At 36.3% G+C, this 118,607-nt stretch overlaps 5 protein-coding genes and 1 non-coding gene across 7 annotated transcripts in view; 4 read left to right on the top strand and 2 right to left on the bottom strand.

Annotated features, from left to right (window-relative positions):
* Window positions 1–21,045, bottom strand: part of LOC127867441 (uncharacterized) — a 30,073-nt gene extending 9,028 nt beyond the window's left edge. The window contains exons 1-17 of the mRNA XM_052408592.1: window positions 20,761–21,045; window positions 13,148–13,722; window positions 12,755–12,887; window positions 11,281–11,684; window positions 8,631–8,997; window positions 8,124–8,255; window positions 7,693–7,904; window positions 7,229–7,469; window positions 5,532–5,766; window positions 5,076–5,228; window positions 4,582–4,628; window positions 2,955–3,138; window positions 2,015–2,347; window positions 1,732–1,895; window positions 1,207–1,453; window positions 679–850; window positions 131–495 (exon numbers count right to left, since the gene is read on the bottom strand). Of these exons, the coding sequence (XP_052264552.1) occupies window positions 131–495; window positions 679–850; window positions 1,207–1,453; window positions 1,732–1,895; window positions 2,015–2,347; window positions 2,955–3,138; window positions 4,582–4,628; window positions 5,076–5,228; window positions 5,532–5,766; window positions 7,229–7,469; window positions 7,693–7,904; window positions 8,124–8,255; window positions 8,631–8,997; window positions 11,281–11,684; window positions 12,755–12,887; window positions 13,148–13,722; window positions 20,761–20,818 (4,022 nt within the window). The 5' untranslated portion in view covers window positions 20,819–21,045. The remainder of the gene's footprint in view (window positions 1–130; window positions 496–678; window positions 851–1,206; window positions 1,454–1,731; window positions 1,896–2,014; window positions 2,348–2,954; window positions 3,139–4,581; window positions 4,629–5,075; window positions 5,229–5,531; window positions 5,767–7,228; window positions 7,470–7,692; window positions 7,905–8,123; window positions 8,256–8,630; window positions 8,998–11,280; window positions 11,685–12,754; window positions 12,888–13,147; window positions 13,723–20,760) is intronic.
* A 14,431-nt stretch (window positions 21,046–35,476) lies between these two features.
* On the top strand, window positions 35,477–37,168 carry LOC127869784 (uncharacterized). Its single transcript, XM_052412445.1, has one exon. It carries the CDS (start codon window positions 35,477–35,479, stop codon window positions 36,941–36,943), a length of 1,467 nt encoding a protein of 488 aa, XP_052268405.1. The 3' UTR covers window positions 36,944–37,168.
* An 8,591-nt stretch (window positions 37,169–45,759) lies between these two features.
* Window positions 45,760–55,106, top strand: LOC127869786 (uncharacterized). Its single transcript, XM_052412446.1, has 9 exons — window positions 45,760–45,871; window positions 46,521–46,640; window positions 48,161–48,319; window positions 48,969–49,101; window positions 49,552–49,606; window positions 50,098–50,206; window positions 50,713–51,107; window positions 53,689–53,749; window positions 54,969–55,106. Exons 1-8 carry the CDS (start codon window positions 45,760–45,762, stop codon window positions 53,746–53,748), a joined length of 1,143 nt encoding a protein of 380 aa, XP_052268406.1. The 3' UTR covers window position 53,749; window positions 54,969–55,106.
* Window positions 55,107–72,578: 17,472 nt separating this feature from the next.
* On the top strand, window positions 72,579–117,525 carry LOC127867444 (uncharacterized). The gene is made up of 6 exons (XM_052408594.1): window positions 72,579–72,778; window positions 101,600–101,686; window positions 101,790–101,924; window positions 102,406–102,519; window positions 102,898–102,960; window positions 117,066–117,525. Exons 2-6 carry the CDS (start codon window positions 101,620–101,622, stop codon window positions 117,158–117,160), a joined length of 474 nt encoding a protein of 157 aa, XP_052264554.1. The 5' UTR covers window positions 72,579–72,778; window positions 101,600–101,619; the 3' UTR covers window positions 117,161–117,525.
* On the top strand, window positions 79,563–87,755 carry LOC127867442 (uncharacterized). Of its 2 annotated transcripts, none has more exons than XR_008043499.1 (7): window positions 79,563–80,522; window positions 80,920–81,014; window positions 81,252–81,308; window positions 81,822–81,920; window positions 83,848–84,034; window positions 84,578–85,177; window positions 87,238–87,755. XR_008043499.1 is itself a non-coding variant. In XM_052408593.1 (7 exons), exons 1-6 carry the CDS (start codon window positions 80,512–80,514, stop codon window positions 84,684–84,686), a joined length of 558 nt encoding a protein of 185 aa, XP_052264553.1. In that variant the 5' UTR covers window positions 79,564–80,511; the 3' UTR covers window positions 84,687–84,716; window positions 87,238–87,755. The 2 variants fall into 2 exon arrangements, 1 of the variants encoding a protein (XP_052264553.1); XM_052408593.1 differs by having other exon boundaries at window positions 79,564–80,522; window positions 84,578–84,716.
* On the bottom strand, window positions 97,252–97,333 carry Trnas-aga (transfer RNA serine (anticodon AGA)). The gene has a single exon. It is a non-coding gene; the product is annotated as a tRNA-Ser (tRNA).
* Window positions 117,526–118,607: the final 1,082 nt, after the last annotated feature.

A 118,607-nucleotide genomic window follows, 5' to 3' on the forward strand; every position in this document is an offset into this window, starting at 1 on the left:
CTACTACTACTACTACTACTACTACTACTACTACAACTACTTCTTCTTCTTCTTTTTCTTCTTCTTCTACTACTTCTACAATTACTTCTACTTATTCTACCACTACTACTGCTAAAACTACTACTATTACCTGTAGGTAGTATTCATGCACGGGTTCATCGCGTTATTTGTCCACTTCTGTATGCTGAGCACGTTCAGGGCGCTCTTGTGATCGAACAGCAGCCACGACTCCGATAAGTTCTGGTGACCGTGGGAACGTTTGTAGTCGATTTCGTCCTCGCGCGTTTCCATGGTAAAAATTGCGGCGGAAGAATGGCCGGGGATATCTATTTCCGGTATAATTTCAATATGGCGCTCGTTTGCGTGCTGCAGTATTTTCTGGTACTCGGTCCTGTTGTAGTAGCCAGTCCCGGAATTGTCTGTGTCCGGACCGGACCCTAGCTGCGGGATCACGCAGTCGTCTTTGTATTCGCTATGACAACGCTTGCTACCGACCTAGAGGGACATTACTCATCATTACTGCAGGCTATACGCGGTAAAATAGCTTCTTTTTTGTTAACGTATCAATTATAAAATCGCATATCGGTATGTTACAACGGAATTATTTATATAAAAAAAGCATATAAACGACACAAACAAACAAACAAGATAACTTAAGTTATAACAAATTACTAGTACCTGAGTGAGTTCCGGTATGCCCTCTATCTCAACTCTCCACGCCTCGTCATCTGACAGATGCAGGTGCAGTTTATTCAGCTTGTACATGGACATCACGTCCAGGAACTTCAGTATCCATGGTAACGGCTTGAAGTTTCGAGCCACGTCCAACATTACGCCGCGGTAAATGAACCTGCAACATGGTAAACAAACTTAAAATATAACTTGAAGATAAAATAATATAAAATGGAGATCGAATTGTATACAATATATAATGGTATACATGACATAGCTAAAACTGCCATGTTTTCCGTTGTTCAAAAAGTTTACAGCAGAAATATTAATTTTTATTTAAAAATGTAAAAGAAAGTGCATTTATATAATACTAAATATGATAATTATACACGTGTTTGAGTACATGTACATACCGTTAGATGAAACGTTAATAATCACCTCCCGAACTAATAGCAAAGATCTCAGGCATTTTCAAAGTTTGAAAGTTCACAAAAACGCCAATGCAGACTGCAAAAATGTCTTGTAATTATGTACCTCGGATGATCTTTAAAGTTAGCTCGAGGTAGTGTCCCGCCATTGTTCTCCACCAGAGAAATCAGAGTTTGGGCGCCGTGGAGCGCTCCGGCGGCTGTCGGCGCCTTGATGACCACCTCCCTGGATTCCGGGTTTATATCCAATTCGTAACTCTCCGCATCCGCGCCACTGTCGGACGAGCTTTGTTTAACGAACTGGATGTGCCCAGAGGGAGCGGTGTTGGAATTTCGAGAAATATTCAACGACTCTAAAAAAGAAATCGGGAAAAATATTTCACATGTTTCTTGTTGTTTAAAAAGTTGAATGTTGTTTTTACTCAGAGGACGTTCGTGGGTATTTAAGTATTTAATATCCCGTTAAAATGCAAAACCATGCTTGGGGTATTCAATATAATTTAATGCATTATCGATGCTATGCACCTAACGTGATATAAGCTGCCCTGTGTTTGTGTTTACGGTTCTAAAATATAGCATTTCTTATAACATTTCTGATAAAATATTTTATTTCAGCTGGGTGTATTCTTGCCTCTAAGGAATTGGCTCTCAAATGCAAACTCTTCAGAGTGTTCAACTGCCCATGTAGAAGGATCGAACTTCATCGTTTTGCCGGCGTCTATCGTAGACTCAACTGGCGTCGGTACGACCTTGAAGGGTCGCTTTTGCGACGGAAGTCGACTCAGTACATCGTACCTGAAGAACATATAATGATATGTAATACCGGCCCATTTTACATTATACGTTATTTAAAGCATGCAACAAATCAGGCCACTTCACATTTTTACATGACTGAAACATAGTTTCTCTCTCACCTGACAGCGGGCGTGTACGGGTCGTATCTATCCTCCTTGGCCCGTTTCCACTGCTGAGGGGCGTTAAACGGGCCCACGTATTTCAGTGCCTCATCCACGGTGGACGACAACTTTTGCGCCTTCATGCCGTCGGCCGCCACGTACCAGTTGGGCATATTGTCTGTGCGGCTGACGATCCAGCGTCGGTTCTTGTAGACGCAACGCAGCACTGCTCCAGTGCTTATTCCTGGAAACGCGTCGACTGACGTTGGTTCGAAGTAGTACAGCTGCCCGTTGACGTGCCCAATCGTCATTCCACACGCCAGTGTCTCTCCCGGTTTCGCCCCATACAAACTGAATCGAGAGAGTATTAACCCATTTATGCCTAGCGTCCAGAAAAAAGGCCTTGGCAAACAGCGTAGACCCAGATGAGACGCCGCATGATGCGGCGTCTCATCTGGGTCTACGCTGTTTGCTTCAAGGAATTTCTGTAAGAAATATTCTAAATATAGAAATAAATATACTAGACATCTCTAATTTTGGAAATAAATTGATCCAATTTACAAGGATGGGAGTGTCCACTAGACATAAATGGGTTAAACCCGTTGTTTTACCTTGCTTCTAGCATTAAAATCCGCTCCACATATTGTGTAGAAAAACAAGAGAGACAGATATGAGAAAAACATGTTGACAGTTCTAAATAATATCTCGAACCAGCATTCATAGAAAAAACTCGGAATGTGTCATATAAAAAGGCGGTTGCGGAGTTTAAATGATTAATGGTGTCTGGTAAAATATTGAGGAGTGCATTCCTCGCAAAATGATTTCTGACGAGCATCAAAAAACAAGACGGTTTCGAATTGTAATTGCAAGTCTTCGTTCTTTCTTGGCATTTACATCTCATGCAAAAGCAGTTGATTGCATTCAATGGAAGCCCGTTGTATACGGCGTATCAACCTACCTATAGAAGAAGATCTTCCACGACCCCGCCGTTATATTCTGTGCACCGATGTTCATGAAGAGGACAGACATTGTCATGAAATCCTCGGCATCTTTCTCGAGGTTGTCCACAACTTCCACAAACACGGACAGTTTGGCCGCTATGTAATCTACGTCCTTTTGATCTGACCACTTGGGGGCTGTACCTGCAGTCAGAATTGCTCTTGTAATGAATGGAAAGGTCAGTCAAATTTGAAAAGTCTGTTTGCTCTACAAACCACGTTCTGAGGCGACTATGCAGTATAATACGCCCGTTTACAGAACGTCTGCCGTAATTTGAATTATTTCTAATAACGGAAATATAATAAATGCCAGGTTTGATTATAGATGTCTGTCATTTGTTATCGTTTATAGTATATATCATCCTATTTTATTCCTTCACTGAACCAGCGTTCCGTACTTGTATTTTCATTCAATTGATTATGCAATAGATGACGTAACTCCAATGACAGAATTTATGTGAAAACACACCCGATTAAGACTTTCTGGATTTAAGGGACACCAATTCTGACTAAATGGTTAATTTATCTGTGAAATATTTTAAGAATAAAAAAAAACATCAAACGAATCTAATATGTATTTTGGATCGTTAGTTGGTCATAATAGGCAACTTCGATAGGATTAAAATATATCGCGCATATAGTCATTCGATTTCGTGAATTGTGTTTTTGTCAGAATGGTTAGCGTTAGGTACAAACGTTTCCAAAAAAATTAGCGGTTTAAATAAAATTAAGATAAGCGGATGAAAGAACCGAAAATTGAAGTGCGTATCGTTGTAAGTTTAGTATTATAAGAATTGGATTAAAAATGCGATTTAGGTAAGCGTGTCCTTTACTAAAAGTTTTTGGAACTTTGTTAGAGCTCAAATAGTTTCATCAATCTAGTTTCAGTTGTAATCGATATTTGAATTTTCCTAATTGTTAGCTATGTATAAATATCATTATTATCAATTCTTTCCTTGATTTGCGGCTTTACTTAATTTATCGCCGTTGGCTAAGACTGAATGTGGACGCCATTTGTTCAGTTCAAGCCGCGCGATCCGATTATTTCCAGATAAAAAAAATAGTGCTTACTAGTAGGGCCGATATTGACAATAATGTGCTGCTCGCGACGTCATTATGTTAATATTTGTAGTAACGATATGTACTATAGATTATAAAGACGATGACAACCAGTGCATGGAAAATTTTCAACTGACTTTTAATCATATCGATATTTTATCAAAGGATTATTATTTATTAGTTTTTATACTTTATTTTATTTAAGGACTTGAGTTTGAAAACGACAAGGAGACCTTGTGTATCCAAAATTAAAATTTCAGAAATTGAAAACTAATTTAAGTCTTTTCTTTAAGCTTTTATATCCACATGTCAATTCGAATGTATTCTTCAAACTATAACCCGTCAATATTGAAACAAAATGTGTTCTAAATCATTCAAGGCATTGAGATTTGTACCTGTTGCTATCCATGTATTATACATGTTAACCAATAAAGTTTATGTCTTGGTTTTCTAAGGAAAATATGTTAGCTTATATGACTTATTTCGTAAACGCCGCTTATAAACACGTTTTTAAAGTGAAAACAATACCTTTCGATAGTTTAACGGAACGGCTGTATCGGGTACCAGCTGCATTTCTGAAATACAATATACATGTATGGAATCAATTCAGTTATGTCAACAATAAGGCGAAAATATGTAAGTTTACGGTACAGTTCCAAATGATAAGGGAAGATATACATGTATCAAGAGAGCTGTATTTGATATAAAAATGTCAACTCAAAGATCCCTTAATGCCATGTAAAATCGATAATCAGCACATTTTGGTATAAGTATCCATAAAGTTCTTTCGGGATGGCGGTGTTATCTGTTATCTAATGACACTGAGTACAACAAACCGAATGTGTTATTGAAAAGAAGTTTTTCATAAAATAAAAAAGTAATATATTTAAAAAAAGTTTTATCGGCATGGCATTCGGATTAAGTTGGGTAACCTGAATCAATATATTTCTACCACCCAGCAATAAACACCGAAATACCTTACACGATAGCTTCATTACAGGGCAAAAGAGTTCATTACGTACGATGCTCTAAGTAGAATCGATCCGGCTCGGTTCCATGTAACTGTGGCTGCTTGGTTAGCGCCGATATTTTGCCAGGTAGATCCGTTATTCGAGCTGTACTGGATACCCAGCCCGGGGTATGTTGTAGTCACCGTTACTTTGTCAGAAGAAACGCTATAGAATAATATGTGCAATGATAATTATGAAACAATAAATACATCCAAATTAAATTTTATGATTGTATTAATTACATAAACGAAACCACTAGTTTGCCTATAAATTGTGTGTGTTGACGCCACTATTTTGTGCGAAATTAATCAATATTAATTGTGACCAACTACATCTCCCTCATTTTCAACGGGACTTTTCTGCTCACACAAAAGATGTTCACCAGCTTCAGTTAACCCTAGGTAAAAAAAACATGTAAATATTTGAAGCCGTCGGGAATACAGCATATCATGACAAGAACTATGATACCTTGCTCCCGGCGGAGGAATGCGATATTGAACACCATTTGCTTCCAGTCGGCGGAACTCTTTTTCTCCAAGCGCTTTTGCGAAAGTAAGCCAATCACTTTGCGACGATACGCCCGTCTCTTCGAATGGCGCCTTGTGCCACGCGCGTTCCGCGAGCGCCAGAATCCGCGGGAAGATCATGTAGTCCATGTTTTCGCTCGTGCGTATCGTCTCGCTCCAGAGCGCGCCTTGTATACCTGGAAGGAAGTTGTATATAGTCCGTCTGAATGATAGGTCGAGTAATATTTAGCGGTAAATTAAATAGACCACCGGCAGCAACGAAGAACATGAATGGGGAATTGCTGAACAACAAAGATAGCTAGCTAGCTCATGAGATGGAAAGAACAACTAAAAGACTCTGAAGCTTTCCAACTTTCCTCAGAAACGCTCAAAGAAGACCTTGAGCATACCCGTTCAGAACTTAAAAGGATTATTTATCTAATTTGGAAGAAATAGATTGTCCAAACAGACTGGAACAACGGAACGCACTTATCAGCAAAGTACCAAAAAAAGTCAATCTACAATACTACAGACACTGGAGAGGAGTTACCTTATTTTCCTAGGCCAGTTAAATTTTCAGATAGTCCCTCAACATCAGGATACAGACAGGAGGGGATTCTTCACTCAGATTGAAAAAAAGGCAGAGAAACAGTCGATCAGATATTCATTCTCAGAAACCACCTAAAGCCAACGGATGGAATTCAACCTTATACATCCTTTTTGCTGACCTTGAAAAGGCATTCGACTCCAAGCACAGAAACAGCCAGTGCGTCATCATGAGTCAGTATGGAGTTTCTAAGACAGTGATTAAGATGGTCTAGACCCTTCATGTGGACTTTCATGGCTATGAAAAAGATGACAACGAAACAACACAATGGTTCTCAGTGATGCCAGGGGTGAAGCAGGGGGATGCATGTCAGGATTTCTCTTCCCCCATGTAATCAATTGGATGATGTGGGAAGAACTGTGGAAGCTGAGAGAACTTGAATCTGATGAAACTTTACAACTATTCTTGAGGATCTCGACATTATAGATGATATCGCACTATTATCATCAACAAACATCAATAACTCTAAATAACATCACTGGAAGAACATGCAGGTTACGTTGGGCTACATTTTAACGCTAAGAAGCGCAAGGTCATGAAAACAAAGGCTAAAGACAACGAAGTAGAAAAGTTGGAAAGCCTCATACATGTATACGCGGGCGCAACTGTAAAAAGGATGGCTATCAAATATCTTACAAGCCGTAGACGAAGGAAGAAAGACAGAATCATTCCTGTTCAAGTGCCTTGTCTTGTCATAATACTGTATGGAAGCGAAATATAGAATAACAAATAAGGAAGGAAAGAAACTAGATACATTCCAGAACAAGTATCTGTGGATGATCTTAAAAATCCGTTTGCATCAGCAAGTTGACGATCTGATAACCCTGCACACATTCATACTTAAATACTGTGGATAATATTTGAATGATATTATTCCAAACAAATAAACAACAACAAAACTAACACTTACTTTAATATACCCACATTTGTCTCACATAAAAGTTTCCGCATTGTTACGTATTCAAATTGTTGCGATGACAGTAATAATGGGATCGATAGAGTACTTAATGGGGCACAGGTAAAAGACCGCGACAAGTTTGTAGGAAACCTACCGAGAACGTTTTCCGGTTTCTCCAAAAGTGTGCACTTGGACATGTCTTCGCCACAGATGTCTTGCTTGCTTTGGGGGTTACCGCTGCGGTCCTCCCGGATGTTGTCGTAGAGGGCGTCTGGCCGGAAGTCAAACACCTTCCGTGTGTCGGTAAAGCGCGTTGCCCAGTAGAGCCCCCGCTCTTCCGGGTCAGGCTCCTGGGGGTGGTCGAAGTAGAGATTCGTCGCCTGTGTCATGATGACCTTTAAGGAGAATTAAGATTAACATGTATCAGTGACAGCAAGATTATTTGAGTCTGAACTTGAGCTACGACCCACGCGTTTGACTGATTTCACGTTTACAGTATTCGTATAATGCATTCTGTCTTTGCGGATGTCCCCATTTTCATACTTGAATAAAATAGGAGCTATAGTATTGAACATATAAATCGCGCTTGTAAGTCTTTATATATATAAACTAAGATACCTTATATCCGGCGTTGGCATACTTGTATGCGTTACTGCCGCTGCCCCACTCCCAAATGTTGTTCCAAGGATTTACATACAGGTCCACTTTCGAGAGGTTGCCGGCCGGAAGTGGCGCCGATCCGTCCGAAAAGCCGTCCTCCCAGCCACCGAGCGACAGGCTCCGCTCGGCCGCAAGCTTTGCTACGCGCTCGACGAAGTAATTTTTTAGACCTTTAATAATCGAGATTGTTCGATACGTTAAATGCAACGCTATTTATAAAATTGATACGCACTTAAATACTTCCCTGAATATTGACAGTAGATATACATGTTTAAATACATAGAGACTATTTGTTGAAATAAGTGTATGGTCATATTGTCATCTTATGATGGGTCATGTAAGAGACATTTTCACGAGAGGAAAAACTTTAAATCACCGTGTAAACCCACCGTGAGTAATGTTATACTGCGTGTTGGCCTTTAGGAATTCCGCGCATCTGGGCGAGTTCTCCCAGGCTCCATGGGCTACCTCGTCCCCGCCAAAATGGTAGATCTCGAGGGGCTGAAGGTCCGCGTGAAGGGCTAAGAAAACCGGGAGACACAGTCCGATACACACATGGCTTGGAGTAAATACATGTAAACTTTGAAATCAGTGGATGATTTACATGAAATTTTCCTATCGGAATAATATTGCTTGTAAATATAATGTATATCAAGCGTTGTTGGATGTTCTTTAATATAGATAAGAGTATAATTAAAACGTTTTGGTTATGTAAGATGTCGCTCATTGCATTAGGAAGGTACATATAGGTAATGCTTCACCTGTACCATTAGCTGCTTCATTCGCTAGCAGTATTCGTTCGACTTTGGTTGCCAATAGAGGTTTACATGTGCTTTAATATGAGCAGTGTTGCTAAGTGTTGACAAGATTAAAAAGATTTAATTTCGTTGCCATACCTTTTACAGCATCCATAATCTTGCCAATGAAGGCGTATGTGGAATTGATGCACGGGTTTACGGCATTGTCCTTCCAATTTTGCACGGACAGATATGTAGAACTGTCGTCTGGATCAAGGAGACGATACTCAGATGAATTCGTTTTACTGAACCGATTTTCCATCGACGCGACCGCGGCGTGACAGTGACCTGGCATGTCGAACTCTGGAACTACCTTTATGTGATTTTTCTTTGCGTAGGAAAGTAGTTCGCGATACTGCGATTTTGTGAAAAATCCACTTCCAGAGGAGTTTGCAAATGGACCGGATCCGAATTGCGGAATAATGCATTCATTTGCTTGCGGGTCATGACATCTTTTGCCACCCACCTAGTAATAATGCAAAATATTCTGATAGGTTGTTTAAATTGTGTATGTAATATAGCAAACGAAACGTTTTTTTTCTTTTACATACTAGAACACCAAATAAATATATAAATTAAAAATGTGTCTTAAACAATGATGCACAAACAAAACACATCTTTAAACGCAGACAAATATACTGCATGTATATACCTCGACTTAGTAACTCGAGACTAAGACATAGCTAACTAACTATTTAATAAGTCGAGGCCACGATGAAAGAAAAAAGAGGAGTGCAATTTAAAAAAAAGAGGAGTGAATGTCACCTCTATGCCACCGTACATGTACAATTTGAAATCACACTTTTAACTTATTGCGGAGATATTCAATTTTAAAAAGTGATGCGCTAGAAAGTAAATCGAACGAAGATCAAAATTCTATTAAAAAGTACGTTTAGCATAAAGCATGTAGAGCGGAAAATGTGTTTTTATAAATCAGACAAGGTTTATCTTATAAAAGAATTAATTATTGTTTGCAGCAATCACGCTCAAACTGCCTTTTTGTAACAATGAATGCGACTGATTCGTTTCAAATTAGCGTTTTGCGTTTGCCTATACTTAATATTTTACGTTATATAATATCTTATGTCTTAGACCAATCATTTTACTTACTCCCTTGTAGACGATTTAACTGCTTAAAAGGTATCAACATCCTCGTTTATTTGTTCTTAATTACAATACATATGCATGCATTGAACGAATACATTCAAATTATTGTACCGTATAAGAATAATAGCCGTTAATTATCAATCCGGTACAGCGTTTCTATTATTCTTTTAACTGAATGCAAAAACTAATCGACAAACTGCACGCGCTTGGTGGATAGTATCATTAATTCAGTTCAAGAACGCGAGCGAGTGTCTGGGCATATTTATGGACGAAGTTGAATACAAATGTGACGAATGTATTTGTGTGGTCATGATGCATTGTTATTAAAAAGTGTTAATAAAAGTACTGGAATATATGGCTCGAATGAAACTGGTGAGATTGCATTGCAGATTTCTATAATAATGAAGTATGTACTCGACTAATGCGATGCTTTAAATTAAGTGTTTTTGTTGAACAATTTACTCATTTAGAACAGTGTCCGTGACATAAAACAATGTTAAATCTTATAATATTAGATAATTTTTCTGTTACTGATTGATTACAATGACGAAGAAATTAAAGGGTAATTTCTTGATGAATAGGTCTTTCATTTGTTAGTTGATCCAAAAATGTCTATCCACAAAAAATGCCTGCTTACATCAACTGTTTTAGAATGAAACGTTAAGATGGCGATGAAAAAATGTGTTGTGTATGCCGCCTGCAGATTGTCAAATTGTCACGGAAGCAAACACAACTAGACAAATATAAACATGGTAATTGTATCCATACACAAACTTTGGAGAGTTAAGCTAGCGCTAGTAGAGGTCTCATTTGTATATTCCATTTAGTAAAAAGTGAGTAAAAAGAAGAGGTTTTTTTTTTTCAATTAAAAATCACTTAATCAGCGGTGATAAATGCCGCATCACGATTGACGGTACACTTTTTGATTGAACAAAACCTTCTGTATTCGTCTTAAGTTTGTTAAACTTAAAGAGCTGATTGAATTCAAATCTATGCGTTAAGCGGTATGTTCTCTTGTTAATAGTTTTGCATTAAGTTTATAAGGAAAATTTCGCGTGGCGAAACCGAGAAATATCACAATTAATGTTGATATCACTACGTCATGTTATAATCAGATTATTTAATCTATTTTGGCTTTCATTTTTGACATCTAAGCGCTTATAGTTAAATCATCAAAGATTAGAAAAAAATAAATGATAAATATTAATATTAAATTAGTGTCACTGTGTCCTTGAATTTTTCCGCATCGTAATCGAATAGCTTATATGGCTCGGGAAGCATGGCCGTGTAAACATTTCTTAAACTCGTCGGATAGATTCAAGTACGCCATGACACTAATAAAGTTTTCTCTACGTACCGTACAACATTAAATGCGATGCTGATAAATTCACATTTATAAATGACTTCTATGTCAAAAAAATGCACACAGTGTATAGTTTCTTTAGGGTTTCGATAGATTCAGCAATCGATTCGATCAATCAACGATAATTTTTGGTTCTCAGACTCACTCTGGTTGACGCGCATAACTTTTAACAAAGTACGTTCATCCATTTTTGTTGTTTTTCCTACCTACTTACGCTAAAAAGTGGCCACGTATTTGCAACTTTGAAATGTCACCCTTTTTCTGTTTATCAAGACTAACCTCGGTGAGTTCCGGCAGTCCGTCGATCTCCAGTCTCCATCCCTCGTCATCCGTGAGGTGGAGATGCAGAACGTTCATCTTGTACATCGCCATGACATCAATGAGACGCTTGACGTCATCAATCGTATGAAAATTTCGAGCGACGTCAAGATGCATTCCCCTCCAGCGGTAGCGCGGTGCGTCGTGAACGGTCATGGCACGGATGTTTGCACCGCTCGCTCCGTCAATAATGCTTCTGAGAGATTGCACGGCGTAGAACATTCCCACCGCGTCACTTGCTTCAAGACGAATGACGTTCTCATCGACGCTTAAAGTATACCCTTCAGGTCCAATGGTATTGTTACGACTCAGTATTATGACGTAAGCGCTGGGCTTCGAAAAGACTTGCTGAATTTTCAGTTTTTCTGTGGAAAAATGCATGTCATAAAGATATTTCTAGTTGTTCAATGCGTTAAATTTTAATGATGATTATAATTATTATTCTAATGTTACAATTATAACCATAAATAATATATCAACATATATAGCATTACATACATAAACAGAAGAAGCGAGCAAATGTGGTCGGGCCAAAAAAAGCCGATAGAAACCATGGTAAAGTCAGTAAGGGCTTGTAGAAGTAAGAGAAATGAAGCTTTTGTAGAAAAACGGAAGTAAATATCGGGCTCTATTAGCTTGTGACACCTAGCTGCTCACTATGGCGGCCTGTGTACACACACAGGCCATGATTTATGTGTTCTGCTGAAGGAGAAAGTGTATGCGCGTAAGCTCTCTACGAGAACATCAAGATAATCTTCAATAAAGCGGAAGTATTTAATGTTCTGTGTGAAGTACAAACACTACCGATTTCTAATCATATCTTTCTTGCTAGGCAACGAGAGAATTTCAACCCATAAATTAGATATGTTTGTTCTGCTTGTTTGCATGCACATTTTGGCTTTTTAAGGTCAAAGCTTATGTGACACTCTCTGTGGAGAATTCGTAACAGTGGTTATGAGTGTGGAACAAATTATAGCACGAAAGCTTTCAATGTAAGCGTGCAATTAGTAAATGGTTAATGAAACCATGCGCTTGACTAAGAACTTTTAAAACCCAACAAGTCGCCTGTACGATAGTAAACATACAAACATATTTTAAATGATTAAATAAATTAAAGTTTAACAAAATCAATCCTTTTGCTAATTGCATGTGATCATTATTTTGTTCATTAATTGCAAGGATTTATGGGGTTTTAAAATATTGTGTATTAGAATGGGGTTGTTAGCCTCACTGTCTCACTGTCGAGTGTCAATTCACATACAACACTCTAAAAAACGCTGAACAGCAACGATACGGTTTTGTTTACATAATGAAAACCTGTTCAGTAAATACCATAACGTAGCGTACATTTGCGCCAAACATAAAACATCAATTTGATGAACCTTCTTAATAGCTTTATCCCATAAATATAGAGAATAAAAGACTAAGGATTAACCTGTTATGTACAGAGCTGTATCGTTAAAGATGTTGTCTTCTGCAAACACCTTCCAGCTGGTGTTGAATGAAGTCATGGGCTTTTGGAGGTCTATCTGGAGTGACTTCGGTGTTGGAATAATAACCTTGGTTTCCTATGAATCACATAATAAAATATTTCTATGATTATTTCATAGATTATGTCAACGTTTCCAAGACAAATACTGCTCCGTATACTATATATTAAGTTAAATATTGGACAGTGTGTTATATTCAATATTATTTTAGCATAGATATGCAAACGTAACGGTAGTTCTTCAGAGCTTATGAATGTTGTTGATGCCCGATATATGAACATCATTTCATATCAACCGTGCAAATTGAATTCTTAATACATAATAACTAAAATACATACAATATTGCTGTCATCGTACGCCAGTCGTTCTGCCCGCTCCTGTGGTGTGAACGGATTGTACCGATCCCCACGCCAGCGCTTCCACTGTCTGACGTCATCGAAATCAGTGACGTACTCGAGGTCAAATGACGAAGTGGATCGCACCACGCGTTGTTGAACAGTGACGTTAGTTGACGTGACGTACCAAAGGGGCATGAAATCCGTCCGCTGCACGGCCCACAGACTGACAACGATGTTGTAATTCCTGGCGGACCCTGCAGGCAAAGGCTTGAACCCGCTCATGGGCTCAAGGAAGTAAAGGTCGCCCTGTACCATGCCCACTCGGACTTGTTCAACGTCAAGCTCTTTCGTCATATTTTTGGGAAAGACATCCGGGTATACGAGGAGCATGCTGTGGAAATACAGCCTCCAGCCGGAAGCGGGAATTGGCTCACTGCCATCATTTCTGAGAGTAGTTCTGACAATGTGATTAGTTGCTTCCCTTCGAAGGTTATCAATGACCCTGACTTCTATCTTTAGGGTTTCAGCAAGTGTATCAAGTTGGTTCTGATCAAGTCCATCTGCACTAGTTTGGTCTAAAATTCAAAACACAACTATATTGCAATGGACATGTAAATTAATTTTTGAGACACAAATATTCGGTGTTAACTTTAAAAAGTTTGAACGGTCAAAAAATCAAAAGGCACACGAAAAAGGAAGCAAACTTTTTCAATACGCTTTTCAGATACGGCTCAAGAAAACCATATAGATATTTAAAGAAACACAACCAAGAGGTTGAATTTAGACGATGCATCAAAATGGCTTAAACGGGATTTTAATGTCCATGTATATTTTGTATCTGCACAATTTTGTATCAGCGGAATTCAGTTTGTTCACACCATATTATCTACCTGATAAATATTCCAGATGAAATAAAATAACAAGCTTATTAAAGTAGTTTGAGATGAAATAATTGCTCTTATACTGAATTGTATGAGTGGTTGAAGTTTTTTGCAGCTTTGTACATGTAGTAGCAGTAGTAAATAGTGTTAAGTGGTAGAAGGCTTACACGGTAGATCAGATGCCGATTAAAAAATTGTCACGTAATTTGGTCGTTCGTTTTATTAACTCTTTATTCTTAAATAACCGTAAAAAAATTTAATAACCCTCAACCAATCTAACAAACTATCCAGAAACGTGTTAACCGTAAAAACTAATTTCCAAAAAGTTGATAGTATATTAAATAAAATAAACGTAATCGCTAGTCAGATTTATCGGATTCTGGAGTTATGTATTTGAGTTACAAAATACCAATGATTCATATCGATGCTTAAATTGTCAAGAAACCACTTGCTGACCATGTTCATATCCGGGCGTTTTCCTCAAATCATCCAGTGTTCGCGTGTAAAGGAATAATATTGTTAAAGCATAATGTTATCAAATTTCATATATTACACAATACAACACCAATCCATTCAAACCGAATATATAGCAAATGAAGCGGAAAATGAAAAGCGTTCACTGTTGTATTTTATTAATCTTTTAAGTTGTCTGGTCAAGATTTCTTCTCACTTGTATTTTTGTAAATAAATATTTTTTATGCGTGCGCGTACACAATTAGCAGTGCATATTAAGCTCACATATAAGATTGTATTGTAGTCTTATCTTGCCTTAATATATTACCAAGAAACAGCTTGTAGACGTGTTTCTTGGAAGTATATTCAGGCGATAAATGTTCATGTTTTATATTGAACATGTAAAAAACAATATGAAGCAATCAACGGATATACTTTATCCACGCACGGCATTTGAAAAACAATTTCAGTAGTTACATGAACTGTATTTACTAATTCTATTTACATATTGATCAAATGTACATATTGAAATAAAAAAAAAGAAATAAAGAACTTTCAATTGCGAGATATGTTTGTAAACAAATCCAAACCACATCGTTGTATGAGCGCCCATCCAATCAGTCAAAACACTGATCAAAAGCAATGTACTATTATATATAGCATATTGAAAACGGGCGGTCAACCAGATTCAATGCTATATATCACGAAAAAAGAATAGTTTTTTACAATAATAAGTTAATATTGATTAAAATATCACGACTGGTATTTTACATTACTTGCAAAATGTTAAGTTTTCATATTTTCAGTATATTCGGTAATACAATTTAACTTAGTATGTCTACCCATAGGCGCTCGATGGCAATGTTTTGTTGTTTTGTTGTTGTTGTTGTTTTTTTGTTTTTGTTTTTTTAGTTACCCGTTGTTAATTATAATGCATACACATACTGAATCAATAAAAATCTTCCAACAAAACGTCTTCTTAAAAAAAAAAAGATAGTTCGACTATGTACATAGATATTGACAAGGTAAGCCACTCGCCATTTTCTCAACCCACGAAAGTGCTTCATTACCCATAAATATATCGCTGTCAACCCGCTCGCTTATTGAAATGCGGGCGCAGGCCGGGAACCTCGCTCTGTCACCATCTACTTTCAGTTTCAACAGAAACCTCCACAGACGATGCGATAAATCCCTGCAACTATTGTTTCACTCACTTAATGGGGTAAGCAACAAAATATAATGTAAATTGCATACACATGAATCATTCCTTAACAATTGTTTAACTTAATTTCGTCTGCCATGGTGATTTCCACAAAAAAAATCAGCGCGTCGTAAATTAAAGCTGGCGCCCATAGTGTGTATTGGCTGTTGTTGTAGAGAAAGAGCGAGGTTCCCGGTAAAAAAAAAATAAGGAATGATTAATATGTATGCAATTTACTTTATATTTTGTTGATTACCCCAGTAAGTGAGTGAAACAATAGTTACAGGGATTTATCGCATCGTCTGTGGAGGTTTCTGTTGAAACTGAAAGTAGATGGAGAAAAAGCGAGGTTCCCGGCCTGCGCGCGCATTTCAATAAGCGAGCGGGGACAGCGATATAATTATGGGTAATGACGCACTTCCGCGGGTTGAGAAAATGGCGAGTGCCTTACCATGTCAATATCTATGTACATAGTCGAACTATCTTTTTTTTAAGAATACCTTTTGTCGGAAGATTTTTATTGATTAAGTATGTGTATGCATTATAATAAACAACGGATAAATAAAAATAAAATTAAAAAAAGATAATTTTTTTTAAAACATTGCCATCGAGCGCCTATGTGTCTGCCAGGTAATTTGGAGAGTTCTGTTGTTGTCGTTATATTTTGTGAAACTACGAGGATTGCTTATATAAAGTATAAAATACAACGCTCATTGTAAGAGCGTGGATGGCCGAGTGGTCTAATTTGCGAGACATTTTATTCCAGGACTCCAGGGGTCAGTGATTCGAGCTCTGTTCAGGGTTACTTTTTTTCTTTTCTGCATTTTATTCTTGAATTTTACTTGAGATTTTTAGATCCAAATTTAGATTTAAATGTATCAATTTATAGCATTTAATAAATGCATTTTAGAACTTTTCTTTTTTTCGTCAATCTGGTTGACTCCCCCTTTAAAGCGTCTGCAACATCCGGTTATTGCGTGTGGTGGTGGTAATACGTATGTCTGGCTCTCCATATGCAACCGCACGAAAAAAAGAAACGATGTTCATAGATGGATCGACTGATATTTTCTGAACGTCATGGAAACGGATTACTACTTGATCCTCAACTGACCGCATACAAATCAAACCATTCACCACACAAATAAACAAAGATAAATGGCATGTCATTGCAAATAATATAATTAAAAACGTTTGCATCATGCCCCGTTCTAAACGTGCTTACTGTATTGATAAAGCCATGTACAGAGTCGATGATATCATAAATAATTATGACATTGCATTTGCACAATAGACAATCAAAATACTTGAAAAATACAATGATCGATCGCAGTGAAATAAACAAACAAGATATTTTGCTCTGCTTTTACAAGTTGAGAACATAGTAACATTTTATTATTAGCACAGAAATATATTTAAGATTGCGTTTGTTAGAGGTAAACTAATTTGCATTTTTAGGTAAAGGCGTGCCACTTTACATAAGTTTAGTTAATTAATCGACGTTTAAACACACTGTATACGCGCCGAGAAACTATGGACATCCGCTTATTCAAAGTATCGCAAAACGATCAAAAAGTGTAATGCTAATTGAAGGCAGTTCAATTATTATCATGCAATAATATATGTATTAAGTGTCTACTTTATCGGGCTCAACGTCCAGTTCGCAAAAAAACTTAACATCAAAGTCAATGGACTACGAACGAGTTCTTAAAGAAAGAATGAGGGGGGGGGGGTATTTCCGGAGTTTGTTTTCCTTGCAGCGTCACATATAACATACAAGCAGACTCAAATGTTGGTAGTTGAACAGTACACTCAATTTACCTTATAATACAGGTTGGTTTTTTTGAATTACGTGTACTTGTTTATGCATACACAAACAATCATGGCGTGCATCAGGAAGGTACAATTACAAATGTAGTATTATCGTAGTGTTATATATCGATATCAGATAAAATATAATGTTTACATTACCCGTCTGGCCAATCTTATTAATAACACTACCGAATGCTATTTGATTTGTAAAAAGTTGTAAGGCGTTTACTGTTTCGTTTAATTGATATATGTGATTATTAAGATATTTTAAGGGGCTCCAACTGTAATACACCGTGCTTTTATATCACTCATTTGAACATTTTGAATCGACTCGAAGTAAACCATTAGTTTATTAATACAACTTATCCAAACTATATATCATTATGGTATATGTCATGTGGACAAATCGTGAGTTTGCTCATGACTCGAACATCAAATGTTATTAAGTATTTCATCTTGATGGCAATAAATCATATTAGAGGAATGGTATTTATTTACTTGCAGAGTAAATTCATCGTTGAGCTCAGTAAATATCTACAATATTTACAAGATTTTAGTGTCGTTCAAATTAGTTAAAAGTGATTGATAGTTTTTATATTATAAAATATTCGTACCGTACCGTTGGTGATACCTGTACTTCATGCTATAAATGAAAAATGCCGTGCTTAAATTTTAGGTCCTGTATTGGATTTGAAATATTCCCACGCGTTGGGGTTATTAAAAAATCAAAAAAATAATAGTTACAACAATAAAACACAAATTATATACAATGTTACAACAATAAAACACAAATTATATACAATGTTTAAGTATGTACCTGATTATTCACAAATATATATATATATATATATATATATATATATATATATATATATATATATATATATATATATATATATATATATATATATATATATATATATAAAGCATGCGACAAGTTGATGTAGTAAAAATATAGTATGTCTATAATTTTCGATTACACAGGACCTTTTTCAACCAAAAACTAGCGTAGGTATCCCAATCTCTTTTCTTTCGTCAATGTATAACTACATGTATTTTCAACTTATTTCATATTTACATCAGGATGAAATAACGAAGACTCTCGTGTAAATCAATGTATTCACATCCAATACACAATGTTTTGTACCGATCAACAACTCAATTCGAATTTTGTTCTTTCGTTTGCAGCAACATTTGCAAACAACGCACATAATAAATGTAAACCCGCTCTGGTTACACATGGTTAATTGCATGTGCGTAAAGTATCGTCAAAGATTTGTCTGTGCAGTCAGCACAGGCTAATCAGTGATGACACTTTCTAAGAAGACATTTTTGTTAAGAATATATTTATTTTTCACGAACGATTATACAAAAGCGGAAATTGTCTTCCGTGATTAGCGTGCGGCTCTCATGTAGCTATGTGAAAGGGTATTGCTATTATAAGAATGGTATTTCATACAAAGAACGATTTACCTAGGTATTGCAGACATATGTGCCTGATAAAACTGATAACAGATTATAAAGATTACAACAAGTGTTGCCCCGATTAAAGACAGCCTGATAAGTGTTTATATCTAAGTTTTCGCGTTAGGTAAACATTGCATCATTAGAAATACCAAATGTTGCAAATGTTTGCAAAAATAGCATTTCTGACTTGAATAACAAACTAAATGACACGACGTACTCATGTTTCCACTCTCTGAAGCCAATTAGAATGTATAATTTGATGCATTGCTACGACAGAAACTATGGTCTCATACATATTGTTAAATCATGTTTATATACTAGTAATACAGAGATATCAAATCATATAACAGAAATGCTACTATTCCCACATTACTTTAAATGGCATACATGTATTCCATCACTGGCCCAAAGGCAATTGCAATTGTGTTGTTTCAATTTCTACAGATTCGCGGGGTTGATTGCCGAATTCACTGATTTCGAATTTTGGTGGCTACTAATAGTCCACGATATTTGGGTCATTACAATTGTATATTGTTGTAATTATTTCGAAAATGTAAACACTGTGATTTATTAAAATCGGGTCTCTTCGAAAGCACGCTTACAGAATTCGCTAACATCGTTGAGAAGTTTTCAGCACAACATTCCCACAATAGATGGTCCCATGCTTTTAACGGTTCTTCATGTATATTTATTTCATAAATAGTACACTACTATTACTTTTTCTCCGCATCCACTGAAAGTGTCTTACGACACAACTTTTTATCACAAAAAATAAATATTGAGCGCTGATCAAAACGAGACAAACGTGTAAAGAATCCATTTTGATAGCCTATATCTTATTAAAGTCGTGTGAATCGTCGATATGCACCTTAAATACCAAACGCGTTCAATAAGAACAACGTTTTACGTATCATCATATTAAAGTTTTTAAGATATAACTTGTGATCTGATTTTTATAATATAGTGATGTTTTAAATGGGACTTTGTGTGAGCCATGTAGACCTGAAACACACCATTTGTTTGCGCCTAACAATTACATCAAAATGTGTTATCTTTATTTCAAATACAAACGGAGAAATTATTGGTTTATTATTTAAATCGCGTTCAATAAGCACGAAACGTATGTCCGTTTCAAAATGTTAAAAGAGACAATTGATTTGCTGAATAATTGAGACAAGTAACAAACCGTTGAAACCATTGATAACACCCAAACAGCATGCCATTAATGAAATTATTACGTTTCATGTATGCCTACGTTATTAGCTGAAAAACTATTTCAAAATGGATTTCTTAAATTACGGTGCTTTATTGAGTGTGACATATTATTTCCGCGCGTTGTAATTATTTAAATAAAGTTCATATGAGTCGAGTTCTGAGAAAACTGGGCATAATGCATGTGCGTAAAGTGTCGTCCCAAATTAGCCTGTGCGGTCCGCACAAGCTAATCAGGGACGACACTTTCCGCTTTTATGACATTTTTTGTTTAAATAAAGTATATTCTTAGCAAAAATCCAATTAAGGCGGAAAGTGTCGTCCCTGATTAGCCTGTGTGGACTGCACAGGCTAATCTGGGACGACACTTTACGCACATGCATTAAGCCCAGTTTCCTTAGAACAAGGCTCATATTATTAAAACACACTTAATACACACGTTTTATAAAGTTAGCGTGTTTTCGTTAACACGCCAAAAAGACATTCGACAAGATGACATAGTTATAGATGATGGTTGTCAAGAGTTGTCATTTGGATTAATTAGAAAACGCAACAAATCTTCACTAAAATGAAACCAAATCGTCACTTACCTATTCGTATATGGAAGATGACAATGAACATCCAAATGTTATTCAGTGGCATTAACATGATTACCGGTATACAATTGTTAACCCTGTTTAGATACAATGCTAAATGGAGCAGTTGTTTAAGCCTTATTTTAAAATGCACATTATAGTGTCCTTTAATATCGCACTCCGATTAAACGCAATCGTTTAAACGCAATTTCGAGTAAAATTATTAATCAATCCACAAGACGTAAGTGTCATGCAACATGCGACCTCAACCAATCCGGTATATTACGTAGGTTTGTTTATTTTCAAACCACTGTCGCGCCTTTTCATGACAGATTAGAAATTAAAGGCCGAGCAATGATTTTAGTTAGTTGTATGGGTACACATGATATGTAGCTAAAATGAATCACACCTAGCGGTTAAACATATTACATTTTATTTAAGTACTCGAATACTAAATAAACGACGTAAAAACATTGTAGAATGTCTTAACTGCGTAAGCTAACGAACTATTGCTTGTTTATCGCTACTTAATTCTCCTAATTGGAAATATTAAAAAGAGAAAAAAAAAGGTTAAAGCTAACTATAACGCCGTTCGTAAAAACTGCATTAATGAATCCTTTAAGAATCATATCGATTTAATTTCAATTTCGATTTATAATCCTAAACCGAACAAAAACAACGCGTAAACTTCTTGTGGCCTTTTTGAAGAAATGTCTGACAATTAAATGGTCCAGTGATACAAAAGTCAGTCACCTTTGTACCTTGTAAATGGTAAAGAATAAGCCCAGCCATCGCGAGCCAGTGTGCTTAGTTATGAAGGTATTCGTCTGTTTGTTTTGTCGAAACTACTTGCAAAGCGCAAACTGCGTGGTAAGGCTATAGAACACTGATGCAATTCGGTTACAACGACATTTCTTACGTCTTTAAATCAGTTAAAAGTCTTCTGTATATTTACTACACATTATTCTTTGCTCCTTTGAAGCGGTTGTGGTCGTTGACTCAACTGTTTGTATCAACGGTTCAGACTATATTTGGGCCGTGCTCTATGAAAAAGGGGTTTAATGCATGTGCGTCCCAGATTAGCTTGTGAAGTCCGCACAGTCTAATCAGGGGAGACACTTTCCGGCTTTATGAAATTTTTCGTTGAAACACAGTCTCTTCTAATCTAATCAAGTTTAAGCGGAAAGTGTCGTCCTTGGTTAGCCTTTGCGGACTGCAGTCGATATATAACAAGACTTTTAACCCGTTTATCACGTTCTTACTGATACGGCTGGAAAATTCGCGTCGTTTAGAAATAAAACAAAAAGTAATAAAATGGGCAAAAAATACCTGTCTCGGAATAGACGTCGCCATCTTGACTGTCACGTGATTACACCCTCTGCATATGTTTTCTTGCTCGTCAGTTATTTGATAGCATCTATGATTCTTTATTTCCCAATATTTTGTCATAATAGGTTTTAAGTTGGTGAAAAATGCACTTAATATTGACTTGATATTTGTGGACAAATACAGAAAAAAATGTTTTGGATATGTCGATGATTTCTGTGGTAGATTTCTGATTGTTAACATTCAACATTGCGTGTCAACCAAGACATTTCTGTGTTCATAAACGTACATTTGGAAAGACGAAACAAGAACAACGTTCGTTCCAAGATGCGTTGTTTGATACCCTTTAATTTATCCAATATGGTAAGATAAGTATGACACAAAATTATATGTTATTTTATTTATTTAATTTTATAATCATACTATGATAATCATCAATGAATTACACACAATATTATAATAGTTAATTAATATGAGATCATTTGTGTCGTGTTCTGAGAAAACTGGACATGATGCTTGTGCGTAAAGTGTCGTCCCAGATTAGCCTGTGCAGTCCGCACAGGCTAATCAGGGACGACACTTTCCGCCTAAACTTGATTTTCGGTAAGGAGGGACTTCCTTGAAACTAAAAATACCATAAAAGCGTAAAGTGTCATCCCTGATTAGCCTGTGCGGACTGCACAGGCTAATCTGGGACGACACTTTACGCACATGCATTATGCCCAGTTTTCTTAGAACAAGACACATTTAATAATTGCATTTTATTTTGTTTATCAGACGAAGTACATCGAAATCTGCAATCTCTACAGCGAAGCCTGTCAGGCGGAAAAAATCAGAAACACGAAAACAGACAATATTTTGATCAACAAGGAATACTAAAACAGAACGATCTGCAGAGTGCTTGAGTCGTCAAACGACATCGTCGACCTTGATGCAGCTTGTAATGCTCGTTGTAATGCGTTCGTTTTGAGATTGGTCCACGTAACGGAACGTCCTTGAAGAATTAAGTTCCCTATTGAATTTTCCATTGTTGAAAATTGCAATACCAAATAATTGGATGAATGAATAAACGCATAAATTAACTAATGATTGCTTGAATGAGCGAACGAACGAATAAATTAAGAAATATATCAATACAGTTTGATTTAAATTTAATATTTGAACACTAAAATTATATTGTGAAAATAAAAAAATGTTTACATTCAGTATACAGAAACATCGGAAATGCTTTTAAAAATCAGCTCCTTAAGATCGCCCAGAAGTAACTTAATGCTTGATCAACACACGGAACGCACATGTTTAATTTTCTGTACAATCTCATTTGACATATCTGAGGATACAAATCTCTACGTGTTCAAAATATATACCGCCACAATAATCTCCGCAACCAACACCACACCCCCTAAACACTACTATCAACTTCTTGTTGTTTTTCTGCATCACCATAATCAGACTCATCATCAACATCATCATCAACACCACTACAATCACCAAACCACCATAGAACACATATTCAGCCTCATTATTAACAAACATGCTCTTAAACCTCATTTACATCATCACCATGAGCGGCAACAGCATCGTAACAATACATCAGCTGGTAATTATACCTCCACCATTCGTCTTTGAAGAGGCATTACTACGTTATCATCCATTCCGTACTGGATTATTCGCCTTTATTGACAAAACTCTCAGTAAACAATTCAATATTAAGACGGAAGAAACTTTAACGCCGGTTTCGGACAGTGTGTTCAGTGTATATTCATTTTATATTCCCGATTTTACAAGTTTGTGCAAACATTGCATCACTGGTGCGTACCAAAGATCCGAGCTGTACTACACTATAAAATAATATATATTGCAGCCCACGCAATGTAACAAAGTCATTTGGGAATTTTTCTATTAGCTGACGACAGAAACTATGCGATCATACATTATGTTAAATATATTAAGATAATATTTTATAATTATAATATTAGAGAAGACAATTGTTTTAAGTTTAACCGAAATGCGACTAAATAATTGTCCACACGGCTTCTTACAAGGTAGACAACTCATCGAGCTCGGACATGATGTCTACGGAGTTGTTTCCAATTAGCTTTGTTTCACCAATATATTGAATCCTCTACATGGCCTCTGGTAAAACTGCGTATCAGTGTTCGATTATAGTCAGTCATCTCGCGAAATTCCTTAAAATATTATACATTTCTTGAAGTTCATTAACGAAACAATCATTATTCGAAAAATTAACTACAGTTTGTAAATCGTTAAGGCATTTCGTGAAATTCCTAGTTTAACAGACGTACTTCAACATACACATATCTTTTAAAGTCATGAATGCATACACATATCTTTTAAAGTCATGAATGCAGGAGACGGGGAAATGAATTTTCATTGTATGACGATGTAAAGTACTCAATGCCGCTGACAACGATTCGGATGATAATTATGGTGATGATGTTGTTGTTTTGTTAATCAGGATTTCGACGAAGTTGAAAATCTTGATTATAAGATTGAGATGTATGGCGGGAAAGCGGCTGGTTGGGAAGGCGGCTAGGTACAGTTTGTATTTACAAATGATGAAACTAAGGATACAGCAAACTTACATGGAGACCTAGCTTGGAATTGTATATGGAGCACATCGGGGAGACGGTAATGTAACTGTGCCTAAAATAGGAAATTTGATTTCGGCAATTTACTTGAGTCTGCATTGAGATGTTGCATTGAAATTGTGTATGTAGGTTGGTGATTAACATACATTGGAGTACATTTAAGGCTAGTTGGGATAAAATGAATGTCACTGTTACTTACAATAGAAAAAGGCGTTTCTTTATAATAATTTAAATACGGATGGAGACATTATGCTGAGCAAATAGTGTAGGCAGCTTATATGTATACCTGGCTTGAGATTTTCATAAGGGACCAGTTGGGTTACGATCACGGTCACTTTTCTAACAATAAGTGCTTTTCGCTCAAAATTTTTAGTTTTAATTAGCCATTATTCTGTAATTGTGTTTTTGGATAGCTAATATACAGACCTAGCATGGAATTGCCAAATAATCTATAAATTGAGAACCAGCTTTAGTCGCGTTCCCACGTTTTTGCTATTAGTACTATTGTCATTATGATTTTATTATTTTGGTAATTATTGTTGTTGTTTTATTGTTCTTATTCTTGTTGTTCTGATAGTGAACACGGTGGTAAATATCAACAAAAAAACGTGTACGAACTATACACTACTACACTATATCGGTAGTTAAATCGTAATTTCAAATATTTCCATGCTCATATTTCGTTAATGTTGTATTTAAAATCAATTAGAGGCCAATTCTTCTGGCCAATTTGTCGATATTGTTGTCAGTTACAAATGCCAGTCAATTTAATAATTATCGATCATAAAAAATAAAATAAACGGCGTATGGGTTTACCGATCGATTTCAATGGTTTGAGTTAGTTCGCAACAAGACGAAATGGTATTAATATATTGATAAATTAGCTGAAATGAAAAACGTGACAAATGCAATCGTTTATTATGGACAGCAACATGAGCAGAAAATGGTATTTCCAAGTACATGAAATGCTAACAGACATCGGCAGAGCGCACATCTGGTTAAAGGCCCACTGACTAAAAATAATTAGCAAACATTAAAAATCAAAGTGCTGGCGGCGTACACAGACAGTTGGAAAGAAAATGGCTGAACGGACGTGATTGATAAGTTTGTTTGATCGTAAGCACTGTAGGAAAGCTTATATGAATTTAATGGCCTCGGGGACATCAATATAAACGGTGGAAAAAACACTAATAGTTAGTGGTAAATAAAAACAAACTGATCATGAGTCTTTTAACAAATGATTGTACGAGGAAAGCTAATATTTAACATTGGTGATAATGTTAATCGAAGCTACAATTAAAACTTATATGAATGCGTCTTTTTCATTAATTTAACAATAAATTCGCACCAATCAAATGTTTATTGCATAATTTCACAACCGCTATACAGTTTAATGAATATATGTTTGATAGGTTTAAATAAATTAAAAGCTACCGCAAAAATGCGAGGCTTTTGTACACCTCCGATGCACAATCCATTCGACTTTCGAGTCGCTGTGATTGCTTCGCTATGCGAACTGACTTAATGAATGGGTCTTAATCTGACACATGCAAATGTAAAGTAATACGCATTTATTCATTAATCGTGCATCACCGATCTTTCTTGTTGATTCCCGACATGTATCCGAAAAGAAGTCTTTCCTAAACGTGCCTTCGATGATTAATTAGCCTGCGCGGACTGCACATGTTATGGGACGACACTTGACACCCATGCATTAAGCCCGGTCATCCCAGAACGCAGCCCGCATAAATTATCTTTAAGGGGCGCAAATTTTCGTTGTAGTTATGATATTTGTGAGGAAGCAGTGATACTGAACATTTACCATGCTCTAAAATATCAATAATATGCATCTTTTGACGATGTAAAAACCTGAAAGTTATAAAGCGTTGCAACGCGAAACGATATAATTATTTGGAGAGTTATGTTGTTCTTAAATTTGGAGAGTTCTGTTGTCCTTAAATTTAGTGATACTACGAGGATTGCTTATGTAAAGTATAAAATACACCATTGATTGTATGAGCACGGACGGCAGAGTGGCCTAAGCGATAGACTTTTACTCCAGGGTTCAGTGGTTCGAACCCAGTTGAGGGTTACTTTTTTCTTCTTTTTAAATTGATTGTATTCTTGTTTTTAATGGAGCTTTTTTAGATCCAATGTTTACATTTATCAATAAAAAGCATTTAACGACAAACTTCAATAAATGAAAAAATCTGTGAAAATGTCCCTTTAATATGCTCACATAAAACTCCATTAATGTCCCTTTAAACCATGCGACACAGTGAACTCCGGTTTCTAATGATCAAATTTACAGCACCAAATCCAATAAGTTCGCACTGGATTACAGATTAATAGCGCGTTCCATATCTAGGGTGATATAAAAGCAATTACTTAGATATGGGCAGATCAATATGTGCAACAAAATATTAAAGCGATCATATACGACCTTTCCTTTTTCAAAAAGATAACATTTTGATGAATACAAAAATGTATAAAAATCAGAAGAAGCAAAACCAGATTTTATTCAGTTGCAAATAATATGCTTTTGTACAGCAAAAAACACTACTTCATATAGGCAGGACATGTACACTGTTGGGAAAGCCCATTAAGTCAGTGCAGATTCGTTTATACAGCACCTAGACACAAATATATTTTCGAACTAAATACAAAAACGGCAATGTTGTCGCTCGTTTAAACAATTCTAATTCGACACCGAAATGTCTCTACATTTAGAGCTATATGTGACAGATTCTTTTGCGTTACAAGTTGCATACGTAATGAATCGATTTTAATCGCACTTCGATTTAAATTAAGATTTTGTTCAATTTTGTTGTCAAGTATTTGTCACAAACAGATGAAAAAAGAGACCGTGACAAGTTCTTTTCAAGTATGTTATTTACTATTCAGTATATTCCCTAAAACCGAAGAAAGCAATTCAAATGTAAATTGGCCGTGCTCTGTGAAAAGAGTGTTTAATGCATGTGCGTAAAGTGTCGTCCCAGATTAGCCTGTATAGTCCGCACAGGCTAATCTTGGACGACACTTTCCGCCGGGCCTAGATTTTTGCTAAAAATCGACTTTCTTTAAACAGAAAATAACATAAAAGCGGAAAGTATCGTCCCTGTTTAGCCTGTGGGGACCGCACAGGCTAATTTGGGACGACACTTTACGCCCATGCATTAAACCCACTTTTCACAGAACACAGCCCAAATGTAAATTCAAGCTCTGCATTACAACGCTACCCCTTTAGCAGTGCAGTTTCGGTAATTTAGACGTCACTCAATGAAACGGATATTGCTGGGCTATTGTCGATAAATGCCTAAGTCATTCCAGTAATCCAATTTAAGAGTATTCAATCATTGAAATGGTTTATCTTGTGTGGTAAATACTGATGAAAAAGGAAGGTCATATTTCAACTGTAAGTACATGTACTGGTAGTTTTAAAATGATTATCACATCACGTGGTTATTAGTTTTTTATACGTAAATGAGATGTGCTGTATAAATTAGTAACTTTAGACGGAATATTAACTTCATTTCTGTCTACAATAATATGCAAATATGTCTACAAAATAAGCTCAATTCAAGTAAGCCTTAATGCCTTAATGCGTTAAGATTTAATAAGTTTTACTACATACATTATAATTGCAGAGTTAGAAATAATTAATTTATATTGTAAATACATGCCTAGCTGGTATGTATCCTGATATATATGTTTCATTTCGATTCTTAGCTCTCATTATTAACAAACTGTTTAATTCTGCTCGTCAATACTTATGTTTACTTCTCAATAATTAGGAACCTTGAATGTGCTGTTTTGTAAAACTGTTTTATTCAATCATGATTGATAGCGGTTGAAAAAGCAATATGCACTCATCTATATATAGATATGCTTCGAAATACAAATGAATGACTTATTGTAGCCAACGTTTTTGAACTATAATTAAAAATAGTTATCGATAGCACATTTTGTCGTCTTATGGAAAGAAGCGTTGATACTACTACTACTACTACTACTACTACTACTACTACTACTACTACTACTACTACTACTACTACTACTACTACTACTACTACTACTACCACTACTACTACTACAACTACTACTACTACTACTACTTCTACTACCACTACTACTACTACTACTACTACTACTACTACTCCTACTACTTCTACTACTACTACTACTACTACTACTACTAATAATAATAATAATAATAATAATAATAATAATAATAATAATATTATTATTATTATTATTATTATTAATAATAATAATAATAATAATAATAATAATAATAATAATTATTATAATAATAATAATTATTATTATAATAATTATGATAATGTAAACTAAGTTCGCAAGCAAAATATGTTATATGACATATTTTCTGTAAAAAAATATTCTTAATTTGAAAAGTCAGCAATCATTACTTGCGTTACTATACTTGGGGTCTCGACTAGTATTTTGGATAATACAAAGAATTCAGTCTTTTCAATCCGCCGAATGTGTGTTTTTTTTAATTAAGTGCATAGTTTTGTCCCCTGTGCTCTTCAGCTAGTGCATATGTTGAAACGTTTATCAATGTATTTGCATCAAATAATGAATTATGTGTTTTTGGTGCTGGACATAGGCGTGTGTCCTTCTAATTTGACAAAAAAAATGATTGTCTGTTTATTCACTAAAATTGGAACTATGGTGCGAAGGCCAACTGGTCAAGTGTTAGTTCAAACATTTAACCATTGCGGACAGGCAAGCGATTTATTGCTGTTTAATGTATTAATATTGAATAAACAGCGTGTTACGTACCGGTATGCTCCAAAACGATGCATTAAACATGACCAAAATAGACGCTCAAAGGTATTGGTTACAAAACAAACTAAAATATGTGTTATTTGTATTTAAACGCAATGTAAATTAACATAAAAAGTTGTTCAAAGGAAATTTCCAGTTTGCGCACACGTCATGTTAACTTCGCATTTTAAAAGAGTGCATGTAAATGGCCGCGTTGTGTTTAATACATACTGTAAATAGGCTCTTTTTACCTTGTATAATATAGTAGTGCTGATTGTGTGTACATTTGGGATAAAACGAAAATCAATCACCCTTATGTAATTGCTTAAATTTATCTTTACTTTATGACCGGTCGACGCCATGATTGCAAACTGCTTTTTATTCCATATATTTTGACGAGTCGTTTCTTGGGAAAATATCATAACTAGAATTCTACAATTTGATAACGGTCGGCGGCAAAGTCTGTTTGTGTTTCTGACGATTCGTGGAATTATAAATAACACATATATCAATTAACATTATCTAGTTATTTTCACTTAAAAAATATTGCATCCATGATCTTAAGATGTATATATTGATGAGATGCTGGAAATGCTCTCTAACGAAATGACGAATGTGTTACCAAGGGGCGTAACTCTGTGGAAATGGATTTTTGCCATCTAAAAACTGAAATGCATATGAAGTGAGTGCCAACCTCCGCGCTTAGATTTGCCTGGAACCAGCATAGCTAGATCAAACCCCTTCCGTTATAACAAACCATGTGATGATAGCCGAGCGACATGGTGCAGTTATTTTCCCGTTATTATCTTTACTTTTTTTCAATTTAAGTGATTTATCATGAATCTTTACTTATACACTATTTTCAAATATAATAGAAAATGATACCACTTTCATAATATTATATTCTTGTTATGTAAGAGATTGTATGTGAGAGCATGGAACGACAACTCTGCGTGGAGAATGCAAAGGGAACTTTGTGGAAATTGATTAATTTTTTTACCGATTTGAAGTGTGCGGCGGTACTCTTTTGTAAATTAATTTGTCATGTCTCTCCTGTCAGATAAGCAGCATTTTGTCCCTCTTTTACAACCGTTATCAGTCTATTATCGGTGTTAATCCGCAAAATTCATCCAGTGCGAATGAATTGAAATCAATGAAAGTTAGTGAATGAACGCCGTGAGGTTTGCAAATGTCTACATGCGCACCGAATATAAAAAGGCGTAGGCTATTCACGTTTGGTTTTGAAGAACATAAATGGTTTTCAACATTATATGAAATTGTATTACCTTTAACAACAACTCACATTTTTGGTTTGTGTAAACTGTTTTAACATGATTGTTTTCAATGCTGTCTAGTATGAAAGACTATGTGGAGCTTATTTGTTTTAATCTCTTGCATGTTGCAAAAAGTAGGACAGATTGGTCGGCTTAACTTATTTTGTCTTTAATTTAACAGATCCCCAATTAAGTAAGAATATGCAATAGAACTTTTCGCTTGTATGGTGTTTTTAGTTTAAATGTAGACCGTTCTTAACGAAAATCTCGTTTAGGCATTTTTGTTTGAGGATTACCATTTTTAGAGAAAATCCAGTTTATTCGTCGTCCCTGATTAGCCTGTGCAGACTGTATTTAGTTCCGTTTTTGCACAGTGAGGCTCAAATCAAAGAAAGCTCACGAAATTACGATAATGCCCGAAGAAATTGAGTAAAGATACCAGAACTCAATATTTACCGTGTTATCGAGTTACATCGAATCAAGCTCTTGCGGACAGACAGTTTCGTTTACAGAAAGTCTCTTCTTAGCAAAAATCCAGTTAAAGCGGAATGTGTCGTCCTTTATTAGCATGTGTGAACAGCACATGTTAACCTGGGACGGCACTTGACGCAAATGCATTAAACCCCCTTTTCACAGAGCACGGCTCATTTGTGTTTGCTTGTCCTGTACTTGTTTCTTCTCTAGTAAATTTGTTTTGGTGCCTTTTTTTCGGGTGGGGGGGGGGGCAATTGTGGTTGCTTTCCATTAATAAAGTACAATATAGCATAATAAGCGTTTTTCTACTTGCTTGAGCAGCTGAGGGTTCACTTTGAGTATATTGGTGTACTTTTCGGATAACTGATCTCCCAATAAAATGGTAATTATTTAAGCGGTTTAACACATACATGACCCGAACACACGAAGATTAACCGGATATTTAATATTATAACTTACCCTACAAGTTGAATAGTAGTAATGACTTGGTAATTGTGTGTAAAATGTGGGGAATATTATAATATTTTGAACATTTCAGGTATGAAATAAAATATATTTCCAACTTGTAAAATATAGTTTCAATTTCACATTATCTGGTTCATATTTTGAATTATTTGATAAATAAGCAATGATTAACAAAAGCTGCAGGCTATAAGAGATGCTTTGGAGTTCGTTTTCATGGAGGAAAAGGTATTTGTTTGTTTCAGACAATTCTTGAAATTGCGCATTTATAGCGTTTATCTGTCACGAACGACTGTTAACCCATTTATGCCTAGCGTCTAGAAAAAGGGCATTGGCAAACAGCGTATACCCAGATGAGACGACGCATGATCCGGCGTCTCATCAGGGTCTGCGCTGTTTGCTTAAAGGAATTTCTGTACGAAATATTCTAAATGTAGAAATAAATATACTAGACAACCCTAATTTTGGACATAAATTGATCCAATTTACAAGGATGGGAGAGTCCACTAGGCATAAATGGGTTAAGCGGTTTAACACATACGTGACCCGCTTACATGAAGATTAACCGGATATTTAATATTATAACTTACCCGACACGTTGAATAGTAGTCAAGACTTGGTAATTGTTTGTTAAATGTAAGGAATATTATAATATGTTTGAAAGTTTGAGGTATGTAACAAAATATACTTCTGACTTGTTAACTATATTTTCAATTTCACAAAATCTGGTTTATATTTTCAATTATTTATAACAACAACAACAACAACATTAATTAGCTCTTAAGCATATAATTGCTTTTAAGCCATGTGCATAATACATAATACAGAAGTGTAACGACATGGATGATAATGATAATGAAATAAGGCAATAATTATAAAAAATATGTAATAGAAGAAGATAACAAATATTTTACTGATTCATAACATACACATGTAAGATATGATTTGATAAATAAGCGATGATTAACAAAAGCTCAAGGCTGTAAGATATACTTTGGAGTTCGTTTTCTTGGAGGAAAAAGTATTTGTTTGTTTCAGACAAATCCGGAGATAGCGCATTTATAGTATTCATCCATCACAAACGACTGTTAAAAACGTATTGTCCGGTTTGGTACTAAATGTTTATTAATAAAAGATAACGAATTAAAAGCGACTGTTGAAAGTTAATGAACATTTGCAATTCAATTCAAGATTGGGAAACATGGTTAATGCTCAAACTTTCTTTATTATCTGGTCATTTCAACTGTTATGTCATAATACTCATTTTCACAAATCAACGGATATTGATATTTAATAGCCCTGGTCAGCAATCAATCATCCGTCGTCGACTAGCTGTGTTTAACGAAGATATGATTGAAAGATGTTTCATTGAGTCCCTGTTTGACCAGATTTATACCTCAAATAGTCACCGACACAATTTTACTTGGCTTTCGATTGTAAGTGCGTTGCAAAAGTTAGCGGTCCTACAGTTATTTTTTACGCGTTTTGTAAAATTTGTGAGCTGGAGATTCATTATGTATTGTATATAACAATCAATAATATTCCACTGAAATGTAGTTTGAAATAATTTGGAAATTAAAATATAATTCATAGGTATGGATCGTATAAGAACAATTTTTGTAAAAACATAAATGACAATTTGTGTAATGTAACAATTAACGTCGCGTGTTGTTTGTTGTTGTTGTGTTGTTGTTTTTTTCGCGACTTATTGTGCATACCACATTCATGTATACGAGTGTGTTTCTCCTTTACAAGATTTATAATAGGGTATTTTTTGTTGCAATTCTATTACACATTTGAATGTTGGATGGCAAGGTAAAAACGTTATTTTCAGAAGCTAAATGGCACATTACAATATTGACAACTTTAATATATTAACACAGATACAAGTCGTAAAATCATTTTTAAATCATTCAACGACATAAACTTATCTTCAATCATTTCGCTTGGAGCATTAAATTTGATAAAATGAAAGTTTCGACTCAGTAAAAGATGTTATTTATCGGATTTAATAAGAAAAGTATGGGGAAATATTTATTGTCATTTCTTTTCTAATCTTTGCGGGATTGTACCAAAACACTCCACAGATAAACTAACAATTAATTTGTTCTTGTAAAAGTGCTTAGCGTTTTATTAAAGGCATACCGTATATATCAGTGATAACGAATAAGGATAAAATGATGTCTTCATTTTTATTTTGACAAAGGAGTTTCGTATTTCGTGTCGGTAGGTAGAACGTGAAAAGTTTACACGAAGATGTAGGCACATTTTAATTAATAAAATTGGAATACAATGTATCGAGATTGTTTAAAATAATTTACGAGTGGAATGTTTCATAATGATGAAATAATAAATGGACTACTAATAATAATCGTAGAAGTAAATACAGCAGCAGTAACAGTAGTAGTAGTAGTAGTAGTAGTAGTAGTAGTAGTAGTAGTAGTAGTAGTAGTAGTAGTAGTAGTAGTAGTAGTAGTAGTAGTTGCTGTTGTTGTTGTTGTTGTTGTAGTAGCAGTAGTAGCAGCAGCAGTGGTAGTAGTAGCAGTAGTAGTAGTAGTGGTAGTGGTAATAGTAGTAGAAGTAGAAGCAGTAGTAGTAGTAGTAGTAGTAGAAGTAGTATTAGTAGTAGTAGTAGTAGTAGTAGTAGTAGTAGTAGTAGTAGTAGTAGTAGTAGTAGTAGTAGTAGTAGTAGTAGAAGTAGTAGTAGTAGTAGTAGTAGTAGTAGTAGTAGTAGTAGTAGTAGTAGTAGTAGTAGTAGTAGTAGTTATAATAGTAATAGTAGTAGTAGTAGTAGCTGTAGTAGTAGTAGTAGTAGTAGTAGTAGTAGTAGTAGTAGTAGTAGTAGTAGTAGTAGTAGTAGTAGTAGTAGTAGTAGTAGTAGTAGTTACACGAGTAGACGGGGCAGCAGTAAACGAAGGAGTATTACCCGTAATCGATGTAGTAGTAGCAACAATCCTTGAAAGTGTAAATGTACATTTATGAATAATTAAATAAAAATAGCAAAATTACATCATTGGCAGTAAACAGTCGCTAAAGGAAGTCGTAGCAGCTTTTTCACGAAAAAACATGTATATGCATATAACATTGCGATTTTTTTAAATAAAATCGCATGAATACATTTAAGTTTTTAAACGTTACATTATTATCTTTGCGAATAACAATTTAATTTTAAAGCCTATTGAAATATCAATAAGTTTATTTGAGGTTTTATAATCAAAATACAAATGGTATTCAAAAGATCATGGGTGCACCCTTAATTCATTCGCGCATTACGGTAGTGACGTTTTTCTAATACAATTTGTAAAGCCAGCAATATTTACTGTGCGAATTACCATTTAAAACGGGCTTCAGAATTGGTTATCGGCTATCTTCAACAAACAAATTAATATTTCATGTTCAACAACTTGACGGCGCTAATAAACGGTAGTATGAAAGTTAATGTCAGTTATCGTTTCAACGCGTTAGTTTAAAGGAATGTATCACAAGATCTGTCTGAGAGCTGAGTTCTTAGGAACATATAGGTTTTAAGTTTAACTTTTAACGCGTCCATTTCCCTGCTGATGTGCGATATAATAGACTTTTATATACCAAACAAAAAAACTTTTGAATATAGTTTAACTATTTCATTTATGTCGATAATAATGTTATGTATTATTTCTTCTACAAATAGTATCTTCATGATGATCCATTTTAGATTCTGCGCCTGGCATACTGGACTTATACGAATACTGACTTTGGAAAGTGTTGAGTGACAACGGGTCTCCAGACGGCATATCCAGAACTCGGTCAATAATGGTGTTCCGGGAGCAGACCGTGCTAGAGGTTCACCACCTCGTAAAGAAACTGGAGGCGTCTGACTCCCCGCGACGACCGTCTGTTCCAGACCTCGACGCATTGCGGGATATGACGTCATCGGTTGAGGAACCACCGACGCAGCGGCGTTGGCCGACCACGCGCCACGCCCGATCTTGCCTCGGGAGTAATCTGTTCCACTCGGTTTTTAAGGGACGCTTGCGAAAGGTCAAGTTTCTTTTGGACAACGGTTTGGATGTGAATAACAGAAACGACTACGGATATAACGTCCTCGTAGCGGCACTACATATAGAACCCGAGGAGAAACGCCGTAAGATGTTTAAATTTCTTCTCAACAACAACGCTGACCCGTTTCAGCGCGATCCGAAATACAAACGCAGCATTCTTGCCTGGTCGGCGGTGTTAGGACGTCACGAGCAGATCAATCTCCTGTTAGACACGTACATGGGTGAGTTTGATTTCCACGAGAAAGACAAAGACGGCATGACGCCGCTGCACCTCGCCACACAGGCGGGCCACACGGAGGTGGTCAAAGCGCTTGTTAGAGAAATGAAGAAGTATGGAACGACCATCGACGTTCCCGACGGTATGGGTCTGACGCCGTATTTACACGCCAAGCGTCTCGGATATGGATTGATTGCGGACATTCTCCGACAAGAGGGCGGTGCTAGCGAAGGTCAAGGCGATTTATACACGTTCAAGAAAGCGGACGAATGGCGAGAAATAGGCGTGAAAGAGAGAAACCAGGAACTGCAACGACGAAGGAGTAGTCAGTATGAACAGGCGGCCATTGCTGGAAGTGCCCGTATGTTGATGGAATTTGAAGGCCCCGGGTATGAAATAATATCAATACCAACGCCGCGTGCGCGCAGAAGGCCAAAAGCGTCAACGTCTAGCGAAGCAGACGTTTCCGAGAAAATTGCACCGAAAACGGTCCGCATAAAATCTCCAAAGTCTCAGCTAAGTCTTCCTGTCGGCAATGATATACGAGCGTATCACCATAACAACAAACACTCATTATTTGAAAACCATAACACGCTGCCTTATAGCGATGGTAACGACAGGGAGTTCATTTCGCCCAGCCTTGACACAATGTCGCTGATACAGATGCGGGAACCCCGACGAGGTATGGCGCCAAAACCCTTCCGCTCGTCTGAGCTAGACACCAGCAAGGCTAAGGAATACGGGCACCTTGTCGGTGACCTGACCACGATGCTTGAATACTTGACCATTCAACATTGCAAATCCTTCCGCCGCTCCGTTCCGCCATTAAAACCGATGAAAGATGAAGCGCCTGTGGGCGGAAAAAAATCGTCTACTCTCGCGATTATCTTTGGAAAGGGGAAGAGGGGGCGAAAATCACCGGGAGGGGTGGCCCCGGGAACTGGAGGAAAGGGAAAGGAAAAAACTGGGTCTGGAAAGGGAAAGAGACAAAAAGCGTCATAGATGGATGTTTACCTTTTGATAAATATTTGTCGAGATATTCTGTCCTTTTTGGCATTCTAGAGTAATTTAAAGTGTACGTGTATGAAAGGGATTTACTATTGCATGTTCTATACATAGGCCCACTGCAGGAACGATTTTGGTATGGGACATTTCGATGCATTCGTCCGCAATGCATATTGTAAGGAAAAAATGCTGTTTATTTAAATATACATGTAGTATGAATTAATGAATTCAAGTATTGGATAATGAATTGTTTAATTTAAATCTTTCACTAAACCTGTGTGGCTTTTTGCCAATAACCTCATGCGGAAGGCCACCAGTTAGTCTTTTTATATATTACGTACATTTGTAGTATTTTTGTGATTGTATGCGGAGTGCATTTTGATTTATTTTGTGTGTACTTCATTTGTTGTTAATTTCTGACTGCTTCCAATTGACAAGTAAAATGAAATATCGCTGTGTTAGTATTTTTACGCTTGCGGGTATTTCTAAACGGCGTGTTGAACATAATTGACTTCATATGGCTTTGTTTTTTTTCCCCCTGCCCCAACGTCTCAATTACGCTCGATTGGTAATTGTCGGCTCGGGTACTACTTACATGTACCCCGGGTACTTTAAAGTATACTTACATGTACCCCGGGAACGGTTAATATACTAAAACGTACCCGGGAATTTTAATGCTAAATCGGTCGTTGTCGGCTATTTTTTAAATTAATTATGTTCACATTTATGTCAAATTTTCTGTTAAATGGCCTCTATATTATCGAAACTCGTACTAAAAAATCATGTTGATGCATTTATTTAAAAGAGAAGTTTGTTTAAAATAAACAATATCGTTTTACGGTAATCGGTAGCGCGTTTTACGACATCGGATTTTGGGCGGGAATACAACTCGGGTACAGCCTAATATCGACCGGGTACGTTTAAGTATATTTATCGTACCCGTGGTACATGTAAGTAAACTTAAGAGTACCCGGGGTACATGTAAGTAGTACCCAAGCCGACAATGACCAGTCGAGCCTTAATTACCGGTATGAGTTTGAACACGGCTTCAAAATTTGTCAAAGACGCAACGCGACAATTCTTAAGAAAGTATTGGAAACCGACGTCAACTCCTTTACGTAGATTTTTTTGGAGCTATGCAAGTTTGAAAATGTAAGAAGTAAACTACTCTGGTGAGTGTCTACACGGACAGGTTCAAGGTCATGCCCATCACCACCTGTTCTCTAGCTGCTTTAACCCATTTATGCCTTGTGGACTCTCCCATCCTTCTAAATTGGATCAATTTATTTCCAAAATTAGAAATGTCTAGTTCTATATTTAGAATATTTCTTACAAAAATTCCTTTAAGCAAACAGCGCAGACCCAGATGAGACGCCGGGTCTACGCTGTTTGTCAAGGCCCTTTTTCTAGACGCTAAGCATAAATGGGTTAACATTAAAATTTGTATTCAGAGAATGGGTCATTGAGTGTGTATACATTATAAAAAAACATTAAGATGACGCCCAATTGAAGGAAGTATTGTACAAACAGAATAATAAAAAAACGCTTAATATAGACTTAAATTATGTAAATGACAACATCTTTCATCGATGTCGGAAATTTAAGAGTTTCTTATATTATAGGAAACAGCTTGTAAAGTGTTATTCACGCGCGCTAAACATCTTTCTTTAGGCTGATTAAAGTTTCGGCGTTCTTCTGTAATGAGATTTCTCGCGATGTACAATCCCAAAACTAAAATTGAATTTATGGATATAAATCATACGAACACATAGTTTGTTATCGGAGTAAATAGGTATTAACCTTTGATCGCATTTTATCCGATTATGGCAATATGCAAAATTGAAAAAACTTAATGCCTTAGGGATTTGCATACGTACTTGTCAAGTGCAATATTTCTCCGTGGGAATCCTTACATAACTAATGGATTTTCATAATGATAAGCACGTTTAATATTAATAATATTCCATGCAAACGTATGAAAGTGCACGCACTAATAATGTTGCCGTAATATTTAATGGTCACTTTCAGTCGTTATTCAATTAAGAAAAATGCTTCAAGATAGCCAATATATCTGCAGCTGATGCAGCTGAATGCATCAACATAACTTATAAAAACGTTCATATACAGAAATGTATTTATATTGTAAATATATTACATATATATTAAAAAATTATATTTTTAATATGTTTAATGGATTATTCACTTAGACCGTAATAATTCACACACACAAAACTAAACTGCTGTTTACGTACGTCCTTGCGTTTACGACCAAATAATAATGTAATGAAAAATATGTTTACAAAAAGGCAGTTTCCCAAAGATTCTCCATTCATTCCCATTTCGTTAAGAATGATTAGTCATATATTTCAAACAGTCCAAAGAAAGTGATATATTTTATTTCAGACAGGATTAAACGTGCGTCGCTTTCGAGAAAAACGATTCCAGATGGTCAGATTTCGCTTGAAACACGTGTTTCTATATACAATATTATATGCTTTTTGAATACATGTGTTTATGACTGTATGTCAATATTTGTAATTCCATCAAATTAGAAAAGCATTAATTATCATGCTGGAAACTACGAGTGGTTCTTATCCAGACTGTTTGCTTTACTGTGGAGTGCAAACAAATTGCTTTAATCGTCGTCAAGTAGAGGTTATCGTATTTTATGCTGTGCTCAGTTTGTCTGAACACTTAAAAGGTTAAATTGAAATCAGTAAATAAGCGTCTGTAATCATGAACAATCGATCATTTGCTTGTAGAGTCTGTTACATTTACTTATAACAACGAGGAGTCGCTATAGACATAAGGCTGTACATTAATCGACCAATGACTATGAAAGCTTCCAACTTGGTCTAAAGCAAATCTTAACGTAAAAGATAGACAAACGAGAATGCTTGCGAAATTTTAGCTTTCATTTTATTGGTACGACTTTTAAGAGTTAAGCTAATATGAAGTTAACGGATAATTGAACTCTTGGTACCAAGGCTACACATTACAAACATTTTATCTCAATCTTAGTCCTCGTCTTAAATATTTAACCCATATATTTCAAAGAAACAATGTCACAAGCATTCGCAATAGCCAATGGTTTAATCAAAGACCTATGTTTTTATATCTGAGTCTTTTGGCTTGGCCCATCACTAAGACCAGTCTTACGCTCAATCGTAGTCTGGGCCCGTATTCACCAAACAATTCTTAGACTTAAGTCTAAGAATAAAGAAAATTCTTTAAATTAGAATATTCAATAATTTCTTTAATTTTGAATCAAACTCTGCAGTAAACACCTCTTTCTATATTATTCTTCATATAGAATATTTTGTTAATGACATAATCACCAGTGGAGGCCTGTATATATTCAAACACTGAACACATTTTTCTTGGTTCTAAGTCTATTTTTTATTCTTAAGTCTAAGAATTGTTTGGTGAATACGGGCCCAGCTGGTCTTTACGCTAAATATGAAGCAAAAACAAAATCGTTTATAAGATGTAAGGTGAATTATCTAAAGAAAATATTTTTAATTGAGACTATGTTTAAGAATATTTTTTACGTCGCGGGTTAAGATCCGAATGTAAGAAAGTTCTCAATCACGCGTTTTGTTGACCCGACAAGAACCAAAGAAAATGTGCTACCAACAGCATTTTTACTGAAGTAACCTCAAACGCATTTAACACTTTAATTTGCTGGTTTTTAAGGAATTCAGTCAGTGCCACTTCGAATGTAACCCGCCTTCATTTACGTCGATACACGACGATCAACGTGATACAAGATACGAAGGACACTCGACATTGAACATCGACAATAGACAATACAGCGCCATTCAATTTTCGATGTAGCATGCCATGCCAAACCTTGTATGTGTTATTCCAATCACAATCTCGCACGTTGACTGATAACCATGAAGTGTTGATTTTCATGTGTTGACCTCGAATGAAACTACCCGGATCTCCTTGGTTTGTGACCCAGTAGCAGGGATACAGATTACCTTCATGTGTATATTAGCCATTTGAGCCCCTTGCACTAGCAGGTAAAGGTCTAACTGAAACTGAAATAGTCCAAAATATATAATACAATTATCTTCTTAGGATCATATAATCAGGACCGGTGGTAAAATATTTTAAATTATTAACTTCATCGTTTTGCCAGTTGCACCCATTTAATCCGCTTCTCTCCATTCTACCAAAGGACAACCACCATGTCAGTTTTGCTAACACTATCCACGTAGACGGTACACATGCCTGATGAATGCACACGTAAGATGCGCATAAAGGCAAGGTAAACAGTTAATGGTACTAGCACCATACGCCCGTAGGAAATTTACAAGAAGACATAAATGACAGTTTGATATGTAAAATTAGCTGTGCGATGTGAATGCTGTTGCGTATATGTGAAATAAATTGGTCATCATTAGAATACATGTACGGGCAAACGATAACGTATTTCTTCTCGAACTTTAATAAACGCACGGACTTTTTTCTTAAACAGAATGTTCTATTTGCTTTCATGGTGGCTTAAAATAGTACGCAGTATATATTATGACCTATAAACTGACAATCGTATTGTCTAAAACAAATGTCGAATTATGTCGATATGCCTTTATTTGCTCAAACATATACAAAATATAGGGATACATTGTACTATCATAATACACGCATATATTGTCTTTATTCAAGGGGACTGATTAGTAAACAGCAATGCAGCGATAATACAAAATAAATAATATAACAATATAAACCATACTTCGGCAGACATCATGTTCACGTCTCTTCTCATCTCTAATCTTCGCATGTGGTCCTGTCTGGGACATAGATCGCCAACAAGCTTCCTCCAGGCGTCTCGATTGAGAGCTGTCTTCTCTGTTCCCTCAAGCTGCAACCATGCGTTGTTTATCTGCTTAGCATCTGCATCCAGGTCGCGGCGCCAGGTATTTCTATGCCGCCTTCTCTTCATTTGCCTCGGGGGCTCCAGGTGAGAGATTGCCTTGTCGTATTGGATGCAGGCTTGCAAAGGGTCGGGCGTATCTATCGCCAACGTCTCTGAATAATTTCTTCTTTAACGGGCTTCTGCTTTGTTCTTTTCCATATCTCTTTGTTGGAGATCTTGTCTGATCACGAGGATCATCCTGAGGCAGGTAGTTTATGAAAACCTTATTTTATGTACGGTGGTGTCAGTGGTTTTACAGGTCACTGCTCCATAGAGAATTGGCTTAACGGTGGTATTAAAGAGCCTACCCTTGGTGTTGATGCCAATTGCGCTGGAAACCCTGATGTTCTTCAGCTGATGGAAGGCAGCTCGTGCTTTACTGATGCGGTGAAGTCTACATCCGTTGCCGAGAATGCTGCCGAAATAGATGAAGCTGTCCACATCCTTCAGCGCCCGCCTTGGACTGTGATTGGTGTGTTGCTGGATGCGTTTGTATTGAAAATCTTGCTTTCCCCTCTGTCGATGGTGAGGCCCAGTCTAGCTGAGTTGTTCGCTACCATGTTTGTCTTTTCCTTCATCTGTTGTTGGGTTTGGGAAGAGCCAGATCATCGGCACAGTTGATGTCGTTCAACTATTTCCAGAGTGTCCACCGGATTATGTTCCGTTTCTAATCCGCCGAGGTCTTCATGGCCCAGCCTATGGCCAGAAGGAACAGGAATGGTGATAGTATGCAACCTTGCCTCACCCCCGTTTTCGCTTCGAAGGCGTCGCTGAGCTGTCTGCCGTGAACGATTCTGCTGGTCATCCCTCCATGACACTTCCTGATGATGTTGATGATCTTTCTTCGCACTCCGTACTGTCTCAGTAGTCTCCAGAGGGACACCCGGTCAACACTGTAGGATGCATTTTCATAGTTGTTATAGTTGACATACAGGGGCAAATTCCAAACTCAAGGATTGTTCCAGAATGATGCGTAGGGTTGTGTTCTCATTCGTGTAAGATCTCTCTGTTCAAAAGCCGGATAGTTGGTTACGGAGATGCGTATCTCTGCGTCTTTCATACGGTTCAGCTGGATACGATTGAACACCTTTCATGGGATAGACGATAGCGTGATTCGGCGGAAGTGGGAGCATGAACTGCGATCACCTATTTCGGGAAGCTTGATGAGGTATCCCTCTTTCCTCTCTGTTTAGCATTTTGTCTACTTCCGAAATCTTCTTGAAGAGCGGTAGAGTAGCTCCACATTGGTCTTGGCGAAAGCCTTAAGTCGTTCTACCTGTATGCTGTCAGGTTCTGTAGATTTACCATTCTTCATTTGCTTGATAGCGTTGCTGATCTCTTCCTTCGTGGGAGTGCAGCTCTTGGTTGCCAGACCGCATGTAGCTGGAGGAATCGCCGACTGATTCGCAGGAGCTGGCCTGTTGAGTAGCTCCTGGAAGTACTCAATCCACCTATTATTTTGCCCTTCGTCATCTGTTATCATTCATCCATTTGTTGTCTCTCACTGGCCTCTCTGGCTTGGCAAACTTTCCTGCTCATCTCTTAATGATAGATGATAAGTGATTAGTTCTTTCTTGATATGCTGATTGTCTGTCTGTGCTGCAAGCGTCTTTTCGTTGTTCCGCTTGTCTGCTCTAATACTTCGCTTGACGCTTCTATTCGCTGTAGTGAACTCCTCTTGTGATTTTAATTTTGCGGCTCTTGTTCTGCTGTTGTTGATACCTGCCTTATTTTCTCATCTTTATTCATATTTCAAATGCATTTCTGTTGATAACCATTGTTTGTGGGTGTAAGACTTCGAGCCCAGTACTTCTTGGCATGTAGGGGTCACTGGTACGTTCACTGTCTGCCACTTCTGCTTAATCGTCTCTTCGTCAAGAAGCTCTTCTATGACATTGAAGGAGAGAGTGACCTTGAATTCTTATTGCTTCGTGGTGTCTTTCAGAGTAGAAGTGATGTAACGCTGGGGATTGCTGGGTTCCCAAGTCACTCTTTTTAAATTTCAGTTTCGATCGAGCGACAAGGATATTATGGTCCGAAGCCACGTCTGTACCTCGTTTGACACGTACGTCCTGAAGAGAGCGACGAAACTTCCTCGCGATGCACAGGTGGTCGATCTGTTTCTCCGTTGACAGGGCTGGTGACACCCCAGTTGATTGTGTATCCGTCTGTGATTGAAAACACTTCCTCCGATGATAAAGTTACTTGTAGCGCAAAGGTCGGAAAAATCTCCCACCGTTGTTGTTCATCTCGCTGAGCCTTTGGTGTCCCATGATCTTCTAATATCCTCGGTTGTCACTGTTGATCCTGGCATGAAAGTTACCGAATATAATGATCCCAATTGACAAAATGTTCGATTTCTTTTTATGTTATGTGTCCTATATAACTGCACACATAACCGGCGGCTAGCTCAGTTTGTAGAACGTTTGTAGATCGCTGGACGGCAAATTCATTTATCGCGGGTTCGATCACCCGTCTGACCACATAACTTGTGTGGGTATTGGTCATACAAATCATTTCTGCGGCCATTCTACCCCTACCTTAGATAAAGGCAGGGAGTGTATCAGTTACTGGGCTACACGTTTACACTTAATACTGACAAACCAGCTTATGATATGAAATCAAAACAAACACTTTGTACATTACCCCAAAGCTAAAACAATTACCATCATGTTATTTTAAGACAATTCAAGAACGTCCAGTGAGTGGAAAGGCCTCTTCTTAAAAACAACAACAAAAAGCAAACAAAACAAAACTAAGAATGTATCGTTAATCGCAGCAAAGTTCAGGCAAGATTTGTGCTGTGAAGCTGGGTTGCGACGATGATGTTGTTTGTATATACAGCTAGCTTGTTTGAAAGTTGGACGAATATGTAAAATATGATTTACATATTGTCTGTCTTAGTTAATTTCTTTCTTACGGCATTCCATGTGCTACTAAACATTTTTTTGCAAAATACTTGACCGAATCGTAATAACATGCCAGTTTAGTCTTATGTGTATGAGAATGTAGAACAGAAAGCTAAATTGATGAAATCGTCGCGATCAAGGGAGGTTATCCAGTTATGGGCCAACTACTTTGTTTTAAGTGTTATCTTTCTTTTATACCTCATACAATTAACGTATTTCTATCTCGGTATTCATCAATAGTTACTCCTATCATGCTGTATTTTGGTATGATGTTAAGTGTCTATTCCTTATATATGTGTGATTAAGCGTAGAAATTTTAAGATATATACCTGTCATAATATAGTCAACGTTTTCATGTTCAAAAGAAACGCATTAAACTACGGTTTTCTCTTTTCATTAATTTCATTAAATTGCGCAAAATATATAAAGGCTATTGAAGATACTCACACATACTCACAAATCCTCTTCTGAACGTAAGCCATTCATAGCCTCTTGATTCAGCTCTAAATTTTCTTTTATTGTTGTGTACTGGGTTGGTGCTAGCCCAATGCTTATATGTGCTGTATACTGATATTTAATATCTTGTGTGTTCCAAAACTTGTCTAAATTTTTCTCGAATGATATAACAGTTTTACAGTTATGATGAATATATAGGGAATTCCACATATCAACTACTGTTTTTGAAGGTTTTTATCAAAGTTCCAGCCGATATCTTTCTTTGTATGTGATATTTATTATTAATTGACGGATTTAGATAGTTTAACTCTCATAACTGTTCGTTTAACTAATACGCATAAATCAAATAAATAATAAAAAGTAAGTTGAATATCAGAGCATTAACCATTTATCTTGAAATTTGTTTGACCTGATCGTGAAAACATTTTGTAATAATAAGTCAATAAATATTGGACAACAATTGCCTTAAAAGCAAAGCGTAGTTATGTTTTTATTGCAACACACTTCATCTTTATATTTATAAGATGTTAGTGTTTTGTAACCGTATATACTGTGTGGTAGTTGAAAACGGGCTTGTCTGGAGTTCCTTCCCCTTTCACTACGTAACAGGGTCTGGTCTGGTGCCCAGCTTCTATTGTAAACAAAGGGGCAGGTAATCCAGACTAAACAGGGTCAGGCAAATACCAATAATGGCGGCAGCCAGTGGACGGTTTAAGGTAATTTTGATTCTTTGAATCACATTATCATTTCTATATATTGAAAAAAATGAAGACAGTCTTATATAACAAATACATAAGTGTCTTCCATTTGTTGTGATCTGCCCGATTTCATGCAGAAAATTCTATAAGAATACCTAGCCATATTTCGGATGAAACAAACAATTCGGATAATCCAATGTTTATAATGTCTGGAAGTTTATTTGCTTAAACTAAAGTTATTATTTAAATATTAAAGGAATAATTAATGCAAGCGTTTCCTGCAAATGACTTTTTACGTGTATTTTAGAGCACTTTAACAGAGTTTATAATATTTTAGTGTGTTTCTGACCACTGACTGACACCAGTCATGGGTGCACACAAATATTGTTGCTTTAACATAAAATATTTAATCCACATGTAACGGAAAAATGGCCAGAAACATGAAAATATGCCGTCTTTGTGATACGCCTGTGTGGGAGTTATATGATATATGGTTTACCGTTATTTTTTTCAGCTCCTATAACATAGTTATTGCCTAAAAGAAACACCTGAAAAACAGCACGAACGAATTGCATCTTTCTTTTCAGGTGACCATTCATACCCACCTGTGACAGCTAACACACCAGAAAAGAAACGAAAGCGTGATTTTTCCTCACCCACAGGAAAAACCCCTACACAGCCTTTAAAGGCTAAATTGGTGAAGGCGAGTTTAATTTAATAAATACAATATTGCATTCATATTATCATTGAGACACCCTTGATGCTTGCTTTGAAATTGATAGATCAGGGCTCGCGCTGTCGTTCGCCATTTGAGCCATTTGCGAAAATATTGAGAATTTGGCTCAAGAAAATTCTGATTTGCGAAAATGCTACAATCTCGCAAATCTTCATTGAAATTATCTGCCATTTAAATCCAGACTGGTTTTCTATAGTTTTCTCTTTGTTTCATTAAAAGTGTTTGAAAATTGAACAATAAACGAAAACCGTTCTGCACCAGAACATGAGACATCGCTTGACCTTAATGTTATTGAAGCGCACGTGGTAGCTGGCCAATCAACATTGAGTTCGCTCACATCATATTGGGTCAATCATGCGTAGATCTACACTTGGAATACACAGTTGATATTGTCGTCTGCCTACAATTTATCGGCTGATGGCAAACGTCGTATTTAAAGATAAACAAATGACAAGAGCAACAATAAATAATTTCTCAGCTGATCACTTTAGGCCTGTCTACCGACTATCGATCTGATTTAAAGGATGATCATTAAATAATTAGTTCTATGTTGATGATGTTACACCTTTCTGACGATTATCGACGTTATCGTTTGAAATAAAAGGTGATAATTAAGTTGTTTTACCCACAAGCTATGCTATTGTAAAGAAAAATGTCAACCAAATGGTATATTTTATAACGTATTTGCTAGGCTACCAATTTTCATTTTCTGCAATCAAACGATATGCAAATTTTATTTCAAGTGCAGAACGCGTACAATTTTTCGGACTGTCATTTTTGGATACATTATTTTTAGCTGATTTAAATTTATTTTCGGAGCTCTTTATAGAAGAAATAGAATGCCGAATACACATGCGGTAATACAGACGATGTGGTTTATATTATTTCGAATTGTATTCACTTGAACTTGCAATTGGAAAGACTATAACAAATAACAATTTGTAAGTCTCTGGGTGGGGTGGGGGGCTTTGCCCTTTATTCCTGTTGGGTTCCTGGTTCTAAGACCCCCGGCCTAATTTTCAGGATTTCAAATTTGGGACAACTTACTCCACTGTTAAGTGTACATGTACAAATTTACTTATGTTTGTACTTTGAAAAGTACCATAATAATTATTTCTATATTGAAAACTGCATGTTATATTATATGTGATATGCCCTTGTTGTCATAAACAGAAATATGAACATGTTGATAGTATATATTATTATTTCAAAACCACTTCGCGCGCCGAGAATATGGTTGGCTCAAAGAAATTTTGGGCCAGCGCTAGCCCTGTAGATGACACAGTGTCTTATCCTTTTCATGGTTTTAAAAGCTGTTCTGAGCTTATATTCAAATGTTATTGTAACCTTGTACCTATGTCCACCCAAATTTATTCCAGTTAAAAGAGCAAGATGAGAATTAATAATATTTACACTATAATTTAAATTCTCAATCTACTATACAATAATTGTCAAACATGTGCCAATTTGTCTGTATGCTTATGTAGGAAGACAAAACACGCAGGAACCTGGGCTGGACATCCGAGGAGAAGGCGTTTCTCATCAAACATGTTGAAGAAACACCAAGAGACCCCGGAACATCTCTAGTGGAGTATTGGAATCAGTTTGCTGAAAAGATCAATGCTGCTTTCCCAGACAGTTCTAGGAAAAGTGTGTAATAGTGTTAATCAAAATTTTTTAATTATTCCAGTCAAACTGTCTCAGTGGTCGAGTGATTACAGTTGTTGACTGCTAATCATTGTTTTTTCATTGATGGATGGGTTACGGGTTCCAGCCCTGCTGCGACCGTACTCTTTACGGGAGACAGTAGGGCAGTTGCCGTCGGAAGTTGGTATCTTGTATTGGTTTCCACCAAGGAACAATGGTTAGGTGTACTTCCCACTTGTATAATTGAAAAAATGTTCAAAACAAGAACAAACATACAAATCGTCCAGTCACATGTTCACAACTGTGTTTGCTCACCATATGAATTCCTACAAACCACAAATTACATTTAAGACATTTTCAGAGAGAAGACTTAATGTATAGCAAAGCCAGTATAATAACATTCATGAATAGATGAAACTACAGGATATATATATTATACTTGTAGGTACTGTCAAGTTAGGATAATAATTATATGGTGACACTCAAGAAAAGTCCACTACCCATGGGTAAATCCGTTATCCTCTTTAATGGCTCGTGGGTTGATAAACTTTTATTTCATGCTTGCTTTAATACATTTTCATGCAGTAACTGTAATACTTTTCACTATTACATTATCCAGTACTTGCAGTATACATTGTATTTATGTTTATAGGGAATTCCTGCAAGAGTGTGGCACAGCGCCTCCTTATAGCTCCATATATATGTACTACAAGTCCTCTGGAAAATGCCACTAACCTGAACAATCTTACAGCAGATGTTGCCACACAAACAGATTTCATAGCTGGGTATGTTATACAGATTTATACGAATTCTATTAAAAAAAATGTATCATGTTATTTGTAACATATTTGGTGGATTAGCATATCCCTGTTGGGTGCTAAACATAAAAATTCAAAGTTTCAAAATTAATGATAAATTCATGCAGTTAATATTACAGCATAACATATACTGTTGAGCAAGTAACCAGTTTGTACTGGCATTTTATCATAATGGAAAGACAAGATGGTTGTGGTTTATTATATTTGACATGTTTCAACATGAATAATTGGTTGTTCAAATGTTGGGGGATCCTGTTGACCTTAGTTATTGTGTTTGCATGCCATGTAACATATTTGGTATTGAAAATCAAATTTTGTTACTAATAAGGTTTATCACAGAATCATGCATTGAAAATAAATGGTTTGTTTTCCTTCTTGTCAAAGTCATAAAAACCTACTATTTATTTTCATTCACAGGCCTGACCAAACAGAGGATGACTGGATTTTTCTTGAACCAAAAAGAAAATTACAGGTTGGGTTAAACATTTTCAGCAAATATACGAGACAATTCAAGCGAAAACATGTCTTATGGCCTTTGTGACCAGTGTAGGCCCAACCCAGTCCCCATACAATAGACCATTCGCCAGACGATAGATACTCACTCCTGTCATTCTTGTCGGAGCCAATTTTAACAAAAGGCTCTATTGAAATTACTTTTACACGCTTATATTTGTCAGAGATAACTGTCCTCTTTGATTGGACAATTGCAAATACTGATTGACACTGGAGATCTATAAATTGGGCATACACTGGTCTCTTGATAAACTTAGTCTATAAGTGAAAGGCAAACAGTGTAGGCCCTGATCGCAGAGATATTTAAAAATGTCAAAGTTTTTGCACGACGGAGATGACGACAACAGGGCTATGACAATATATCAGTGTTCTTCGGACAGCCTTGCTTAATTTATATTGAAAATGAATTAATATGATTGAAAATGAATTACTATGATTTATTTTCTATAGGAGGGTGCTAGTAGGTCAGCAGAGTTGATTCCCCAGACAGCTTTGAAAAGATTGAGACAGAATGCCCCGCTTTCAAGAACAGAGAAAGCGTGTCTTATCGACCTGATATGTAAGTACAAATAACAAGCTTTCAAAGATCTATGCAGTTTCAAAGCCTTGGGCAGACTGCAATACAAGTGAACTTGACAAGCATCAGTATTTTGCTTTTGGATTTAAAAAGGCCATACTACCCACAAACTGATATGAATCTAACAGTTAGTGTCAATAGCTTGGCTTGCAGGAGAATTTACAGGAATTTTTTTAAAGGTAACCTTAACATGTCATTGTTATTCTGAAGCTTAGAAAATAAGCAATGTACTTAGTTTGTTTGAAGTTTAAAGCCGCCTTCAACAATCTTTCAGTTATATCATGGCATCTGGTTACCTAACATTTTTCCTGGATTTCTAAACAGTACACGCCAACTCCTTGCTAGTAGCTGGCAACTACCCCACTTGATACAGAGGTGGGTAACATAAATCACCACAAGGAGTAGAACCTGTCTGGGCTCTGGCAAAATATACAAAAAAAAGAAAGTAGAATTGCAAGTAATAAGTTTTTTTCCTATACTTTTTTCAGATAATGCTACACCACAGCAGATGGCCAGAACAATGATGGGTATAACTTCACTTGGAGAAGAACTGAGAAATATAGTGTTATTTGATCTTGAGATGGAGGCACAAGAGTGTGCAAACAAGGGAAGTGCACTGTACTTGAAACACTTTGACAACTTAATCAAATTTAGATGGGAAAACATCATAAACGAAATGGTCAAAAAACAAAGTTTCCTTTCTCAGGTGCTTCTTGCCATCACTTTACCTAGAAATAAGATAGGTGACAGTAAAAGGACCCGAGACCTCGTCCCAGTGTTGGGGACAGCGTATGCGATCCTGATGAAACAGAGATACTCTGCTCTGTCTGGTGTACAGAAGATGATCTCAGTAGCATTAGCAAATGAACAAACACACCAGAAGGTAAAGTTCATGTTTAGTTACACTAGTTTCATGTTTGTTTCTGCCCTGTTAATTTCCTTTTGTTTATATTTGTATGAGTACTGTTAGCTTCGATGTCTTGTCTGATTATTTATTATTAAAACTTAAAGGTTTAGGAAAGTAAACAGTATATATTACATGCTTGAGGAAAGTTAATTGTCCTAATCAGGATTATTTTTTTAACAACATTGAAGCTTAATTGTAAGGATTTAGGCCAATAATGTAGTAAGCTAGAAAATTCAAAAGTGAAATTAATAGGATTTGTTAAGTTTACAATGCACTAAATCAATTCACACGTATATTTGTGATTACCTCATGATTTTTTACAAGTATACATTAATATGAATATAAATTATAGACCACTGTATAATCTGTTATGGGCATTATTCATTAAAGATATTTTTAAACTTGTGACATTTAAAGAAGGCGCCGTTTTGAATATCAAAGATTTTATTTATGCCCCCCTTCGCAATCTCCACGCAGAGTTGTCGTTCCTTGCTCTCACATACAACTCTGCGAAAGGCTCAGCCCTCCATTTTGTCTATAAAATAGATAAAAACGAACAAACGCATTCAACGTATATTTGATTGGATATTTAAGATCGCATGCATTAAATTAAGAAATATGACTTTTAAATGTACGATTAATCGTGCAAAAACTTGCGAGTTTTAATGCAACTCTTTGGAACTAATTTATTGCCCATTTACGCAGATGGAATCATTCCACGCACTTCACAAATGTAAACAATTGAACATATTTTTTTTGAATGACGTTAGGAATTGCTTCGACGTGTGTATGTATGTTGGTTTCTTAACATAAAAAAAACATATCAATTTTATAATAATGAATTAAGACTGATATACGATATCATGGTATGAGATGGTTTTCTTTAATGCAGTGAATGCAATGTAATTGTCGTGCAAGAGCTTGTTGAGTATTCTGTAACCTCATTGATGAACGCTTGGAATGATCATGACATAAATGAGACGATTCATAACAATAGTCCGTTCTGAGCCCAACACAGAGGTGAATGTAATGTAACCGTCCTGCAAGAGATTGCCCCCTTCGAAGAAGAGGGGGTATATTGTTTTGCACATGTCGGTCGGTCAATCCGTCCACCAGATGGTTTCCAGATGATAACTCAAGAATGCTTAGGCCTAGGATCATGAAACTTCATAGGTACATTGATCATGACTGGCAGATGACCCCTATTGATTTTCAGGTCACTAGGTCAAAGGTCAAGGTCACAGTGACAAAAAACGTATTCACACAATGGCTGCCACTGCAACTGACAGCCCATATGAGGGCATGCATGTTTTACAAACAGCCCTTGTTTCTGTACATTTTACCAGTAAACAATAAAGGAACTTTTACATTGGTATCAGGCAATTTCTAATTTTTGTTAGCTCTACTGGCCATAGGCCAGAAGAGCTTATGGGATGGCATGGTTTCTGTCTGTCTGTCTGTGTTGCGTTAGACTTTTTCTTGTTTATCCAATAAAGTCCACATTTTTCATCCGATTCTTTTCAAACTTGTTCAGTGTGTTGATATTAATGAGGACTTAAACCCTAATGAAAATGGGTTACATCAGAGTAAAAAGTTCAGAAAAAATCTCCCCTTGAATTTGAGAAAATTGTGAAATAAGGCTTGTTTACGCAATAAAGTCCACAGTTTTCATCCAATCATTTCCCGACTTGCACAGTGTCTTTATCTGAATGATGAGTCAAACCCTATTGAAAATGAGCAATATCGGAGTTATAAGTCCAGAATTATCTCCCCTTGAATTTGAGAAAAAAATGAAAATCTTTAACATTTTGCTATAACTTTTGCAATATTGAAGATAGCAACTTCATATTTGGCATGCATGTGTATCTCAAGGAGCTGCACATTTTGAGTGGTGAAAGGTCAAGGTCATCCTTCAAGGTCAAAGGTCAAAAAAAAAATAATCAAAGCATAAGGGTTATAGTGTTTCCGACAAACACATGTCTTGTTTGTTTACATATAAAGTTCTATCCTTTTGAAACTTCAACGGATGTTTTATATCATCAAGGGCCAGAACCCCATTGAGAGTGAAGAAAATTTGTCCAACTTATTGTTGAAAAGGAGCCATTTGAAGTTTAAATTTTACGTTTCTTGTTAATGCAATGAATTTCCCATTTTGGGTCTGTTTGTTTAAAACTTACTCAGATTGTTCATACTATCAAGGGCTTGAGCCCTATTGATTCCAGCTAGAAGAGCGATTTAGGCCCTTATGGGCCTCTTGTTTTGTATTTGGGTTCCGATGAATGTACAAATTGTTTAATTACCCATATGTATCTGCTAGGAATGGCCAGTTTGGGAAATAATGGAATTAAGAAAATATGAAATAATTTTAGTATTTAAAAAAAGTTTTTTTTACAAAATTAAAAGCGCACATAATTTAATAAAACCACAGTAGCTCTGTTTTGGCATGTTAGCATTTTGTTCAGTTTATTTATATAGTTTATTGAAAGCTCGTTTCTGTTAAAGTTTCTAGTTTTGATATTTATTGTTTGTGTTAATGTTTCCAAATGTTGTGTTACAGATTTCACTGTTCACTGTCTGTGAAAGATGGATAGAATCTTCGTCATCTGGAATTCAATAGGGTAATGTCAATATGAAAAAGCTAGAAGCAGTCAGTTGTATCACTTTTATTGTGCAAAAACTGGCCTTGTTGCAATTTTTATGTCCCCCACTATAGTAGTGGGGGACATATTGTTTTTGCCCTGTCTGTCTGTCTGTTGGTCTGTCTGTTGGTCTGTTTGCGCCAACTTTAACATTTTGCAATAACTTTTGCTATATTGAAGATAACAACTTCATATTTGGCATGCATGTGTATCTCATGAAGCTGCATATTTTGAGTGGTGAAAGGTCAAGGTCATCCTTCAAGGTCAGAGGTCAAATATATGTGGCCAAAATCGCTCATTTTATGAATACTTTTGCAATATTTAAGATAGCAACTTGATATTTGGCATGCATGTGTATCTCATGAAGCTGCATATTTTGAGCGGTGAAAGGGTAAGGTCAAGGTCATCCTTCAAGGTCAGAGGTCAAATATAGGTGGCCCAAATCGCTTATTTTATAAATACTTTTGCAATATTGAAGATAGCAACTTGATATTTGGCATGCATGTGCATCTCATGGAGCTGCACATTTTGAGTGGTGAAAGGTCAAGGTCAAGGTCATCCTTCAAGGTCATAGGTCAAATATATGTGGCCCAAATCGCTTATTTTATGAATACTTTTGCAATATTGAAGATAGCAACTTGATATTTGGCATGCATGTGTATCTCATGGAGCTGCACATTTTGAATGGTGAAAGGTCAAGGTCAAGGTCATCCTTCACAAGGTCAAGGTCATCCTACAAGGTCAAACATAATATAGGGGGACATTGTGTTTCACAAACACATCTTGTTTTACACTTATATTGGTGAAATAACTTAAAAAATAATAGCTTCTGTCATCAAGTTATAGCGTAATGACATGAATATTTATACTGAAATCAATTACTGTATAGCGGGTATTTTTAACCGGGGGGGGGGGGTAAATTTTGCCTATTTTATCAACACAGAAAATAATGAAATATTTGCGCCAAAATTAGACACCACCAATATGTCCTAAAAGAAAAATCGCCAAATTTTGGCACCACAGAAATAACCCGCTTTACAGTACTGTCAAACATTGATTTTGCAAATAAAGCATAAACATTTGGTCTGACCAAATATAGTTTTGTAAGTCTGAAAAAAAGTTTGTTGAATGAAATATTTCATGTACTAAGCTGTAAACATTTGTAAAATGTTCACATGTAATCTGCTGGATTCTTCAGGTCTATGATCAACTCCAACCATTGGGGATCACACTATGCCACCAGAGTATGCTGGACACGATGACCTCAATATCTGGGACATTCAATTCTAAATTGATAGACAGTTTGAAATCAGGAAAACGCTTTCGTATAGTGGGGGACAACATAAACTTCAAGATGGGTGTTTTACAAGAGCGTAAAAGTGTGGGGAAAGTAGGTCATATTCAACACTGGTTTGGATCTGCAGCTATTGTCCAAAACGTCAACTTCCAGGCTATGGATAATGATATTCCACAGTGTGATCTCCGCCTTTTGCCTACAGAAACATTAATCATATGTGAGGAAGAATTGCAGGAAATTTCAAATAAGTTCTCCGTTCTTTCTTCAAGAGTTCTCGTGGAATTTTTCCCATGGCTGAAGCCCTCCACTGCTTGTGTGAATGAAGCTATTGCTGTTGTCCCACAGGATCTGAAAAAAAAGAACACCATCATACCATTTCCAATTATGCATAAAAATGAACAAAAATATGCTGATGTTGTTGACATTTTAGATTCTTACCAGCAAACCTGTGAAACTGTTCATTTAGAGTCTGGTCAAGTTCTTGAACCAGTACATGTAGTGGGAGACCAGCTCACGAGAGAACGTTTTTCTGGGGAAAAAAGGTTGCGGGCAGCTGCTCTGACAGAAAAGGAAAGGCTTAAAGCTCTTAATCCTATAACTTTTGAGCTGTTTCATCTGCAGATGGCAGTGTTAACAATGTTTTATCAAATTTTGTATGATGAAACTCACACAGACATTTTCACCCTTCATAGCCAGAAAGTGCGCCTATTACGGAAAGAAGCTAATGGACTTGATGTGAAAAACCACTTTGACAGCTGTAAAGAACTAGCCATTTCTGTCATTAAAGCTTTTTTAGTTCAAGCCACTTTAGAACATTACAACTTGCAAAACACAAATTCTTATCTCGAGAACATTCCTAATTTTGAGCAAATGCAAGATGACGAGAAAAAAGAATGGATGATTTCTTTTATTACACCCATAGTTAATGAGATCATGTCAGTGAGCCAGAAGGTTGTTAATGGTACATTTGTTGAGGAAGCAAATCCAGATATGGTCAACAAATACAGTATGGTCTTGGTAGAGCTTGGACTGGTATTTCTAGAGCTATGTGACATTGTCAAGTCTCCAAATAGAGAAAGATTGATAACATGTTTGAAATACCTTATGCTGATATTGAAGGGCCACAACTCAAAGTCAAAATATGCCCTTGAAATTTTAAGATTTTTGTGTCAACAGTATGCACTTTTAAGTAAAAAGCAGTCCCATGCTGCTGTGTATGGTCTGTTTGTCAATACTGGCAAAACTATAATACCAGCTGATCTCCAAATGGAACACTTGGTTCGTATTACTAAAACACATATACGTGCAATGTGTTCTAATGTTACTGACCAATCTTTGATTAAAAGAAGTAGTGCATTCTTTGGAATCAATGAGATTAGCGAAGCTTTTGAGAAGAGTCATCAGTAATTAAGCGAGCACAAAAGCACAAAAAGATTTCATCAGTTGAAGATGAAAACAAGATCATTAGTGATTTGAAAAATGTAAAACTGTTTACAAAATTCCCCGGAAGGCTGACTGAGTCTTTGAATAAACAAACAAAGAACCCAATCTCCAAGCTGTCAATGGTAGACTTACACAAGTGGATACAAAAGTACCCAACAAATTTTTTCTTAGAGGTCTAAAGTAGCTGGTTTGCAAAAGTGAAAATTACACTTATCTGGAAATGCTCATTTGACACAGTTTAATATGCAATTAATGCTCAGTTGTAAGAATTGTTTTCTGTCCAAACGCTAAATATTTACATAAATGTTGGTAAATTTTGACAATGAATCATGTTTTCAACAAATCTTTATTGCCACCAGTAGTTATTTTATAATGATATGCTTTTAGTGAAGCAAAAACATTTAGGTATTTTGATGGTGATTATCATCTCTAATTCCACAAGATATTGTTGTCTGTTTCATGGAGCTTTTTAACCAGATTTTTTAAGAAAGTGGTTATTATATTGGGGAATGGCAGCCGTGCTTTGTTTAAAGTGAAATAAGTGCTTAGCAGTAAGAAAAAATTTCAAACGTATTTAGATCAAACTTTGTATGCATGTTTGCAGCCACAATGGAAACCCATTTCTCAAGGGCAAGTACCATAAAATTGTGCTTGTCATAGTTATGCCCCTTTTTTTAAATACAATGTCCATTGTTGTTTAACCTTTTCATTCAGATCCATCCCTCAAAAACATCAAAGATATTTACTTATAACTTGGTATGCTATTGTTAAATGTTTTAGGCTAAAGCCATTTAGCAATAAAATTACCTCAAATTGAAAGCTGAGAAAATTCCCATTCCAAACTCATATCAGGCTTACCGGTACATATATTGCAGCATATGGTAGGTTTGTCAAACTTGTGAAAGCCGAAGTACTCATTTACATGTACAAGTTCTCTCTTGCACTTTTCATTATTTTTATGCCCCCCTTCGAAGAAGAGGGGGTATATTGCTTTGCTCATGTCGGTCGGTCTGTCCGTTCACCAGGTGGTTGTCAGACGATAACTCAAGAACGCTTGTGCCTAGGATCATGAAACTTCATAGGTACATTGATCATGACTAGCAGATGACCCCTATTGATTTTGAGGTCACTAGGTCAAAGGTCAAGGTCACGGTGACTCGAAATAGTAAAATGGTTTTTTGAATGATAATTTTAGAATGCATACGCAGCCAACAGGTCACACTCTGAACAATATTACTGAAGCAACTGGTCTGTCATCCTAAATCTATAATTATCAGTCCAATGAAACATCATCCTTTTAGTAAAATACAGTGGATCAGTAAAAATATTATCAGAATATGAGATTGTTTGTATATTTTGTATATTAAATATTGTGTTTATGTTTAATTTTGTTGATTAATATAAATATAAGCAGGACAGGGGAGGTAATACACTACAGGGGAAACAAATGCAATAAGTTTAAATTTATTGTTACAGATTTGCCTCCCTTGTAATATATTTAAATTTTACCAAATGTAAGGCTAACTGCATTTTTGTAATGCATACTACTACTACTACTACTTCTACTACTACTTCTACTGCTACTACTGCTGCTGCTGCTGCTGCTGCTGCTGCTACTACTACTACTACTACTACTACTTCTACTACTACTACTACTACTACTACTACTACTACTACTACTACTACTACTACTACTACTACTACTACTTCTACTGCTACTACTACTACTACTACTACTACTACTACTACTACTCTACTACTACTACTACTACTACTACTACTACTACTACTACTACTACTACTACTACTACTACTACTACTACTTCTACTGCTACTACTTCTACTACTACTACTACTACTACTCTACTACTACTACTACTACTACTACTACTACTACTACTACTTCTACTACTGCTCTACTACTACTACTACAACTACTACTACTACTACTACTACTACTACTACTACTTCTACTTCTACTACTACTACTACTACTACTACTACTACTACTACTACTACTACTACTACTACTACTATTTCTTTTGCCACCACCACCACCACCTACTACTACTACTACTCTATTACTACTACTACTACTGCTACTACTACTACTACTACTACTCTACTACTACTACTACTACTACTACTACTACTACTACTACTACTACTACTACTACTTCTACTACTACTACTACAACTACTACTACTTCTACTACTACTCTACTACTACTACTACTACTACTGCTACTTCTACTACTACTACTACTACTACTACTACTACTTCTACTACTACTACTACTACTACTACTACTACTACTACTACTACTACTACTACTACTACTACTACTATTTTTTCTGCTACCACCACCACCACTACCATCACCACCACCACCACCACCACCATTCACAGAGACAAAAAACGTATTTAGTGACAAAAAACGTATTCACACAATGGCTGCTACTACAACTTATAGCCCATATAGGGGGGCATGCATGTTTTACAAACAGCCCTTGTTACAATACTCTTTCATATTAGTCTGCATTTGTTTAAAAGCAAGGTCGTTTCCATTGTAGTACATGATAGCCAGGGCTTGGGAATCTGCTCTTCCAGCTCTTCCAATCTCTTGAACGTAGGCTGAAATGTTTGTTAGCATTTAACAATTTATCATTCATTGCATGTGAAAAATAAGGCCATCTGAAAGAATATGTGTCAGTGTGGTTCAAGTAACATATGAATGAAAATTGAATATGTATGTAAGGATTATTGTTTTTTATTTCAAGTCCATAAGTAATGATACTTGAAAATGTTTAAAGCTGTCTACAATTGTTTTTTTAATTTTAGGACATTGTTTGCTTATTTACTGTGGGGAGTGTTTTAGTATTTCCAAACTATGTGACAGGAATCCATTTAAATTTCTGTTGTTTTTTTCTGAAATTAACTAAAATACTGTTGTAACATGATTTTGTTTTTTAAATTCAATAAACAGATGTAAGGTAGAACTAGGCAGGAAAAAAAATGGCTAGGTAGGGTTACCAGAACCACATTTATTTTTGGCATAATACTCGTTATCATTATTTTGATGGCAAGTTACTGTATTTCCTTTGTTAAGAGTTGTCTGTCGTCTGTCAGCTATTGGATTATTTATTTTGGACAAAATAGTAAGAAAATCTTGTGTACGCAAAACAGTACACATTTTTGCTCCTTGTCAGAGTACTTCTCATTAAAATATCTCGATCAAGTTTAGATATTGGTCAGTTGCCATCAAAAACTGGGTAAATTAGACACTTGACATATTGTCATATGATATTGTCAGTCGTGTGCTTCTATAAAATATCTTGCCTGGATATGTATTTACATGTATTACAAAAATACAAATAATACATAATATTGAACCTCAAGATTGTATGTTTTTCTATTAATTCATTAAGATGAATTATACAGACTTCAATTTTTTGCGGTAACAGTCATAAGTGATTGCATGGTACTTTTTTAAATAAGATAAAAAGTCAAAACAGTAAAGATTGTTTTATGGCAAAAACTGTAACAGTGTAAATGATTGAAAATCTTACTTTCTAGTGTTGAAGGTGGCTCTGCATGTATCACACGCTGAACATGTCTTAAATCTGCCCCATACCTAGTGCCACAGATGCAAATACAAGCCTTATGCAACATTCACTAGGTGGCCTCTGGAGATCAGCAAGGATAATGGCTTTGAGCTAAATATTTCTCAAATAGAGCTATTTCTTTCAAAAACCTGCCACGTGTCTTTTGAAACCAGTGTAACCCAGATCATCCTGCCGCAACCATGCATACTGATCAGGTCTTTTAGTGCCTTGCCTTAACATTGTAGGCCCAGGTAAACCTAACATTTGCATGCATGCTGATCTTTGCCTACACTGGTCAAAAGGTTGGTTTTTACATGACACAACTCAAACAAGGTTTGGAAATGTTCTAGAAATGAAGGTTGTGTTGTTTGAACAAATTAGACATTTTTGCAATTCGTTACAAACTAAAATGTTTTCTTTTTAATGAAAGCATTTTAAAAATACTTTAAAAAAGAATGGAGGATTTTAAATCAACTAAAAACAATTTATGTGGCTTGCCTGGTAATTTACCCACACCTAAAGCATTATCTTATGTATATGTGCTGAAGAGATACTTACCTTTCCCTTACTGTATTCCATAGAAGAGTGGAGCATAACCACCCTGGCATGCTCTGGTTGCTGCTCGCCTTCATAAAACTGGTCCCCCAGTATCTCTCTGGCCAGTTCATATCCGTAGCCGATCCATTGTATTGATTTACAGTAGATGATTGTGAGGGGGAAATCCTTCCCTTTATTTTTCAGTTCATTCAATATTTTTTCAAATATGAAACATAGGGTAAGGTAGAAGTGTTCCCTTTAGATGTTGCACTGGGCCTTTTCAAGACAGCGAGAACAATATTTGGCTTAGTTGGAGCAGCACAAACAGTTGCCCAGTTTTTCATGAGTAAATTTTTCATTATTTCCTTTTGGCCTACACAAGTAACTGTGGCAGTTAAAGCTAACACCTGACAACAGAAGACAGATCTTAAATTACCAAGCCTTTTAAAGTCGGGTCTGAAGTCATCTCCCCACTCTAAAATGCAATGGGCTTCATCTACAACTAGGAATATCTGTTTCATTTTGAAGTCCTCATTCCTAAACATTTCCATGATTTTTTTGTTATATAAAATGTCTTCTGGATGGCAGAAAATGTACTTAACTGATCCTTTTTTAATACCAGTCAGGTCACTCTTACTTGTAAGACACATTGATTTAGTACCAAGCTTTTGTGCTTCCTGTGCCATGATAACATTCAATGGTTTAATTATCACTACCAAACAGTTTGGATCAATAAAAGGAAGAAGCTCAAATATCAAGGATTTCCCATATCCTGTTGGAAGAGAGCATAAACAGTCCTTTCCAGATAGCAACACATCTAAAGCCTTTTCCTGCAGAGGTTTAAGTTTAAGAATTTTGTGTGTTTGATTGTAATTTTGCAAAGCTTGCGAATATTTTGTGTCCTGAAAAATAAAAATAAAATAGCCATTTGTTAGGCCTAAAAATAAATGGTATGGTTTAGGTAACCTGACCTTCTTAATACTTAATGGAAACAAAGTGTAATTTGTAAGGACTTAAAGGAGGATGTCTATTATAAATATATTTCAATATAAAAATAAAATAAGTAGACCTGAAAGCCAACATATACCCTACTTATTTGATATTGGCATGCTACCTGAACCAAACCATTTGAAATAACTGGTCTCAAAGGCTTTAGCTCAATCTAGCTTAATGCGGCTAATTATACCACAACAAACATTAATTAATGATTTCACAATACTTGATAATAATTTTTTTCTAAAACATGTCCAAGGTTTCTAGTCCCCCTCCATGTTCTTCATTATTTTGGATAGCAACATTATCAGGTCCATATAAATATTTATAAAACATGGAGTATTATCTGCTCTTAGGCAGGGGTATCATTGGATTCCATCCAACTCATTGTGGCTAGATTTTGGACATAATCAAAGTGAATAAGCATTATATCAAGCGCAGATCTGAGGGGACTGAAGTTGCATATGCCCCCATAATTCCTCAACAATCAAAGTCTACTCGGCAAAAACCAGTGTGGATAAATCTTGCTCACCTTGTTGTTTAATAATACATTAACCCGAGCAATGTTAAAGTGATATTATGGGCATCTAACAGTTTTATATAGGTGTCAATCGCAACCGTTTATTTTTAGTGTTTTCAATTCATTTACACTTATATTTGTTAATGCAACATCAACATACTAAAACAATTCCGGAAAGAGAAAAATAACGAAATGTAATTTTCATGCAGATTTGTGCATACCACACAAAGACACAATTTTGTTCAATAGTGCAAAATGCCTATAATATCACTAATGATTCCAAATTGTTTGCGTTTAGTGGCTTTTGATGTCTTTGTTTTGCTTATGTAGTATGTATTATTTTATTCTGATTGCCTGTGCTTGCTTCTAGTTTGCTCCTATTTTGTTTCATGCTTAATTTTGTTTCATGCTTTATTTTGTTTTTATTGTGAGAAAGCTGCTGATCAGTTCATTTCGAATCTGATTCGAGGTGATATTCGTTCTTAGCACTTTTTTATCTGTCGCACTTTTGTGTTTCTTTTTGAATTCTGATTCTTATTCACCCGTCTTATTGCAGTTTTTAGTCCTACTAGCAGGTCTAGATCAGCAGCTTCCTTCACAGTTTTTAATTGCCTCAAATTTTATTAATGCTTTAATATTGTCAAACTTATTTCAGTGTTACATGTAATTTATTCTCTTAATTTGTGCTTTCACCCTTAAAAACATGTATTTGATCTTTCTTTTAGCTGTTTTACTCATGTTTTATTGCTTACACTTTTTGTTTAGTCGGTTAAAAAGCTTTGCAGCTTATGTTATTTGTTATATGTCTTGCCGACTCAAAATAAAATTTATTTATTTTATTTATTTATTTGTTACTATTATGAAAGAACGTTGCCTAATAGTATATATTGAGCAAAATATATCGAAATTTACCTGTTTACAAATTATATTCCGAGTTTGTTTCATCCAATATAACCCTATCGTCACGTCACCTATTTTCGCCGTTCTCCTATTTTCGCCGATAACATTTGGTGCAATATAACCTATATATCGTCACGCGAGATTTCTCAGTTGACCTAGTCCTAGAATAAACAACATTGTCACGGATGAATACACCGTGATTTCTTTTTAAAATGGACATCCGAAAGGTAAGAAATAAACATATGAAAACTAACCTGCAACAAAAGGCAGATTTTCGTAATGCCCTTTTACCAAGTCTATTTTCAGGCCACTCCTTTGGAAAGAGGCAGGTACAGGGCCGGTTATTCACATGATGATCTTACACATGCGTTCAATATGTGTATTGAACAAGGGCTTCCTGTTGAGAGGGTTGCTAAAAAGTTCGGTATTCCGATAAACACTTTAAAAGACAGAGTTCGTGTTTCGGTCCGTTTGAAAATGCATGGAATGCGGCATGCCATCACCACATTAGAGTTACTGGGGGTTATGTTGTTACCAAAAATGATGTATGTTGTATTGCATGTAAGGTGTACACAGCCACGCTTACACCCGTGAACATTCAGTCTGCTTTCCGTCGATGTGGAATACACCCATTCAATGCCAATGTCGTAAGTGATATTGCTATTGCACCATCTCTTGCTTTTGCAAAGACCGCCCAAACACAATTAGTGCAAGAGTCTCATGGAACACCTGTTGATTTTTTTTTAAAAACGATGCGCGCCAATTGTTGATAATGTACGCCCTGCAAAAATAAAAAAAACTCTTAGTAAAGTTGTTGCAGGTAAAGCAATTACTGAAGATGTTGTGTACAATAAGGTTAAGGAACATTTAAATAGAAATAAACCAACAAAGTCTGTCAAATCATCATTGGTGGAAGTAAAAAATAAATCACCAACCTCAATAACATCTGCAAACCCAATTAATAAACCTGGTACCTCATCCATGAACCCTTCAAATGTTTTGGATGAAATTCATCATGAAGCTGACACCTCTGAGGACGATGTCGACGACTCTGAAAAGTGCAGCGTGTGTAAACTGTTCACACCTGCAGAACTAAAATATTGCATATGTCTGACTTTGGTAAAATGGGCACAGTGTGATGTTTTCGACAGCTGGGTTCATTTAAAATTTTGCACACCTGTACAAGTATTGAGGAGGGGTGATCAGTTTCTGTGCCCTAAATGTGCAAGCAAAGAGAAATAATAAACAGTTTTAAAATTGTAAATAAAATACAAACATATTATGTTAACCGTTAATTTCGAAAACAGTTTATTAATTGTACATAAAATACAAACATATTATGTTGACAGTTAGTATCTAATACTTACCTTTGATTACTCTTACATAACTTGTTGAACGACCCTTATAAACCAGTTTATGTGCAACCGGCGAAAATAGGTGACGTCACTAACACTGTCATTTATTTATAGTGGCCTGTAAATGGACGTGTTTACTTTTTTGAAACCATGAAATAACTCAACAAAAACAATTAATCTGAGTTGGTAAGTGGTCAATTTTCCTCACAGTTATTTAGGTTTTCAAATTGTGTGTATTCGTTATTGTAAACTGAGGAGCTGCGCCATGAGCGCATGATACGCCCGTCGTTCGCCAATGAAGTAGTAAGGTAATAAATAACCCTTTGAATCATTTTTTTACTTCAGTTTATTTGTATTTGAATACATGGTTTATTTTATAAGTACATGAGCATGGAGCGCCGTCTCCTTGACATTCATACCATATCTTTTTTTGAGTATATGTATGCATTTCTTTAGAGGATATGGAGTTGAAGTAAACCTGTTATAGATATTTTGACCAATAATAAAAGAGAAATGTAGATGGGTTAGTGGTAGTGTACAATCGGAATAGAAAAAAGCTCACCTTGTTCAATTTTTCAGGGATACTAAAAAAAAAAAAAAAAAAAATCCATCGAAGGATATTTGAGCTACAGTAGGACATTCAATGAAATCACGAAATTTTGACGAACAAAGTCCCATAACTCTGGAACGACAATTCAGAATTCCGTCAAAAACGAAAGGGGATCAGGGTTTATCAATATTAAGATTGTGTTAAAATTTGAAGAAAATCTGTCGAAGGATATTTGACGTAGCGTACGACATTAACAGACGGACGGACGGACGGCTACGGTAGGACATTCAATGAAATCACGAAATTTTGACGAACAAAGTCCCATAACTCTGGAACGACAATTCAGAATTCCGTCAAAAACGAAAGGGGATCAGGGTTTATCAATATTAAGATTGTGTTGAAATTTGAAAAAAATCCATCGAAGGATATTTGAGCTACAGTAGGACATTCAATGAAATCACGAAATTTTGACGAACAAAGTCCCATAACTCTGGAACGACAATTCAGAATTCCGTCAAAAACGAAAGGGGATCAGGGTTTATCAATATTAAGATTGTGTTAAAATTTGAAGAAAATCTGTCAAAGGATATTTGACGTAGCGTACGACATTAACAGACGGACGGACGGACGGACGGACAGACGCGGGGTATACCATAATACGTCCCGTCATAGACGGGCGTATAAAAACAGTTTGTTTTAAAGGTCACATAATCCCAAACCGGAACTCCTGTTTACAGGGTTACATGCAGTCAATTTGATATATAGCACACATTGTTCAGTGAATGCTGCCTAGGATTTGTAAAATAGAATGCAAATGGTTGTTTTTGGTATTAATTTGAAGGTATATTTGTAAGCAATAAGAAAAAAAGCCATTTTTGTGCTCTACTTTTTCTGTCGATGGTTCCCGGCTTTGAAAGTAGGTCATACTATTTGAGTAAAAATGGTCGCCTCCACATGTGTCAAAACTGGTGTGCCTATTTTAAGGTAAATATTTTGAGTTACAACACATAGAATTTGATGGCATGCATTTTTTTCAAAAGATTGTGCATTTATCTTTCCAATGATGTATGATGATATAGTGTTGAAATGCTTGGTCATGGTAAAAATTGATATCGAACATCAACTATTTTATATGTAATATAGAAGGAAATTAATTGCGCATGCGTAACCTTTAAGAACTTCCGACCAAGTTAGTCGTCTGCCAGAATTTTGACAATTGACCATCAAAAACTCTCTGTATTGCAAAACATAACTGCCAGATGTCATTTTGACCCAAATTAGGGCTGTTTGCAATTGGGCTGTAGCACTTGGGGTAATAAGGGGGGTAAATGCTGGAAAATCACACCGAAACCTGTTCCGGAGACATATTCTAAGACTACTTAAACACTCGGTATTGTTTTTCAGTGACATTTTGACATTAATTTGCATCAATCTCAAAAATGAACCTAATGCATGTCTTTATTTCATCTGTATCTATTATTATTGTTTACTTTTTGAACCTTTTACTGTTAAAAATGCCTGCCAATATTTGACCGACACTGTTATTTGCCTTCGCTTTCAACCCCGTCAGGCAATTCTACTCAGAATAAGTTTTAATAACACTACTTTGCCTTATTTTTCCTGTTTGGATATCTTGCTGAGTTCAAGCAAAATCAAGTGTTCAGCTGAAAACACAAAAATGATAATAATATTATGCTTTCTTTGCTGGAGGAATGTTGTTGTCATAGACCCCGCATGAAAAACACCAGGGAATCTGTATTTAAGTGACCCCATTATCACTATTATTATGCGTAAACCTAAGCGTACATTTGTAGGCGGTGTCGAAATGGGTCTATAGCTCTGTCTGAACTGTCGTCCAATTGGTTTACAGGTCCGGCTGAAGTGACAGGCCATCAAAAACTGTACAGCATGACTGATTCGGAGACAGCCCTCAACACTCGCCCAGTCGTGTCGAGAGGATCGGTGTCTTTGTAGGTTAGTACACCGTTATTTTCAATTAAATCTATTGTAAAATGATTTCTTTGATACCTTGGCACACGTTTGTCCCCAAAATTAGGAAAATTGGGTGTTTTACATTTACTGCAGCTCTGAAACAACATTTTAAGGCGATAACTTTACCAGTGTGCCCAACAATGTGATTCCGGCGTGGTGACTTATCCCTTTGCAGCAAATAAAGCAACAAAGACTATTGAAAGCTTACTCTAATTGTATCCCACTTACATTAGTTGGCACCGTTATTGGTAAATGTGCACAAGAAACCTTTTTGTTTCCTCAGATTACACGGAATCGAGCACCCGGGCCAGACTGACAATTTCCGGAGCCTGTCCGAGACGGAACGCGAGCCTAGGAATCATAGGTCCAGGTGTGGCAAAAGACTTAAAGCTCATGTCTGACGATCACTTTTTTTGAGTCAGGAATTCAAGTGTGTTGTATTTCCATGCAAGCAAGCCCTTTTGTTTGGTGAAATGACATCAGAAATGCTGCTTCTACATGGATTTTACCTAAAATGTGCCCCCCCCCCCCCAAAAAAAAGTTTGTTCGAAACCTGTTCAAAACCTGCTTTGATGCACAAATATTGCCATTGATGATTTTTGTCACTTCTTCAGTCATCTGTTACATCAACTTTACCTATTAGAATCGAAAGTGATGACTTGTATGAAGTCTAAGTGCTGCATGTATGATGAAACCAAGTTTGGCTTTTCTTCCATAATTCTTTACGCGAAACGCTGTTACGCATGACGCTTTCAACGGCGACTTTTATGAATAAATCTGTGTGTCATTGTACCGGAACTTTGTGATCTGTCTCAAAACAGATTATACCTGTGGGAAAAGTGCCTTTTATATAAATTTAAAGGGGTTGGGTTCTCTTAAAGGTCACATAATCCCAAACCGGAACTCCTGTTTACAGGGTTACATGCAGTCAATTTGATATATAGCACACATTGTTCAGTGAATGCTGCCTAGGATTTGTAAAATAGAATGCAAATGGTTGTTTTTGGTATTAATTTGAAGGTATATTTGTAAGCAATAAGAAAAAAAGCCATTTTTGTGCTCTACTTTTTCTGTCGATGGTTCCCGGCTTTGAAAGTAGGTCATACTATTTGAGTAAAAATGGTCGCCTCCACATGTGTCAAAACTGGTGTGCCTATTTTAAGGTAAATATTTTGAGTTACAACACATAGAATTTGATGGCATGCATTTTTTTCAAAAGATTGTGCATTTATCTTTCCAATGATGTATGATGATATAGTGTTGAAATGCTTGGTCATGGTAAAAATTGATATCGAACATCAACTATTTTATATGTAATATAGAAGGAAATTAATTGCGCATGCGTAACCTCTTACATCGGCGAAAACTGGTGACACCAGGATATGTTTACCAGTCCAGTCGAATAGGCACAACGCGACAACCAAGTATTATAAACATATTGGTTTTACCAGTCCAGTTGAATGTTAGGCTGCACACCACACTTTTTAGCCACCAAGGCGCATTGGCAAGGGAATTTCAAAAATAAAGAGAACAATGCTCAAGTAAGCACCATTTTGAGTGTCTAAATAATAATGAATGTCAGGCTTGAGTTGTGGTGATTGTTCTTGGATGTTTGTAAATGACCAAAACATAGGTATTGTAACTATAGCTGCATACAGGAAGTAGAATTAATGCAATTCGAAAACAGGTGTAATGCTGGCTCCGGTCAGTGTTTCTGTTGGAAATTTGAAAGGGCGTACGGACATTGAACTATAACAAAAAAATCTAATCCTTTAACCCCCAATTTTCTCCATTGCTGTTTAGTACTTGGTAAGTTACCAATGTAAAAACATGGTCTCCAGGCACCTTGCTTCCGCAGGAAAGTTGCAGTTTGTTGTTGAAACTGGCTTAAAAAGGCTCGGAAACACACATAATTTTGTTGTTTTTATTTGAAATAATCAATACTAAAGCATTTTGCCCCAACTCATTTGATTTGAATGTTACTGATTTTTCAGATGGCACACCCTCAACCATTCTGGAAATGTGCTTGGTTTATTTTCAGATCAAATCAAATCAAATCAAATAAATTTTATTTTGAGTCGGCAAGACAATAACAAATAACATAAGCTGTGAAGCTTTTGAACCGACTATACAACAAATGTAAACAGTAAAACAAGAGTAAAGAAGCTAGTTAAAAGAAAGACAATTACTTGGGTATTAAAATACAAATACATAATCATAAGAAATACAAATACACAAACAGTCGATACAATTTAAGGCATACAACACAAATTAATCTACAGTAGACATATTCCTTACTTTCCTGCTGGTGTTGCACTAGGAGGGGCAATTTAAGTCATGATATTATCATCATCGTGGCACGCACGGGGTAAGATATGTTTAAAACAAACAAATCAATGTAAGGATGTAGATTAGCTGGACCAGCAGCAGAGTCAGTGCAAGAAGTTATTTAAAATGACCAGGTAGTAATAAAGCATCGATGGAAACCAGAAGCAATATAAAGCAAAATTAATCGTACATTTGCAACCACAAATAAAACAATATGAGAGTTTAAAAGCTGTGTAGGAAGCTGCTGATCTATTCCTGTGGATAGGACTAAAAACTGCAATAAGAGAAAAGGAAATAAAAAACTGAACACAAAAAGAAACACAAAAGTGCGACCGGATAAAACTTATCTAAGAACGAATATCATCTCAAATCAGATTTGGGGTGAGCTGATCAGCAGCTTTCTCACAATAAAACTAGTAACATAGCGAAAAGCAGCACAACTATGAGCAACACAACTATGAGCAGGCACAGGCAAACTAATATATTACAGTAACATAAAGTACAAAAGCAAAAATAAAATACAAAAGCAGAAATAAGGACAGCACAAGCAGCCGAAGAACAAAACAAAAGGAAGCAGTGTGGCATGCCGCTCCAGATCTGTGTGCCAGCTATGCGAGCCTATGTGACATTGCATGCTGAGCATTTACATTCTTTACCATTCCAGTGCACGATTAAGCTCTTAAATTGATTAAAATTGCTCGCTTTTCTGAAGCTTTCTGGAAAGGAATTCCACAGAACTGGAGCCGCATGCCGGAAACTGTTACTACCGTACCTTGATGACTTAACCTGGGGAATCTCTAATAAGTTGGTGTACCTGAAATGGTAACAAGAGTCACGTTTAAACACAAGGTCATTTAAAACAGGTGGTGCCATGTTATTTATAATTTTGAAAGTTTCAAGTGCCATAGATCTGATTCTTCTGATATACAGGCTAGGTAGATTTGCTTTACTAAGTAATTGATCATAGGAACTACAATAATCATCATATACAAAACGGAGTGCTCTTTCCTGTATTTTTTCAATTTTATCTGTATTACTTTTACCGCAGAAATGCCAAGTTAAAGGGCAAAAACTGAAATTTGATAAAATAAATGAATGAAAAATGGTCAGTCTACTTAAGCGACAGAGGTTTTTCCCTATTCTCTTCAAGATATTAAGTTGCTGAGCTGCCTTACTGCATATACTACTAATATGACTATTAAAATGTAAGTTGGAGTCCAGGTTTACACCAAGGAGTTTAACTACATCATCACATTTTATGTTAGCATTTCTTATATCAAAAGAGGGATTTCTTGAAGAAGTTCTTTTTCCTACAGCGATTGCTTGAAACTTGTCGGGATTGGCTTGCATACAGTTAAAAGTAAACCAGTCTATTAGAATATTGCTCTCTTCTTGTAGAACATTTACTAACTCATCAAAATTTGAGGTACAGTACGATAATGTGTTGTCAGCATAGTTATAGAGTGTGCCCTTATGAATGAAGTAAAATATATCATTTATAAATACATTAAATAGGAGAGTACCGAGTATAGAGCCCTGTGGCACGCCCTTGATAATGTGTGCCCATGAGCTTACTGAGCTGCCAACTTTAATTTGTTGTTTCCTATGGGAAAGGTAAGATGTTAAGAGGTCGATTGAGGTTTTAGAGAGGCCGTAACATTTTAATTTACATAAAAGAATATCATGAGGTAGGCAATCGAAGGCCTTAGATAGGTCCATGAGGACAGCAGCGACATATTGGTTAGAGTCTAATGCAGTTTTCCAATCCTCGACAAGTTTCAATAGAGTTGTTTGGCATCCATGTCCTTTTCTGAAGGCACATAAGAAATTATTGAAAATTTTATCAAAATGTAATGTAAGTTGGTTTGCAAGTACTTTTTCAAAGATTTTTGATGGAGCTGGTAGTATGCTAACAGGTCTGTAGTTTGATTTTTCTAGGGGTCGTTTTTCTTGTATACTGGGGTTACCTGTGCCTGCATTAGTCTATCCGGAAAAATTCCGGTATCAATAGATTTATTTATAAAATGTGTATAGAAAGGGACCAGTGACTGCGAACCTAATTTGAGTAGTTTTACAGATATTTTATCAATGCCTGTAGCTTTTTTTGCATTAAATTTATTAAAAATATTTGAAACTGTGGATTGTTCAACATGTGAAAAGTTAAAACAATCTTGAGAGATATTCTGCTCTAGAATTTTTTCTATACTAGGAAGGTTTTTTTCATCAAAAGTAAAATCTTTTCCGATATCTTTAGCAACATTTACGTAAAAATCGTTGAAAATATCAGCTACTTCATTATTATCTGACAAAGTTATTTGGTTTTCATTCAAAATTATTTTACTCTGGTTATTCTTTGACTTATTAGACATATAAGGCTTGATTGTATCCCAAAAATCCTTAGTTTTGCAGCCACCAGTACACCTTTCTTGAAAATAGTTATTTATAGATTTACGTTTCAATTTGTTTACAAGATTTCTGTTTTTACGATACTGTTCCCAAGATTTTGAACTTTTATCTTTAGTATATTTATTAAAAGACATCTTTTTATTGAAGATAGATTTCTTTAATTCCTTATTCATGTAAGGTAGCTGAACAGGTTTTCTGTACGCTTGTTTAAAAGGAGCATGTTTATTCATAACTTCAACAACGTCATTTTCAAACTTGTTGTACACTGAATCTAAGTTTTCTGAATTACATGTGTAGCCGCCAATATTTAAATTACAAAGGTCTTCATTGTATGATTCAATATTAAAAGTTTTGAAACTCCTGTATGTGATTTTATGTTTTTCATTCCTAGGAACAGTATTGTTAATTACAGTACTTATCATATTATGACAGTCACTGATACCAGTTGAAAAATTGAGAGTTTTAAAGGTCAAAGGATTAGATTTTTTGTTATAGTTCAATGTCCGTACGCCCTTTCAAATTTCCAACAGAAACACTGACCGGAGCCAGCATTACACCTGTTTTCGAATTGCATTAATTCTACTTCCTGTATGCAGCTATAGTTACAATACCTATGTTTTGGTCATTTACAAACATCCAAGAACAATCACCACAACTCAAACCTGACATTCATTATTATTTAGACACTCAAAATGGTGCTTACTTGAGCATTGTTCTCTTTATTTTGAAATTCCCTTGCCAATGCGCATTGGTGGCTAAAAAGTGTGGTGTGCAGCCTAACATTCAACTGGACTGGTAAAACCAATATGTTTATAATACTTGGTTGTCGCGTTGTGCCTATTCGACTGGACTGGTAAACATATCCTGGTGTCACCAGTTTTCGCCGATGTAAGAAACAAACTGTTTTTTACAATAACGAATACACACAATTTGAAAACCTAAATAACTGTGAGGAAAATTGACCACTTACCAACTCAGATTAATTGTTTGTGTTGAGTTATCGCGTTGTGCCTATTCGACTGGACTGGTAAACATAGGGTTATATTGGATGCAACAAACTCGGAATATAATTTGTAAACAGGTAAATTTCGATATATTTTGCTCAATATATACTATTAGGCAACGTTCTTTCATAATAGTAACAAATAAATAAATAAAATAAATAAATTTTATTTTGAGTCGGCAAGACATATAACAAATAACATAAGCTGCAAAGCTTTTTAACCGACCACGGAGTGTATATTGACCTAGAGTCCGTGAACCGACTAAACAAAAAGTGTAAGCAATAAAACATGAGTAAAACAGCTAAAAGAAAGATCAAATACATGTTTTTAAGGGTGAAAGCACAAATTAAGATAATAAATTACAGGTAACACTGAAATAAGTTTGACAATATTAAAGCATTAATAAAATTTGAGGCAATTAAAAACTGTGTAGGAAGCTGCTGATCTAGACCTGCTAGTAGGACTAAAAACTGCAATAAGACGGGTGAATAAGAATCAGAATTCAAAAAGAAACACAAAAGTGCGACAGATAAAAAAGTGCTAAGAACGAATATCACCTCGAATCAGATTCGAAATGAACTGATCAGCAGCTTTCTCACAATAAAAACAAAATAAAGCATGAAACAAAATTAAGCATGAAACAAAATAGGAGCACACTAGAAGCAAGCACAGGCAATCAGAATAAAATAATACATACTACATAAGCAAAACAAAGACATCAAAAGCCACTAAACACAAATTAGAAGCTAGCACAAAAATAAAGCATGAAACAAATTAGAAGCAAACTAGAAGCAAGCACAGGCAGACAAAATAAAATAATACATAGTACCAGTGTTCTCCGGAAGCACCGGCGGCCGGCGATTTCGTCGGTTACTAACAATCTAGGCGCCGGCTACTTTTCTCAAAAATATACATTCGAAACGCCACAAAAACGCCTGTGTTTATACAAATTTTGACGCCATACTTTCGCTTTTGTGTTTAAACAAACTAGCTCGAAGTTAATATTCTAATGCGCATTATTTTCGCGCAGAGACAAGCACGGATAAACGATCGATAGTTCGTATCTTTACGTAACAGTTTTTCACCGCTTTATTGCACGCTCGTTTATGGCGGATATTTACGAACACAGGTATTTTTAGCTAACTACAGTAAGTTTACGGCTGGATAATTTAACCTTCGACCGGTCATTTTCCAATTAATGCGCTGTATTTAAAGCGTTTGTTTGAAATAGTTGTTTAGAAGCAGACGTCACGATGCCTCCACCTAAAAAAAGACTTACACAGTGCCAAGTAGACACAAGTCAAAGAACCCTCGCAGATTTTTGTAGGCGAATTCAAGGTAGAATGAAAAATCCATAAATAGACCCATTATATATACGATCAAAACTTATTAGTTGATGTGAGAAATCATTTATAACTCAGCAGAAATCATTTATAACTCAGCACCTTGCATGTAATCGGTAGACTTTGTAGATGTTCTTCTGCATTCATTAACGGCTGCTACGTGGAGTTGCTTTGTTTATACCAGTACAAAATCGGTCATATTTATAAAGATGATTGTATGAGATACTTGTGTCGGACACGTTTGATATATAACGTGCTTTTTTTTCAAATTAATACTGTGTATTAGCAATGGATAATTGTACACGCCTTTGTATAAAGAATAGTTATGAATTTGAATATAAGCGTGCACACCAAGCCCTTGACCTAGCGCATGACTCTGACTCTAACTCTGATTCAGATTGTTGAAATAAAAAAAGTTGCAATTAAAATGCATTTTTTAAATTTTAGAGATTTCAAATAAATATTTCATTTCCTATGACAAATGCTTTTAATTATTACTTTCATAAAAAAAAACACCCTAAAATGCGCCAGATCGCCATTTCACTCCATTAATTCATTTTTTCCCCATACCCCCCTGAACGGAGGGGATACCCTTCCCGAACCTACCCCGCTTGCCGCTTCGCGGCTTGTGAACACGGCATGCCGTGAGCATTATCGCCGGCTACTCTGTTACTATCGCTGGCTACTCCGTTTTTTACGGAGAACACTGATAGTACATACGCAAAAACAAAGACATCAAAAGCCACTAAACAAATATGTGTGTATCTATATTCAGGAGTGATGCGACCGAAATTCGCGTCGCAACTCTAGCAAATAAGTTGAAGAATCCCAGTGTGACCCATGTTCGACGATGTAACGGTTACATGAAGCAATATTTTGCAATTAACGAAAGAAATAATGAAATGTTTAATGGCATAAATAATAATTTTAAACTCGGCTGTATTACTTCGAAATGATTCCAAGACAATAATCATCCATTTAATCAATACAAATAGAACATAGTCGAATTTAGGTGTCGTCGAATTTGGGTTACGGTAGGATAACTTAAAAGATTGTGCGGATATTGACGTTTAGTCTGCCAAAGCAAAAATCATCAAAAGACTATGGCGGCAATTTATATTGACTACTGTGTGGTTAATATGTTTTGACTTCGACAAGTTTCAAATATTATTATTTCGGTATTATTTCATTAGTCAGTTACGGTTGGCATTGTTTTCCAGATAGATACGACACAAATAACAGATACCAAATAGATATTACACATCAATTAACCCCTAACCCTTCGTGCGTGGAGTTAACACCACACTTCCAATTGTGCAATTCCTCTTTGGGTGTGAATCTATTTGGAATACAACGTTCTTGGTCAGTTACCCTACTCGCACTTTTCTTGAGCAAGCTACAGTCGAGGCTTGAGCTTTACAAGTACTGCGAGTATGACATGTATCTATGCAGTTGACTGACAAAGCCCACTTGGCATTCAATTCCCATTCCTGGGGAATGTGAGTTTGATAGTCACCATACTGGACAGGTGTTTTTTTCTTCTTCCACTTCGGATTTTTCCCCAGTGCATAATACCACACCAAAATTAAATGTCTTTCAGTAAAAACTAGATAGCTGGAAATTGAAGTTATAATTCAAAATTCATCCCTACTTTAGTGAGTCTAGTAAGCAAAAAAGAACAAGCCATGCGCCTCACACAGATCACATATATGCTATACGTGTTGTACCCCAAATGAAACAAAGTCTTGCTAAGACATTGAAAAAGGGCTCTTCTGAACAAGAAATAGCCATAGAAGTCCTGTTGAAGATTCTTGAATGGATAATTAAGGAGGACCTACCTCTGTCAAAATTTAATTCACCTGTTAATTTACTAGTGACTCCAAGAAAGTCAGCCATGAACTGGTCCTTTAAGTTAACAACTCGTGCACTTTATAAAAAAATGAAATTGTAAGCAAGTCCATCTTCCACATACACATATTTATTATTTGGCAAAGAATTAATCATAAATAATTATATCCAGTTTCTGTAATCAAAATATATATTTGGTCCAGTAAATGAAGAAAAAAAATCTGGGAACATGTCATGTGTCAAACAAAAGCTCAAACAATTAAAGATAACTTACCAAAGTCTGTGATCCCAAAAAATTATTCCAAAATTATTTAGTAACTTTGATTACATCTTCATCACTTAACACCGGCATTTTTTTTGTGAAAACAAAATATCTTTTGGTGAAGTTTCACTCATTAAAATTTTTTAATAATGGTAATAATAACACTCTTCAAATTCTTCATAGATTTATCCCCACTGATCATAGTGATCTCACTTTTTTGCATGGCACTCCACTTGATCATGCTGGATTTTGAATATGCCACAAGTTAATGTCCAATCAAGTTCAATACGCGAGTAACTTCAGCATTGCCAATACATAATTTATGAACTTGAATTCTACCTTTTTCATAATCTAAAGCATAATGGTCAACAATATGCAAACTTGTAACTTGGGATACGCATATGCAGGTGTTTCCCCACAACATGCCTGAAAACCGTGAGCGCATCTTTGCCAGCTTTGCTGCTATATTTTTTAAGCAACTTAGTTTCAATTCATGTTAATGTCACTATTTTTTAAGAATGTTGATTTCACAAAATGACCAGGTTTGTTTATTTGACTTGACTAATTTTGCTGAAAAACACTCATGTCCAGCTAAAGTTTAATGTTGAATTGCTTTATTACACCAACCAATCAAAATTTAGCATTTTAAAGATGGCGCTCATTCTTTTGGTTGTCTTGATCAATGGAGATGAGGTTATTAAGAATGGCAATTTTTCATAATGATCAGGAATTTTTACCTGTTTGTTCTATTCAACCCCATTTAAGTTAATACATGACAAGGGAGAAACCTATCTAACATTCTGCGAATGGGCAATTTTAAGGTCCAGCATATTAATGTCCATAAAAATTGAATCATTTTGTTATGTGCATGCACATTTATTGCAATTAAACCCGTTTTAAAATAACATTTGAATAAGAAAAACTGTATATATATATCTTGTAAGGAAGTTTGATTTTATGCATTAACAAATTACAGGGTTCCAAAAGCGCATTACTTCATTCCTGTTCCCAGGATATCAGTTTCACAGCAATTATAAATATGTTAGAATTTTGAAAGTAGTATTGACTGTATAAACATTTACTGCCACTTATTATTCAAAGTAATTTTATCATGGTCCGATCCAGATTTAAGATTGTAAACAACCATGATCCAAAATTTAGAAAATAGGCTCCGTATAAAAAAGTTTTGTTTGTTTTTAGTGTTAAACTAAGTAGAAGTTGCATTAGATAACATATTAAATGAAAAGTATCATTTCCAAGCAGTTTGAACTTGTGTAAGGCTGCTGGCACATATAGTCACCTTTACATTCATTTTATACACAATGTAGGCCTTAAATATCACTTATTTTCCCAATTCTGATTAATTCAAATGTTCCCAAAATATTCAAGCAAAAGAATAATGAACCTGACTTGGTTTGTGTACCAACTGGTTTAGTTCTTTAAAAAATATTGTTGAAATACCATAAACATGTGGTGGATTAAAAAGAGAATGCACGATTTCTATGTCAACAAGTAATTCTTGCAATCTTAAACCAACATATGAATATGGCCTCGGAATGCTAAAGGACATAAATTAACAATCTGTATATGGTACTAGAAATCAAATGTTATTTACTTCAGTAAATTTCTTAACTGACTGGTTAAAGCCGATGCCGACACTTTTACTCGTATTTGTTAGGAAACAAAATTGTGTCTTTTGTCGTATGAACGAATCTGTACATAAACTAAATTTAGATTCACATCGTACATGCATGAAATACATGCTGGCAAATTTGGCTGTTCATACATTTTTGATTTCAGAATTAAATATCTGGCTTATTTCTCATTTTTCAACACATGTTCTTCTTAACTTTTATTTTAATTTATATTGAAATATATGTATAATAAGTTTTTTTACACATTTGATATAAATGCATAAATATTTGACAAATTATATATGATGTAATTGCTAGGTTAATGGTTTTCATTGTCTAAGTCAAGCGATATGCCTCTAATTTTATTTGATGTCCAAAACACAAACATGTTTTCTGACTGTCGTTTTCGTATGCATGGCCCTTTGTATATAAAATGTCACATATGACTGCTTGATCCATTTATAAAATGTCTGACACATAATGCCACATAACATTATGAAAATATGACTGATAGGTGTCATGGTAAAAACTATCTCGTTTAAAAGAATCTATGACTACGTTTACACTAAAACTTTTGTGATTTCCTTTTTTTTAAACAAATACTAAAAAACGAATTCAAACATAGTGATATAATCACATCTAGAAAGTGACGAGGCATGATCATTTAAACCAATTTTTATTCACTCATATCTTCACTCGTTCAGTCGTTGAACCGAATCCAACCAAATAAACAAGAAACTTTTCATCCAGTAGCATTTATCTTCCATTAAACTTGAACTTCACTCAAAAGCATCTTATATCCGCCATTGGTTATATTATAAATTCTCACATTCGTATCAATATAAGGCCTTGCAACGTAATTTATTCGGATTCAGAAAGTGACTCCCAGTCGCCATCTTTGTTACAAGTCCGTAATCAGGGTGAAGGTTAATGGGGTATGCAGGGCCGTACCCAAGATTTTTTGACTGGGGGGGGCCCAACCGGGAAGGGTTTGGGAGGGTCCCCCCCCTATATATATACTTTTTTTAATTTGGCACTTTGTAAGGTGAATCTTAATGCTTATAAAAATGGTGTTTTGTGATATGAATTATTGGAATATAACAAGAAATCAGCACATTTTGTAAGTCTTAAGCTTTAAACATTGGTGTGAATTCACAACAATATTAAAAGCTTTAGATTGCCGAAACTAACAGATTTAAACTGACGATTATCCACATCAACTCTCGTGTTGCTTCCACCATTCTTTTTCACAAATCAATAACGTCACAGGTTTTTTTCACTGATTTTTCGGGAAAGACCTTGCCTTTTTAAGGAAAAAAAATGCGCGAAACGCCTAATTTTTTTTGGGAAATAATGAAAGTCTTAAATAATCAATTTTACATATTTTACTGTTTTGAAAGAAATTCAAGGCAACATATAATTTAATTATACAATATTTTTCTACACTGGATCAGGTTAACTTAAATAACGAGATCGATTTGTTGTTTCAATTTTACTTTTTTTACCAATGAGCCATTAATAGGTTGACATTACTCAATTCTCGGTACTCAATTATCAATGCGGGGAATCACGTGGTCAGATTTGATAAATAATGGCCTCCGATGCCTCGATTTGATGGAGAAATTGAGTCTTCAAACAGGTACATCTACCTTATTACTTACTTGTTTTTAATCGGATAACGCCTATCATAGGGCCAGCCGGAACCGTTTTCCGCTGGTTGGTCTGGGTGTGGAGATAACTCATGGAATATTTCGCGATTTCCTGACGTAAAACGTTTGAAGACTCAATTTCTCCATCGAATCGAGGCATCGGCGGCCATTTTTTATCAAATCTGACCGCGTGATTCCCCGCATTGAATTATTTTAAATACTGAATTCTGCCAAATTCGTATCTGTTGCTCGGCAAATTTAGGAATCTGTTTTTCTTTTCAACAGACATGTTTACTATCTCATCGTAGTCTTTCTTCGTGATTTCCTTGCAAAAATGATAAATACTAAGTTTTAATACCTTTGTCAGTGTTTTTGTTCCGGTTCAAATTCAGGGCCCTATCTCAATGTAAAATGTATATATTGGGACCTAAGAATTTCCAAATACAAGGTTTCCAAAAAAAAATCAAGTAAACTTTTATAGGGGAAAAATACGTCTAGGGGAAAGGGCCTTCTCAAAGAAGGAAAAAAAAACTGCGTCAGCAATTATCAGACTATATTCTACAACCTCCTGTAGCAGTTGCTTCCATTTGCTGCACTAATCAAAATACATGATACATCAACCATCGATAGATGAAGCATTCATGATCACAATGGGGGACTGATCGGGGATGTGTGTACAAGGCGATAAGAAAACATTGCCTAGGGGCTTATCTCGATTGGCGAGCGCTAATCCCCTTGTTTATCAGGGACAATAAAACATAGCTGCTCTTTTGTTTTGAGGGAAAGTGTACTGTGGGCCCTTACACGAGAGAAAAAAATGCAGTGGGCCAATCATTTAAAAAAAATCATAGTTCGACAGCCAGCTGGGGGGGGCCGAGCCCCTGGGCCCATGGCCTGGGTACGGGCCTGGTATGACTAAAATACCGAAAACAGTAGTGCGTTCAGTAAGCGGAACGTTTTACGAACGTTCGGAACAGTTTGCGCGTTTCCGTACCTGCTGAACGGACCGTTCGGCGAGAACGTTCCGCAACGAAACGAAACGCATTTGGGCGGTCGTTTACAAAGCGAACAAAGATGGCGGACAGGTTGTAGAAATTTGTTGTTTATTCTTGATATTTTCAATTTTATGCAAAATTCTGAATGCAACATCGGTGAAGTTGTACATTATTTATGTATTTTACGTTTGTGCGTATATTTAAAATAAAAATGGGTTGATTTGATTAAAAACAACTTATTTATTTGAATTTGTTTGTATCTTTACAGGCGTTCGGCCTATAGTCTTTATGAAACAGATAGAAATCATACCCAAATGATACGTTATTATGTTCTTTAAATACACAATTTTTATTTTCAGTGTATAATATGTGATATTAAATCATGTTAAGAACAATATTCAATTCACTTTGACTGCGAAAAAATTATATTTTATACTTTTGTTAACTGATAGTAAATTCTAATAGAATGTTGTGTTTTTATGTTTAGTTCATTGATGAAGCTCACTCTGCAGTTGCCGGATGGAAAAAGGGTTTCCTTCCATGTTGATGAGGAGACGTACAGGCTTGTTGTAGATGAAAAGGGTTTGTACCAAGGAATAAAACTTAGCCAGAAATTATCTGACTTTCTTAATCCTATTCAGCCCAGTTACTAACTAGGTCAGGTCTTACTCTGCCTAGTTATATTGATTTGTTAAAGAAATTCAAAACGATGTGTGCGCTCATTTAGAAATGTATTAAATAAAACAATAATTACTGTACATAAATTACATATTCCACACAAATCAACTTTCTAAATCATGTATTTTGTTTATCTTTTAGATGAAGACACTATTCGCTATCTTGTCAGTCAGACAGTTGATGGAGAGCAAGATTCTGGTATTTTACTAGCTGATTATGGTATTGTACTAGCTAATTAGGTCACATGATCACATACACTATTTACTAAGCTTTGCATACTAGAAACACTTAAGTGAGCAGATTTTGTTACATAGTGAATTTATATAATCTGGTTAAAACTGAATAGGACATTGTTTAATTTTTAAGAGCTAGTTACAAAAATAAAGTTTCTTGACAATTGTAGTTGAACTTGTTAACTAAGTTCGGTTCAAGTCAAAAGGCTCATACATTTGAAAGTTAACTCAGTTCAGGGCTTTATTGCTTCTTTAGCAATGTCCTTATAAAGGCCCCTTCCCCTTAGAGAATTTCTTGAATTTCAGTTTATTTAATTCTGAGTATTACAATTAACATATCATTTCTCTCAGTCCATTTGTTCTGTTTCATATTTTTGGCTTTGGCTGTTTTATCTGAAAAACACTTTCTTGACCTACAAAATAAGAAATAATTTATTAATTAATTTCCATGTTTGTAAATTAGGAAGGATTTTTTCAGATTCATCAGATGTTCCGGCCACCGAAGATCAATCAGTTGATGCAAGTAGTTTGGACTTCAGAACTGCAGACTCAGGAGCTGCGACTGCATCTGCATCAGGTTATTTTTTAATAACAAATTAATAAAACTCCTGTTTGTACACACTCAATATTAAATACTTGTTTAACCATATTGGTGTTATTGTGGTATGAAAGGTATGTCATGAGTATGCCACCATCTAGTATTTTTCATCGACACAATCTCTGGTATTGTTAAAAGTAAAAAATCAGAATCCTAGAAATATAGATAGCAGTGCTCCAGCTAGGATTTGAAAAGGGCAGGGGGCTTTTTTGTCAAAAGGGCACTTTCGACGCGCAGTATATTGTCAAAAGGGCACTTTCGATGCGCAGTATTTGTGAAAAGGGCACGTTCGAGCGCGGGGGTGTTTCTGAAATGCTTCCTATAGTGCATGTTAATTTATATGTTATAAATAATTGTATTATTCCCATTATTACTAAACCATTCAAATATAATGTCTACAATGAGGATTAAAATTATCACAATAAAATAAGAGATTTATTAATTAGCATATGTAAAAAAAAAAAAAAAAAAAAAAAAAAATTTTTTTTTTTTTTTGAGAGGGGGGGGGGGGGGCAGGGCGGGGGTTCGGGGGGGCAGGGCGGAGGTTCGGGAGGGCAGGGCGCAGCGCCCTTCGATTTAGGCCTAGCTGGAGCACTGGATAGTCACTCAGTGCTTAACTCAAGATTTTTTTAGAAGCCCCGGGCCGATGGGGTGGGTAAGGGAGGACTGTCCCCTCTTTACTACACTTTATTTTTTTGATACATTTCAAGAGTCAAATGAGGTCATTTTGTGCGCCATGACTCTTCAAGAAAAAAACAGCTATAAAATCAGTTATAAAAATCATTTTTAAATTGTTTTTAATGGTTTTAAACTTTCCCTGCATAAAAAGTATAATCCCGACTGGAATATTCCCAAAATACATCTGTATCATACCGACTATATTACTGCATATTTTGTTAATTTTCCAGTTTCTATTAATTACCCGATAATCCTGTATGGTTCATTTTTAATATAAGTAAATGCTGGTAAAAAATTATGATAATATTGCTCGAGAAATTCATAAACACAAATATTGCCTTTTGTCTAAAGTATCAAGGGAATTTCTGCATAAGTGACCAAAGATTTGATGAAATATTGCCACTGAGCATGCGTAAATCACCCGGCGTGATGCATGCAATTATACAATTAAGCAATAAATGCACGATTTTTATTCAAATTAAACAACTTTGTATATGCTGCATAATTTTTGCATCCTTTATATTGAAACAAAAGATCGAAACAATAAAAAAAGCACTGTTTATTTGAAGTTTAAATTTGTTAATGTCGCTTTACTATTCAAATGTGTATTTCGGATTGATAACTTGTAAACATTTTCATTCAGCAGTGTTTCAAATTACAAATTTAATGATGCTCATTTGAGATTTCTACAAAACATTAACAGTTGCGTAATGAATTTAATGATAATTTGTTAAACGAGTCAAATAATTTTTACAGTTTTATGCATGAAATGCACAATTTCCATGCCGATTACAACCTGTTGCCATCGATTTTCTAAGTAACTGGCCTGCTTGATCTAACCCCAGGCAATGCCTGCTATGAGTGCTGTCGCTCATACAAAGCGTACAATCTAACTGGCCAGTATTGATTTTCCAATATGACGTCGCTCCGCCTTTAGGGGGCTTCAGTTGGGTAAAGCGATATATGTAATTGACAGAGGATATTATTCGGCTTTCAAAATTTTCTTCGAAGTTAATATGGTGTTGATCTTAAGACTGATTAGAGGCAGTAACTGCAATAATACACTGATAAGAAAGTTTCAGACGCCCCTCGGACACTGATTTTGAAATTCAAGCGTCCCGACGAAGGGTCATTTAATGGCATGTGGAAAGCACTGTTACTTTTGCATACACATATGGTAAAATGACTTAAAAGCTTAAAATGTGATGGCTGGTTGATCTGTTTTTAGGTGTTCGATGGACCCATGAAGGGATTTTGTTGATGCTGTCTCTTTATGAAGAACATAAACAGAAATTTGATTCCGCATCCTTCAAAAACAAAAACGTGTGGAGATTGATAGCAGAAGAGATGGCACACAAAGGAGTTACTGTCACAGGTGAAGCCTGTGACAGTAAATTCCGGTTGATGAAGTTTAAGTAAGTCTTTAATTTGTATTAAAGAAGAGGGGAAATATGGTTTTTGGCCTGTCAGTCATTCTGTCTGTCCCAAACCTTTAACATTGCGCATAAATTTTGCAATATTGAACATAGCAACTTGATATTTGGCATGCTTGTGTATTCATGGAGCTGAACATTTTGAGTAGTGAAAGGTCAAGGTCATCCTTCAAGGTCAAATATATAGGTTCAAAGCGCAGTAGGGGCATTGTGTTTCTGACGAACACATCTCTTGTTATTGTTAGTACAAAGGAAATCATGTAACAGGTGAGGCATGTGACAGTAAATTCCGGCTGATATTGCAAACCATATTATGCAACTTTTTATGTTATTCATCTTTCTATAGATACTGTTATTTTTATTTTTTTTAAATGTCTTGCTTGGATTGGTTGAATGAAACAAAAAACACATAGAACTGGAAAAGTGATTATTGAGTTCAATGTCATGTCTAAAAATAAAGTGTTTCATTCATTTTATGTCAACTAAAAAATCAATTTATTAAGCCTGATGAATGTGTTTTTTCAGGTACAAGAAGATAGTGGACCAGCATGCCACTAGTGGGAGCGGGCGAAAAAACTGGGAATACTTCCAAAGGATGGATGAGCTAAAAAAAATGCTGGAGATCCATCTGTAAGACCAGCGATGGTTGTGTCGTCAATGCCAGGTTCGTTTTTTTTATTATGCCCCCCTTCGAAGAAGAGGGGGTATATTGCTTTGCTCATGTCGGTCGGTCTGTCGGTCCGTCCACCAGGTGGTTGTCAGACGATAACTCAAGAACGCTTGGGCCTAGGATCATGAAACTTCATAGGTACATTGATCATGACTCGCAGATGACCCCTATTGATTTTGAGGTCACTAGGTCAAAGGTCAAGGTCACAGTGACAAGAAATAGTAAAATGGTTTTTTAATGAAAACTCAAAAACGCATACGCCTAGGATCATGAAACTTCATGGGTAGATTGAACATGACTTGCAGATGACCCCTATTGATTTTGAGGTCACTAGGTCAAAGGTCATGCCACTAGTGGGAGCGGGCGAAAAAACTGGGAATACTTCCAAAGGATGGATTAGCTATTTGCTGGATATCCATCTGTAAGACCAGCGATGGTTGTGTCGTCAATGCCAGGTTCGTTTTTTAACCAGGTTTTCCGAAGGAAAAAACTGGTTATTAGATTGGCGAATGCGGGCGGGCTGGCTGGCTGGCGGGCTGGCTGGCGGGCTGGCGGAACAAGCTTGTCCGGGCCATAACTATGTCGTTCATTGTCAGATTTTAAAATCATTTGGCACATTTGTTCACCATCATTGGACGGTGTGTCGCACGAAATAATTACGTCTATATCTCCAAGGTCAAGGTCACACTTTGAGTTCAAAGGTCAAAAATGGCCATAAATGAGCTTGTCCGAGCCATAACTATGTCGTTCATTGTCAGATTTTAAAATCATTTGGCACATTTGTTCACCATCATTGGACGGTGTGTCGCGCGAAATAATTACGTCGATATCTCCAAGGTCAAGGTCACACTTTGAGTTCAAAGGTAAAAAATAGCCATAAATGAGCTTGTCTGGGCTATAACTATGTCATTCATTATGATATTTTAAAATCATTTGGCACATTTGTTCACCATCATGGGACGGTGTGTCTCACAAAAGAATCACGTCAATATCTCCAATGTCAAGGTCGCCACGACTAAAAATAGATTTATTTTAAAACAAACTTACAAAGGGTGTTAATTTTGTTTGTTCATTTAAAAAGTTCAGTTTGAGTTGTCTCCCTTTATCAGATTTTTTTTCACAATGAAAACCTGGTTTTGTGACAATTTTGTCCCTTGTTTTATTATGCCCCCCTTCGAAGAAGAGGGGGTATATTGCTTTGCTCATGTCGGTCGGTCTGTCGGTCCGTCCACCAGGTGGTTGTCAGACGATAACTCAAGAACGCTTGGGCCTAGGATCATGAAACTTCATAGGTACATTGATCATGACTCGCAGATGACCCCTATTGATTTTGAGGTCACTAGGTCAATGGTCAAGGTCACAGTGACAAGAAATAGTAAAATGGTTTTTTAATGAAAACTCAAAAACGCATACGCCTAGGATCATGAAACTTCATGGGTAGATTGAACATGACTTGCAGATGACCCCTATTGATTTTGAGGTCACTAGGTCAAAGGTCAAGGTCACTGTGACCCGAAATAGTAAAATGGTTTCCGGATGATAACTCAAGAACGCATACGCCTAGGATCATGAACCTTCATGGGTAGATTGATCATGACTTGCAGATGACCCCTATTGATTTTGAGGTCACTAGGTCAAAGGTCAAGGTCACTGTGACCCGAAATAGTAAAAAGGTTTTCGGATGATAACTCATGAACGCATATGCCTAGGATCATGAAACTTCATAGGTAGATTGATCATGACTTGCAAATGATTCCTATTGATTTTGAGGTCACAATGTCAAAGGTCAAGGTCACGGTGACCCGAAAAAGTAAAATGATTTTCGGATGATAACTCAAGAACGCTTTTGCCTAGGATCATGACACTTCATAGGTAAATTGATCGTGACTCGCAGATGACCCCTATTGATTTTCAGGTCACATGGTCAAAGGTCAAGGTCACAGTGACAAAAATCGTATTCACACAATGGCTGCCACTCCAACGGACAGCCCATATGGGGGGCATGCATGTTTTACAAACAGCCCTTGTTTATTTTTTTATTATAATTAAGGGTTAACTGTTAAAAAAGGTTGTGTTACAATTTATGAGATTTCCCGTGTAGTATTTATTCACTGAGACAATTTTCTAATAAAATAATGTATTGTTTTAGTTTATGTTCTAGTTAGCAAATAAGTTTTTATGTCCCCTTCCTCGAAGAAGAGGGGGTATATTGTTTTTGGCCTGTATGTCTGTCATTCTGTCCCATCACTTTGACCTTGGTCAAAACTTTTGCAATATTGAACATAGAAACTTGATATTTGGCATGCATGTGTATCTCCGTGTATCTCATCATCGACATGGGTCTGCAGATTTTGAGTGGTGAAAGGTCACGGTCGGTCATTCTTCAAGGTCAAAGGTCAAATCTATGGATAAAAATCGCTCAAGAGGGGGCAGAGTGTTTCTTAAACATATCACTTGTTATTTAAAACATGCATATACCATCTCACTTGTAACCATGCTGTTTGTTTTGCTGCAGTCCAGCAAGATGTTACTGTAACTGTAACTGCAAAGCCGCCACCTGGGCCACGTAGACCCACGGTTCATAAAGCACCAACTCCTCCACCAATTGACCAGCCAGCAGGAAGGGCAACCACCCCTTCTACAGAGGGGACTGATGAGCTTGTTGCTACCCCTCTCATCAGAAAAAGAAAAAGAAGTGGGAGCCAAGACCCTCCAGAATGGTTCCGGGGCTACATGCTAGAACATTCGCAAAGACTTGACCGCTTGGATGCCCATAACGAGCGTTTGACTGCTTTGGCGGAACAAAAAAATCGTCTACTGGAGCGACTTGTTGAGGCTCTGACCTCCAATAAAAGTTGAACTGTCTATAGAGATTTCCATTACTCCTGTAAACAGCGAGTGTAAATATGTTGAGTTGTGTTTCGTCATTGTCTCATTGTAAAGTATCCAGTTATTTTATGCCAAGATGAACTTGCATTATGGAGAATTCAGAGCTGATCTTTTATCTATGTATATATTAAATTATTATAATTGTCATTGTGTTATTATTAAATTCTCTTTGTTTACGATTTTCTTTGGTTAATTGAACATATATGTATCATTTAGCGCATTCATATAACACACTTTAAATCTGAATAATTTATTTTGTTGCCATACCAGTTAAGCTTAATATGTTTGCCGGTTCTTGTGAAAACACAAACTTTAAATCAAAGTAGCATATTAATGTGTGTTAGTAATAATTACACTTTAAATCAGCTTCCACTTTATTATGTTGGAAAATTTTGTGATTGCTTTTATTGCAAATTCATTCAACATAAATCTGTCACCTAGGTTTACTCAAAGGACTCGAATTTTACTATCCATAGACTCGCATATGCAATTGTTCATGAGAAGTCGTTTTCTCCTTAAGGTGGAAAACCTCCCCATAAAGTTAAAAACAATACCTTCTTGTGCTAATGATAGGGCTAACGCGTGTATCACCCACTGACACATTATTAAAGGGGCCTTTTCACAGATTTTTGCATATTTTGAAGTTAGTCATTAAATGCTTTATTTTGATAAATGCAAACTTTGGATCTTAAAAGCTTCAGTGAAAAATCAAGAATAAAATTTAAAAAAGGAAAAAATGTAGCTCGCACCGGGGCTCGAACCAGTGACCCCCGGAGTCCTGGAGTAAAAACGCATGAGCCCTCTCGGCTATTCTGCTGAGTGTTAATGTATGCTGTATTTAATACCTTATATAAGCAATCTTCGTAGTTTTGTAAATTTAAACGACAACAACAGAACTCTCCAAATTATTCAATCGTTTCGCTTTGCAACGCTTTATAATATTTAGGTTTTTAAATCGTCAAAAGATGCATATAATGGCTATATTAGACTATGGTAAATGTTCAATATTACTATTTCCTCACAAATATAACTAAAACGAAAATTTGCGAATCTGAAACAACTTTTTTCAATTTACCGAACCGTGAAAAGATCCCTTTAAATATACATAAGATTTCATTAATGTGATGTCTGGATGTTTGAACTACTGTGACAAAGTAAATAAATTTATTATTTGTTTACATCTCAGTTCTCATAAAGGTGTTTGATACTGTTTCTCCAACTTTTTGTCAGTGAAAGACTGCAATTAATTATATGGGCGTATTATTGTTATTTAAAAATGTTCATATTGCGCCAAAGTGTTGTAAACGCCATTGTTCATGACACAGAATATGATATTACAGGAAACAGCATTTGTACTGTATCAAACATTAATGTTGCAAAACAACTATACAATACTCAAATTATTGACCTTTTATTCTGCTCATAATCTTTCCAACAATACAAAACAATAAAGCATGCTTAATAATAGCAATACTCTTTGAATTTAAATAATATTTTCCAGGCGTTTTACCTTCACAAACTCATTAGTCCACCACAAAAAACATCATCCTACAAAACAGGTATTGGCTTCCAATTGTTAATAACACATTAAGCATGAACATATGCACACATATCGAAGTAGGGATTTCTCATCACAATTCCAGGGCAATTGCACGTCTCTTCTCCTCTGCTTCTGGGCGGGCCTGACCGTCTCCCACTGCCTCAGAGGCATCCATGCCTATATCATCAAATGTGTCCACCTCAGGTTCTGTGTCTGACTCTCTCTGCAGAATGAAGTTGTGAAGGACACAACAAGCAGAGATCACGACGGGTATCTCCAGCTCCATGAGCATGTCCAAGTATTTCAGCCGCCGGAATTTACATTTCAATAGACCAATGGCACTTTCCACATCAACTCTTGTCGACGAATGGCACTTGTTTAATTTTTTTTGTAATTGATCCAAATGTCCATTATCTCTATATGGAACAAGGAGATGTCTTGTCAGGGGGTACGCTGAATTCCCGAGCACATGGAACTCATCTGGGAGATTTTCAATTTTTTGTGCCACTGGACTGTTCCTATATACACGGGCATCGTGAACAGAACCTGGCCATCCTGTGTATATGTCCAAAAATTTCAAATTGCTGTCGCATACTACTTGGAGAACTAAACTGGCGAACCCTTTCCTGTTGAAAAATGAGGACCTATGCTCCGATATTGGAGCCGGACATGCAATGTGAGTCCCGTCAACAGCCCCTACAACACCAGGCATTCCACATCGTTGCTGAAATCCATCGGCAATGGTCTTCAGCTCATGCCGAGATTCCGGAAATTTGATGTGCTGCTCCATCATCGCAGACAATACTCTACATGTTGCAATGACTGTAAGATGTAAAGTTCCTGTAATAGAAATGGAATAATTCATGCTAGTGTTTAGCCTTTTTAAATGTAGCTTGATTACATTACGCTTATTTTGAGACTCACAAGTTCATTTTCTGGAAGAATCAAAAGTTGGTGTTTATGGAGAAGAAAATTAGAACGCTCAAAAATAGGGTGGAACCCAAAAGGTCCCCATCACTAGGACACCGTATCCACTATGCCAGCTTGACAAATTGTTGAGTAAATGAAGTGCAGCTTCTAAGTTAAGTCTCATTTTATTGTAAATACTGTTACAGATAGCACATTTTATTAAAGGATCTTTCATAAACACTCCTTCATTTGTTTATATACATATGAATGCTAGAGCCCTTTCCTGCAAACCGAGGAAAAAACTAACCATATTTGCAGTTGAGAAGGCATCAATTTTCTTTTGCTTACCTTTACTTATCCCAAATCGGTCAGCCACGCTCCTGTACGATTCTTGGTTCCCAAGCATCCACAAAGTTTCCAATATTCTTTTGTCCACAGACATTGATCGCTCACGTACCATAAAAGGTGCCACAGCTTCACAGAGTTCCTACAAAATAAATGAAACATACATTTACAATAAAAATTTCTTGCAAAAGAATGTGTAATTAATTTAATTCCCCATAAATAACTTTTATTATAATATAAACTTCCAAATATTAATACATATTAAACAGAAATAAACTTTGACTAGCTAAATTAATCATAAATAAACAATTCAGTAATCAATCTAAAGGGTCTTGTACGCCCCAGGCAGATGTTCCATCATTTAACACTTTCTCGGAGAAGTTTGGAAGTAACATACACCCAGTTTTTGTCACAAAAACTTAAAACATACAACACGTTCAAGTGGAGAATTTGGTTATTTGCACGATTATTGATTAAGAAACATGCATGATGTAAATAAATAGAGGTACATGTAAGTAGTACCCCAGCCGACAATGAGCAATCTAGCATACTATGACAAAGCAGCAGGAATAACTGAACATATTATAGGTTACAGTATACTAAATAACCGTTTCATGTACTGTACTCTCTAAAAAAGTATCATAGGTGACAGGAAGGCATGTTTTACACTTTTTACTATTATTCGGGTGTTATCTTTCGGATATAATGGTAGGGCATAAATAGGTGTTCACTACTGAATCCATGAAATATGATAAACTTGAAGACTATAGTAAACCATTGCACTGATAAAGGTTACATTCCACTAAGAAACGGACGAAAAAAAAATGCAAAAACAGTCGATTTTGATTTGTGTCAAGTTCTTTCTTGCATTGTACATGACATATCTTTTTTATTGCATAAATCGATTCCGCTTAGAATGGCATTTAAGAAAAGGTATGGTTATGGGGGTCTCTATGTGCAAAATATTGCATTTATTTTGTCTTAAAGTTGTCGCTTTTACATTGAATTATATAGGGCAACTATTTAGTATATTCTGACCACATAGTAAATTTGCCGAAAACAGTTCGATTTCCCACCTTAAAATCGTGATAGTGGCGTTAAACTATTATTTGTATGAATGTTTACTTCAGTACGCATTTAAATGATGCTATATATTAATTGTTTTCTTTTTACAAAAAGCATTTAATTCCTGTTTAAAAACGAATGCATTATATAATACGAGGACATGATACCGAAAACGGTAAATTAATTTACCGAAAACAGTTAGATTTCTCACCTTTAAATCGTGGTACCAGTGGCGCGAAATCATTATTTTAATATACATTGGTATGTTTAAGACGGTACTTGTAATTAAGGCAATGTTAATATATATATATATATATATATATATATATATATATATATATATATATATATATATATATATATATATATATATATATCATATATGTTATTATTCAAGACATTTTTATCCCCACGCTTTTTGAAAAGCGTGGGAATATTGTGGATATTGTGGTTATCTCCGCCGTCAGTCCGTCTGTCCGTCCTGGCCACTATCTCCTACTACACTATAAGCACTAGAACCTTGAAACTTACACACATGGTAGCTATGAGCATATGTGCGACCCTGCACTATTTGGAATTTTTATCTGACCCCTGGGTCAAAAGTTATGGGGGTTGGGGCGGTGCCGGGTCAGAGATTTTCACTCATTTTTTTTAGGTTATTTCACTATAATTTCTTCATTTCTACACCGATTGTCTTTAAATTGATACCGAACCTCTCTTATGACAATACGGTCAATCTCAACTATGCATGGCCCCATTACCAACCCTGGGGCGCCCCGCCCACAAAGGCCACGCCCACCCAAAATTGCAGTTTTACTATAATTTCTTCATTTCTACACCGATTCACTTCAAATTGATGCTGAACCTTTCTTATGACAATACAGTCAATCTCAGCTATGCATGGCCTCATTACCAACCCTGGAGCACCCCGCCAACCCAAAATTGCCTTTTACTATAATTTCTTCATTTCTACACCGATTCACTTCAAATTGATACTGAACCTCTCTTATGACAATACGTTTAATCTCAACTATGCATGGCCCCATTACCAGCCCTGGGGCGCCCAGCCCACATAGGCCACGCCCACCCAAAATTGCCTTTTACTATAATTTCTTCATCTCTACACCGATTCTCTTCAAATTGATACTGAACCTCTTTAATGACAATACAGTCAATCTCAACTATGCATGGCCCCATTACCAACCCTGGGGCGCCCCGCCCACATAGGCCACGCCCACCAAAAATTGCCTTTTACTATAATATCTTCATTTCTACACCGATTTACTTCAAATTGATACTGAACCTCTCTTATGACAATACGGTCAATCTCAACTATGTATGGCCCCATTACCAACCCTGGGGCACCCCGCCCACATAGGCCACGCCCATCCAAAATTGCCTTTTACTATAATTTCTTCATTTCTACACCAATTCACTTCTAATTGATACTGAACTTCTCTTATGACGATACGGTCAATTTCAACTATGCATGGCCCCATTACCAACCCTGGGGCGCCCCTGGATCAAACATGCGGCGTGGGGATACGCGTCGGCCTCTGCCACGCCATTTCTAGTTAATATTGGTTTTTCTGGTAGACAAAATTAAATTAAACGAACATAAATGTTTTACATAAAGACAATTTGGAGATAAATAACATTTCATTAAGGTAGCGCGCCTGTAATTGGCACCTTTCCAAATACATGTATAATCTTCTGTATTATTTTCTTAATCAGCATCATTTCACTGAACTACATGCAAATTTTGAGGTAGGCTTTACATGCTAAAAAAATATAATGATTTTTTCAAAACCACTCCCACGCTCGGCTTTTGTCCAGTTTATTTGCACCCCTGGGGTATATGAAAGTTCCATAATTCATCCAGATTCCCAAATATGGGCATGTAGTTGGTGTGTACAGATGCAGTAAAGGTGTTTAAAGTTTAAAAAATATGAAATAAGTATTCTTTTAACGATATTTATTTTTAGCTCACCTGAGCACAACGTGCTCATGGTGAACTTTTGTGATCGCCTTTTGTCCGTCGCCCGTTGTCCGTAGTCCGTTGTGCGACGTCAACATTTGCCTTGTTCACTCTCTAGAGGCCACATTTATTGTCCAATCTTCATGAAATTAGGTCAGAAGATTGGTTTCAATGATGTCTTGGATGAGTTCGAAAATGGTTACGTTTGCTTGAAAAACATGGCTGCCAAGGGGCAGGGCATTTTTCCTTATATGGCTATAGCAAAATCTTGTTAACACTCTAGAGGCCATATTTATAGTCCGATCCTCATAAAACTTGGTCAGAAGATTCATCCCAATAATATCTTGGACGAGTTCGAAAATGATGTCGGTTGGTTAAACAAACTTGGACGCCAGGGGGCGGGGTATTTTTCCTTATATGGCTATAGTAAAACCTTGTTTACACTGTTGAGGCCACATTTATTACCGATCTTCATGAAACTTGCTCAGAAGATTTGTCCCAATGATATCTTGGATGACTTCAGAAATGGTAACCTTTGCTTGAAAAACAGGCTGCCAAGGGGCGGGTAGTTTTCTCTATATGTATATGTTGAAAACAGTCTAGTTTTGATAAGCCATTATGTTAAAGAAAGATAACCTGTACATACTTTCTAATAGTTAAGTAATAGTTAACTCCCTTGTATAAACCTGGGACTTCTTTCATAAAATGTGGTGTACATAAAGACAGTAGTTTGCATGCAATTTAAATTTAATAAACCTATCTCATAAAATAAATGTACATTTACTAATGCACTGTAGAGCCTTATCTTTGATCTTTACTGATAAGCCAAGTTAACCTACTGTGTTTTGGTGTATTTAGACTACGGTGCTATGAAACTGTTTGCATGGCAACCTTGTTATTTGGCATTTTCTAAATTATAAAGACTCTTTTGATTGACATAACTTTTGTAAATTCTTCTTATTTTTTACATTTGAGTAACTGGGGTTTTCCACGCTCTAGAAATTGTGTTCTTTAGATTAAGTTAGACTTATTTTATAAACTACATTTTTGAAGCAACTTCTAGACTAACAGAAACTAATATTTATATCAGTTTTTTTTGACAGATTGTGAACTTCTTGGATACGACGGTTTAGTTCGAAAATGGTTTGGACCGGTAAAAAAACTTGGCCGCCAAGGGGGGTAATTTTCCTTATATTTATTTAGTAAAAAAAGCTTGTGAACACTCTAGAAGTCACATTTTTTGCCTAATCATCAGAATTTTTATGCCCCCTGGATCGAAAGATCGGGGGTATATTGTTTTTGGCCTGTCTGTCTGTCATTGTGTCAGTCATTGTATGTGTGTGTCCTAAAACTTTAACATTGGTTAAAGTTTTGCAATAACTTTTGCAATATTGAAGATAGCAACTTGATATTTGACAAACATGTGTATCTCATGGAGCTGCACATTTTGAGTGGTAAAAGGTCAAGGTCAAGGTCATCCTTCAAGGTCAAAGATCAAATTTATGGCTTCAAAGCGGCGCAATAGGGGGCATTGTGTTTCTGACAAACACATCTCTTGTTTTTTGTAAACATCGATTTTGATAAATATCTCGGACGAGATTGAAAATGGTCATGATGGGTTGAAAAACATGGCTTGCGGGGGGGGGGGGAGCAGATTTCTTTATATGTATTGTAACGCCTGCCTTGTAATTGTTTACTTTGTTTTTATTCTTACAATAATAATTCTTTAAACTACAATTTTTGATAACTTTTAAATTCATTGATGACAGTTAATAACTTATAAATTCATTGATGATAGATCAGGTATATTTTCATTGTATGATAATTCTTAAGAAATGAAATAAATGCTTTAAACTCTCTGTAAGTGCAGATAGTTTACATCAGTGGTCAGTGATGATCTTTGATCAGTGCTTATCTTTACCTGGATGCTAAGAATAGCAGTGCTCTCATTTGATTGGATGTTTACCTATGTTACTATGCCTGCTACACTTCAGAATCAGGGGACTTGCACATTGTTGACCTCTCCCCTAAGAACTAATCAACCAAAACATCTGGGTATACATGTGAAAGACTAATGCTAGACCCCCTGGCTCTAAGTTGAAAGTGTTAGTCCACTAATTAAAAGATTGGGGTTAGTTAATTACTAATCTGCCAGACCTGTTTAATGTAGCAACTGTTAGTTTTATCATGGAGGTGAGTTTAATGTTCTAAGTTGAAATTTCACCAAGTAAAAGTGACTTAGTCTTATTTTTCTCTAAATGAAAATTTTGAATTAATAATTTACTGTGTTTCACTAACTGGGAATGTTATGTTAGTGGAGTTAGTTTAGTTCTTTTAACTAAGTGCAATTATTAGTTAAGTGATTACTAAGGCAAAGTGAATAAGTATTTTTTTTCTCTAAGTGAAAATATTGAGTTAGTGATTTAATAAAGAACAGGACTTAGTGAATTTATGCAACAACAAGTTAGTGCTTTTAATAAGTGATGAGTGAACATAGTGAATTTATTTAATGACAAATCTCAGCTAATCTTTTAATTAAAGTGACTTAGTGTGTTGTGATTAACGCAAGTTAAAAGTGATTAATCAAAGCCGAAGAAATGGATTTAAATTGTTTGTTTTCTGAAAGTGTCTTACGTTAGACTTAAGTGAATAATACAATGAAAGTGAGTTCTTAATTATTTGTTCAGTGAAGTGAATTGAGTGAATTCAATTATAGTAATCACGGGTGTTTGTTTATCCTAGTGCATGATACAGGCATTTGCCTCATACTGAACACAAACTGTTGACCAAGTTTAGACATGAAAGTGTATAATTGTTTTCGAAACCTTGTTTTAACTATGATTAACTTTTGAAAGTTTATGAACTGTATTTCTATATGAATGGTTTGTATTGTTTGCATTATTGTTTAAGGATAAATGATGAATGTTTGGAAAGAATAAAAATAGTTTAGTCACATTGTTATTGAAGAACAGGTCATTTCTTTTTATCTCAGGTGAGCGACTTTGGGCCTTTCAGGCCCTCTTGTTTTATAACGTGTTATCTATGGAAGAGCGCCATGAAATGTAAGTGGTTTCAGCCAAGTAGAAATCGGGTTGGTTAAAACAAAGTGTCATAAAATTCAAAATAGTATCATTTAAGTAATATTTTGAACTTTATAGTTTTTATAGATAGACTATATACAGCAAAAATAAACAGAAATAGACAGATAAACCGTTTACGTTTAAAATAAAAATAAAAATGCAACATGCATGATTCGTATTTTCAGCAGTAAATCACCCAATTTAGCCATAACGTTGTTTTAATTTGAAAAATTGAAGAATGTGCATACAAATTGCACCATATTTCATGTTAAACTAATGAGTATGAATGAAAGCAGTATTATTAAGCTATCCAAAGTAATTATTTTTAGCATACAAGCATATCTGATTCTATTAACTGTAATTGAGACAATTAAAAAAAAAGCCAATATATATTTACTATTTACTATGACAAAAGCGTTTATTAATTACAAATATTATAAAGAAGTTTCGTTATGTTAGATTAAAGAGGATATTTGTTTGTTTTGAGTGAATATGAAACATTTATTTCAATGAGAAGTGAGAAAATTGCAATATTTTCGCGAGCGCTAGTGAAAATATGAAAATTTTGTACTTCGATGCAAAGCTTGGTTTATACAGGTAGTTATTGCAATTTTTGTGTTATTGCTGGAAAACCGGACTACTATTTAACAATAAACATAGCCTATTTGCTATATTAAATCAAATTACGTTAGAAAAGAAATTAAACGCGACGCAAAAAGTATGCGTTGTCGGCAGGATTCGAACCTGCGCGGAAAGATCCCAATAGAGTTCTAGTCTATCTCCTTAACCACTCGGCCACGACAACTTTACATTAGAACATGCTTAAATTAGATATCCATAAGTTAACAGGTAAAAAGGCTCTTCAATCTTCGAAGAAATCGCGGGAAATCATTACAGATGCGCTACCTTAAGATGCGTAATGTGTCGTTCAGGATCAGACCGTGTTTATAGCATGTGCTAATCGCAAACGGCAATTAAGACAACAGCTTTAAAGTCATAATACTAAAAATAATCCCAGAATAAGGGAATAATAATCACAGCATACAGAAATACATTTCATTTAGATGCATAATGTGTCGTTCAGGGTCAGATCGTGTTAAACATGTGCTGATCGAAAGCGACAATTAAGGCAATTGTTTAACGACAATTTAGTCATTAGTCTAAAATTACAATACTAAATTCAGTCCAGCACATAGGTAGTTGTGAAGACTCAGCGATGATCTGTAAATAAACTCTGACATACATTCACTCTGTCAGTCTAAAGTTACCCGTACCTCGCTCGGCCATTCATCTCTCCCTTCTTTCTCCCTCAACGGTCTGCTCTACCTTTGATATGAATTTGCTGAGGTCCAGTTACTTCCACTGTGAAGCCGTTTTTATTATGTGATTTGCGGATTCACAATTTTTGTTAGTCCAACCTGTGCTAACCTTTCCTATTAAAGACGGTTTAATAACAAATTCATTTAGTGCCGGCGCCAATTTGTTAACGAAGTAAGGTAGAAACTGTTTGCCTGGGACATTTTTATCGTTTGATGTTATTAATCTAGATTCTGGCCAGTCCAGCTTTTCTCAAGAGATTTCGTGATAATCTGGCATTTAAAATGACTCCAGGTATGGCATACCTGAAAGAATGAAAAAACTCCTGAATGCGTTTTCATGATGCAAAGGGACAAATACAAGCATGAAACATATCGTAAAGTTTTCGGTTAATAATTTGTTGTGATTCTTAATGTTCGGACCCACTCAAGTTTAGGCAAGATCTCAAAAGTTTTCTAGTCTATCGCCTTAACCACTCGGCTACGACAACTTCACATTAGCACCTGCGTAAATTAGATATGAATTATTAATGACATTTAATTAAAATTCAAAGACAATAATTTTACTTACATTGACCACATACTTTGTTTGGTTTTACTACGCTTCAGTGATGTTAAGAAAAAAATACTGGGAAACAATTGACCTTTTTTTACTGCTCAGTTTGTATGCACCCTAGCAGTCTGACTGTCCGGCCCTCTTGCCCGTTCGTCAGTCCACCCGCCCGCCCGGCATGCCGTTTTTTCCTTCACGCTTCGAGATATTTACCTGAATTTTGGTAAATGGTGCACCTGCATGAGTTACAGATCAAGTTTGAGTTCAACGATAAATAGAGAAGATTGTCGATTTGTTAAGAGTGTAAGAACCACAACTTTCTCCTACATGTTTTTGAAGCTATTGACCATGAGATTTTTATTTTGAGAACCAAGAAGTGTATTTCATCGTGCATATCATTTAAATGACACTTCATATCACGAGGAAGACGTTTAAAGGACGTATGGAGCACACGAACTATGTCTTTGATATTCATTGATGAATGACCCTTTGTTATTTTTTTTAAGCAAAGCAGAAATCTCTGAATCAAAGTGATTGTAATGAAAATAGATAACATAAGAGTTTTCCGTGTCTCAATTATTAAATCAAACTTTTCTGTTTCTTCAACTTCGAAATTCAATGCCACAATTTTTTCGGTAGAACAATTCCTTGCCATTTAAATTTACTACACGTGTAAATTTGTCAAAACCAACCAGTTTTTTTTAAAGAATATTTCAGATAAGCTTTACAGTTAATAAAGGCCGTATTTTGGGATCTTCCAGGCGCCAAATGGGATGTCGGGCGGCCGGTGGAAATATATTTGTCGAGCATAACTTGTCTTGCATTGGAAGATTTTCTTGAATAATTGGCGTAAGTGATAATCATGATGAGTCGGAGAAATGCGCACAAGAACCAGGTCTCAAGACCCTGTCCCAAAGTCAAGATCACAATGCAAGGTCAAAGTTAAATTTACGAGCTCACTCTTGAACAATTTCTCTTGTGTATAACTTAGTCAATCGTGGACGTATTTATTTTTCCAAATAATTGCTCGCGCTCAAGATACAGGCGTCTAGGTTCAATGTCAACGTCAAATTTTATTGTTTAAGTTCTGTTTAACGTGGATCGTCATTGATGCATTTCAAATAACTTGCAATTGCAGAAATGATAAACATGACAAACGGCGTGTTTCACGGAAGAACAAATGATCTCGATCCCACCTCATTGTCCCAGTTCAAATATAAGGAAAATTTGCTCTTGGTCCGCTTATCTTTCACAAGCATTGTATAGTTTCAAATGACATGTCAGGATTTTTACGCATGATGAGCAATGTAAGAAATGACATCATTGTTACTTATTTAAATGAAATGCATCGACAGTCTATGCATATTCGTACTTACAAATGTTAGCGATATTTGGTGTCCTAATAATTTGGTCACTTGTTTTATTTTTAGCTCGACTATTATATATGAACTATATATAGTGGAGCTATCCTACTCATCCCGGCGTCGGCGTTAGCGTTAGCGTTAGCGTGAGCGTGCAAATGTTAAAGTTTGCGTACCACCCCAAATATTTCCCATGTCCCTTGACATATTGCTTTAATATTTTTCATACTTCTTTACCAACATAACCGCAACCTATAAACAAGAGCAGACAACTGTATCAAGCATTTTGTAATAATTATGGCCCTTTTTTCACTTAGAATATGCATTTTATTGATAAATCTATATTAAAGTTTGCGTACCACCTCAAATATTTTCAATGTTCCTTGACATATTGCTTTCTTTTTTTTGCAAACTTCTAAACCAACATGACCCCAATCTATAAACAAGAGCAGACAACTGTATCAAGCATTTTGTAAGAATTATGGCCCTTTTTCCATTTAGAATATGCATATTATTGAAAAATCTATGTTAAAGTTTGCGTACCACCTCAAATATTTTCAATGTCCCTTGACATATTGCTTTCATATTTTGCAAACTTCTTTACCAACATGACCCCAATCTATAAAGAAGAGCAGACAACGGTGTCAAGCATTTTGTAAGAATTATGGCCCTTTTTTGTCTTAGTAACTGAATATTTTGTTAAATTTTGTGTTTCCATCCACTTGACTTCTAAAGTATCAAAGCCATTGCTTTCAAACTTCAAATATTTTCTTACTATCATGAGGTAACTGAACCTGGCAAGTTCAATTTGACCTTGACCTTTGAATGACCTTGACTCTCAAGGTCAAAAGAATAAATTTTAGTTAAATTGCCATAACTTCTTTATTTATGATCAGATTTTATGAATACTTTGACAAAACAACACTTACCTGAATACCACAATGGATTCCACCCAATTCCACCCAAACAATACCCCACGCCCCAACCCAGAATCCCTGCACCGCCCCACCCCCACCCCCCCCCAAAAAAAAGTTTGTTTTTCTTTTTTGAAAGATCGTCTAATAAATGACCATACCCCACATTATACCCCCCTCTTAACCCCCCCCCCAACCCCACCCAACCCAAAAAGAATATTTATTTATTTAAAACATGGTTAAAAAAACAACAAAATTTAATTATTTAATATTTATTTACTTTATTTTTGAAGGACCGTCCAAACTTCCCACTCAAGCTATTGCTATCAAACTTGAAATAAAATCTTATTAGTTTGTTTTATGTCTTGTAGATTGTAGAAAATATACCTTTACTATTACGCTGACCTTATTGAATAATTTGAACAATTTCCCCATGATGGCTAACGTTATACTGTCAACCACTCGAATAGTCGAGCGCGCTGTCCTCTGACAGCTCTTGTTTCTCTTTCTAAGTTACGGATAAGAGTTTTTAAATAAATCAAAGACCAACAGCTTTTGTGTCATTTTTTGAATAGTTTTTTAAACTGTATATTAAACACGGGTACGTATGTATGTGGTGGGTTAAGTAAGTGCCCGTTGTATGTAATGTAAATATAACTGTACAATTCGTTTTTACCTAGTTTTGAGTTCCTTTAAAAAGCATATATTGTTTTAATTGTTAACCGCGTTGGGATTTTCAAATATATTTAAAAATCGAAAAATCGCTTATACGTATGCTTTATGTCTGAAAATGTAAAATTGTTGACACATTTTAACCTGAGTGAATTGGTAGAATCAATCTTACGAGATTAATACAGCTGAATATATCTGAATATAAACGTATTTTTATGGTTTTACTATGCCTATACTCGCTGTATATTATTGCAGTAACAGAATACTGATCTATCATGGATGGGCGAGGTGTGGTCAGTTTGCCCGACTTTCGAAGAGAAAGCGGGACATATGATGGGAAAGGTAAGCCTTTCAAGTACTAACAATTCAATCCATACATATTGTAATTATGTATTTCCTTAAACAATTTACTCGGATGCATACATGATTGCAATGTACATTTTAGTGGTGGACTTAAGGTACGAGAGAGAAAAGATGATTAACCAACGGGAAAAACGTCTTGAATGGGGGAACGTGCAGGGACTACATTCACTTGCAGAAAATGATCAGCGCCCACGTGCCGTACAAATTATAGAAAACTGTATGCTACTTTCTAGTAACACATTTCTCAAATCTTTCCTGAATAAATTACATGTAGTTTAAATTACTCTGTGTAAACAATACAATCCGAAATTAATGTTGGTAACTTTGCCGTGATACTACAAATATTTAAAGAAAAAAATAATATGAAGGTTATATATGTAATAAAATCAAAAAAGGTTATACTACTTTGTGTAATAATTAGTATGTATATATCTAAGTCTTTATCAGATTCCATTGTTTATACTTACACAGTTATTAGACTTTTATTATTTGTTAAGGTTGCATGCAAAGCTATCAAAATCAAAGACGATTCCTATTAAGTTGTTTTTTTTACTCTATTAGTAAGTTTCGTGTTCACAAAGTGTGCTGATATCTTGATGCGAAATGACACGACGCATATTAAATCAAATCAGATTTTGTAAATAATATGTATTATGTTGTTGGCTCTGGCATAATTGTCGCCCGTTACTTCCATGTAGTTAGCGGTTTGCAAGAACAATCAATGATGGACGAATTTGCATCGCTCCTGTCAAAAGAAGACGAAGTTCAATTACGAAAGGAACTTAATACAGAAACGTATGAATTGGATAGAGGTATTTATAACTTTCAATGGTACGTTAGTATGTTAAATTACATTCTTAAAGCATTCAGAACTGAAGGCGTTTTCTTACGCAAGACAAATACAATAAGTAAACGTAAGGCTAAAACGTTCAAACGTTAAACAATTGTTATATACCGGTAGATTATCTGTAAACAACGTCCATTCGCAAACGCAGCGTATAAGTAAACTAACGTACGTATTGCCACAAACTTTCAATGTTAAACAACATCAACAAAACAAACAGAAAGCAATTAATTTCAGATTTGATAACATACTGATTATTTGATTGTTGTATGCAATAGATATTTCATATATGTGAGTTAAAATAACATGTACATCGTGTTTGCAATGCATGTATTATTATTTTTAGTTAAAACCTTAGGGCGAAACGTCTTTACGGCGAGTGCAATGCCTTTCAGTTCGTCAGAAACAGGTATAAACAATTACACCTTAACTATCTTTTCAACTATTTTTCGAAACTGTGAATGTATGTTTAAGTGCATTTTGCGATTTTCGTGCAAGTTTTTGCCCACCTTAGCACAGCTTACTCATGGTGAGCTTTTGTTATCGCCTTCTGTGTGTTATTAATTGTTCAACATTTTCATTGTGACCATTAGTGGACGGATTTATTGCCCGATCTGCATGAAACTTTGTCAGAGCATGTGTAAAAATTACATCTCGACATAGTCTGAAACAGGGTCATGAAGGGTAAAAAAAACGATATCAACTTACAGATAAAGCGTGGATACAATCTGTGGACTTCATTTAATGATCAATCCAAATGATATCTCGGACAAGTCCGCAACTGAGTCACGAAGTGTCAAAAAGAAGTTTACGTGGTCTTATTAAAGAAAAGGCACTTATGGCCATATGTATTGCCCAATCTTCATGAAATTCGGTCAGGACATTATTATCCTGCGCCAAAGTCGGAGGGATAGAATAGGCGTTGTCCGTCCGTCGTCTGTCACACAACCTTTTAGGGCTATTTCTTAAAAACTTTATAAGATATCAACATGAGACTTCATAGTTGAATAGATGTCAATGAGCACAAGTGCCATACACAACTACCATAACCCTACACTTTCTTAAATAAAAGTAAGTGCCCTTCATTGTTTATTTGTATGATGTTACTTTTCAGGACTATATATCAGATACCATGCAAGACTTCAACATGAAGTATCATGGGTGTATTGATATTAATGAGGAGAAGTGCCATGCTTAAACACCATAACCCTTCACTTTCTTAAATGAGAGTTATTGCCCTTTGTTGTTTTTAGTCCCCTACCGGTGAAACCGGAGGGGACTTATGGTTTGCGCTTTGTGCGTCAGTCCGTCACACTTTTCTGGATCCTGCGATAACTTTAAAGGTTCTTTATATTTTTTCATGAAACTTGAAACATGAATAGATGGCAATATGCAGATTATTCACGTCATTTTATTTTGTTCTTACGTCAAGAATTCTGGTTGCTATGGCAACAAATAGACTAGAAATATTGCTGAAAATTGTGGAGTTTCACCGGTAGGGGACATTTATTGCTTGGCAACAGTCTTGTTGTATGATGGCACTTTGCAGGGCTATTTCTCAGATATGATACAACATTTTAATGTCATAAATACGTAACCTGCTATATATATAGCTACTACGTCCGTAGATTGGTTATATCATCCGGAAAATGTATGAAGCCGCCACCCTGTGTCCGTAGTTTAGACTAGGGCGGAACATAGTGTAACTCAACCTAGCAAAAAGCGACACCTACCTTCAGTCTTCTTCCGGATACTGGGAAATGCAGCATGCCGTTTTTGATGGCTCTGAATATTGGGTTTATTTCCATTTATTTCCCGTGTTTTGGTTGAGTTTTTGTTTAGACAAGTTTTAGTATTTGTCTAACATTCTATTATCCGGATTATTTCACAGGTATCGTATTGAACTTTTGTTTAAATAATGCCTTATGGCCAGTGTGTTATTAAGCGGCCACGTGACTTAATCGTTAACATAGTAAACTGTGAAAATGTCAATATATGCCGTTTATTTGTTTAGACTAGTTTTAGTATTTGTCTAACAAATTATAATTGGTATTATTTTCGATTTTTGTATTAAACTTTTGTTTAATTTATGCCTTATGGGCAGTGTGTTTTCAAGCAACCACGTGGTTTTATCGTTTACATAATTAACTTTGAGATGTTAATCAATGCCGTGTATTTGTTTAGACAAGTTTTATTAATTGTCATACAAATTATTATCGGTGTTATTTTCGATGATTTTATTAAACTTTTGTTTAATTTATACCACAAACGCAGTTTTTGTGTTCATGAAGAACTTGACGTTCTCTTTCAGAAATAACTTAGAGAATGTTTATCATTTGCATTATGTGCAAATAGTTGATTTCATGTGCCGTATAACAATATGGTCTATGACCAGTTAATTGTTGAATATGTTTTATCATATATTTCATATACGAAGGTCGCAGAAAACAAAGATAAAGCACCGTGCAAGACGTTGACCACGTGGCTTCGGTCATGCATCCGTCATGCATCGGTCATGCATCGGTCGACGTCAGACCATATGGCTCCCACCATACTTCGGTCTTTGCACGGTACCGGGCGAGGCGTCGACCACGTGGCTCTTGCCACACCTCGGTCGACGTCAAACCATATGGCTCCCGCCATACGTTGGTCTTTGCCCGGTGACGTCGACCGAGTGGCTTCGGCCATGCGTCGGTCGACGTCAGACCATATGGCTCCCGCCATACTTCGGTCTTTACCCGGTAACGTCACCGGTCATTTAATGACCGGTCCGTTCAGCGGTCTTTGACCGGTCCGGTCCGGGCAACATAGGACCTTCCAGAGCCGGTCGACGTCAGATCATATGGCTGCCGCCATACTTCGGTATTTACCCTGTGACGTCACCGGTCATGTTATGACCGGTCCGTTCACCGGTCCAGGCACTGGGCAGGACGTCGACCACGTTGCTTCCAGCATGCGTCAGTCGACATCAGACCATATGGCTCCTGCCATACGTCGGTCTATGCTCAGTGGCGTAGATCTCGTAGCTTTGGCCATGCGTCGCTCGACGTCAGATCATATGGCTTCCGCCATACTTCGGTCTTTACCAGGTTACGTCACCGGTCATGTTATGACTGGTCCGTTCAACGGGCACCAATCCCTGGTCACCGGTCCGGTTCGGGCGATGGTCAGCAGTCCGTCGGGTTTTACCCGGTGACGTCACCGGTCATATTATGACCGATCCGTTCACTGGTCTTTGACCGGTCCGGACACCGGGCAGGTCGATGCCCACGTTGCTTCAGCCATGCGTCGGTCAACGTCAGACCAAATGGCTCTCACCATACTTTGATCTTTGCCCGGTACGGGGCAAGACTTCGACCACGTGGCTCCCGCCATACGTCGGTCTTTGGCCAGTGACATCAACCACGTTGTTTCGATCATGTGTCGGTCGATGTCAGACCATATTGCTCCCGCCATACTTCAGTCTTTTACCGTAAATGTCACCGGTCATGTTATGACCGGTCCGGTCACTGGTCATTGACCAGTCCGGTCCAATCACCGGGGACCGGTCCGGTTCCCGGTAGCAGGGACCGTTCACAGGCACCAGTCACCGGGTATTATAAACGGTGGCATCACTTCGGTCATTTTATGACCAATACGGTCACGGGGCATTGACCGGTCGGGTCATCGGTCATTGACCGGTCCGGTCACCGATCACCGGCTATTACCAGGTGACGTCACCGGTCATATAATAATCTCCTTTGATTCATCGTAGCAGGATTCATCGTCTGCTTCGACCCACGGGTATTTTCTAGGATACCTAGTCGTATACCCCCTGCTGCTACTCCATCGAGTCCAATACTTGTGCCTTTCAATCATAGAAGCTGATGAAATACCTCCATCTGGTATTCCTACTTCTGACTCAGCCGGCTACATACAGACCACTAGTCTTGCAGATGGTTCGGTTGAAGCGGGCTCAGAGTCTAACGTTGAGACCGAATATTACTATTTGGCCTCTATTAATCAGGTCTTTAAATTAATTTTCCGCCCCTTCCCTGTCGGGTACAGGCTCTGCAGTCACCGTTACGGAACAGTTGGCCGCAAAGTGAGCTCGGCAGGATTAGCAAGGCGATGTTTCGTGTCAACATCCGCCTTCCAAGTGGCTCGACACCAATGTATGTTTTCCAGTCACTGGTAGCCATATAATTAGCCTGCTCCATCGCCATGGTAAGCCCATAAGGACCTCACTGAGCCTAAACCGCTTATGGCGGTAAAAAAAACTCCCCATGTACTGATCCGAATACCGGTTTGGACCTTTCCAAACAGCCGGGTATAGATCCTGACAATAGCAAGCTTTTGCTTACTATGCCAGTTGCTTCTACCTCTATCTCAGTTCCTTACTCCATGTTGGAGAAAAGGTAACTGAGAGAGGACCGATCCATAGGTCTGCCTACCAGCTTGACCGCATGCGGCCCCAGCATTGTAGATGGCTTGGGAGCTATCGGACTCAGGACCGAGGTGCTAAGGATCCGGACAGACCTCATCTTCTCTTCCCTGCCTCAATTTTCAGATTCCCTTTTTTGAGGCAGGATACAGGTGGCAATCACGGCTGACCGTGAAGACCAGATCTTTGCTTCTCTAACGAGAAACAACTCTGGCCAGCGCCTAGGGGTTCTTTAGCGTCCAGTTTCCAAGCACCCGGCAACCCCGACCGTCAAGAATACTAAGAAGAACAAACTTTTTCCCTAAAAGGCCTTCTTCTATTCCACATCCGGCCTCTAACAGGCCGTCTTCCTATAACAGGTCGTCTTCCTATCGGAATTCGTCTGGAAAGGTTTCTTTATAAAGGGCAAAACCAAGCCGGATCAGAAGACTTTCGAGCCTTCGACCGGCAAGGGCAGACGTCCCTAAGGTCACTCCTAGGGTTTTTCCCTTTTTACCAACACACTTCCGATGCTGGAGGTACCAGTTGCAGCCATACTTTTGCACTTTGCAATTCGATAGCTTAAATTAAGTGTTCAACATTTTTCTATTCTATCGACTTTCAAGTCTGGTCGGAGTGGGGAAATTTCGGCTTGCCGTGAATTTCTTTCTCCACCCATTCTTGACCATTAGGCTCCGGCCACCGATCGGTCTTTTACCGGTCCGGTCCCCGGTCCTTCTGCTGAGACGTCTTTTCCGAAAGAATACGTCCTCTTCAGCACTATCTCTAAACTGTTGGAATTTATCTCGGAGCAATCCGCTTACACAGATTCCCATCCTTCCGTCTTTAGTTTCCCACATTCAGTGGCGACTAGACTAGGAGACTCGCTTGGCAGTAGTACCGCTTCAACCACCGCAACCTTTCTTACATCTCGTACGGATGCGAGCAGGAAAGGTTGGGGGCGCTTACCTGGAACCACTCAGCCATATCAAGTTATCATCTCAGGTATGTGGTCTCCTCATGAGTATCACCTGCACATCAAAAATCTCGAAAAGCTAGCAGTCTTTCTAGCTGTTTCTCGTTTCCAACACATCTTCGCGACTCCTGTGTGATGGTGTCAACAGACAACACATCAGTCGTGGTTTACATCCAGGCACAAGGGTGTATACATGATCACCCCCTGTATCTGGAAACCAGGAACTTGCTCGTTCTTTGCAAGAACTTCAACAATTCTCTCTCGTTCAAACACATACCAGGTCGTCTCTACGCCCTGTCGAACAGTTTGTCTTGCAAAAACCAGTTCCTTCTGTCAGATTGGACATTTCATCAGGAATTGACCAACTAGATTTTTCTCACGTTCGGTTATCCACTGGTCTACCTGTTTGCGAGCAGAGACAACCACAGACTTTCTGTGTGAGTCCAGTTTACAATCCAGCAGCATTGGCGAGTGTCGCGCTTTCGTCCGCTTGAGACGAACTGGACTCTTGCACCTATATCTCACCCATTCTATTCCTCTATCTTGGAGTATCAAGGTGAGCTCTTGCCAGATCCTCCTGGTCGCCCCTTGGTGGCCCAGGAGATTCTGGTTTAACGAGTTTCTCAGTCTCCTGTACGATTTTCTAGGAAACTTACTTACAGGTCATATTTCCTATCTCAGAGAGATAGATTTCATAAGCTCCAGACATGTTCCACCACAAGTATGGCCATTATTGAATATTACCTACAGAAGAACATTTTTCTGTTAGGGCTTCAACTCTCGTTGCCTCTGCAAGGAGAAAGTCCACCAGAACAGTCTACGATGCTTTCTGGAAGCTTTTCTCTGACTGGTGTATTCGAGGGCATATTGATCCCCTCAATCACTCTGCTAGACGCATAGAGATGTTTCTTGTCTATCTTTTTGATGATAAGAAACTTTCTCTTATCTCCATCAAGGATACAGACTATGCATCGCATAACTTGGCTTTTCGTAAGTCATCACAAGTCTATGCCGACCTACCTATTTCATGACCTAGCCATGGAACTTCAACGCTCTGTTTCTCGTTCCTTTACCCCTTAATGGTTTTGGCTTGCGTTCTTCTTGATCGCTTACGAGGTTCCTGATGAACACTTTCATCAGGCTTCCTAACAGTTCCTAAAAACTGGAAGACCGTTTTCCTCCTTACTATGGCTTCAGCCAAACGGAGACGTGAAATTCATACTCTTTCTGTTGAAGACGACCATCTTCATTTTGATCCGATGGCTTCGTCACTTTGTTGTGTCAGCCAGGATTCCTTGCTAAATATCAACTCCCCTATATGGCTTCTAAACCCTTCAAGGTCCCAAGTCTTTCTAGAACTTGGGGACATGAAGATGAAGATAGACTGCTTTGCCCAGTCAGGGCTTTGAAGTTCTACCTCAGCAGATTGAGTTCATTCGAGGCTCTCGCAAGAGACTCTCTATTCCTTAAAGGGGGAGGGGCGATGTGTCTGCGGCTTCTTGTTGGGTAGCCTCGATTAGAAGGCTTATTCTTTTCTCTCTCATCTAGGGATTTATCCCTGTTTAAGAGCAGACCGCATGAATTACTAGGTCTGTCAGCTTTGTGGGCGTATATTATCACACCCCACTCTCCGACGTGCGTCAACATACTTTCTGGAGGAATCCGACCACCTTCTTTTTTTATCTTCGTTCTCTGGAGAACCAACAAGACAAATTGTAATTGTTGGGCCCCCTTGTGGTTTCACAAACGGTAGTTTCGTATACGACATAGACATACTTACTCTTTTCCGAGAAGTCAAAGTCAATACCGTACTTACGAAAATTATCTGATAACCCTAATTATGGGTTCTGCTATCATTAGCTGATAACCCTGGATACGGGTTCTGTTGTGATGGGGATTAGGGAGCTATACGCGAACCTTCTCACCGCAGCTGTAAATTCAGCTATATAGATAGCAGGTAACGTATCTATGACATTAAAACATTTTTTTAAGTAAAATTCATTTTAATTTTTAAATACTTACCTGCTATCGGTGAGTCCCACCTCCCACCCCGCTATTTTACTAATATTTTAGGTATATTGGAAGAAGACTGAAGGTAGGTGTCGCTTTTTGCTAGGTTGCGTTACACTATGTTCCGCCCTAGTCTAAACTACGGACACAGGGTGGCGGCTCCAGAACTTTTCCGGATGATATAACCAACCTACGGAAGTAGTAGCTATATAGATAGCAGGTAAGTATTTAATACCGTGGAACCATTCATTTTCGTCAGCACAAATTTCGTCATTTAAAAAAAGACTATTTCGTCAGCACTTAAATTCACCAATTTCTGATTTTGAAAAAAAATGTGTCAGTAAACATCCGGTTTGTAATACATGTCCGTGGCAAATCACGGTTTCGGGCTTGTGACAAATCGTGGTGGGGAAAAGGGAGGACACTTCGGAGTCATGTTTGTCACATGCCAATCAAATAGTCTTTTGCTATCAGGTGATAGTAATGGCCCACTCAGTGGGTCCTTAGTATTGAATGCAATTGACAAGTTTATTGTTATGATTCGCGGATTAGAACCAAATAACCGTTAATGAGTGTTTGAAACAACAAAGGCTTAAGCCTATTGCCAATAAGTCTACACCCTTGAAAAACGCAATAATTAGGTTGTTAACAATTAGCGCTAATCATTACTGTTCTACCTACACGAAGTTAACACATTCGATACAGCTTAACTGCATCCGCCTTTTACACCACCCGTCAGTTAAGTATATTGTATAATAAGCACCCCTATGTGTAAAAGCCAGATTTATCTTGACTACGAACAGACGAAGTATTTATGTGTGGATTACATTGGATTTTAATGTCTCATGCCTACGGTAATTCGGTCTTAATTTTGTTTAAACATTTGACATAATTATTTGTTAGGATCTTAAATACGTCACTCGGTCCACTGACGAAATAGACGAAAATTAATGCCTGACGAATAATACTGGTTTCACAGTAATTATGAATTTTAGTTAAAAAAAATTCAATATGAAACTTCATGGGTGTGTAGAAAACAAAATTATAAGAAGTGCCATACTCAAGAATCACAACCCTGCACTTTCTTAACTAAGAGTTTTTGCATTTTGTTGTTTTTGCATTATGTTACTTTTCAAGGCTATGTTTCATACACGCTACTATATTTCAACATGAAACTTCATGGGTGTATATATATATATATATATATATATATATATATATATATATATATATATATATATATATATATATATATATATATATATATATATATATACATATATATCAATGAGGAGAATTGGAATTTATAAAAACAATTACCCTACACTTAATCATCTTTTATGATTGTACCATGTGTCAAGGGTTTTGCACCCATCATTAAACAAAACGTAATTGGCGGGGTATATCAATGCAAAGAATTAGCTTCTTCTCAATGATATATTGGTTGATTATGATGCTCTGTCGAGAGGGCGTCAGCATGTCAAATTATATAAAAGATTGAAACACTATTTGGTAAAATTTATTGCCCAATCTTCTTGAGACTTATTTAGAACATTTGTCTAAAGAATGTATCGGCCTTGTTAAGAACTGAGTCATCATGGCTAGAAAACTAGATCACTGGCCCAAACACAGAAAAGGCGTCTTTACACTCCAGAGACAATATCAGTTGCCCAATGTTCGCTGATCTTGGTCACGACATTTATCGCAGTGATGTCTCAGATTAAAACTAGTTAACTAGGTTAAATTAAAGAAAAGCATGTGAGCTGTTTTCGAGATGGACCTATCATTATTAAACTTGTTGAGAACATTTGTTCCAATGCGATATTAACATGTGGGGACGAAATGCATTTCTATAAGTCAGAATAAAGAAAGACATTGTGAACACGCAAGAAATCAATTTTTTTCCAATCATCGCAAACCTTGCTCGAAACATTTTTTATCCCCCGCCAAAGGCGGATGGATGTATAATTTCGCATTGACAGTCCGTCTGTCAGAGACCTTTCAGGACTATATCTCAGAAACTATATAAGCTATCAACATGAAACTTCATGGGTGTATGTATATCAATAAGGAGAAATGTAATTAACACGAACCATAACCCTACACGTTCTTAAATAAGAGTTATTGCCCTTTGTTGTTTTTGTATGATATAACTGTTCACGGCTGCATCTCAGAAACGCTTCAAGATTTCAACATGATGGGTGTATAAATATCAATGAGAAGAATGACAAAGCATAAAACAATTACCCTACACGTTATTATTCATTAAGGACTATACCGTATATCAAAAGATTTTCACCAATCCATAAACAGAATGTATTTGGCGGGGGATATCAATTCAACGAATGTGCTTGTTTCTGATATGTTTACTGAGTTCGAAAATGGTTTCCTTCCTTTGTAAAGCATGGCCGCCATGTTGCGATACAATTTTCCTTATACGGCTAAAGTGAAACCTTGCTATAACTCAAGAAGTTAAATTGTTTGCACAATCATCATGAAACTTGCTCAGATAATTTATAATCATGATTAATGCATCTAAGCCGAGTTCCGAAATAAAATCCTCGGCTACCAGGGGAGGCGCTATCCTTACGCCAAATTGAAATCTTGTGAACACTATAAGTCTCATGTTTTACGAAATAATCAGAGGATATCTTGGCCAAGTTCAAATATGGTTTTGGTTCATTAAAAAACATGGTTGCCTGTGGGCAGGGCACTTGTTGTCCCCTACCGGTTTCACCGGAGGGGACTTATGGTTTGCGCTCTGTCAGTCAGTCTGTCTGTCAGTCAGTCTGTCCGTCACACTTTTCTGGATCCTGCGATAACTTTAAAAGTTCTTAATATTTTTTCATGAAACTTGAAACATGGATAGATGGCAATATGGACATTATGCACGTCATTTCATTTTGTTCCTACGTCAAAAATTCTGGTTGCTATGGCAACAAATAGACTAGAAATACTGCTGAAAATGGTGGTTTTCTGGATCCTGCGATAACTTTAAAAGTTCTTCATATTTTTTAATGAAACTTGAAACATGGATAGATGGCCATATGGACATTATGCACGTCATTTTATTTTGTTCATACATCAAAAATTCTGGTTGTTATGGCAACAAATAAAAAAAATCTGACAATGTTGGAATTTCTGACAATGGTGGAGCCGTAAGGGGACCATATTGCTTGGCAATCTCTTGTTCTAACATGGGAATAGTGCAACGTTGCGAACGCTCTAGAAGGAATCATTTTTGCCATTCATAATTTAAATGGGTCCAAACATTTGTTGAAAAAGTAAGTCGGCCAAGTTATGAAATATTCAAGAACTGCTCAGTAAATTGCAGTTCCATCGGGTCTCAGGTGAGCGATCTATTGATTCTCACTCTTTTGTTTACATTTTAATTAAACAATAAATCCTTTACCTTGAGGCAAATGTTCTCATATCTTAATAAAATCAAATATTTTGTTTGTATTTCACAAAGCCTGGTTGTTTGTTATGTGACCATGACATACTGGAGTGGTCCTCCACAGAATATATGCAAATTATTGCCCTTTGGTCAAACCTGGCGTCTCACTTGGATCCCATGGTTATGGCATTTACAAGCGAAACGAATTTAAATTTTATATGAAACTGAAAAGTCGACTCTTTTTGAAAACGTGCAATTTAGTCCGGCAGAAAAATGACAATTTTCACTAAACCCGACATTGAGGTGAATAGTAAATGTTAAAGTGTTTTTTGTTAGCAGACATGCTACTGATGAAGAATCCAAATGATGCCGGGCTGATATCCTTGGGGGTTTTGAGAAATTCAAGATGGCATCCAAGATGGCGGCCGTGTTCCGTCTTATTTGTTAAAACATATAGATATGCATTTTTTTACGTGTTATAATGCCATTTTGAGATTTTTATACATATTCAATATAAACACAGAAGTACAAACATGTGTAGTATAAAAAATGAAGATGTCGTACAAAATGGCTGCAAGAATCAAGATGGCTGCTCAAAATTGCGTCTAAAACCAAGATCATATCCAAATGTTCTCATGATTGTATTATGTCAACCTAAACCATTTAACAAGCGCAAAAGAAAGTACATGGTAGTCGCACTTGATTACATGAGCACCAACGTTTTGAACATTGGTTATAGCTTGTACACCCACATTTAATCAATTAAAGCACATTGAGCGAAGCTAAAGCAACATTTGATGCTAGTGTTATCGGTAAAAGGATCACATGGATTCAGATCTAGGGTGTCTGCATTTCATGCGTGTTTCCATATACATGCATAAATGTGAACACGTTTCCCATTTGCATATAGTGCTTCCGTTGCTGGCGGCAAGCTTGTTAGCGATGGCATAGCCTTACCCGACTTGCCTACCCTGGCTGCCCAACGGGTTTGTCTTGTAATAGACATTTCCTCTGTATCATGCTGAGACAATTCTGGTCGCTTCCTTCTTTCGTTCATACAAGCTGTCATATCGACTAACATTCTGATGGAGTTGCAGGCCTTCAGCTTCTATACCCGTACCCTTACCGTTACCAAAATATCTAGCCACAGTGTTGCGTCCAGAGCTAGCTTGAGAAGACATCAAGTCGGTCTCTATATTTCTTTGATTTTAAGTAGTTTTGCGAATGTCTATAACTCCTCTTTCTCTTAACGAATATGTGTACTTGATGTGCGCACCTAGTGTATTATGCAGTACATTTGTATGTTATTTAGGTTTTTTAGTTGCCTTGTCTGTTTTCTCTTCATATATAGGTTAAATAATACATTTAGGGATTGTAGTGAATCGTATTGAATTGTCTTTACAAAATGCCATTCAGAAATACAGATTGTTAAGTTTATATAGCATGAAATTCCAATTAAATGTAGTGAAGTGGAATTGTAACTGCAATTATTTGCATAAGCGTCTAGATTGGCTGCCGTCTGGCGTAAAATTTGGAATTTGATTTCGATTAATTCACTTCCAAAACATTAACCATCATAACATTGTTATATTTAAGGCTGAAAAGAGTCAAAATAATGGATAAAGTCATGATTATATAACCACGTACGTTAAATTTCTGAAAAATGGCGGCCATCTTTGACGCCATCTTGGATATCTCACCCCCCCCCCCCCCAAAGATACCAGCCCGGCATCATTTTGAGTCTTTATCCGTAACATGTCCCATAGCAAAAATACTTTTACTATACACTTCAATGTCGGGTATATGTCATTTTCTGCCGGACTAATTCTTATGTGGTTCTCTGCAAAGTGTGTTGAAATTATTGCCTTGGGGTAAAAACTGGTCACACTCAAAGAATTCCATATTTTATATTCACTTAAATAAACACAAGTATTACACTTATTTGTTGGCTTGAAACGACACGTTGCAACGGTTACATATAAGGTATATGAATTTTCATAGTAGGCCTCTACAAACATTGTCAAGAGTTAGCCTCTGTAGAAAACGACATACGTGGCAAGCAGATTTGTACCATATTCTGCTTTTAAACTAAATACCTAGGGTCTTAGTACTGTGTAGATAATTATCTTACAAAACCACAAACCAAAATCGATTGAGACAGTGATCTTGTAAAAACATTTGTTCAATTAATGACATTGGAATTCAAAAGATGCTAAAGCACACGGTTTTGTAGACTTCAGTGTCAATTTGTCTTGAAACTTCTATCTCTAACTGATATGTTGAACTACCATGTGGTTTCATTTGTAGCCGGTTTTTAAAAGTGAAATTCATTGTTGCTTAAAATAAATAAACAAAGTTTGAGTTCAGGATCTTCAGATAAGATGAAGGTATTGTGTTGAAATTGTATGTGTATTTAGGTTTCATACTGCTACAGCAAGGGGTTGGATTTGGGTCAGTTGGGTCAATGTCATTGTTACAAAAAATAGTTTATGATCATTTACTAGTTTGGATGGAGGTATTGTTTTCTGTATTTTATGTGTAGGTGTTGTATGTTGGAATTGCATTTTTGACCATTTGTGTCAAGGTCACGATTACTTAAAATAGAGAGTAGCGTACATGCAGAACAAGGCTTGAATTTCATGTAGGGCCGGTTGGGTTAGTTTCACTGTTAAACAAATAGAAGAATGGTTTCTGCTAAAGAGGTTTAGTGAGTGGGAGAGGTACTGTGCTGTAATTTTCTTAGTAACACATATATGCAGACATTGTTGGCAAAGTGAATTAAATTAACCAGTTTTTTTTTAAACAAACATGTTATTTCCTTATAAATAAGTGTGTGGGGGTCGAGGGCATCCCCCCACTTCACACCGTAAACATTAGTTCGCATACTACACAGTGAATGTAAACACATTTACACACATTATTTCTGAAATTTTTATAGTGCATAATGCATTAAAAACGCATTGCATCTGCAAGAAAATTTACAAGTCTATACCTAATTAACTAAAAACAATAATTATGATTTTCTAATCAAACATGTGAGTCATAAATGACGTAGTTTTCAAGTTAATTTGTAATGAAAAGCCAATTATCAATGTGTTTGAGGCTGGTTGAGAATAGAGAATTCATTTACAATATTATAATGTTTCATTTAGAATATTAAAGTGCTTCATTTAAAACATATTATTATAAAGACAAGTTTTTTTTTGCAAAAGGTACATGAAGCTGAGTCCGTATTTCTTGTATCATCATTTGTTTTACAAACAGGCTTTAAAAATATGCTGCCAGTTGTAAGTATTAGTGTTTAAGAAAATATTTGACCATTTACTTATACATACCGGCAGTGTTTAATTGATCATTTGCTGGTTTAATTGATAACTTTTCATCTTTTAGTTAACTGTATATAAGTACTACACATAATTTACTTAAAATATGTATACGTGATCATTATATCAGGTACCTTTCAAAAAACATATATAATACTATCAGAGCTATCTCTTTACTTTACTATCTCCGAAAAACTAGCCAATGGTACCCAGTGTCACATGGTTAGCATTGACGTAAATAACAAAATGATGCTGCGCACGTTTTCCAATGCAACCTTGTACTATTGTTTGTTTGATAAGATATGTTTAATTTTCAAAAACACTTGTATCCTTTTGAGGTTTCTTTACGCTTATTAGACGCTTAATTTGATTTGACTCGCATGTGTGCATTGTATTTTTTTTGTAGTTGTTGCAGTACTTGTACGCTTCCTATGTCGAATGGAAGCCATCGGGAGCCGGTTAAGTCGGAACATGCGTGCTATTGCTGTGGAGCGACACTAGATCAAAATAACTGCTGAATAGTGAGATTGTTAATAAAAATGTTGATTAAAGATAATTACGAGGAAAAACACGTATAATATCCAATCAAAATGACAAAGGGTTGATTGTAGCCAATGTATATTGAAAACGGAAGTTTTATTTTCTTTGGTTCATGTCTATTTTTGTTTATTTTACAAATTTAGCAATTGATAGGAGAATATGCACCCTGATGGTCTGGTCTTATTGCGTGTTAAAACAAAAAAAAACTAATATTGTTTTTTTAAGTTCTTTTTAAACGGAATCAGTATACGCGAAGAATGACTATTGTTACGCACAATTTTTATCAAACACTTTAATCAAACATGTATACCAAAGTTAATGTTTGCCATAAGGTATGTGCAATATATTTTATAAGATTTTAATTGTATATGTATCTTGTTTTATTTTAAATTGTATACCACATTTATGCATTTATTGTTAGTGGTATATTGAATAGTGTTGATAACATGAAGTGTCAATATTGTTATACATCTGAACTTGTACATATATTTTAATATAGGCGTAAAAGTTGTTTGTTTCCACTAACCAACCAACCCTTAATGTTTGTGCCAATCATTAGCTTTTTATGCCCCCGGATCGAATGATCGGGGGCATATTGTTTTTTGCCTGTCTGTCTTTCTGTCTGTCCTTCTGTCCCAAAACTTTAAACTTGGTTAAAGTTTTGCGATAACTTTTGAAGTATTGAACATAGCAACTTGATATTTGGCATGCATGTGTATCTGATGGAGCTGCACATTTTGAGTGGTGAAAGGTCAAGGTCATCCTTCAAGGTCCAAGGTAAAAACAAAAATTAAAGCGGCGCATTAGGGGGCATTGCGTTTCTGACAAACACATCTCTTGTTTGTTTAAGTATTACGTTTCTGAATTTCTGATCATGTTTGCAAAATAGACTTTATTAGCTATAAAGTTTGCGAAATTGTTTGCCACATTCGATCATAATCGTAAAGTTAACTTCAAATTCACTATAATTACATAGAAAAATAATGATAAATAGAGATTTGGAAGATTTCTACATGTTTTGGCATATTTTTGTTACGTTGAGAATAATCAAACAAAATAAAACAAAAAAGAGACCAACTTTTCCTTCTTTTGTGTTGATGTTAGTTGAAAAGCGTGTCATATGTATATGTTTAAATTGTTGATATCGATGTATATTTTGATGTATTTATTTTTTTGCTTAACATAGCACAACGTTCTCAAGGTGAGCTTTTGGGGTCGCCCTTGTCCGTGGCTCGTGGTCTGTCTTGCAGCTTCCCTTAAATGTTAATTCAAATGGCACCTCCTTAAATGCTTGGCAGATTTTTACGAAATTGCACAGGAATAATCCTTAGTTAATCCTCTTTTAAAGTTGTACAAATCGTTCAGGTCCACCAAATATTTTAGTCGCTGGAGCATTTTCACTTTTCAA

This window comes from Dreissena polymorpha, chromosome 2 (genome assembly GCF_020536995.1).
Source record: "Dreissena polymorpha isolate Duluth1 chromosome 2, UMN_Dpol_1.0, whole genome shotgun sequence".
Classification (NCBI taxonomy): Eukaryota; Metazoa; Mollusca; class Bivalvia; order Myida; family Dreissenidae; genus Dreissena; species Dreissena polymorpha.

Bases quoted from the DNA above. Each gene is read 5' to 3' on its own strand.
- LOC127867442 (XM_052408593.1), top strand. The intron at 81,015-81,251 runs GTTTGTACCAAG...TTTATCTTTTAG, and splicing joins GCTTGTTGTAGATGAAAAGG to ATGAAGACACTATTCGCTAT. The intron at 81,309-81,821 runs GTATTTTACTAG...GGATTTTTTCAG, and splicing joins TGATGGAGAGCAAGATTCTG to ATTCATCAGATGTTCCGGCC.
- LOC127867444 (XM_052408594.1), top strand. From the start codon at position 101,620: ATGGATGGGCGAGGTGTGGTCAGTTTGCCCGACTTTCGAAGAGAAAGC. The intron at 101,925-102,405 runs GTATGCTACTTT...ACTTCCATGTAG, and splicing joins CGTACAAATTATAGAAAACT to TTAGCGGTTTGCAAGAACAA. The intron at 102,520-102,897 runs GTATTTATAACT...TATTATTTTTAG, and splicing joins AACGTATGAATTGGATAGAG to TTAAAACCTTAGGGCGAAAC.
- LOC127869786 (XM_052412446.1), top strand. From the start codon at position 45,760: ATGTTAGTGTTTTGTAACCGTATATACTGTGTGGTAGTTGAAAACGGG. The intron at 48,320-48,968 runs GTGTGTAATAGT...TTATGTTTATAG, and splicing joins CCCAGACAGTTCTAGGAAAA to GGAATTCCTGCAAGAGTGTG. The intron at 50,207-50,712 runs GTAAGTACAAAT...TACTTTTTTCAG, and splicing joins GTGTCTTATCGACCTGATAT to ATAATGCTACACCACAGCAG.
- LOC127869784 (XM_052412445.1), top strand. From the start codon at position 35,477: ATGGTGTTCCGGGAGCAGACCGTGCTAGAGGTTCACCACCTCGTAAAG.